The sequence below is a fragment of the Sorex fumeus genome, unplaced genomic scaffold (genome assembly GCF_029834395.1).
Source record: "Sorex fumeus unplaced genomic scaffold, SorFum_2.1 ptg000047l, whole genome shotgun sequence".
NCBI lineage: Eukaryota > Metazoa > Chordata > Mammalia > Eulipotyphla > Soricidae > Sorex > Sorex fumeus.
Genome location: NW_026606104.1, coordinates 53660251 through 53803889, shown reverse-complemented (window position 1 = coordinate 53803889; position 143639 = coordinate 53660251). Strand labels below are relative to the sequence as shown.

At 43.9% G+C, this 143639-nt stretch overlaps 4 protein-coding genes, 1 non-coding gene and 1 pseudogene across 5 annotated transcripts; 5 read left to right on the top strand and 1 right to left on the bottom strand.

The window, feature by feature from the left end:
• Positions 1-2597: 2597 nt before the first annotated feature.
• On the bottom strand, positions 2598-7473 carry LOC130031933 (protein SET-like; annotated as a pseudogene).
• Positions 7474-19410: 11937 nt separating this feature from the next.
• LOC130032288 (U6 spliceosomal RNA) lies at positions 19411-19517 on the top strand. Its single transcript, XR_008793824.1, has one exon. It is a non-coding gene; the product is annotated as a U6 spliceosomal RNA (small nuclear RNA).
• Positions 19518-49643: 30126 nt separating this feature from the next.
• On the top strand, positions 49644-78283 carry RHBDL2 (rhomboid like 2). Its single transcript, XM_056122902.1, has 7 exons — positions 49644-49883; positions 51712-51860; positions 58207-58319; positions 66347-66447; positions 69479-69539; positions 76894-76955; positions 77765-78283. The coding sequence occupies exons 1-7, from the start codon at positions 49644-49646 to the stop codon at positions 77942-77944; spliced, it is 906 nt and encodes a 301-aa protein (XP_055978877.1). The 3' UTR covers positions 77945-78283.
• Positions 78284-85258: 6975 nt separating this feature from the next.
• On the top strand, positions 85259-86768 carry GJA9 (gap junction protein alpha 9). Its single transcript, XM_056122900.1, is given in 6 exon segments — positions 85259-85715; positions 85718-85859; positions 85861-86122; positions 86124-86186; positions 86188-86449; positions 86452-86768. Coding segments are annotated over 6 exon segments (1503 nt in total).
• Positions 86769-88728: 1960 nt separating this feature from the next.
• Positions 88729-95270, top strand: MYCBP (MYC binding protein). The gene is made up of 5 exons (XM_056122903.1): positions 88729-88946; positions 89138-89210; positions 92487-92535; positions 92787-92916; positions 94073-95270. Exons 1-5 carry the CDS (start codon positions 88863-88865, stop codon positions 94115-94117), a joined length of 381 nt encoding a protein of 126 aa, XP_055978878.1. The 5' UTR covers positions 88729-88862; the 3' UTR covers positions 94118-95270.
• A 3188-nt stretch (positions 95271-98458) lies between these two features.
• On the top strand, positions 98459-120630 carry RRAGC (Ras related GTP binding C). Its single transcript, XM_056122901.1, has 7 exons — positions 98459-98810; positions 100359-100562; positions 101721-101920; positions 106884-106998; positions 108665-108807; positions 113145-113293; positions 120283-120630. Exons 1-7 carry the CDS (start codon positions 98574-98576, stop codon positions 120432-120434), a joined length of 1200 nt encoding a protein of 399 aa, XP_055978876.1. The 5' UTR covers positions 98459-98573; the 3' UTR covers positions 120435-120630.
• Positions 120631-143639: the final 23009 nt, after the last annotated feature.

The following is a 143639-nucleotide window of genomic DNA, read 5'->3' as shown; positions in this document are numbered from 1 at the left end:
ACTCTTTTGGTAGCATTTGAGTATCTGGCACAGTATTATTAACTAGAATCCCCTAGCTATACATTATATCTCCATACTTCTGAATTTTGCAGCTGAAGTTTGAACTCTTTGACCAAAAGCTCCCCATTTCCTCAACTTCCTATTACTCATCACTTTACTTTCTCTATGATGTAGGTTCCATGTATAAATACCATCATACAGTGTTTACCTTTCTCCTCTAATTTCTCACTTGTCCTAATGCCCTCAAATCCATCCAACTTGTTTCAAATGGCAGTTTTGGGGCATATGTTAATGAAGGAAGAACAGTGGAATCGAAGAGATGTGCCCAGAGCTGGAGGTTCTTCATCCTCTTAGCTATTTCTTCGACTCTCTTAAAGGCGTTCCACGCCGCTCTCTTCCTCCTGTGCAACACAGTTGTCAGGACATTTGTCATGTTGACTTCTCGATGGAACCTTGGGATGGAACCTTGTATTCAGACAGGTAGCACGTTTAGAGCCAATGGCAGGTTCTTCTGGTGTTCGGGTCTGACCTTGTCTGGGCTGGGTGCTGTTCGCTTCTTTACCGACAAAATGGCGTGTAGGATTTTGGAAGGGAGAACGTTGGGAACGACATGTCCATCCTGCGAAATTTGGTATGTGGGCAGGATCTCGAAGAGATCTGAGTAGAAGTCATGGATAATCTTCTCCATTGCCCTTCTGGAAGATGTGATAGATCTATCACGATGTTGGAGGGCAGTCATCTTGGTCTTGTAGTTGGTCTAGGACAGGCAGGTGTTGCAAATGCTTCTCCTGGCTTCTGCCGCATCTGCCAGCAGTGCTACTCTTCTCTCTTTGAGGTCTTCCTTGATCGTTTCCTGCACTGCTTTGCGAGTTTGGACATTTGCTTGCGGTTACCTGAGGCTTGTGCCAAGCCACATTGGCGAATGAGCTCAAGAGTTTTTGAAGACAGGCGTCTTATTGTGGCTCTCTCTTCCTCCGTGTTCCTCAAACAATCATGGAGGTTCTGAACCAATCGATCGTATTCCTCGTCAATGTTGTCAATGAGTGCATTTTTCCATGTTGCCTCAACAGTGCCAAAGAGCTCACAGTTAGTGGTCATTTTGGGAGTTCTCTTCTTAAACTTTGCAGCCCTTTCTCCCTGCTCCACGAAGTAGAATTTTGCACAAAGGAGACGGTCGTCCGATCCTGTTTGGAATTTTGGGACAACATATCTGAACATAATAGAGATTACATATGAAAATTTGACAGCACACATCATACTCAGTAATGAAAAACTAAAAGTTTTACAATGAATTTTTTGTCAAAATGAAAAAATGTATATCAAGATTAAGTTAACTGGAGTTGAGAGTTGGGTCAAAGGGTTGGAGTGCATACTTCGCATCAGGATCCTCACCAAGGTCTATCCCTGATACTGGTAAGCACCTTAACTCCTGTACTATTCTCTAGCCCAAGAAAATAAGCATATAAGTGAAGGGGAGATACACTCGAGAGGGCCGGAGAAATAGGTGAAAACTAGTTTCATGTTTAAACTATGGTATCTCTTCATCGTAAAGCATCTCTGAGACAAAGGCATTGCTAGAGATCTAAATTGAGGAACTAGGCTGTGGTCCAGTGATAGGGGACCTGCATAAGAATGAGGGTTGGAGCCCAGGCACCTCCCTGCATGCCAAATGTGCCCCTTGGGATCCTGTTTGGGGTTAGACACTGATATTTTTAAAAACTGAATCACAGTGAAATACTATTACAAAGTTGTTCATGATTGGGTTTCAGTCACAATGTTCCAACACTTGTCCCTTCACCAGTGTGCATTTTCTGCCAGCAATGTCCCCAATTTCCCTGTCACCCTCATTCCCACCAGCCTGCCTCTATTGTAGACATTTCTCTCTCTGTCTTTCTGTGTGTGTGTGTGTGTGTGTGTGTGTGTGTGTGTGTGACTCTCTCTCCCTTTAGGCACTGTGGTTTGCAATACTGTTACTGAAAGATTATCATGTGTATTACTTAATCTTCTTTTAGTACTCAGTTCTTGTCCAGAGTGATTATTTTCAACTATCATCGTCATTATCATAGTGGTCCCTTCTCTGTCCTAACTACATTCCCCATAACTTGTGGCAAACTTCCAGCCATGGACTAGTCCTCCTGACCCTTGTTTCTGCTGTCTTCTGGTATTATTCTCATACTATTTTAAAATTTATATCCTGCAAATGAATGTGATCATTCTATGTCATTCTCTTTCCCTCTGTCTTCCTTCCTTCCTTCCTTCCTTCCTTCCTTCCTTCCTTCCTTCTTTCTTTGTTTGTTTCTTTCTTTCTCTCTTTCTTAAGTAGAAAAAAATATACAACATTTTTGTTGAGATAGAAAGGTATAAAAATGATTTTGGAACAGAAAGGGGTAGAGATTTTTTTCCTAATGTATTATGCTCAAAGTTTTCCCCCCTGAATTAAGGGTTTGAGAACCATGGTGAAAAGAGATAAAAGAGACCTTAAAAACAGACAGAAAAAAATGGGGCTGCATGGGAGAGGAGGGAGAGTCATGGAACTCGCTCCCAGGAACTGGAGTAAATTATAAAAGAAAGATTGAAATACATCAATATTCCATTCATTAGTCACCTTCTTCCTCCTCTCCTGCCATTTCCTCCTCTTCATCATCCCATCCCTTTCTTATTTTTTTTATGTAGGAGTACTGCTATTTATTCAACCACTGATTAGCTGATTGAATTGTGCATGAACTCCACCTTACTTTTTTTTCATTTTTTAATAATTTTATTTATTGAATCACCATGAGAGCAGTTCCAAAGCTTTCAGGTCTAAGTCTAGGTCATACAATGAAACACCCATACCTTCACCAGTGCCCATTCTCCACTCCCAACAACCTCAGTATACCACCATCCCACACCCTCCCTCTACCTGTGGGGCAGATGATTTCCACATTACTCTCTCTCTCTCTTCTTTGATCACATTCAATATTTTGACACCAGACCCACCATTATTATTTGAGATTTTACCCCAACACTCAGATCTGCTGAAAAGGCAACCGTAGACAATTTGTTTTCTATTGCTGATTATAAATAACATATGATGCCGCGTGGCTGCACTAGTGGCCGTGCAATTTTTAAATTCTGAAATTTTAACACTTAAATTTGGAGAAATTTTTGCCAAAACCTGCTGGGTTCTGAGATTTGCTCCTAAGTCTCTGGGATCATGGCTGATAAGCAGCTTGATCAGGAGCCAGAAAGGCCGTTCATGGGCGATGACTTGGGGTCTCATTGGGGTGGGGAGGACAGGACCGGCTCCACGCCCATCCCGTGAGGCCCAACAAGTTTTGTCACTGCGGGCCCAAACCTGACTGTCCAATGGCCTCTGGAGGATGATGGCTACCGAGCCGCCAAGGGGAAGCAGGCGGAGGGACAACACCCTTTCCCCCCGGAGTGGCCCGGTAACAGTAACCTACTGCAGGGTCCTGGCGCATTTCTGCCAAAAGCCACTGGGTTTCGAGATTTGTTTCTGAGTCTCTGGGATCATGGCTGTTAAACAACTTGATCAGGAGCCAGAGAGGCCGTTCGTGGGAGATGGCTTGGGGTCTCGTTGGGGTGGGGAGGACAGGACTGACTCCAACCCCATCCCGTGAGGACCTGTGTGTCTCATCACTGCAGGCCCAAACCTGACTATCCAGTGGCCTCTGGAGGATGGCCGCCACCCGGCTGCCAGGGGGAACAGGCCAAGGCATGAAACCTATTCCCCCCTGGGTTAGCCCAGCACCGGTAACCTACTGCAGGGACCGGACACATTTCTGCCAAAAGCTGCTGGGTTTTGAGATTTGTTTCTGAGTCTCTGGGATCATGGCCGTTAAGCAGTTCAATCAGGAACCAGAGAGGCCATGCCTCCAATTATATAGCTGAGCCGGAGGTGGTTTGTGGGTGTGGTTCCCACATACCTAACTTTTGGCCATTTACTTTCTTGGCAAACTTTGCCCCAAGTTTTTGGGGTCTGGTCAAAGGCACAGCAGTGATTTTGGGGTATCTGAAAGTCTGACGGTGCCATCAGGATGCTGATGCACTCACCTCACAGGTACAGATTGACCTGCTGGCAGCATCTTACCCCCCCAATTTCTTTCTTTACCTCAATATCTTTCAGTTCTTCCTCTTCATCATCACCTTCTGTTCCTTCCCCTTCTTCATCATCCATGTCAGGAGTCATGCAGCACTGTAAAGGGTTTGGCCAATCTTTGAGGACCTCCCTGACTCATCTGCCACCAGCATCAGAATGGTAAGGGAATCCAGTAAAGATGCTCTCTGCTTCCTCCTGCTGTCTCTTCCTTCTGGTTTTAATCTGCATTGGACTTGAACGTTTTGTTACATCCTTTGCAGATTTCCATTTGATTTCCATGCACGTTGAAGATGGATCACTGCTCTTATTCAGACGAAATTCTATGGAGAGAGCTTTATTTTTAAAAAAAATATAGGTTTTCCACAAAATGAAAATCTGTTCTATAGTCTGATTTAATATCTTCAAGTTCTTTCACTTCCATTCTTGTCAAATAATTCAGTCCTCTGTGTCCTTCCTCAGATAGTAGAGACTTGTTTGGGGCTGACAAATGCTGTTACCCCAGAATTTGACATTTGGAGAGCAACTTCTATTTCTTCTGAAAAAATGGTTCGTGAAATTTGTTAGATTTTTGTTCTACTGTCAGAATCTCCTCACTGACTTGTTCATGAAACCTTTCATTTTGTGTTTCATCAATATGGTAAGTTGACACTTGTTGCTCTTTTCCTCCTCCATCTTGGGGTTTTAGGTAGCTTTGATTTCTTCCTCTGAGTCTTGAGCAAGGCCTGGTATTTGGGGGCCTCTCTGGGGGACAAGTCCAGGTTCAAACCCCAGGAGCATGGGAGTGTCTTCCTGAAGATAAGTATATTTGAAAAACTGGGTTTGGGTCATACTTGGTAGTACTTGGAAACTACTTCCAGCTCTCTGCTTGAAGAGAGGGGGTGCTCAAGGGGATGTGGTGCTGGGATCAAACCTGGGCCTCTCTCATGCAAAACATGCTGTCAGGTGATTGAGCTATCTCTCTAGACCAGAAAAATAAAATTTAAATATTCTACACATGTGCGCGCACACACACACATACACACACTCACATGCACACAGAGCAGAATAAAAAGTGAAGTGACGTATGTTTTATTTATTTATTTAGGCTTTTTTTGGTCACACCCAGTGTTGCTTAGGGGTTACTCCTGGCTCTGCACTCAGGAATTACTCCTGGTGGTGCTTGGGGGACCATATGGGATGCTGGGGACCAAACCTGGATCGGTCACATGCAAGGCAAATGCCCCTACCCTCTGTACTAACGCTCCAGCCCTGTGAAGTATGTTTTAATTCAATGGATTGTGTTAATCACTTCACAGTGTATACAGATGTTGAATCATCATATTGTAGCACCTTAAAAATCTTGTTATATAATCTAAAGAAATAAAAATTTTAGTTGTCACTCATGCCCTCATAAAATTGAAAGGAAAAAAACACACCTTCCCTGGTAAGGTCCCTATATAAATTGAAGATATCTAGAACATTTCAGTAAAATTTGAATATGTTCATATGATTTAAAGGAGGAAACACTTAAAAATAAATGCAGTTGGAGCCAGAGAGGTAGTATAGGAGTTGGGCACTGCTAACCTTGCACATGGTGGCTGGATTTGATCCCTGGAACCCCATATAGTCTCTTGAGCCCACCAGGAGTGATCTCTGAGTGCAAGTCAGGAAGAAGCCCTGAGCACTGCTGGTGTGGCCCCCAAACTAAATAAAAATAAAATAAAATAAAAGCAACTGTTTGGAGTATGTATTTTATATTTTGTTACTCTTGTGGTTTTTCAGTGTAAGGAAGGCCACACATGCAAAGTAAGTGCTCTCCCACTCTGCTGTATCCCTTGTCTCTTGTGTTTATCTTTTTAAAAATAAGAAAAAAGAAGAAAAGTGGGGGCTGGAGATATAAGGTATCATACAGCAGGTAGAGCACTTACCTTGTACGTGGCTGACCTGGGTTCAGTCTCTGGCATCCCAGATCATCCCCCGAGCACTGCGAAGAGTAATTCTTGAGTGCAGATCCAGGAGTAATCCTGAGCATTGCTGAGTATAACCCAAAAAACCCAAAATATAAAGATAGCAAAAAGAAGGAAAATATAAAAGACCATGATGCATAGTTTAGGTATGGGGTAGACCAAGGTAGCAAATTCAGATAGTAGAGAAGAACTATTTTACTACCAAAATCTCTAAAATATTTTTTTAAATAACTAAAAAACCTGTGAGAGGATACAATAATGAGTTAACATTTATAATATCAAATTCCTGGAAAATGACAGTAAGGGGAGTAAGAACCTAACAGGGAAAAAAATGGACAAAGGAGACGAAGCAGCAATTCACAGAAGAACAAATCTGAATGGACAGAAGTACAGTAGGAGTATTCATCCTCACTAACAACCAAGGAAATATAAATCTAAGTAACAATAAGAGATAATTTCATACAAAGCTTAAAATTACAATAATGTTCACTGCTCCTTGAAATGCTGAAAAAGAGGCATCACTGTATATTGCTGTGAGTTGTTACAGTTTTTATTTTTTTGGAAAGGTGCATCTAGTGAAAATACAAATAGGGTATTGAAGGTATATTTCAGTGTTTGCATTCATGCTTCATATATATAAGGCCCTCGGAGCCATCCTTGGTGGCTTCCAAATAGACAGTCCCCAATAAATGTGCTCATTTATCTACAAATCCCACTTTGGATAGGCATCCTACAAAGGAAAAGTAATGATATATTTGCTTATGACAGCACTGATAACAGTAGCTGAATACTGACCTTAAAAAATAATCACTCGGGGGCTGGAGAGATAGCACAGCAGGTAGGGTGTTTACCTTGCACGCGGCCAATCCGGGTTCGATTCCCAGCATCCCATATGATCCCCTGAGCAGGGCCACGAGTAACTCCTGAGTGCAGAGCCAGGAGTAACCCCTGTGCATCACCAGGTGTGACCCAAAAAGCAAAAAATAAATAAATAAATAAAATTAGAAAAAAATCACTCAAATAATGGTTGAGTAGGGGCTAGAGTGATAGTGCCGTGGGCAGGGCACTTGCCTTGTATGCTGCCAACTCAGGTTCAATTTCCAACACTCCATATTACCTGCTGAGCCCCGCCAGAAGTGATCCTTTTTGTGCAGAACCAGGAGTAAGCTTTGAGCACAGCCAGGTGTGCCTCCCTGCTCCAAATAATAAATAATAGTTGAGAGTAAAGTTTGGTACATTGAGTGCAGCTATTAAAAAAAATAGATCAAAAGTGTGTAAATTTGCATGGTAGGAATTTTAAATGGAAATTAAGGTAAGGGAAATACATGCAATCCATCTAAAATCGCACAGCTTGAAGAAACAGTGCCAGGACTGAAAATGTCTGGGTTCACAGTCCATGAAATTATGTGGCTTTTCACCTGCCATTGCGGCAGGCTGGGGGGTGAGGGATGGGGTATGATGGAGGGAAACTGGGGACACTGGTGCTGAGAAAATGTATACTGGTGGAAGGTTGGAACATTCTATGACTGAAGCCTAATCATGAACAGTTTTCTAAGGGTCTATGTATACTGGTGGAAGGTTGGAACATTCTATGACTGAAGCCTAATCATGAACAGTTTTCTAAGGGTCTATGTATACTGGTGGAAGGTTGGAACATTCTATGACTGAAGCCTAATCATGAACAGTTTTCTAAGGGTCTATGTATACTGGTGGAAGGTTGGAACATTCTATGACTGAAGCCTAATCATGAACAGTTTTCTAAGGGTCTATGTATACTGGTGGAAGGTTGGAACATTCTATGACTGAAGCCTAAACATGAACAGTTTTCTAAGGGTCTATGTATACTGGTGGAAGGTTGGAACATTCTATGACTGAAGCCTAATCATGAACAGTTTTCTAAGGGTCTATGTATACTGGTGGAAGGTTGGAACATTCTATGACTGAAGCCTAATCATGAACAGTTTTCTAAGGGTCTATCTCACAGTGATTCAATAAAACAAAAAAAGAGAGAGACAGAGAAAGTTAAAAAAAAGAAATTATGTGGCTTTTGAGGGCCAGTGACAAAAAACTGGCGGAGAATGACAGGTAAAAGAAAAAGTCAAAGTAAGAGTTAAATGCCTTGTAAGTCAAAGGAGCGTGAAGAATAATAGTCATCTGGTGTCATGCGTTTGCCCCTGAAACAGGCCAGGACCCTGCATGGAGGCAACATGGTCTGCACATGGAGGCTCATCCCAGGCCACCAGGGGTCACCAGCTTTCTCTGTCGGGTCACTGTTGTGTCTAGGCAATAGTGACCACTGTCCCTTAGTTTTGGTCTTCTCCTCCCCTTCCCTTCCCGATTGTAGTATTGAGGGGGACTCACTCCCCTGGCTCTTTCTCACGGGGGTTCACACACCTTCCAGTGTCAGTGGTCTTCCATTTGCGTTGCAGTGCTTGGCGCACACCTGAGCTATGCAGCTTGAGTCAGAGATACCGGATGCTGCGCACTGGAGACCGCACTCTCCATGAGGCGCCCGGAATCCCAGCAGCCTGTCAGTTGGTCACAGGAAGCGTGGGGAGTGAGGGTGGGGGTGCAGGGGATTCACAAGGTGGATGCCACCGATTGAGCTTTCCCCAGGCTCTTTGGGGTCCTTTTTTGTCAGGACTCCTGGAACTGCACTTGCATCTTCTCTTGCCTGCACGCAGGCTGCCAGTGTTCAATCCTCAGTCCCACATATGATCCTGATTACCTGAGCACTGTCAGGAGTGATCCCTGAACCCAGAGTCAGGGGTAAGCCCTGAGCACAGCAGGGTGTGGCCCCCAAACCAAAATAAATAAATGAAAACCCACAAATCTTTGATCAAGAAGATACGAAGCTCACATCCCAGCTCTGTTAATTGGTCACTGTGAGTGTTGGCCTGGGCCTCTCACAGTCCCTCAGTTTCCCCACACGTGGAATAAACAGCCACCACAGATTAGTGAGAGTTCACAGGGTTTATGGATCTCAAATGCTTAGCACCACTCTTATTATTAATAAAACCAGCACATTTCCCTTGGTACATTTCCCCTGGCACTTGTATTCAACTGTTTTTCCTGTCCTTCTCAATTCACAACCTTTCTTCCCATTATTTGCTCTCAGACTTCAGCACAGAAAAAACACTAGGCAAGGCGCCAACTGTTTTGCTTGTGTAGTCTCTAATCTAAAATGATCGTAAAAAATTGTGTATCTTCTTACATAGGGTTAAATTGAAATCAAAATTTCTCATTGCAGAATTAAATATTACAAAGGGCAGTATTTTCAGCATATTGAACCCCCACCAACATTATATAGTTATTTAAAAAAGGTAGTGTGGGATCAAAACTTTGGAAGAGTCCGGAATGAGAGTGCTGACTGCTAAGGGCACCATCTCAGCTAGTGCTTGAATGGCCCCTCCAACCATCCCTTGTGAAGTCTGAATGAGAGAAATACTGTAGAAAATTGAAAGAAAAGATACTAAAGGGCCAAAGAACTCAATGGATTGAACATTGCTTTTCATGCAAGAGATTCAAGTTTGATCCCTGGACCCAGAAGAGCCCCTAAACACAGAGCCAGGAATAGCCCCTGGGCACCACTGTGCATGAACCAAAAACTGGGGAGGGGGAAGAAGAAGAAGAGGAAGAAGAGGAAGAGGAGGAGGGAGGAGGAGGAGGAGAAGAAGGAGAAGGAAAAGAAGGAGAAAGAGGAGGAGGAGGAGAGGGAGAGGGAGAGGGAGCAGGACGAGGAGGAGGAGAAGGAGGAGGAGGAAGAGGAGGAGGGGAAGGGGAAGGGGAAGGGGAAGGGGAAGAGGAAGAAGAAGAAGAAGAAGAAGAAGAAGAAGAAGAAGAAGAAGAAGAAGAAGAAGAAGAAGAAGAAGAAGAAGAAGAAGAAGAAGAAGAAGAAGAAGAAAATTGGAAGGATAATAGGAGCACAGGATCTCAGCAGAAACAATTGCAGGAGGTAAGAGCAAGTACAGAGACGAACTGTACCAGGAGAATTGAATGGAGGTGTGGTATGGGGAGGGCAGCAATGGATAACCAACAACCAACAGAGTGGGGCCAGGAATGAAGACGTGTGTGTGTGTGTGTGTGTGTGTGTGTGTGTGTGTGTGTGTGTGTGTACACTAGAGTCATCACTATTTCCTAAATAGGAAAGAACAATGGTTCAGTCCCACATGCCTGGTTGTAACACCCCGAGATGACTTTTTACACTTCTTTTCTGAGAATTTTAACAACATTAAAGTAAACTAAAGTAAGCTGGAGAGGCCTTCCCCACTTCAAGCTTGAAAGAATTGATAATGCACACGTCAGTTCTGAGGAATGGGGTGGCAAGGAGTAGATTCCCAGAACTTGTGAAGAAGTGAATGTGGCAGCCACAGTAAGATGGTGAGTGGGAGAACCTGCTTTCAGGGGCTGAAGATTAGAAGCTGGGAGGAGAACCTGGCTTTTTGTAGGACTTTAGAAAAGCTTCTTCATTTTGTTGGTTCTCAGTTTCATTCATAACTGGGATGGATTCAATTCCCATGGCTGCTGAAACCAATTACCACAAACTTGGCTTGCATAATAGGAAATCATTATCTCAGAGTTGGAAAGGCCAGATATCTGAAATCAATTTCACTGGGCTGAAATCAAGATGTTAGCCAGGTTACTCTTTACCCGAAGACTCTACAGTAAAATTTCTTTTCTTTCTTTCTTTCTTTCTTTCTTTCTTTCTTTCTTTCTTTCTTTCTTTCTTTCTTGGTGTTGCTGGGGTATATCCAGCAAGGCTCAAGTGTTACTCTTGGCTCTGTGCTCAGGGATCACTCCTGGTAGACTCCAGGGATCATATGGGATGCTGGGGTTCAAAACCAGGTCAGCTGTGTGCAAGGCAAATGCCCTGCCCACTGTACTATCTTTCAGGCCCCATCTACAGTAGAATCTCTTTGGTGTTTCTTTTGATGGTGGCTTCAGTGTTTTATACCTTTGTGTGCATCACTCCAATCTCTGCTTTCATATCGTAAGGGCATGTCTTTGAATTTAGGGCCTACCTGGATTAGCTTCAGGATTAAACTATTCCTATAAGTTGTGTCACCATAAGGGAATATTCTGATTCTGACACAAGTGTACTGCAATAAAAGCCTAGCACTAACTACTAGAGTTAGTGAAACATCCATAAATTAAAGGCCATAGTTCCCCATGAAGCTGTTTTCAGCTGCCTACTGTATTTCAGTCATTCCCAGGTCACTTACATTTGTAACTGCTACAGATTTGGGGGTTCCCACCACTCCTTTTTGGTTTGATAATTTAGTATTATGATTCGGAAAGTGACATATTTACATATAGTTTTATTATAAAGAATACAAGGGGCCAGAGTTGGCACATGACCAACCAGGGTACAATCCTTGGCACCACATAGGGTCTCTGAAGCACTGCCAGGAGTGATCCCTGAACACAGAGCTGGGAGTCAGCCCCGAGAACCACCAGAGCCAAAACAAAATAAAACAGAGAGTCAGGACTACTCAACGAAGAGTCAGAGAAGGCAGTCCTCAGGGCTAATTCCCATCTCTGTACTCAGGGATCACTTGCGGCCAGCTTGGGGGAACATATGGGGTGCTGGGAATTGAACCTGGGTCAGTCATGTGCAAGGCAAACATCTTATTTGCTGTACTGCCTCTCTAATCCCCCAAATGAATGAATTTTAAAGTAAATTATCAGTCTCAGGGTGCTAACCTCATTTTTTGATGTTCTAAAGTTCCTTAGTAAGGGCAGCTTCCAAGCAGGGGAACTTTAGTAAGGGAGCTTCCAAGCATGCTCAGGGCAACAGGATGCCACTCCCAGCATTTACTGGCCAGTGTGGCTGAGTGGCCCAAGGATGAGGTACTTGGGCCCTGTAGTGCTGAGAAAACCCCTGGTGGTGAAGGGGGTCCTGCGGTGTCAGGATTCAAATTCAGGTCCTGAATTTCAAATGCCAGCTGTATATCCCTATAACCCTGATTACTAAGTGTTTTCACCAACTCCTACGGTTCTAATTTTTAAGTTTTGCTTTGACCTGAGATTCTTTTTTTTTCATTTTTTATAATTTTATTTATTGAATCACCCTGAGAGCAGTTACAAAGCTTTTGGGTCTAAGTCTCGGTCATACAATGAAACACCCGTACCTTCACCAGTGCCCATTCTCCACCCCCAACAATCTCAGTATACCCCCATCCCACACCCTCCCCCTACCTGTGGGGCAGATGATTTCCACATTACTCTCTCTCTACTTTGATCACATTCAATATTTTGACACCAGACCCACCATTATTATTTGAGATTTTACCCCAACACTCAAATCTGCTGAAAAGGCAACCATAGACAATTTGTTTTCTATTGCTGATTATGAATAACATATGATGTCGCGTGGCTGCACTAGTGGCTGCGCAATTTTGAAATTCTGAAATTTTAACACTTAAATCTGGAGAAATTTTTGCCAAAACCTGCTGGGTTCTGAGATTTGCTCCTGAGTCTCTGGGATCATGGTTGTTAAGCAGCTTGATCAGGAGCCAGAGAGGCTGTTAGTGGGCGATGACTTGGGGTCTCATTAGGGTGGGGAGGACACAACTGGCTCCACCCCCATCCTTTGAGGCCCAACATGTCTCGTCACTGTGGGCCCAAACCTGACTGTCCAATGGCCTCTGGAGGGTGACAGCCACCGAGCCGCCAAGGGGGAGCAGGCGGAGTGACAGCACCCTTTCCCCCCTGGGGTGGCCCGGCGACAGTAACCTACTGCGGGGGTCCAGACACATTTCTGCCCAAAGCCACTGGGTTTCGAGATTTGTTTCTGAGTCTCTGGGATCATGGCTGTTAAACAGCTTGATCAGGAGCCAAAGAGGCCATTCATGGGCGATGACTTGGGGTCTCGTTGGGGTGGGGAGGACAGGACCGGCTCCACCCTCATCCCGTGAGGCCCTGCGTGTCTCGTCACCGCGGGCTCAAACCTGACTGTCCAGTGGCCTCTGGAGGATGGTGGCCACCAGGCCACCAGGGGGAACAGGTCAAGGCACAACACCTATTCCCACCTTGGCCCAGCACCGGTAACCTACTGCAGGGACTGGACGCATTTCTTTTTTTTTTTTAATTTGTTTTTTGTTTTATTAGTGAAACACCATGAGGTACAATTGTAGACTTACAAGCTGTTGTGCTTGGGTTTCAGTTGTACAATGATTGAGTACCCATCCCACCACCAGTGCCCATTCTCCACCCCCACTAATTCCAGTATCCCTCCCACACCCCCATCTCCCTTCCCACCCTGCCTCTGTGGCAGGGCACTCCCTTTTGTTCTCTCTCTCCTTTTGGGTGTTGTGGTTTGCAGAAGAGGCACTGGGCGGCAATCAGGTTTGCTCTATAGTCTACTTTCAGCATGCTTCTCCCGCCCTGGGAGGATCCTCCCAACACCCTTTATTTGGTGCTCCCTTCTCTATCTGAGCTGCCTTTACCCCTAGAGTGTGCAGCTGGCCTCGAAGCCATGGAGTGAACAACCTGGTATTTATCACAGCTGTTCTTGGGTGCTAGTTTCTATTTCGTTACTTTATGTTACCCAGATGAATGCAATGGAATTGGAATCAGAACTGTTGGCTGCAACAATAAAAGCCCAAAGTTACAGTATTGGGTGGAAAAGGAATTTACTCAAAAGGCAGGATGTATAGAGAAAGGGGAAATAGGAGGGAGAGGTGTGGAAAATGAACAGAAAGCCTTCGTCTAGCCAAAGATAGCTAGACAGCCGTGATCGAGTCTCAGAAGAAAAGCGGGACCACTCCACCACCACTGGGCACTTGTTCCTGCTGCTCCTGGCACAGTTGTTACAGCTTTTAATCATCCCACACTGAGTCTTTATAGGATTCCAGTGTGCCAGGTGCCAGTGTTTTATTTATTGGCGAATCCTTTGTTAATTGGCCTATGACCAATTAAAGTTGGAGGTTCCCACTGTTCTTTGGTCTACAACCCCCTTTTCAGGAAGAAAAGAATACTCACATCTGCCTGGAACTCAACCTTCTGTAAGTGGATAAAAGTGTCCCCAACTGTACCCAAAGATACTACTGTCCCATTAGATAGGTCCAAAGCCCCCAAGGCCATGGTATTGCCAACTTTGGAAAAACTGGCCTAGAAAATAAGGAATAGGTGAAGCAAATGGCCCCCTTACGCTTCTAGTTTTTGTTTATTGTGGCCATACATGGCTATAGTCAGGTCTTACTCCTGGCTCTGTACTCAGAGAGCACTCCTGGCAGGATTGGGAGAACCATTTGGGGCTGCCAGGATCAAATCTGAGTTTGCCATATGCAAGGCAAAACACTTTACCCACTGTACTATCTCTCTAGGCCCCTCCTTTTAGTGTCTGTAATACAAATTGGTCTTCTTCCTCACAATAAGATTCAATATAGGGATATTTACTCAAAATGAAAAGTGTGTTCTGAGAGAACCCCAGAGCAACAAGTACTTTACAGAAGTGGTGATAAAAGAGTAGATGGCATTTATTGAGAATCATCCATATGCAATTTTTTCGTGTGTTAAAGAAGATAATGCTCAGAGCAGTCCTCTGAAGTCTGTTCCATTACTATCCTATCTCATAGCCTAAATAACAACCTCCAAAGACACCGACTTCCTAATCTCTGGTGCCCAGGAATATGATAAAAGGATGAATATTACCTGCTGTATAATAGAGAATTTCACTGGCCTTTATCTCTATTTTTATGTGAATTATATCTTAACAAGCTATTAGAGGGGCCAAAGTGATAGTATAGCAAGTAGCAAGTCTAACATGCAGCTGGCCCAGGTTTGATCCTCAACACTTTATAAGGTTCCCTGACCCTACCAGAAGTAACCCCTGAGTGCAGAGCCAGGCGTGAACCCTGAGCACTGCTGGGTTCCCAAAACAAAAACAAAAACAGAACAACAGCAACAAAAACCCCAACCAAACAACAACAAAAAACCCAAGTTATTTGACTCGTTAGTGCATGGTAGAATTGCAATGGGACATAAAGTGATTTGACTAAGAAGGTGAATCTGTGGCCATTAACTATTCTCAAAACATAATCACAATTTTTTAACCAAAGAGGAAAGAATTAAAATTTTTAATTAAAAAAAATCAGTAAATAATACATTCTCTCAAGTCTGCTTTGAAAATTCTCCAGGAAAATTCTGACGAACCTGTTTTAAGTTACTCTTTCTACCCTCAGGTGACAGGGAGACTACAAATCTGTGACTAGAAAAGAGGGAGGAGTTCGAGAGGGCCAGCAAGATGGAGAATATGTCAGAGGAAACAGCAGGATTTGTCTCAAGAGTTTTTAGAGTCAAAGAAGAATCTAGAAACTTGAATCTTAAGAGTCTACTCTTTGAAGCAGCACATTTTTCAGTTAAATCAGGCATATGTTTTGTTGGTTTTGTGAAGACTCAGTAGCGACCCATGACTTAAGGCATTAAGGCTGTAGATAGCTATCGCCTCAGAGCTCACAGGGCAGAGAGGAACATGGATGTGATACCCTGGTCAATGAAGAACTTGCAACAACATAGATGAAGGAATCCAAAGCCATAAAGATTATCCTGCTCCACATATATAAATATACTCGCACATATGAATAGATGATAGTATATATAAACAGACTCTATATATACATATATGTATAAGATAGAACCTAATACACATGTACACATATACCCACACGTATATGAACATGTATATATGCAAAGTATTTCAGATTTTTTTTTTTTTGCTTTTTGGGTCACACCCGGCAATGCACAGGGCTTACTCCTGGCTCATGCACTCAGGAATTACTCCTGGCAGTACTCGGGGGACCATATGGGATGCTGGGAATCGAACCCAGGTCGGCCGCGTGCAAGGCAAACACCCTACCGGCTGTGCTATCACTCCAGACCCAGTATTTCAGATTTTTTAGGTAAAATTTTTCTTGTTGTTTTTGGTTTTTGGGTCACACCTGTTGGTGCTCAGGGCTTACTCTTGGTGAGGATTGGAGGACCATATCAGGTGCCGGGGACTGAACTCAAGTCAGCAGTATGCCAGGAAAGCGCCAACCCACTGTCCTATCTCTCCAGTCTTCTCAGTCCCTACCCCCACCGACTGCTGAAACAATCAGCATTCCTCAGAGGTGTCCAGGGGGCCAAGTAAGCTCACAGTGATACTCAGCACAACTGCAAGGAACTGAAGATTCATGCTTGAGCTGGGCTGTGATGGAGGCCACCTGGGCCATAATTGGGTTGCAATTTTCATCCAGTAGTTTGTTTTTGTTTGTTTATTTGTTTTGCTTTGGGGCTATACCTAAAAGTGCTCAGGCTACCTGTGGCTGGGTGTTCAGGGGACCATGTGGTGCCAGGGATTACACCCATGACTCTGGCACACAAAGAATGTATGTGCTCCTGCCCCTCGTCTTCTCTCCTCGGTTCTTCATTTAGTGTTGTTATCTTGGCATTTTAAAATAAATTTTTATTAAGGTACTGTGATTCACAAAGTTGTTCATAATAGAGTTGCAGGCACGTATATTCCAACACCGGTCACACTACCAGGGTGAATTTCCCTCTGTATTGATCTTTAAAAAGAATAGAAAGAGCTATGCTTGGAATATCACATTTCACTCAAATGAGAGAAAGAATCCAGAGTTCCGACATCTGTCGACGACCAAGAATCAGGGACGCTGTCTCATTTGCCAAGGTGTCAAAAATCAGATGGGCTGGTCACGTAATGAGATTTAAAGACGACCGCTGGACTAGAGCTGTTACCGACTGGATTCCACGGGATGTCAAAAGACCGCGTGGCTGCCCACCTACCAGATGGTCAGACTTCTTCGTGAAGATCATGAACGATCAGTTTGAGGCTCTTCATGTTCCCAGAGCGAACAGATGCCATTGGGCTACACTAGCACGCAACAGGGACAAATGGAGACGTTACTGGCGCCCGCTCGAGCAAATCGATGACTAACGGGAAGTTAAGTTAAGTGATAAGTGATTGATATTTAATCCCACAAATTAGATCTGACTTTTATTCTGAAAATATTTATATATTTAAATGTGTCCACATTTATGGGAGATGTGTGCTGAAAGGGCTGGAGCGATAGCACAGCCAGTAGGGTGTTTGCCTTGCATGTGGCCAACCCAGGTTTGATTCCTCCATCCCTCTTGGAGAGCCTGGCAAGCTACAGAGAGTATCCTGCCCACATGGCAGAGCCTGGCAAGCTCCCCATGGCGTATTCGATATGCCAAAAACAGTAGCAACAAGTCTCACATGGAGATGTTACTGGTGCCTGCTCGAGCAAATGGATGAACAACAGGAGGACATTGCTATAGGACAGTGCAGACAGTGTGTGCTGAACGTAGACTAAGGACTAAACATGATGGCCTCTCAATATCTGTATTGCAAACCATTAGGCCCCAAAGTAGAGAGTAAGAAGGAAGGTGCCTGCCACAGAGGGAGGGGGTGGGATGGGGTGGAGTGGCAGGAGGGATCCTGGGAACATTGGTGGTGGAAAATGTGCACTGGTGGAGGGATGGGTGCTCGATTATTGTATGACTGAAAATCAATCATGAAAGTTTGTAACTGTATCTCACAGTGATTTAAAAAAAAACACTGTGGAAATAAATGTATCCACATTTATTCTTTCTTGAATTCCAGATCTTCATTTAAAAATACAGTTACACATTGCTTAATGCTATTTTGATCACCAGTGGACAGCATTCTGTCGATAGTAAATTCTCTGTTATTGACTGATAACTATTATATAAATTATATTATTAATTATCATATAAAAATAAAAACTATACCTCTCTCTTTTTATTTTTGGCTTTTTGGGTCACACCCGGCTTTGCACAGGGGTTACTCCTGGACCATGCACTCAGGAATTACTCCTGCCGGTGCTCAGGGGACCCTATGGGATGCTGGGAATCAAACCTGGTCGGCCGCGTGCAAGGCAAATGCCCTACCCGCTGTGCTATCGCTCCAGCCTCTATACCTCTTATTTTTAAAAATACTATTTAAACAGACTTAGATATAAATTCGAGATCATTTTCTCTCAGCACTTATTGTTTGTTTTGGGGATTGGCCTCTCAGGTACTACTCTGGGGTCTGGGGCCCTTCTCGGGGATTCTCGGCCAACTGGAAAGTGATTCAATGTGAGGGCCTGAGAATATGACTCTACTCAGGTCTTGTGGTGCTAGAGATTACCCAGGCCATGCAGCAGTGCTTGAGGAACCATGTGGTACTAGGGATAGGACCATGTTGGCCACACACAAGGCATGCCCCCATAACCCCTGCACAATCTCTTCGGTCCCCTCTCTCAGTACTTTTTTTTTTTTTTTTGCTTTTTTCGGGGGGAGTCACACCTGGCGATGCACAGGGATTATTCCTGGAGTTACTCTTGGCTCTGCACTCAGAAATTACTTCAGGTGCTCAGAGAACCATATGGGATTCTGGGAATCAAACCCGGATCAGCCGCATACAAGGCAAACACCCTACCAGCTTTGCTATTGCTCCAGCCCCTCTCTCAGTACTTTTAAGAAAGAATTTCACTGAGTTCTGGTTTCTGTAGTTGCTGTTATCTTCCTCCCTTTCAACGTTTTTAGCTAAAAGAGTGCCAGTGTCTTTTCTCTTTGCTTGCTTCTTTTTTCCCCTTTATTATTAATTACTGAAACATCTTTTTTCACAATTCTGTCTACAGTTATGGTGGTCATGTCATACATTATTTATTTAATGAATTCTGCATGATGAAATAATAATGTTCCTTATTTGTGTGGGCATTAGGGCTTACTCTTGGTTCCGTAGCCAGGGATTATTCTTGGTGGTGCTCAGAGGGCCATACGCAGAGCTAAGGATCAAACTGACTACACACAAGGTAAGCACCTTAACTACTATTCTATCTCTGGGCTTTTTTTTTTCTTTTTGGGTCACACCTGGCGACGCACAGGGATTACTCCTGGCTCTGCACTCAGGAGTTACTCCTGGCGGTGCTCAGGGGACCATATGGGATGCTGGGAATCGAACTCAGGTCGGCCGCGTGGAAGGCAAACGCCCTACCCACTGTGCTATCTCTCCAACCCTGTGCTTTTTTATTTTTTAAGCTGATATACATTTATTTATAACACAGAATTTTAGGGGTATATCTTTTTTTTTCTTTTTGGGTTACACCCGGCAATGCACAGCAGTTACTCCTGGTTCAAGCACTCAGGAATTATTCCTGGCAGTGATCAGGGGACCATATGGGATGCTGGGAATCGAACCTAGATTGGCTGCGTGCAAGGCAAACGCCCTACTCGCTGTGCTATCTCTCCAGCCCCAGTGTCTTTTTTTTTTTAATGAAGCACTTCCCCATAGAAGTTGAGGCAAACATTGATATGAAAATAATTTCTATGGTGCTTGCTTCGGCAGCACATATACTAAAATTGGAACGATACAGAAAAGATTAGCATGGCCCCTGTGCAAGGATGACACACAAATTCGTGAAGCATCCCATATTTTTCATGGTGTTTCACTAATAAAAATTAAAAAAAATAAAGTGATGAATAAAAAAAGAATAATTTCTATGGACAAAAAAAAAAAAACAGGGGCTGGAGCGATAGCACAGTGGGTAGGGCGTTTGCCTTGCACGCGGCCGACCCAAGTTCGAGTCCCAGGATCCCATATGGTCCCCTGAGCACCGCCAGGGGTAATTTCTGAGTGCAGAGCCAGGAGTAACCCCTGTGCATCGCCAGGTGTGACCCCCCCCCAAAAAAACCCAAAAAACACTACTGGAACTTCAGGGACGTGACTCGGTGCCAGCGCACCTGTCTTTCATGCAGGACACCATGAGTCCAATCCCTAGCACTCCCACATGCTGAGTGTGCTCCCTAGCAATGCCAAATGAGAGTTCCAGCACCCTGTGTCACCCTGGTGTTCCCTATACTTGAGCGCATTGCAGCCAGGTGTGTGACTTCCTCTGCAACTTCTCATCATGGCAACAACAACAACAAAGGAAATGCTGCTAATCTGATATCCTGAAAGTGAAAAGGGTTTTGGGGGAAGTAAAGGGCAACGGCCATGTTGAGACAAATGGCGAGGGGCTCCGGAAGCCCTAGAAGGGTTTTCTTCCTTCCCTCCCTCCTTCCTTCACTCCCTCCTTCCTTCCCTTCTTCCCTCCTTCTTCCTTTCTTCCTCCCCTTCCTCCTTCCTTCCTTCCTTCCTTCCTTCCTTCCTTCCTTCCTTCCCTCCCTTTTTCCTTCCCTTCTTCCCCCTCCCTCCTTCCTTCCTTCCTTCCTTCCTTCCTTCCTTCCTTCCTTCCTTCCTTCCTTCCTTCCTTCCTTCTCTCCCTCTTTCCTTCACTTCTTCCCTCCTTCCTTTCTCCTTCCTTCCTTCCTTCCTTCCTTCCTTCCTTCCTTCCTTCCTTCCTTCCTTCCTTCCTTCCTTTCTTTCTTTCCTTGTTGGTGTTCAGTGAATATTGATGACACTTTGCTCAGGACTCCCTCCTGATGGTGCTCAGAGGACCATATGCAGTGCCAGAATTGAACTGGGGTCAACTGCAGGCAAGTCGAGCCCTAGACCCCATACTGCTCTCTGGCCCAATTTTGGAGATTTTAATGAAACCTTTTTTAATTTCACTGGAGAAATTCAAGAACCTCTCTCTGAACTGTCTAAAAAACAGCAGGTGAATTGAAGGATTAGTCCAGGGTGCGCTGCCTGACACAGGAATGTCTCAAATCTGCCATGTCATAAGTAATAATAAGAGTATGCTGAAGGTGGTAATCCAAACAGTTGATCATTGTAAGTTTCCCATCAACCTTTTTTTGGATAAAAAAGGTTATTTTACTATATTATAGTATTTACTATACTTATTTACTATAAGATTGATCATTTACACTCTTTCTGGTGTACATTCAATTCATTCTCCTTGACTTTTAAATCTTCCCTTCGCTTCTGTCACCTTAAAGTTTTACTTAGACCTTTATTCTCATTTATCCTTCTTGGGCTGCGATAGCACATCGGGTAGGGCATTTGCCTTGCACACAGCCAACATGGCCGACCCGAGTTCGATTCTTCCTCCCCTCTCGGAGAGCCTGGCAAGCTACTGAGAGTATCTTACCCGCATGGCAAAGCCTGGCAAGCTACCCCTGATGTATTTGATATGCCAAACACAGTAACAACAAGTCTCACAATGGTGACGTTACTGGACCCGTTTGAGCAAATTGATGAACAACAAACAGGAGGACAGTGACAGTGACAGTATCCATTTGGTTTACTACTTAATGAGTTTAGGCTATTTATCAGTTCTAGAACATTTTTATTGTTTCTTTGGTGGGAGTTTGAACTCAAGAACTCAGATACACAAGACATATGCTCTACCACTGAGCTAAATCCCAGGTTCCCTGAATTTGGGTGGGAGAGTTGAGCCTCACTTGGTAATGCTCAGGACTTACTCTTGGCTCTGTGCTTAGGGATCACTGGTGGCAGTCTTCAGGGGCACATATACAGTGCTAAAGATTCAAACTGTCGTTGGCTGCATGCAAGAAAATTGCCTTAAACCCTGTACTATCTCCCTCGCCCCATGTACTACTATTTTTGAGTAAGCATTGCATCCAAAGTCTTCAATATTTGGTCAAGGCATTAAGAATGTTTCAGTCCCAAGTCCTTTTCAAAATAACTTATAAAATAAAAATTAAAAAAGGAACTTATCAAGTCAGAAAGAGAGGGACAGACATAGAAAGATTGCATTTCATCTGGGGAACATACAGTAACAAAATAGGAGACTAACACCCAAGAATAGCCGAGGTTAGTACCAGGAGGTTTACTCCATGGGTTGAAGGCAGCCACACATGCTAGGGGAAAAGGCAGCTCAGAGAGAGAAGGGAGCACCAAATAAAGGGTGTTGGGAGGATCCTCCCAGGATGGGAGAAGCATGCTGAAAGTAGACTATAGAGCAAACATGATTGCCAGATGCTTCTTTTGCAAAACACAACACTCAAAAGGAGAGAGAGAACAAAAGGGAATGCCCTGCCACAGAGGCAGGGTGGGATGGGGGGATGGGGGATGGGAGGGATACTGGGATCCGTGGTGGTGGGAAATGGGCACTGGTGGAGGGATGGGTATTTGATCATTGTATAATTGAAACCCAAGCACAAAAATTTGTAAGTCTACAACTGTACCTCATGGTGTTTCACTAATAAAATTTTTAAAAAAAGTAAAAATAGCTTTTTTTTTTTTAACCTCATTCAAGGTCTTATCTGGTACCAACAGAAGCTAACTCTCCCCTGTAATTTTAATTAAATGGGCAAATTTCTTCTTTGTTGCATATTAAGTAATTAAGCATATAAAAAAGAGATAAAAAAGAGAACTTATCAAATTATAATTGATTGCTGATACTATCTCTGGTCTTTATGGGTACAATTCTGTAGCTGCCTGTTTCTGCTTGCAGGACTTTGTTTTCTGGTATTATTATTATTATTATTATTATTATTATTATTGCTTTTTGGTGGTCACACTGGCGATGCACAGGGGTTACTCCTGGCTCTGTACTCAGGAATTAGCCCTGGCGGTGCTCAGGGGACCATATAGGATGCTGGGAATCGAACCCGGGTCGGCCACGTGCAAGGCAAACGCCCTACCCGCTGTGCTATCACTCCAGCCCCTGGTATTCTTATTTTTTTTTAATAGCAGGCACTTTCTGGGATCCCTGAGTACTCCCAAGGAGTGTCCAGGGATTCCAGAAGCTCAGGGAGCTCCAGGGTCATAACTTGAAGATGCTCAAGTGGTACTAGGATAGATACTGGTCAGGCACAATTTACCCCCTCTACTATCTCTTCACCCCATATGTCTTGTGTTCTTAAAGACTTTTAAAATCTGGGGGGGGACAGGAGAGGTTGTATGGGGGTAAGGCACTTGCCTAGAACTCAGCTAGCTCTGGTTTGATCCTCAATACTGCAAATAGTTCTCTGTACATCACCAGGAGTGATCCCTGAGCACATGGCCAGGAGCAAGTTCTGAACCCCACCAGGTGTGAGCCCATATGCCCTCAGCTCCTGCATTTCTTTCTTTCTTTCTTTCTTTTTTGCTTTTTGGGTCACACCCGGTGATGCTCAGGGGATACTCCTGGCTCATGCACTCAGGAATTGCTCCTGGCGGAACCATATAGGGTGCTGGAATCGAACCTGTGTCGGCCATGTTGGCTGTGTGCAAGGCAAACACCCTACCCACTGTGCTATCGCTCCAGCCTCACCCCTGCATTTCTTTAGGGGGGGGTCACATCCAAAGGTGTTCAGGGACCTCCTGGAGAGGTGCTGAGGCTACTATTGGTGGTGCTCAGGGAACCATGTGATGCTAAGAAAGAATCTGGGCCTCCTTCATCAAACCACGTGCTCTGCCCTTTGAGCAATTTCCCCAACCCCAGCACTTATAGACTTAAAAAAATTGGACTCATGTTGACTAGAACCACATGGGAAATCTTTTTATTTTTGGGGGGAGGCTGGGGCTACAACTGGCGATGCTCAATCAGAAATTACTCTTGGTGGTGCTTGGGGGACCATATGGAATACCAGGGATCAAACTCGAGTTGGACAACATGCAAGGCAAGTGTCCTACTCCTGTACTATTTCTACAGTCCTGGAAAATCTTTGATCCATGGAGGGTTTCCGCTTCCATTCTCCTAGTGCCTTTAGGTACTATCAATTCAGAAAGATTCAAAATTTCAGTTTGGAGTATTGGGGATGTGCTGAAAATGTAAATACGTTCCTGGGTAAATGCGCGTGAGTGAAGGTGTGGGAGGGAATTCTTTAGAGTTTCTTCTTTATTTTTACTTGAAGACGAATACAGACCCACATCACCACCATCTCCCCAGGCAGTTGATTTGTTTACAATGACATAACAGCTTGTAAGCGCACTGCCCACCGGGATGAGTGGTTTGGGAGTAGAGCACACCTAGGCATAGAGAAGGTCCAGCCTGGTACTCAGGTGAAGCTTTCTTCCTTTTTTTGTTTTTTGTTTTGTTTGTTTTGTAGCCCTCCCTCACCCCTCCTGCCAGTGCTCAGGGGCTATTCCTGGTTCTGTACTCAGTAGTGACCCCTGGTGGTGCTTATGTATCTCCTGCGTGGTACCAGAGACCAAAGTGGGATCCACTGCATGGGACCAAGTGCCTTACCTGCTGTACCATATCTCAGGCGTTGATTTTACTTCCTGCTTCATTTGTTAGGCATAGGTTCGCTGGCTCCAGGACCCATGGAAACTGCCTCTAGGGATGTATGTAGGATCATTTGTGCTCCCAGGCAAATGAAGCTCTTCAAATTGCTTTCTCCTCAAGATTCTTCACATGCCAATCAAGGCCAGGCATGTATTAAAAAAAGATTTTCTTGGAGCCAAAGAGAAAGTACATATGGTCCCTCTGAACCCCACCAGGAGTGATCCCTGAGTGCAGAACCAGGAGTAAGCCCTGAGCACCACTGGGTGTGACTCCAATCAAAAAACCAATCAACCAAAAATATTTTCATTACATTTCACCTAGTTTTTAAAGTTCTGCTACACTGGGTCTCCATGAATGGATAGCATATTATAAGCACAATGCATTTTAAAATCTCATAGTTATTTTAGAGATAAAATGCTAAAAGCCAGAAGGGAGTTAATTGTTTGGAGTATGTATATACTCCTGCCCCCGCGCCTGGCTGTCTTCGCCGGGGCCCCTTGGAGGGAGGCGGGTTGAACAAAGGCATGTGGGTCCCGGGGCTGAGATCTCCAAGCCTGCTTGGATCAGGACTGAGCATCCTCCACCCAGATCCTCCATCTTTCAGTAGGCAGGGGTCACACCCACCAACTGACCCCCTGGCGCCGTGTAATCCCATCAACGGCCAAGACCCAGAGGCTACAAAACCCAGTTCCCTGGACAACCTGGCTGGCTACCGAATGTAACCTGCCCACACGGCAGAGTTTGGCAAACTCCCCATGGTGTACCCAATATGCCAAATACCAGTAACAATGATGGGTCTCATTCTCCTAACCCTGAAAGAGCCTTGAATACGGCACTTTAAAATCTCAGGGCTAGGACGAAGGAGAGGTTATTGGTGCCTGCTCGAGGCAATCCACGAACAACAGGATGATGGTGATCGTGATGTATATTTGCAACTCCTGAGCCCATTTGGGAGGAGCCTCACACATGGGTGACCTGAGGAGCAATCAGTGCAGTCTCAGCGGCCTGATACCCTACGACCTCAGTGCCTTCTAGATGGTTGTTCTGTGCTGCTCTTGTGACTTACCTGCAGTTTTATCTCCCATTATGAGTCAGGATTTGGACTAAGAGACAGAGCCACAAGACAGATACTGGCACCAGCCAGTAACTGAGCAAATCTTCCCCTGGGTAAACCATCTCCTGCCCCTCAGTTGAAAAGCTCATCAACATTGTTGTATTATACTTTGTGACAGATTTGGGAGGTGACTGCCTGGATACAAAGATGAAACAGAAAAGGTTACTGCTCTTGAATTCAATAACCTCAGGACATACCCTTTAACTGGGAGAAAGACACAAATTCACATATTTTAACTTCACTGCAGCAAGTGTTTCTGGAGGCAGACCCAGAGGTTTTTTGTTTTGTTTTGATTTGTTTTGTTTTGCTTTTTGGGTCATACCGGCAATGCACAGGGGTTACTCCCAGCTCTGCACTCAGGAATTACTCCTGGCAGCATTCAAGGGACAATATGGGATGCTGGGATGCAATCCTGACCGGCAGCATGCAAGGCAAATGCCCTACCTGCTGTGCTATCGTTCTAGCCCAGAGGCAAACCCAGAGGGCTAATGATATCAGTGTCCTCTGCAGTTCTACACCTGGGCTCTGCAGGTCCCAGAATAACTTCCTTCCACTCAACTGCCCTCTGACATCTGACTGCAGTCTGTTTGCCAGGACTCAGGCAACAGGAAGAGGGAGAAGGAATCAGAGTATTTCTTCCCTTGCTCTGTTTCTGCTTGTTAGAGGCTGCCCCTATCTTCAGCTTGCTGTTCCTCCCCAGCCCCAACTCTCACCAACCTCAGTTAACACCATTCCTTTCCCGAGTCCCCACAGGACAAGGATGCTACCAGTTTCCCATTGGCACCAGTCCCTGAATAGTTGTCATCCCTCAATTGCTTCTTCACCCTTTCCATATACACCTAAAGAACCGCTTTGTTACTGTTCCCACCCTTTCCAGATACACATAAAGAATCTCATTGTTACTGTTTCTTCAATCCCACTTGGACATGCCTTCTTCCTCCAGGAGCCTGACACTACCCAGATATCTCCTTATGGCTACAACTCATTTAGCTAACTACCTCCTGGCTTCACATTGCCCTGACACAAGTACAGAACAGACTTCAGTTCCCCCAAGCTTGCCCGTGGCAGTATGACTCGCTGTCTTCCTTGGAAATCTAGGCATTATCCTAGGTCTTTCCTGCTTGCTCATTCAGGCCTGTCAGTGCAGTTCCTCAGCTCTTGAATCAAACCTTTCCTCTGTGTTGTTCTGAATCTGCTTTGGCTTAATCTTATGTAATCAAATAATCAGAACATTTTGCAGTTTCGTGCCAAACTCCTCATCAAACTTAAAAGGACGCTCTGTGATTAAGAAAACTGAAATTTACAGGCCAGGAAACTAGCTCAAAGGGTTGGGTGTAAGCTTTGTATGTGGGACCCCCAGGTTCAACCTCTACTACCACATACTTCTTTGAGCACTGCACCAGGAGTAGCCCCTGAGCACTGAGAAGTGCAGAACAAAAATAAGAAAGAGAGGAGAGAGAGCTGGCATGCATAACAAAGAATAAGACCAACCAGTTCTGGTATGGATGTGGGGAGAAAAGTACTCTCTTTTGTTGTTGGTGGGAACTCCGACTAGTCCAGCCTTTTTGGAAAACAATATGGACATTCCTTCAAAAACTAGAGATTGAGCTTCCATATAACCCCACAATACCACTTCTGGGAATATATCCCAAGGGCGCAAAAAAACATGGTAGAAATGACATCTGCACCTGTATGTTCATTGCAGCACTGTTCACAATAGCCAGAATCTAGAAACAACCCGAATGCCCGAGAACAGATGACTGGTTAAAGAAACTTTGGTACATCTATACAATGGAATACTATGCAGCTGTTAGGAAAGATGAAGTCAAGAAATTTGCTTATAAAAAAAAAAAAAAGAAAAAAAAAAACAAATAATTTCACAACGCTGTTTCAGCATGTCTGATTGGGGGGGGGGTCGGTCGTAAACTCTAAACAATAATTGTGCATCTTCTATTGAAATAATCTATCTAGTCAAAGTAGATAGAGTATTAACTAGAACTCATCTGCCTCATAAGAATTGGGAGGGGTGGGAGGTGGGGGTCTATTGGGGTTCGGGGTTAAAAATGAGTATTGGTAAAGGGAAATGTGTTCGGTATCTACATGACTGAGACCTAAACCCGAAAGCTCTGTAACTTTTCCCACAGTGATTCAATAAATAAATAAATTATAAAAAAAAAAAAAAAAAAAGAAATTTGCTTATAGGTGGATGGTCATGGAAAGTATCAATGCTAAGTGAAATGAGTCAGAAAGAGAGGGACAGACATAGAATGACTGCACTCATTTGTGGAATATAAAATAACATCAGACTGATACCCAAGGACAGTAGATACAAGGGCCAAGAATATTGCTCCATACTTGGAAGTCTGTGTCATGAGCTGGAGGAGAAGGCAGCTGGAGTAGAGAAGGGATCACTAAGTCAATAATGATTGGAGGAATCATTCGGGATGGGAGATGTGTTCTGATAGTAGGTAAAGGACAAAATATGATAGCCTTTTAGTTTCTATATTGCAAACCATAATGTCCCAAAGTAGAGAGAGAATATGGGGGAAATTGTCTGCCATAGAGGCAGGGGGAGGATTGAGAATGGGGTGGGGGATACTGGGGACATTGGTGGTGGAAACTGTGCACTGGTGGAGTGATGGGTGTTCGATCATGGTATGACTGAAATTCAAACATGAAAGCTTTGTAACTGTTTTCCATGGTGATTCAATAAATAAATCAATAAATTCTGAGGTCAAGAGTTAAAAAAAGAGAGATAGACAGAGAAAAGACAGAGAGAGACAGGGACAGAGACAGCGACAGAGAAAGGCTAAAACAATTGGCCTAACTTGCAGTTTGGAGAATATGACAACCCCTCTCTGGGAGCAGCCACTTTGCTACATCCTTTTGGTGAGTTTCATGTTTTTTGTTTTGGGCCACACCTGCTGGTGCTAAGGGCTTATCTGATTCTACACTCAGGGATCACTTCTGACAGTGCTTGGGGGACCATATGGGGTGCTGGCGATGAAAGCCAGGTCAGCAGTGTGCAAGGCAAACACTTCACCTGCTGTACTGTGGCTACACCCCCAACATTTTTTGGTTTTGATTGGACCAGGATAGAGCCTCACAAATACCTTTTACTGATAAGGACCCCAGGGCTGGAGCGATAGCACAGCGGTAGGGCGTTTGCCTTGCACGCAGCCAACATGGCCGACCCGAGTTTGATTCCTCTGCCCCTCTCGGAGAGCCGGCAAGCTACTGAGAGTATCTCGCCCGCATGGCAGAGCCTGGCAAGCTACCCGTGATGTATTCGATATGCCAAACACAGTAACAACAAAGTCTCCGATGGAGACGTTACTGGGCCCGCTCGAGAAAATCGATGAACAATGGGAGGACAGTGACAGTGACAGTGATAAGGACCCCAGAACCTGGATTGCATAGAACTAGTCAGCGGACACTGGGCAATGAAGCCTTCTCGGCTTAATCACTTAATCACTTAAGTGATTAAGTGATCACTTAATCACTTAACTTCCCGTTAGTCGTCGATTTGCTCGAGCGGGCGCCAGTAACGTCTCCATTTGTCCCTGTCGCGTGCTAGTGTAGCCCAATGGCATCTGTTCGCTCTGGGAACATGAAGGGCCTCAAACCGATCGTTCATGATCTTGACGAAGAAGTCTGACCATCTGGTAGGTGGGCGGCCACGCGGTCTCTTGACATCCCGTGGAATCCAATCAGTAACAGCTCTAGTCCAACGGTCATCTTTAAATCTCATTATGTGACCAGCCCATCTGATTTTCGACACCTTGGCAAATGAGACAGCGTCCCTGATCCTTGATCGTCCACGGATGTCAGAACTCCGGATTCGTTCTCTCATTTGAGTGAAACGTGATATTCCAAGCATAGCTCTTTCTATTCTTCTTTGGGAGACCTGAATGGTGTTCTCATCCTGTTTGCGTAGGGCCCAGGTCTCTGAGGCATATGTTAATGCAGGAAGAACAGTGGAATCAAAGAGATGTGCCCGGAGCCGGGGGTTCTTCGTCCTCTTAGCTATTTCTTCGACGTTCTTGAAGGCGTTCCAAGCCGCTCTCTTCCTCCTGCGCAGCTCGGGTGCCAGGTCATTTGTCATGTTGACCTCTCGACCTAGGTACACATAGCTGTTGCATTCGGAGATGGTCGTTCCATTGAGAGCGAATGGGGCATCAGGAACGAGACTGTTTCTCATAAACATTATCTTCGTAAGATTCAGCTGTAGTCCTACCTTTCCACACTCATGGTCAAAGTTGGCCAGCATTTGTGCGGCTTGGCTGATGTTTGGTGTTATTAAAACAATGTCATCAGCAAAGCGGAGGTGGTGTAGTTGCCGACCATCTATCTTCACTCCCATTCCTTCCCATTCTAGTCGTCGCATGATGTTCTCGAGGGTGGCACTGAAGAGTTTCGGTGAAATGGTATCACCCTGCCGCACCCCTCTCTTCTCTGGTCCCTTCTTGGCTAAGTCTTTTTTTTTTAAATTTTATTTAGTGAAACACCATGAGGTATAGTTGTAGACTTACAAATCTCCATGCTTAGGTTTCAGTTATACAATGATCGAATACCCATCCCTCCACCAGTGCCCATTCTCTACCACCAATGATCCCAGTAACCCTCCCAACCACCCCCCCCCCCCGACCTCCCGCCACCCCATCCCCCTCTGTGGCAGGGCATTCCCTTCTGCCCTCTCTTTCCTTTAGGGTGTTCTGGCTTGCAATAGAGGTATGGAGTGGCCATTGTGTTCGGCTTATAGTTTACTTTCAGCATGTATCTCCCATCTTGAGAAGATCCTCCAAACACCCTTTTCTTGGTGTTCCCTTCTCTATCTGAGCTGCCTTCCCCCGCCCCCACCCCCCAGCATGTGCTGCCGACTTCTAAGCTGTGGAGCAAACCTCCTGGTACTGACCTCAACTATTCTTGGGTGTTCGTCTCCCATTCTGTTACTTTATATTCCACAGATGAGTGCAATCTTTCTATGTTTGTCCCTCTCTTTCTGACTCATTTCACTTAGCATGATACTTTCCATGTAGAACCACTTGTATGCAAATTTCATGACTTCATCTTTTCTAACAGCTGCATAGTATTCTATTGTGTAGATGTATTAAAGTTTCTTTAGCCAGGCATCTGTTCTCAGGCACTTGGGTTTTTTTTCCTAGATTTTGGCTATTATAAACAGTGCAGCAATGAACATACAAGTGCAGATGTCATTTTGACTATACTTTTTTGCCTCTCCGGGATATATTCCCAGGAGTGGTATTGCTGAATCAAATGGGAGCTCAATTTCTAATTTTTTGAGAATCATCCATACTGTTCTCCAAAAGGGTTGAACCAGTCAGCATTCCCACAAGCAGTGAAGGAGAGTTCCTTTCTCCCCATATCCATGCCAACACCAGTTGCTTTTGTTCTTGTGGATGTGGGCCATTCTCTGTGGTGTGAACTGATATCTCATTGTTGTTTTGATCTACATCTCCCTGATGATTAGTGATGTAGAGCATTTTCTCATGTGCCTTTTAGCCATTCAGATTTCTTCTTTGAGAAAGTTTCTGTTCATCTCATCACCCCATTTTTTGATGGGGTTGGATGTTTTCTTCTTGTGGAGTTCAACCAGTACCTTGAATATCCTTGATATCAACCTCTTATCGGATGAGTATTGGGTGAATATCCTTTCCCATTCTGTAGGCTGTCTTTGTATTTTGGTCACTGTTTCTTTTGAGGTGCAGAAGGGGGTATGTCTTTTTTGTCCTCATCGGTATCCTAAAAACACACCTCTGATGACATTTCTCCACCATTTTCTTTACACATGATGTAAATCCATTATATGTTTCTTATCTGCTCATGCCTACAATTCCCCTCATAAATAAGCATGAGTTTACCGAGAATCAACTAAATATATCTAGACTATGTCACTCTATCCCCAGCCCAGATTTCTTCTTCCCTTCTTTGTTTTGTTTGCTGGGTTTTGACCCACACTTGTGCTGGGAAGCTACTTTTTTTCTTCTTTTTGGGTCATACCCGGCAGTGATGAACAGTGGCTACTCCTGGCTTTGCATTCAGAAATTACTCCTGGCAGTGCTCAAGGGGACCATAAGGAATTCTGGGAATCGAACCCAGGTCGGCCACGTGCAAGGCAAATGTCCTACCCACTGTACTATTGCTTCAGCCCAGGGGAAGCTACTTTTGGCTCTGTGCTTGGGGGTCACTCCTGGCAGTGATGGGGGGGCATAAGGTGCCCAAGATCAGGCAGCCTCTTGCTCAACCTCTCCAGCCTCTCTGAAGCTTGCTCTCCTGTCTGTGTTGGTTAAACATCCTTTCGCACCTCTCTCTTTCTCTGTCTGTCTGTCTCTCTCTCTCTCTTTATGCTTGCTAATAAATATTTTAATTCATTTAATTTTTATAACAAACAAATTTCGTGGGTGTTGGACCAAACCCAGGAGTGCTCAGGGATCACTCCTGGTGGGGTCTGGGGTACTATACACCGTGTAGGGGTTTAAAAGAGGGTTAGGCACGTGCAAGAAAAGCACTTCCACAGTGGTTCCATCTCTCTAGCCCCGGAAAAACAGTTTTTATCCTTCCCCTGCAACCACACAAGTAATTTTTAAATGTTTAATATTTTTCTTGAATTAGCATAGTTTGTGACAAATAATCAAGTTTACTTCCTTCTTCCTCTACTTTTTTTTTTTATGTAGGAGTACTGCTATTTATTCAGCCACTGATTAGCTGATTGAATTGGGCATGAACTCCACCTTACTTTTTTTTCATTTTTTATAATTTTATTTATTGAATCACAGTGAGAGCAGTTCCAAAGCTTTCAGGTCTAAGTCTCAGTCATACAATGAAATACCCGTACCTTCACCAGTGCTCATTCTCCACCCCCAACAACCCCAGTATATCCCCATCCCACACCCTCCCCCTACCTGTGGGGCAGATGATTTCCACATTACTCTCTCTACTTTGATTACAACATTCAATATTTTGACACCAGACCCACCATTATTATTTGAGATTTTACTCCAACGCTCAGATGTGCTGAAAAGGCAACAGTCGACAATTTGTTTTCTATTGCTGGTTATGAATAACATATGATGTCGCGTGGCTGCAGTAGTGACCGCGCAAGTTTGAAATTCTGAAATTTTAACACTTAAATCTGGAGAGATTTCTGCTAAAACCTGCTGGGTTCCAAGACTTGCTCCTGAGTCTCTGGGATCATGGCCATTAAGCAGCTTGATCAGGAGCCAGAAAGGCCGTTCATGGGCGATGACTTGGGGTCTTGCTGGGACAGGGAGGACAGGACTGGCTCCACCCCCATACTGTGAGGCCCAACAAGTTTCGTTACTGCAGGCCCAAGCCTGACTGTCCAATGGCCTCTGGAAGATGGCGGCCACCGAGCCGCCAAGGGGGAGCAGGCGGAGGGACAGCACCCTTCCCCCCTGGGGTGGCCTGGCGACAGTAACCTACTGTGGGGTCTGGACACATTTCTGCCCAAAGCCACTGGGTTTCAAGATTTGTTTCTGAGTCTCTGGGATCATGGCCGTTAAGCAGCTTGATCAGGAGCCAGAGAGGCCGTTCGTGGGTGATGACTTGGGGTCTCGTTGGGGTGGGGAGGACAGGACCGACTCCAACCCCATCCCGTGAGGCCCTGCGTGTCTCGTCACTGCAGGCCCAAACCTGACTGTCCAGTGGCCTCTGGAAGATGGCGGCCACTGGGCTGCCAGGGGGAACAGGCCAAGACACGAAACCTATTCCCACCTTGGCCCAGCACCGGTAACCTACTGCAGGGACCGGACACATTTCTGCCAAAAGCCACTGGGTTTTGAGATTTGTTTCTGAGTCTCTGGGATCATGGCCATTAAGCAGTTCAATCAGGAACCAGAGAGGCCATGCCTCCAATTATATAGCTGAGCCAGAGGTGGTTTGTGGGTGTGGTTCCCACATACCTAACTTTGGGCTGTTTACTTTCTTGGTAAACTTTGCCCCAAGTTTTTGGGGTCTGGCCAAAGGCACAGCAGCAATTTTGGGGTATCTGGAAGTCTGAAGGTGCCATCAGGCTGCTGATGCACTTGACTCACAGGTACAGATTGACCTGCTAGTGGCACCATACCCCCTTCTTCCTCTACTTTTTAAAGTACAAATCTAAACCATAGACAGGTATAGTGCAGAAGTTTTCTCTTTTGCTGGCACACCCCTGTTTGAGCCTCTCACACTGGCTGACCAGGCAGGTGTAGGTGCAGAAACAGTCTTAGCAGAAAGTGGGGGTGGGTGAGAAGGTGGGCAGGGGGCGCACTAGGCTGAGGGCTGGCATCACAGTCTCCATTCACATTTGCCTTTTCTCTTCCTTGAATTTTGCTTTTCTCTGCAGATTAAACCCATATTCTCTGAAGCCTGGGCTTGCAGTGGCTTGCAAGTTCTGCTTGTTTTCAGCCTGGGTCCCTGCAAACATTCTTCCCTGCAGGCCCTTGTCATGGAGTTAAGATAGAATCAAGTCATGTCTCTGTTGATCTAAACTTTCTGTGGTTGGGTTGAGGAGATAGCACAGCTTGCACAGTTTGATTCCCAGCATTCCGTGTGTTCTCCAGAGCACCGCCAGGATTAACTCCCACGCGCAGTCAAGAGCAACCCCTGAGCATGGGGGGGGGGGGCGGGGGGGAGTGGTAAGCGGAGCATCAGGGGGGGGGGAGTGGTAACCCCCTAAAACCTCCCCCCTCAAAACAAAACACACACACACACACACACACACACACACACACACACACACACACACCAACTTTCTGTTGCTCCCAGCACCTACACCGCGAAGTCCAGGTCCTTCCCCCTGGCACCCAAGATCCTTCCTGCTTTCTCTCTCACCCACCTCCTCACAATTCTCAACTCCGGGAGCCCACTAGGAAGCGGGCCATGCCCTGCTCTGCAGTGCGCAGTTTCCCGTTCACTTTTCCTTTCAGGCCGTCCCTTTAGGGATTCTCTCCAGAACTCTCTCACCTGGGGCCAACCGGCTAGGGCCGTGGGTGAGCAGCTCCAGCAGGCAGATTCTTGGGGGGTGGGGTGTGGAGGGGCTCATCCTCAGATCCCCAGGGCCCGCGCTGGGCCCGTTATCCTAAGTGGCAGACACTGATAGACACCTTCCCAGACAAGTCCCTTCACCCGGTGCCCAGTGACAGCCTGGCTTCACCCCAGAGGGCTTCAATCCCCTGAAGAAGCGCGCGTGCCCCGCGCTCAGAGCGGAGAGCAGGAGACCAGACGGGCAGGCGGGCGGGAAGGTGGGGCTCGGCGGCGGCCCGGAGTTCAGGACCAGGCCAGGAGCAGGAGCAGAAGCCGGGCGGCCCCTGGCTCCGACCCAGGCGGGCGGAGCGCGCCGACTCATTCATCCCGGGCCAGCCCCGAGCGCCCGCTGAGCTGGCTGGCCCGGCCCCGGCCGCTCCGCTGGGTAGGGCGGGGAGTTCCCGACCGCGTCCCCGAGCGCGCGGGCTGGACGCCGCGGGACGGTTCGAGTTCCGGAGGCCCCCGGGAGCGCAGCGTCGGCGCGAGCCGCAGGGCTCGGAGGCAGCCGCTGGGCCCCGGCGTCGGGGAGCGCGCGAGTAACCGCTATAGCGTCGGAGAAGCCCGGGCCTGGGCGCAAGAGTAAGCGAGGCGGGAGCGGGGCACTGGGGGCGTGAGGACGGGGAGCGCGCGGGGAGGCACTAGGAGGGGTGGCGGGACCCGCGGGGGCGAGGCCCCGGGAGGGTGCGGGGGATGGAGGCGGAGTGGCTGGTGCTCCCCGGTCACCTCCCTTCCGGAGTGCCCTGCGGAGGGGACGGTTGGGATGTGGAGACTTTCATCTTAAAAGCTGGCAACAAGTTGGGCCTGGAGTCCAGGGGCTGCTCTGCCTTTCCTCCAGAGACGTGGCGGCGAGGCCTTTTCCTTTTCCTGCTCTGCCCTGGTCGGCCACTCACCCTCTCCCCTGTCTCCTTCTGCGCCAACCGCTCTACAGTGTCCCCCCAGCCTTAGGACTCCGGGGTGCCCGCCCCGCTGTCATGGGCACAGCTGCTCTCCCCCTCTCCCCCTCCCATCCCCACCTCCCACTCCTCCCCAGCCAGCCCCTCTGCACAGGTCTCTTGTTTCCTCCTTCCTGCTCTGGGAACTGAACGGCCTCCTTCATTGATTCTTCCTGGGTTATTATTCATCGCTGTTTGACGCCTCGTGGGTTCTCTAGGGAAAGGCAGGCATCATTTGTTCTTGCTGGGGATAAGAAGACCGAGTTTCTCTCTCTCTCTCTCTCTCTCCATTCAATGATGGTCTGTTAGCTGGTGGGCGGCCTGGCATTGTGGGAAGTTATTTTGAGGTTATAAAGACTGTTGGATTTCTAGTTCACCTCTTTCACGTCCTGTTTCCTCTTCTGTAAATGGAACTGTGTAGACGGCAGGAGCTGAGACCAGGTTGGCACCAAATGGGGTGCCAGGAAACATCCCAAGTTTCCATAAACATCTGACTCCTCCCCTTCTATGCTTCCCTCCTGCTATACCTGTCTGTGGGTCCCAGCACCCACTCCTCTCCTGTACTAAAGATAAAAGAAAGAGCTTCGGGCCGTTGGAGAGGGTAGGGAGCTAGTGAGGAAAGGCTGCTGGGTTGAAGGCTGGAACCCCAGGATTGTAGGGAGCAGGCCAGAGCAGGCCATGCTGCTGGGCTTCTGAAGAAGAGAAGTCACTTTAAGCCAGAAGGGTGCCAATCAATGCCTAAAAATCAACATACCTGGCCTCAGGGTACAGACCTTCTTTCATATTGGCCATATGTCTGTTATATTAATCTTTTTGTTCTGTTTTGTTTTGGAGTCACACCCTACGGAGCTCTGGGCTCACTCCTGACTCAGAGCTCAGGGATGGATTTCTCCTCATAGAACTCAGGGGACTATATGGGATGCTGGGGATCCAACCTGGGTTGGCCTCATGCAAGACAAATACTCCACTTGCTGTACTATCACTTTTGGTTCCTGTTATTTTATTCCTATCCCCATTTTATAGACTGTGTGAGGAAATGAAACTGGCTAAGGGATCTTCCTTACTATGATTAATAAGGAATGGTTCCAGAATTCAAATCTAGGCCAGACTCTAGACTTTAGACTTCATGCTCATTGTTCAACTCCTTGCCTTCTTCCAAGTTTCTCCATGTCAGAAAGAACAAAAGGGCATAGTCATTTTCCCAACTGCCTGGACATGAGTTCTCCCTTCCTGTCCCGCTTATGCTCTGGGCTATGGGCCCATTGCTTGTTCTCTCCCCTCCCACCCTTGCCACATCTCTCCCTCTCTCCTTCTCCCAGTAGTGCTCAGGGCATACTCCTAGCTCTGTGCTCAGGATTACTCCCAACAGCACTTGTGGGGACCATCTGGGGTGCTGGAAATTGAACTCAGTTGACTGTATGCAAAAGAAGTGCCCTACTGGTTGTGCTACTGCTCGTCCTACTGCTCTGGCCCCAAGGGCTGCTTTGGTAGGGAGGAACGTATGTCTTCCCTGATTCATTAGTCATTTGATTCTGTCATACATCAACCACATCCAATCAAGGATTCTGTGGGTCCCCATTGGGATCACGTATGTTGGGTTACAATTGTAGACAAACACCTTTTACGTCCTGATACATAAATGTTCAGTGAAACCTTTGTGAGTAAATGAGTCCAACAAACAATTATAGATGCATTCGGCAGGCCCTAGGGATTCAGAAAAAATAAAACAGAAATCCTATCTTGCAGCTTTATGGAGGAGACAGTGATAGTACAAAGAAGACAGTGGTGCTGACGTTGCTGAGGGATCTAAGGGATGTGTTTTATCCTAACATGTCTGTTTTTTCCCATGATATTCTCAGTGTCTACCTCCCCCAGCCCCGCCCCCCCTTCTGGGATTGAACCCAGGGTCCCACACATGTAAGACAAACTGTCTACCACAGAGCTACATGATTTATAATACTGTAAAAGGTAGGGTTTCATACATAACATCATTCTCTCCCCCAGAATGTCCCCTTCCTTCCACCATTGTCCCAGACCCCCCTCCAGTCACAATCCCCCACATTCCCTCCCCATAGTAGGTTTCCTACTATGACAAGTTCTCCGTCTGGGGCATTTATTCCCTCACTTTGTTTCTTTATATGAGAGAGATCATTTAGTGTCTGTCCTTATCCCTTTGACTAACTCCACTCAACATGATACTCTCCAGATCCATCTATATACCAGCAAATTGCATGTTTACACCTTTTCTTATAGCAGAATAGTATCATAGTTTCTTTATCCAGTCATCTGTTCTTGGGCACTTGGCCTGTTTTCAAAATTTGGCAGTTGTCAATAGTACTGCAGTGAACATAGGAGTGCGAATGTCTTTTCTGAATAGACTTTTGGGGCCGTTGGGGTATATGCCCCAGATTTGGAATTGTCAGATCAATTCCTAGTTCTGTGAGGAATGTCCAGATTGCTTTTCCAAAAAGCTGGACCAGTCAACAGTCCCACCAGCAGTGAATGAGGATTCCTTTTCCTCCACATTCTCACCAGCACTTGTTTTTCATTCTTTGTGATGGCAGTCTCACTGGTGTGAAATGATATTTCATTGTTGTTTTAATTTGCATTTCCCTGATGATAATTGATGTAGAGAATTTTTTTGTATATCTTTTGGTCATCTGTATTTCTTCTTTGAGGAAGTGTCTGTTCATCTGTCCTCACCCCATCCCCATATACACACATTAATTTTTTTTATTCCTGTAAACTGCCAATGCTTTATATATATTAGACATTAACCCTTTGTCCAATGAGTGATGGGAAAATATCCAATTGGTGGAGTGTCTGTTGACACTGGTCGTTGTATCTTTTGCAGTGCAAAAGCTTCTTAGTCTTAGATAGCCCCGTTTTTTTTATCTTCTGTTTGTTTGACCAGTGGCATTGAAATATTGAAGATCTCTCTAGCTTCAATATCATGGAGTAGTCTACTGATGCTTTCCTCAATATAATTTATGGATTCAGCTCTTATGTCGAGGTTTTAAATCAATTTTGACTAGACTTTTGTGCATCATGTGAGAAAGGGTTGGTCTGCCTTGATATTTTTGCATGTGATTGACCAGTTATCCCAGCACTGTTTGTTGAAGAGACTTTTCTTTCTCTACTTCATACTTTTTGCTACATTTAAGCATATTATTTTACAGAGAAAGCTCCTAAGGCAACTTTACAAGTTTCACAAGGTCATAGAGCTGCTCAGTGGTGAAACCAAGGTTTACACTCCACACTATTCTCTAGAATTTATACTCGTGGAAAAGATGGGAGAGAGAGAGTAATATAAGGGAAATTTGCCTTGCATCCTGCAGACCAAATTAAATTTCCAGGCACTGTATATGGCTCCCCAAGCATTTCCAGAAGCCATTCCTAAATACTGAGTCAGGAATAGCCCCTGAGCATCCCGAAATTCAAAACAAACAAAAAAAGAATTTGTGCTTAAGCATTAGGCTACTCTGCCTTAACCTTAGCTTTTTTACCTTTATTATGTAAAATTAGAGTTACAACCTGAGTTGTTGCAAATGAACTCATTTATCAAAATAATAAAATTGAATTAACTTATTATTTTTTTTTGGCTACTCAGGGGCTACTCCCAGTTATGTGCTCTTGGGTTGCTCCCAGTGGGGCTTGAAGAACTGCATAATGTGGACTAGAACCTGGGTCTCCTGCATGCAAAGTATGCACTTGAGGCAGCTGAGCTCGTTCTGGTCCTAGAAATGATTTGAAATGCAGGTGGATGTGCTTAGAGACAGAATTATTCAGATTTGGCTGATGAATTTGACAGTGAGGATTCCAGTCGACTGTGATTCAGAGAACTGGGTTCTGTGGTGGATGTTTTCCATAAATGGAACCAGCTAACACTATAGTTCCAAGTTTGGGGTAAAAATATAGCTAAAACAGGTCTCTAACGAAGCCTGTGCTGGAAAATTCCATCTTGGAACTGATTTTAACGTGTGACAGTCTTAGTGATTAACTTATTTTTTTTGTTTTGTTTTGTTTTGGTTTGGGGCCACATCCAGTGAGGCTCAGGAGTTACTTCTGGCTCTGCAGTTAGGAATCACTAGCGGTGTCTAGGGATCATATGGGGTGCTGCGGGATCAAACCCAGGTCAGCCACGTGCAAGGCAAGATCCCTACCCACTGTACTTGCTCAGTCTTCTCTAAAATGTTGAAAATAAAAAATAAAAAATGTGTTATGGAACCAGAGAAATAGTACTGGGATTAAGGCATTGACCTTGTAAAGTGGTCCGTCCTTCCTTCCTTCCTTCCTTCCTTCCTTCCTTCCTTCCTTCCTTCTTTCTTTCTTTCTTTCTTTCTTTCTTTCTTTCTCTCTCAACAACGCTCAGGGCCTACTTCTGGCTCTGCATTCAGGATACACTCTTGGAGGTGCTTAGGGGACCACATGGGATACTGGGAATTGAACCTATGGGCCTGCCATGTGCAAGGAAAATGCAAACACCTACCCACTATACTATTGCTCTGGCCCCTGAGAAGCAGAATTTTCTGACTAATATGATTTTGATGCTTTATTACTTCAATTTATTCCTGCCTTTTGGCTTCACTCATTCAATGGTTTATTCAGCAAGCTCTTGTACCTATAGATGGGCTATAGAATAAGTTTAACTTACCTTTCTGGAGCTTACATTCTAGTAGGAAATGCAGAAACAAATGAAGGGATACACTGGGGTAGTGATGAGTCTGGAAGCAGAGCCCAGGACCGTGCTTGTACAGGTAGGATGTGTGAAGCTGGCTGACTTCAGAGCAGGTGGGCATGTTGTTCTGAATGAGTTTCCTTTGGAGCTCATGTTGGGGTGTTTGTTGAGGCTTGGAGGGCAGAGGAGAAAGAGGTGGAAGGCCTTGGAACAGTCAAGCCCCTGGGGCAGTGTACAGAAGAATCTCCTGGGTGGGGCCTGGGGTTGGCTCCTGCCTTGGCATGAGGTCACAAGCTTGATCCCTAACACTGCCCACATGCTGCGTGCAGGGCTGGTAGCACTGTTGTTTGGAATCCCTGGGGCTGCAATCAGGCTGTGCCAGTACCAGAACTGCAGTGTGCAACCCTCAGCAAGCACTGCAGCTATTTGCTGAGGGTCTCAACCAAGTGTGTGACTCTGATCATTGCAGCAACAGAAGCAGCAGCAGCAAAAGAATCCCCTAGGGAGCAGTACAGTAGGTATGCAGATTCCCGGCACAGACCTGAAAACAAATCTCTCTACAGGGAGTGCTGAGTCTTGACTGCACATGCAAAATACCGTTTCTGGGGCATCGGAGATGGTACAGAGGGCTAAGGGGCGTGCCTTACAAATATGGCTGAACCTGGTTTGAGCCCCAGACTACATATTGTTCCCCTAAACTCTTGTTAGCAGTGACCCTTGAGCACAGAGCCCTGAGTAGCCCCTGAGCATCACCAGGTGGAGTCCAACCCCCACGCCTGCACAAAATAAAATGCAAAAAAAGCCCCTCATAAACAATATAGCACTGTCCTCCCATTGTTCATGGATTTGCTCCAGCCAGCACCAGTAATATCTCCATTGTGAGACTTGTTACTGTTTTTGGCATATCTGGGTCAAGCTCCATTCAAGGCAAAAGCCCTACCCACTGTACTAGCTCCAGTTCATAAACATCAGTAACCCTGCCAATTACAGCTGCTCACTATCAATTTAAGAAACACTGTAGCTGATTAGTGAAAGAAAAAGTATCTAATGGAGTTACTTACAAAGATACTTTCATTAGATAGCTACAAATAGCTTATGAAGGCAGTGATTGTTTTCCCTTCACAGCCTGAAGCCCGCCCTGAGACTTGCAAACAAACAGTACCTGCTCTTAAATGAAGGCGTGTCAAGGGTTTTTCTCTAGCCTGGCGTTCTGGTGTTCTAGGTCTGTTCACTCAATGAAGTAGTGTCTGTCTCTGGGAGTCTTCCAGATTGTATTTCTTAGCACACTTTAAGTGGCATTGAAAGCCCAACCACACTCAACAACCGTGATGTGTTGGGGATGGCTGAGATGCAGGATGAAGGTCTTGTGTCCCTACCTCCTCGTGTATCTTTACTGTTGCTCCTCCTCTTCCAGCAGTGCACAAGAGTTTCTGCAATAGCTCTGTGGGGAGGCAGAGTGGTGTAGTGGGGAGGACTCAGGATCTAGCCTCAGAAAAATGGGACTGGGCTGTGGCTTTACTGTGCCTGGGTGTCAATCCCAGGTGCTGTTCTTCCCCTTCATCATGCACATCTATAAAATGGAAGTGAGAATGACATCTCGATTGCCAGGGCAGCTGGAGGATCTGTCACAATATGTCAATAAAAGTGGCCCCATAGGAAGGTGGAGCAATAGCACAGCGAGTAGGGCGTTTGCCTTACACGCGGCTGACACGGGTTCCATTCCCAGCATCCCATGTGGTCCCCCGAGCACCTCCAGGAGTAATTCCTGAGTGCATGAGCCAGAAGTAGAAAATGGCCCCATAGATTGCAAGGGGAGGACTCGTGATGGCCTTTGAAGGGGGGAGCCATAAAGCAGTTCTGCTGAGAGGCTCTACTTGTGAGGCGGCCCTTTCCCCCCATCCCTCTTCCCAACCACTGTGGAAAGCAGCTTTGAGTGGTTAGGTCACTTCTGACAGTGCATAGAGATTACTCCTGACTTTGTGCTCAATGATCACTCCTGGCAGGGTTCAGGGGACCACATGATGTTCAGAGGATTGAGCCCAGTTTGGCTGTGGGCAAGGCAAGCACCCCACTCGCTGTCCTATGGCTCCTGTCGGTGGAAAGCAGCTTTTGTTTTGTTTCCTGTTTGAGGGCCATACCTGGCAGTGCTCAGGGTTTAACCCCTGGCTCTGTGATCAGGGATCAGTCTTGGTGGTGCTCAGGGGACCATATGCCGTGCCAGGGATGAGAGCATGGTGGCTGTGTGCATGGCAAGTGCCTTAACCCGCTGCACTATCTCTCTTGGAAGGCTGCTTATAACATGGTGTGAGCATTCAGCCACTCAGAAAGCAGACTCGCCTGCCCTAGTTCCCCTCCCAACAAAGAGTAAGCCTGCTCTGCTTCAGAAAGAAGGAAAACCTTGGTGGAAAGGAAAACCTTTCATTTTTCTTTTTTTCTGGGGGTGGGGGGTGGGGGGCGGGGGAGGGTTGCTTTAAAATCTGTTGCCTATTCAAGTGTATCCTCGGAGATGGAGCAAAAAAGTAAACAACCATGGCCACAAACCCATAATATTGAAAGCTGGTTTTCAATTTCTGTAGCTAAAAAGGAGTCTTGCTGGCTAAAACCCCAGAGAGACGGCTGCAGACTCTGGAATGACTCTGACGATGGTTTGCAGGGGGATGAAGGACACTGTTAATCGCTGCGGTGCAGAAGCCCAATCTGTGGCTTCTCTAATTAGCCCAGTTGCCAAGAAACACCACCGAAAGCCTGCCCACCAGCCGAGCTGGGCAGCAGTCGGGCACACCCCGCCCAGCCTGTCACCCAGCCTCCTGGACGCTCAGACCACATCTAGGCTGGACTCTGCCTTAGAGGCCTGACCGCCTTGTCCCCATGAATAGGTAAGACTAGCTATTAAAAGAAAAAAGGGAGAAGCAAACCACTCAGATGTTTAAAATCTGCTTGTTTGAATGCAGCTAGAAACATCGCACATGACCAGAAGTTTCTTTGGAGGAGGCTGTCCTCTGGAGGGGGCATAGAATAAGTGAAAGTGTCCGATCCAGTCCTTCAGGTTCTCAGAGGCAAATCTCTTTTCCCTGCCTGCATGCCTATGTCCTTGCTGACTTGCTGTGGGGGATAGGGAAGGCGTGGGTGGGGCGGGGGGGGAAGACAATGCTTTCAGCCTCATTCTTAGAGTCAATGACTTGCCACTTCTAATGCTCCTGTCTGGGGACTCCCAGGGTCTAGTTGGGGTCCACTTGGGAAGGAGAGAAGAGGGAGAAGAGATAACAGTGGCAGAAGAACAAGATGCAAATAGGTCTCTGTGCAAGTACCACACAGCAGGACACCAGGTCTCTGCAGCCCAAGGTCAGAGACTAGATTCCTCTCCCAGCCTGCCTCTCTTCGTTAATGGTCTTGAGCAAGTTATTCTGGAAGTCCAAGTTTTTCTTTCCTTCCCTCCTTTTTATTTTATTTTATTTTAATTTTTTTTGCCAGAGGTGGGGAAGGAGCACGGAGATTCTCCCAAGTAGTACTCAGGGGGCCTGGGGGCCACTCCCGGAGATAATTGGCTAAGTAGTGCTTCAGTCTAGCAATGCTAGGGGCCACCAGGCCACCCAGAGGTGCTCAAGGAGCCAGTTATGCTGCTAGGCCAGAAACTGAGCCTAGAGCCTCACAGCCAGGTAGGCATTGCAACCCTTTAACCCTTTAGCTGATCTCCCAGGCCCACCCCTGACCTTTCTCTCTCTCTCTCTCTCTCTCTCTCTCTCTCTCTCTCCCTTCCTACCTACCTTCTTTCATTCCTTCCTTCTTTTTTAGGTGTGGGGGGGGAAGGTTAGACCATTGATGTTCAGGAACTATTCCATCAGGGAACCATGTGGGAGCAGGGACAGAACGTGGTTGACCACATGCAAGGCAAGTGCCTTATCCTCTGTACTCTCCTCTAGCCCCCTGAGTTTTCATATTTATTAAATGTGGGTCTCATTATCCTCCTAAAAGAGGCTGTTAGGAAAATAATGAGGATGCTCACAGAAGGTTTAGTATATATCTGGTAAGTGCTCCCTGGTATGGGAACACTCACTGTTTCATTAGATTCCTACAATAGCTCTGTAAAATACTAAGCAGAGAACTGGACTCAATCTGCAGCTAAGAAAACTGTGGTCCAGTTTGAGTGAAATTGGTGCAGGTCCTGGGCATAGAACTGGATCATCTCGGGGTTAAGCACAAGGAACACTTCTTAAAGCTGGTTCCAGGCACTTTCACGACATTAATGGCAAGGAGGCTCTATGGTGCTCTGCTCTCATAGCTCAGGAATAGCAGAATAATAATGGTCTCCCTCTTTCTGTGTGTGTGTTTGTGTGTGTGTTTGTGTGTGTGTGTGCGTGCGTGCGCACGTGCGCTTGCGTGCAATGCGTGCACATGTAGGGAAGGATGTTAGGAAATGCTTTCCAACATAATACTGTCATGTGAGAGTCTTAGTTCATGTGTCAATGGAATTCCTCTCTCCTTCTCTTCTTCTTAACATATGATTTTATTTTATTTATTTATTTATTTTTGCTTTTTGGGTCACACCCGACAATGCACAGGGGTTATTCCTGGCTCTGCACTCAGGAATTACTCCTGGCGGTGCTCAGGGGACCATATAGGATGCTGGGAATCGAACTCAGGTCGGCTGCGTGCAAGGCAAACGCCCTAGCCGCTGTGCTATTGCTCCAGCCCCTGTTTCTTTAATGTTTTGTTTGGCGTTCACTCTTTGGTGGTGCTCAGGGCTTACTCCTAGCTTGGGACTTGAGGATTGCTCCCAGCAGTGTTCAGGGGCTGAGCATTGCTGAGGATCAAACTCTGGATTCCTGCGGGCAAGGCGGAGCTCATGCTTATCCCTGTTGATTGAGCTGTCCCCTATTGAACCACTCTCCAGGCCCAACTCTATTATTTTCAATATACTTTTAGTTTTGAAATGATTTTCAATTTTCAAAAAAATTGAAGAGACTTTTTGTTCACTCTTCACCCTGGTCTAAGTTTTTTCTAACACTTTTGTGGCTGGGAACTTTCTGGGCCTAAGGATTACAGCAGTGAAAACTGTCTCTGACTTCTACTGGAAGGTTACAGAGTGGGGACAGAGCGGCCCAGGAGATCCTTAGGCAGTGGTCCTCCAGGTGCCACGTCCTGCCCCTCAGCAGTGTCTGTTCAGAGATCTGCCCAATGGATCAAGTTAATTTCTTGGGGCGGGCATTGGGGGTGGGGTGGGGGGAGGCCAGGAGCCTGCATGACAAGTACATGTTAAAAATGAGCACTGGAGGGGATTCTGGTGTTGAGCCACTCTGGGAAAATGCTGCCCCACTGCAGACTGCTCACTGAGCAGGTGAGAAAGTGGTTGCTTCACAGTCAGAAGGGGTTTGTTCCAGGTCTCGTAATCTGAATGTGGCAGTCAAGACCCAAAAACAGCCCTCCTGGTTCTGTGCTCTCTTTGAGCTGTGTTTCCCAAATGTGGAACAAGAGACAAATTTCACTCATATGAAACCCCGGAGAGAGCTTAAAAGAGTTTCTTGGCTATTCAGGTGTCTTAGTCAGGTTCTTGGCTGCAAAAGACAGAGCAGATTCTGATATATTAAATCTGTAAATGACTTTCATGAAAAGGGCTTTGGGGAGTGAAAAAATAAAGCTGTTTCTCTACTACAACAGACACTTCCAGCATCTGCTGTGTGGGTTTTCTCTACCACTAACCGTGCCATGCAGGGGCTCAGTCCCACAAGAGCTCTCCACTTCAGACGTCAGCTGTGAAGCTGAATGTTCAGTACTTCTGACTGGTTGACTATAAACTGGAGTGTCAACTGCAGTGTCCTAGGACTAGGGAGATAGCTTAGAAGTCAGAAGCGCATGCCTTGCATGCGTGAGGACCTGAGTTCAGTCCCCAACACTGAATAGGATCCTTAAGCATCACCAGGTGTGTAGCCCTGGAGATAGAGTGGCACCGGTGCCTCCCCCTGCCCCCCGCCCCTGGCCTCACTCAGCACTGCTGGGTCTAAACAGCTCTGCGTTGCCAGAGCCAAGTGTAGAATCTTGCCAACTGGCCAAGTATAATCAGCAACGGTCCCTGGACTCCCTGGGCACTGCTGCTGAGTCTCCTTAAATTGCTGCCGGTAGGGTGACCCCATGACCCTTTTGCAAGTCTAGTAATTTTTGAAAATGACTTACAGCACTAAGGAGAGTGCTTTACTCCCACCAGTTTATTATAAAGGACACAGCTTAATATAGCCAAATGGAAAAGATACAGATGATAAGGTATAAGAGAAGAAATCTCTCTCTCTCTCTCTCCCTCTCTCTCTCTCTCTCTGCTTTTGGGTCACACCCGGCATAACCAGGGGTTACTCCTTGCTCTGCACCCAGGAATTACTCCTGGAGGTGCTTGGGGAACCATATAGGATGCAGGGGATTGAACCCAGGTCAGCCATGTGCAAGGCCTCCCCGCTGTACTATCACTCCGACCCTGAAACCTCTCTTTTTCAACATAAATCTAGGGGCATTCTCGCTGTCTACTCCAGCTGGCAGAATGGGAATATTCGCAACAGGATGATTCAGTTTTGATTCCTGAGGACTCACACTCATGTGTGTTAGCTCGAAAGTGGATTTGTTCCTGAGCTTGTGGTTTCTTGAGAATTGTATAAAAGGTTTGCATACAGAACTCAGATGTTTAAGAAGTTTTTTATTGGACAGTGTAAGTCGATGGGTCTGGGTGCCTTCCAGTATCCTGGCCTCTCCATTTACCATCTATGATGTCCTTTCTTCAACCTCCACAGTATCATGTATTATCTGTGTTTGATTTGACTTGATTTGGGGAGGGCTGTGGTAGGTGTTTTGGGCTTCCAGTCCAGGACCAGTTCGGAGCTCCAGAGGTGAAATGGTTGCAAACCACAGCTTTACTGCAGCTGACACCCAGATCCCAGGGGGTCTGTAGGCCACATCCATGCAAGGGCAAAATTAATGATGGGATCTTAGATCAGTCTTGCTTGGCGAAGCCCTAGAGAGGGACATCTTGAGCCCAGGGGTAGATTTCAGCTTCTTGTCAGAAAAAAAAAAAACAACTAATTGTCTGAAACACATAAGCAAACAAACTTGAAACTTGTATAAGTTTCAGGCTGAAATGGGCCTACACCAACCATCTTTGCAATAGAGTTTCGTGGACTTGTTCATATTCATATTCATCTGAGGGCTGGATTTCTAGGAGTAGGGTGTTTCTGTGGGAGGGCAGATGTGTTTTATATTCTATAGACAGGTAATTATCCAATTGCCTTTCTCAAAAATTGCATCAAGTTGTGCCTCAGAGTCACATGGATTTCCTCATAGCCTGCTCAGGATGGATTAATCTGTTCCTTTGGTACCCACTTGATTAGTAATGTTTACCAGGTGGTGGTTGTCCTCAGAAATTGAGGTGCGGGGGCAGAAGAGACACGGAAGTGGGAGAGGCAGAGAGGGGCAGACCGGAAGCAGCACCTCTGAGCACCAAGCAGGACATTAGAGAGGAGAGGAACTGGAGAGACCCCTGTCCTCTGGAAGCAGGGTCCATGGGCAAGTGCCAGGGGCAGTCAGAGTGGAGAGAGCAGAGAAGGTAAAACAAACACCCCAACCACATGCCGGCAGCACTGCTGGGGCAGGAACACGCCTTCAGTAGCTGGAACACGGCAGGTCCTGTGATGGTGTCCATCTAGGAAGAAGCAGACACACGAGTCTCAGGACACTGAGCAGTCAGAGGTCTTGGCAGCACAAGAAATGTCTCACTGAGACCTCGGAAACTGGGGGCCAGATGTTATGCAGTTTCTGAAAATTTTGAAATCCGGAGAAAGGAGAAAAACTTGCCGGAAATGTAATCCATTTCTTGCTAGATCCTTTCAGAGCTCTAAATTTGTATTGTCAACAACATGGAATTTTACTTCCTCATAAAATGACCTTATGTCTTATTTAAATTTATAATAAAGCTTATGAATATTGGTCATCCTTAATTGAACTAATTTTGTTGTTGTTTTGAGGCCACGCCTGGTGATGCTCAGGGGCTACTCCCAGCTCAGTGCTTGGAAGCCACTCTTGGCTCTGTGCCTCGGGGACCACATGATGTCAGGGATTAAACTCTGGACATCCTCTTGCAAAGCATAAGCTTAGCCCATTGAGCTATTTGATTTGAATTAAAATTTTAATGCTTTAATATGCCTGATCCTAAATGTGGTGTCCTGTCAACTTATGAAGTGACAAAACCTATGAAATTATGATTATTCAGGGGGAAAGAAGTGAAATAGATATAACTAAGAACTTAATGTCTGACACTGGGAAATTGGCTGAGTGGGAGGGAGTGGGAGGGAGGAAGCTGTAGGGGAGGGAAAGTCTTTATTTTTGTTTGTTTTTTATTCATACTCAGAGGTGCTCAGCAGCTAGGTGCTTGGGGGGTCACTGCTTTGTGCTCCAGGGACTGGACCCAGGATTCCCATGTGCAAAGCATGCAGGTCAAGCCTACTGGGTGATCTCCCAGTCCAGAAGCCTTTCTGGGGGAAAATTTCTGGAGAAAGAAACAAAAGGAAAATTTTCTTCTTCCCTAAAGTCAATGAGCAGGGCACTCCAGCCCTTTGAACATGTGGGCCCCCCTTTGGAGTGCTTATGGGGACTTCGTGCAGAGGCCCAGTAACTAACTCACTGGTCATTAGCTGTTCACAAGCCCCCATTCATCCTACCTCCTAGAGTCCCACTAGTAACATAATGAGAAACACGTTTATCATTCTCTACAGTTAGGAAACAGTAAAACTTTTGAAAACTGTGATCCAGGAACTTTGGATGAGAACAAAAAAGGTAATATATATATATATGTATATATATATATATATATATATATATTAGTTACAGTGATCAATGAGATTGTACCTGGAGAATCTACTAGGAATGGGAATGGCCCCCTTATAGAATGGGGCTGCAATGGTAATTTTGCAAAGACAGAAAATTTAAAAAGAGAATATGTAGACTTGAATCTTTTGTGGGTGATGGTGAGAAGCGCAATTCTTAAAATCCATAAGTGGATCTTTAAGACCTTCCCTCCTGCTTTGTTGGAGAGGCCCAGAGCATCAGTAGAGCTGCAAGTCTCCAGCACAGTGCCTGGTACACCATAGATGCTCGACAAACACTTTAAAATTTTAAGCCTGAGAGTCGAAGCAAAATGGCACTAAGACGGGAAAGGAGACTGCAGCTAGCCAAACTGAGTTCATTTCCACAGTCTGAACTGAACAAATGGTTTGTGTGTTGAGATGTACAACTCCTGGCTAAGCCAGCAATTACACTAATGGTAGACTTGAAAGTTAGTGGCAGGTAGGGAGGTGGGGTGTGGAGGAGGGGCGAGGGAAGGGGTATACCAGGGAGTGTGGTAATTCCAGGCTCCCATCTGTCTCCCCCGTGGTGGCTGAAATCTTAAGTGAGCCAAGAAAACCTTCTCTTTCATTTGGGAAGAGACCCTAGTACTATGTCGCAATTAGACTCTAATGAAGAGGACTGGATATGAAGATTAGTAGTGTACCAAGTCATCCGCTACCCTCTATTCACATTAAAGACCTTGGAAAATGGCATTTGTGCCAGAGAGCCCAGGAAATAGCCATGGCCGCCGACTACAGAGTCACCTGGCTTGCCCTTGACCTTCATGTCCCTTTCAGATAGAGAGAAGAGACAGGAGGATGGCAGCTACTTCGGATTTGGAGTTGGAGGAGATGGATTTGAATGTAGAAGAACGTGCTAAAACAGAGCGGGAGGAAGAAGAGAAACCAGGAGCAGAAGGCAAACCTCCCATCAAGAAGAAAAAAGTCTATAGGATTGTCTCAAAATGGATGCTTCCTGAACGCAAACGAATGGCATACCTTGATAGAGCCACCTGCATGCCACCCCCTTTGTTCATCATCCTCATCAGTATATTGGAGGTAAATATGTAGGGTAGTGGGCGAGTAACCCTGCCGATGTACATACACCCCCTGCCCCAAGTTTGCCTTCTCCAGAGTTCCCTTACTGCTCAGCCTGGCAGTGCTGCGGTCTCAGAGATTGGTCTCTTTCTTTCTTTCTTTCTTTCTTTCTTTCTTTCTTTCTTTCTTTCTTTCTTTCTTTCTCTTTCTCTCTCTCCTTCCTTCCTCCCTCCCTCCCTCCCTCTTTCTTTTTCTTTCTTTCTTTCTTTCTTTCTTTCTTTCTTTCTTTCTTTCTTTCTTTCTTCTTTCTTTCTTCTTTCTTTCTTTCTTTCTTTCTTTCTTTCTCTCTTTCTCTCTCTCCTTCCTTCCTTCCTTCCTTCCTTCCTTCCTCTCTGTCTCTCTTTCTTTCTTTCTTTCTTCTTTCTTTCTTTTTTCTTTCTCTCTTTCTCTCTTTCTCTCTCCTTCCTTCCTTCCTTCCTTCCTTCCTTCCTTCCTCTCTCTTTCTTTCTTCTTCCTTCCTTCCTTCCTTCCTTCCTTCCTTCTTTATTTCTTTCTTTCTCTTTCTTTTCTTTATGACAACACAGGTTAAGTTAGCAGTGTGGGGGAGAACACCCCAGCAGTGAAATGCCCTTTCTTATCTCATCACCTCATGTCAGGGAGTAGGGATCCCTTCCTCCAGCCCTGCCGTGAGATATCTCTGGAGATGTTAGCCTTCATCACTTGGGGAAGGTCAAACTTTTCAAATTTGGGAAGGTTCTGTTGTCCTCTTTCCCTGCTCTATGCTTTGAAAGCCAGCAGTGACACTATTTCATGTTAAGCTGTAAGTGAAAGACCAATTGGGGGAAGATGAGGCCAGTGGATTTCAAGAGGGAAAAGAGTTTAGAAAGAGTGGTTTTCCTTTTCTCTTTTGGGGCCACACTCGGCATTGCACAGGGGTTACTCCTGACTCATGCACTCAGGAGTTACTCCTGGCGGTGCTCAGAGGACCATATGGAATGCTGGGAATTGAACTTTGTTCGGCCGCGTGCAAGGCAAATGCTCTACCTACTGTGCTATCGCTCTAGACCCTTAGAAAGAGTTTTTAAGAAAAAAAAAGGAAAAGTTTTATAGTTTGAATAACATGGTTACAATATAGTTAACAGTTATTTATTTATTTTTTGCTTTTTGGGTCACACCTGGCAATGCACAGGGGTTCCTCCTGGCTCTGCACTCAGGAGTCACTCCTGGCGGTGCTCAGGGGACCATATGGGATGCTGGGAATCCAACCCGGGTCGGCCGCGTGCAAGGCAAACGCCCTACCCGCTGTGCTATCTCTCCAGCCCCAACAGTTATGGTTTTGATGTACAAAATCACTGCACCTTCCCTACCATCGAAGTGCTACGACCCTGTCACCTTAGTCAACCTCTTCATATCCCCCGTCCCCACTCCTTGTAATGTCAGTTTTGCAGTCCAAGATTAAGGGTTTATCATCATTTGACACTGTCTATTCCCCTGTTTGTTTGGTTTTTTTTGTTTGTAGTTTTTAAACCATAGATAAGTGAGATCATCTGGTATTTGTTCTCCTCACTTTGACTTTCTTCATCTAGCGTGATGCTCCCTAGCTCCATCCACGTTGCAGTGAACTGTCAACTTCCACCTTCAGAGTCTTTACACTTTGGTCTAGGGCTTTCCTTCTCTCAGGAGGAAGCAGGCAATAATGACAGATGCATTTTTGTGATAGGAATGTTCATTTCTGTCCTGGAATGTGCCATGGAGTGGCCACTGGAGAGCTAATCATCTGGCACTGCTAGGGCCACTCCGGTCAGTATTCAGGGCGTGACTCACCTTCATATCTGTCCCCACTTGTCAGCTGGCAGTGTTTGTTTACTATGCTGTGTGGAAGCCCCAGAATCAATGGATCACCTTGGACATGGGCATCTTGGAGAGTCCCTTCACCTACCACCCTTTGAAGAGGCAGGAAGCCTGGAGATTTATCTCATACATGCTGGTACACGCTGGGTAAGATACAGCAGTGAAGTCACTGTTGGTAGAGGTGATGACAAGGAATGGAAACTCCTGGGACCATGAATGTAGCTCAGTGGTAGAGCACTTAATTTTTTTAATTGAATCACAATGAGATACACAGTTACAAAGTTATTCATAATTGGATTTCAGTCTTAAAATGTTCCGACACCCATCCCTTCACCACTTCATCATGTACATTCCCCACCACCAGTATCCCCAGTTTCCCTCCCGCCTCCTGACCCCCTGCCTGCACTTTTCTTCTCTCTCTCTCTCTCTCTCTCTCTCTCTCTCTCTCTCTCTCTCTCTCTCAGTGATGGAGCACTTGCCTTGATATAGGAGGGCCTGGGTTTGACCCCTGGTAATGGGGAAAAAAAGGAATTGTAGCTCCTCATTTACCTGGTGCTCTATTGTTGCTGAAGAACTTTCATGTTATCTGATTTTCAAAGCAACCTAGGAGACAGGTGCTACCCAGCTGCTTTATGTCTGAGACTTAGTATATCATCACTGTACCTCGTCATACAGCTCCGTTGCAAAAAATAGGATTTCAGCTCATTAATGTTAACTCTAAGCCTGGTGCACCTACTATTGCATTATTGTTGCCATCATACTGGTCTTTAAATAGGATTACTAGTGAGAAGAGACCCAATCGCTACCAAACCTAAAGAATGTTTTTCTAGCTGGGTTTTAGTGTGTGTGATACTGGCGATCGAGCCCAGGAACCCTGAACACTCCAGGTTCTACAATTGGACCATATCCTGGCCCTCCCCTAGTTGTTTAAAGCTCTTAAAGATAGGAATCTTTAGTCTTCTTTCCCTCCCTCCCTCCCTCCCTCCCTCCCTCCCTCCCTTCCTTCCTTCCTTCCTTCCTTCCTTCCTTTCATTTTTCCTCCCTCTCTCCCTCCCTCCCTCCCTCCCTCCCTTCCTTCCTTCCTTCCTTCCTTCCTTCCTTCCTTCCATTTTTCCTCCCTCTCTCCCTCCCTTCCTTCCTTCCTCCCTCCCTCCCTCCCTCCCTCCCTTCCTTCCTTCCTTCCTTCCATTTTTCCTCCCTCTCTCCCTCCCTTCCTTCCTTCCTCCCTTCCTTCCTTCTTTCCTTCCTTCCTTCCTTCCTTCCTTCCTTCCTTCCTTCCTTCTTTCCTTCCCTCCTCCCTTTCGTTTTCCTCCCGTCCTCCCTTCCTCCCTTCCTCATGCCTGCCTGCCTGCCACATGCCTGGTCTACATCTTTTAAGCAGTAGGAGATGTAGTGGGTGATTGCTTTTGTTGTTGGTTTCTTATATGCAAACGGTCTATCTGTTATAGCCTTGCTTAGAATCCTGTTTCACCACACCTGCTACTGTGAGCAGCTCCCTGACGATACCACCTCTCTGCTGTGCTCCAGGGGGTTTCAGTGGGGCCAACTTTATCTCTGTGACCTGCCCAGTCTGGACCTTAAAGGATGACAATTTTGACCCATGGCCATTTATGGAAGGACACAGGACTAAGCGATTTCACAAGCAAAGGACAAAATGGCCAATAGTCAAATTTCTATTGCAATTTCATAATTTGATTTCAATTTAACAGATATGTCCTCAGAAAATATGGCTTCTGTACTCAAGTACTTACAAGTTATAAAGGAGGGACTGGGGAAAGGACTGGAGAGAATGCTTTGTATGTGGGAACCCCTGGTTCATGGTCCCTTAAGTTCCACCAGGAGGGACCTCCGAGCATCCAGACTGGGAGTAGCTCCTGAGACTTACTGGATGTTTCCCTAAAACAAAATTATTAAATAAATGAATAAAATTATAAGGAAAAACAATTAGTTAAGTAAAATGAAAGGTAGTGTTGCAGTCTAAAATAGTGTCATGGTACCTAACCTCTTCATGTCTCAGTTTCCACAACTGAGGCTTAATTGTACTTATAAGGTTGCTCGATGAATTAAAATGATGATTATAATCTGCTTTTTATTTTTAACTAACAAATTTTATATTTTGGGCCATACCCAGCAGTGCTTAGGGGCTTCTCCTGTCTCTCTGCTCTGTGGATTGAACCAAGGCTGGTTGCATGAAAGATAAGTGCCTTAATCCCTGTACTATCTTTCTGGTCCCCTTTAAATGTTTTAAGTTGAAATTACATTGCCTTCTAGCATTATATAGGTTCAGGTGTGCAGCAATCACAAATCTGCATTGTATAGCATTGTAACCTTAGGTTAAACACTGAACTGACAGTCCAATTCTAACCTTTCCCCTTTTGTCCTCGTTTGCAAGACTGTGTAGGACTTATCACTTATGGAGCTGTAAAAGTAAAGAACACTTTTGGATGCAAATAATGAAAAAAAATTAGCAGGAGTTTAAACAGCAGGGAATTAATCTCCCTCCCCCAGGAAGCCCAAAGAGACTTCATCAGTTCAGTGAAGTCAGGACTCTTGGTCCTGTGCTGACATCCTGCTTCTCCCCCACCTGTCTCTCCTGGTTCCAAGTTTGCACTCAATACATCTAGAGCAGCAGTGAACTGAGGTTGTACAGCCACTGGGGGCTTCCATCCCTTTTGCCAAGACCGAAGCTTACTCTTGCATAACATTGTTGCTCTTACATCATCATTGACTGGAAGCATGAGCCCTGCACCCCTATTAAGAGAGCGTGGGAAAGCCAACATCAGCCTTCCCAGCCTCTCTGGAGGAGCCACAGCAGGGCCTAGGGAAATGGACACAGGATTAGCTTCAGTGATTTAAATGGAAAGAGGGAGAGAGTGGAATGGCAGTCTCTTCCCAGATAACCTGGGTTTAAGCCAGACCTTGAAAGACGGATGAAATTTGGTTGAAAAAGTTAGAATATCCACTTGGGTCATATCTTTGTGCCACATCTGTGCTCGTGAGCAGCAGAAGAGTGCTCAGGTGATGGCTGTCGGTCATCTTGTCCACAAGCTATTCGCAGAGGACTCAATGAAATGGTTTTCTTTGACTTCGTTCAAATTTACAAGATGTACATTTCTCCGATGTCTTTGTGTCTGAAGACTCCATGAGGCTAACAGTCCATGAGACTAGTTTTGCTGCACTGTACTCTATTAAAAAAAAATAGTGTGTGTTTTGGGTCGCACCCAGCGGTGGTCAGGGCTCATTTCTGGCTCTTTGCTCAGGGATCATTTTCTTGGAGGCTCAGGAGACCATTCGGGGTGCTGGGGATTGAACCCAGGTCAGCTGAGTGCAAGGCAAGTGCATACCTGCTCTAATATTGCTCCAGCCCCTTCTCCTAAGCCCTTATTTTAAAAACTTTTGAAAAATTGAATCATTGTGATATAGACCCTTACAAAGCTGTTCATGATTAGGTTCAGTCACACAGTGTTCCAACACTCTTCCCTCCACCAGTGTACATTTCCCAGCATCAGTGTCTCAGTTTCCCTCCCGTCAACCCCCCCCCCCCCAAAGCCTACCTTTATGGCAGGTGCTTTCTCTCTCTCTCTCTCTCTCTCTCTCTCTCTCTCTCTCTCTCTCTCTCTCTCTCTCTCTCTCTTCTCTCCTGGCCCCCTTTGGTCTTTAGTCTCCCCTTTTGGGCATTGTGGTTTGCAATACAGATACTGAAAGCTTATCAGATATATCCCTTTACCTACTTTTAACACTTCGTTCTTGTCCAATGTGATAATTTCCAGCTATCATTGTCATCCTGATCCCTTCTCTCTTACCTTAGCTTACCTCCGCCCTCCACATACTTGTGGTTGATTCCAGCCATTGTCCAGTCCTCCTAGCCCTGTTTTCCCTGGTTATGGATGTTCGTCTTCTACTATATATATATCTGTATTTTATATACCACAAAAGAATGCAGTCATTCTGTAAATGTCCCTCTCCTTGTGACTCATTCACTCGGCATGATACTCTCCATGTCCATCCATTTATAGGCAAATTTTATGACTTCATTTTTCTTAACAGCTGTGTAGTACTCCATTGTATAGACGTGCTGTAGTTTCTCTATCCATTACTCTGTTCTTGGGCACTCAGGTTGTTTCCAGACTGCTAAGTCTTTAAAGATGACTTGGAATATGATAGTTATGTCCAGATAAACACGTGGCTATAAAATGTAAAGGTAACTAATCCACAGAGCAGGGAAGATGATAACTTAAACATGTATAAGCCAATTGTAATATATGGGACATACCTACTTTAGCTATCTTATTGGGTAAGCTTTACTGAGGGGGTGCAATTGTCCATAGCTGGTGAGTTTGAGGGCTACTCCTGCCAGGCTCAGTGCTTGAAGGAATCATTTCTCCAGCTCTTTGAGCTATCTCTCCACCTCACCCCCAGGTAAACATTTTTTAAAGTTTTTTAGTGTTATACTGGGCATGAAATTTCTATTGATATTTCTGTTTTATTTAATTTTTTCCCTGAGATTTCAAGAATCCTATTTCAAATCTTCTTAAAATTAAACTCAGTACAAATCAATTAGGATTTTTTTCAATACTTTGTAGCCAAAACAAACATAGGTGCTGGGCCAGGGAGACAGAATTCAGTGCTAATGTGTGTGTCTCACTTTTATGAAACCCTGAATTCAATCTCTGGAACCATACAGACAGGGGAAAGGGAGAAAAAAAGGAAAGGGAAAAAAAGAAGGGCTGTGTGTGTGTGTGTGTGTGTGTGTGTGTATGTTTAAGACACTTTATATGGTCCCCTGAACCGTATCAGGGTCACCCCTGAGCACAGAGCCAGCTCTAAGCACTACTGGATGTGGTCTCAATTCTCACTCTAAGGAAGAAGAAAGAAAAAAACAAAACAAAACAAGAGAAAAGAATCAGATGCTGAGGCTGGTGTGAGATGGCATCATTATCTAAAACCCTCACGTGCGAAATTCATCTCCAACCTCATTGCTCTGTGTGATGTGGGTTTTTTTTTTATAAAGTAAATACACAGCTCAACATATCATTTTATTCAAGCTCCATGTGAGATTTTATTTTTGAAAAAGTTACTTCTAAAAATAGGGCAGAGAGACAGAGAGAGAGAGAGAGAGAGAGAGAGAGAGAGAGAGAGAGAGCCTGCCACTTCCCAATACTCCTGGAAGCACTGGCAGTCACCCCCACAAACCAACTCCAGCGCCACCATGTAAGCTCCACTACCAGTCTTGCTTCAGAGACCCATATATAAATCTTGAAAAAGACCAAAAGCTGCAGTTAATCTCGGATCCGCACAAGGCTGAACAGACGGGGATAAATCGGAGGCGTGTGGGTCAGCCTGGTGCCTGCCCAGAGCCTCTAGCAGCTGCTTGCTCCCACGATCCAAAATCGTCACCATGTCCCTGGCCTGACTCTACCATGTCAGGACGGATCTCAATCAGACATAATCTGCTGAAAATTCTGATATTCGGATTTTGTGACTTAAATCTCTAGGCTTTCTGGGGGTCGGAATGGGCTTCCTTTCCCCCACATTCCTGTACTTCCGGAAAACTTAGCAGTCACATCCACTCCCCAAGCTGCCACTCAATAAAAAAGCTACTCCAGCCTTACATCCCGATAAAAATATTGAACGCCCTGAACAAACACCATGACCTCTTAGCACCTGTATTGCAAACCATAATGCACAAAAGGAAAAGGAGAGAGAGAGAGAGAGCAAGAAGGAAAGTGCCTCCCATAGAGGGAGGCTGGGGGTGGGATCTGGGGTGTTGGGGGTTGGTGGGAGGGAAACAGGGAACATTGGTGCTGGATCATTGTACGACAGAAACACAATTATTATGAGCAGCTTTGTAATGGTCTATCTCAAAGATATTCTGTAGCATGGTAGCGCTGTCCTCCCGTTGTTCATCGATTTTGCTGGAGTGGGCACCAGTAATGTCTCCATTGTCAGACTTGTTGTTACTGTTTTTGGCATATTAAATATGTCACGGAGAGCTTGCCAGGCTTTGCCGTGTGGGCAAGATACTCTCGGTAGCTTGCCGGGCTCTCCAGGAGGGGCGGAGGAATTGAGCCTGGGTCTGCTGTGTGCAAGGCAAATACCTTACCCGCTGTGCTATTGCTCCAGCCCACGGATATTCAATTTAAAATATTAAAAAAAAAGTAATGTGGAATTCATGCTCAATTCAATCAGTTTAATCTATGGTTGAATAAATAGCAGTACTCCTACATTTAAAAAAAAAAGAAAGAAAAGAAAAGTGCCTCTCACAGAGGCAAGGTTGGGGGTGAGGGTGGGGGATGGGAGTGGTGGCGGGAGGGAATCTGGGGACCTTGGTAGTGAGAAATGAACTCTGGTGAAGAGATAGGTATTGGGAAAAAAATGAGGAAATTTTATTTGAGTTAAGGAAGGCCATAACTAGACAATAGTACATTAATCTCCTATGGACGTAACTGCCTGACTTTGTCATGAAATCTGACAACTGTGTTTATCTCTACAGAATTCAGCACATCTTAGGGAATCTTATCATGCAGCTTCTTTTGGGCATCCCCCTGGAAATGGTCCACAAAGGCCTCCGGGTGGGGTTGGTGTACCTGGCGGGAGTGATTGCAGGTTAGTGTTTGAAGGGTCACACAAAATTAACACCTTTGAACTCTAAGATTCAAAGCAAAGGTAATGAAAGGTTGATAATGGACTTCTTACTAGCACAAAGACTGATTGCATCCCTAATTTTGCTTGAGAATGGGATCCACATTAGAGGTAAGCATGAGATAAGGTGTTAAATTATTGTGCGAGTCCCCAGGTTATCTCAGTCAGAGCTCTGTGCAGCTGGAAGCTTCAAATAGTTTCTATCCAGGTATGTACCACACTGAGTAAACGCCCAGTGCTAGATCGTAAAGGCCACTGTGTGCCAAACTAATGGTTTTGGAAAGTAATATGACCAGATTCACCTTTTAGAGCATCACCGGGTATGATCCCACTCTCACCCTCCCCCCCCCAAAAAAAAATGATAACCTGAGCACTTTTCCTTAAGCCTACTATTCCTAGCTGTTCTTCAGTGAAGTGTGTTTCATCTTCTCTCCCTATTTTTTGAAGGGCTTACTGTTTTTTTTGTTGTTGTTGTTGAGATTTGTGAGAGTTTTATATATCTTGAATATTAGCTATTTATCTGATGTATGCTGAGCAATTGTTTTCTCCTATTCAGTGGGGGTATCCTTTTATTTTATTTTATTTATTTATTTATTTATTTATTTATTTATTTATTTTGCTTTTTGGGTCACACCCGGCGATGTTTAGGGGCTACTCCTGGTTCATGCATTCAGAAATTGCTCCTGGCGGTGCTTGGGGGACCATATGGGATGCTGGGAATCGAACCTGTGTCGGCCATGTTGGCTGCGTGCAAGGCAAACGCCTTACTCCCTTACTTGCTGTGCTATCGCTCCAGCCCCTATCCTTTTATTTTAACTGTAGTTTCTTTTGCCATGCAAAATCTTTTGTGTTTGATGTAGTCTTTTACTTTGTTTTTTAACTAGTCTTATCTGTTTTTGTTTCTGTTTGGGGGGGCACCCAATGGTGATCAGGGGCTACTCCCACTGTGTTGCTGCTAGAGGGTTCTACGTGGGATTAGTGCTGTGCTGGGAATCCAACCTGAATCTTCTGCTTTGCACACCAGTGCTTTGAGTTATCCTCCAACCCCTAACTGCATTTTAAAACTGTACATTTTAAGTCTTCTTCCTAGTACTTTATTGAATATGTAGTTTATAGATATTTTCTCTCAGTGTGTAGCTTGTTTTTCATTATCTTAACAATTATCTTTTAAAAAAACTTGAAAGGCCATGATTTACAAAGTGATTTATAATACAGTCGTTATGGGTTTTTGATGTTCCAACACCAATCCCATCATCTGGGTGACCTTTTCTCCATCATTGTCCTCATTTTTCCAGCCACCCCCTAAGCCTGTCCTTTAGCAGACACACAATAATTTAGCCATGGTCTTGTATAGAACAAAGTTTTTTGTATTTTTGGACCAACCTGGCAATGCTTAGGGCTTAGTGCAGTCACTGTGCTGAGGGGTCACTCCTGGTGGGACTCAGAAAACCATATTTGGCGGTGGAGATTGAACCCAGATTGGTCATGTGGAGGGCAAATGCCCTACTTGCTGTATTCTCCCAGCCCCCCAGAATTTTTCATTTCTACTATCATAATAGTATTAAAAATCATGGTACCTCAATAAGGGGGGAGGGAGAAAAATACATTTATATTTTTTTAAACCAGAAAACCAAAACCAAACCCTAGAAGTTTTAACTTTTGATTAAGTTTAATATTAATAATATCTCTTCTTTTGAATGTTGCATTATATGTCTTATCTAGGTTACTGAGTTCCATATCTTCAAGATTGTCTCTAGTTATTTTGTAATTTGTAGTTTTGCACTTAACAAATATGCAATTTCTAGAGCCGGGGGTATAGCTCAGTAATGTAGTTCATTTTCCTTATGTATGAAGCCCTGGGTTCAATGCCCAGAACACACATGCGCACACACACACACACACACACACACACACACACACACACACTGAATGTGTCATCCACTTTGATTTATTTATTTTAACTTTTCATACAGTATGAGCTTTAAGATAAGGGTTTTTTTTTTGCTAGCTTGGATAGCCAATTACTCCATCTGTAATAATAATAATAATAATCTGTAATAAAGACTATTTTTTCTTCATTGACTTGCTTTTGCACTTTTGTCAAAATGTTGACTGATTTGTATGTGATTATTTTGGGATTTCTTTTTGTTCCAATGACTGAAACGTTTACTTCTCTCCTAATGTCATTTGTCAATACCACTATATAAAGTCTCTAAATCAGCAGCTTATCCCATTTTTGGCTCATGGTTGAGATTTATTTTTGTATTTTTCTCATAAGTTAATGGTGTCTTATCTTTCTTCCCCTCTGATAATAAGAAGCTTTGATGGGATGCTACCTGACAGATGTAGGAAAAGAAACATAATTATGTTCCTTTGAGACAGAATAGCATGTTTTCCCCCAAGGTCTAGAATGTGGATCTGCTTTCCCAAAATTCTCATTCTTGAATTTTGAGAATCATTCATTGGAGATGATATTACCCTGATGGGAGTTTTCTGCTGGAATGTGTAACTACTCAGAGTTTGTTTTTTGTATATTTTGATTGGGCATAGTTTGGGTGAACATAAAATGGTGCTGGGGATTGATTGGGACTGAATGCATAAATGCAAGAAACTTAACCCCTGTACTATTTCTCTGTCTGTAATCACTCTTCTATTTTTTTATATTAAATTATTTTTTGTTTTGGGAGTCACACCTGGGGTTCCCAGGGCTTAATTCTGACTCTGCTCAAGGATAACTTCTGGCCCCGCATAGGGAACCATGCACAGTGCATTGAACCAGGGTCAGCCACATTTAAGACTAAGATCTATCCACTGAACTGTCTCTCCAGCCTTCCTATAAGCACTCTTAAAATCATACTTAAAAGCTAGGATGCACTTTCCTATTATTTTAAATTTATCAGGGAAGAGTTTTAGGGGGTTTTGAACTTACTGTAACATTTCCGTCTTAGTTAATTGCAAGATCAAATGACTAACATTAGGGTTATTGGAAATTAAAATCTAATTACTGTAAAATATTTACATAATTGAAGTAAGCACAGCCCATGAAACAATTCTTCCACTGTAAATATAAAATATGATTTGTTTAATTTATATCTTGGACGGGGCTGGAGCGATAGCACAGCGGGTTTGCCTTGCACGCAGACAACATGGCCGACCTGAGTTTGATTCCTCTGCCCCTCTCAGAGAGCCCGGCAAGCTACCAAGAGTATCTCGCCCGCAGGGCAAAGCCTGGCAAGATACCGTGATGTATTCGATATGCCATACACAGTAACAATTGTCGCAATGGAGACGTTACTGGGCCCGCTCGAGCAAATCGATGAACAACGGGAAGACAGTGACAGTGATATCTTGGATATTTAAAATTGATATTAAAATGATTAGAGAAAATATCTGTAGAAAAATAACTGAACTAAAAAGTATATCTTTGCATTTCTTTATCATGATATTTGACCAGAACTTAAGAAATAATTAAACTTAATAAAAATGATCACTGAAAAATTAAAGATACATTTAAAGGGATATTTCAGGTTCATGCGAGGAAGAAGCACAGGTTTCCCCTGTATCGGAACCCAGCAAAGTGGTACATTTGTTATGATTGCTTGGTCTGTACTGACACATCATGTTGCCCAAGTTCATGGAAATTAGGGTTCACTACTCTTGTCCATTCAGTGCTTTCAGGCAGATAAATAAAGATAGGTGCAGAGTTGAAGAGATAGCTCAACTCTCTGGAGTGCCTGCTTTGTATGTGAGAGGTTCTGGGGTTGATCCTGGGTACTGCATGGTCCCTGAGCACCATGGGTGTAGCCCCAAAACTAACAACTCCCCCAAACCTAACCCCCGCCCCCCAAAATAGACATATATACTACCCATCACTATAGTAACAGAGAGAGTGTTTACTTTGTCTGAAAAGCCCTCTGTCCTTTGGATGGGCACTGCATGACCCCAGCCCTGACTCCAGCGGCGCTAGGTGCTCAAAGCACCACTAAGCATGACCCTAGTGACAATGGTAATGACCAAATCAAATCCTTGGCTAGTGAGCTAGCTCAGCGGACTGTCTGCAGGAGGTTTGTGTTGGTTCCCTGGCACTGCATGGCTCCTGAGCACCGCTAGGAATAACCCCTCCCCTCAGCAACAAGCTGGAAGTAGACCCGGAGCACTGAGTGCATCTCCCCAAACAAAACCAAAAATAAAAACATCAAACAAAACCAAAATCTTCTGTTCTCAGTCTCTTTCTCGCTCCTCCCCCCACTGCTGGCAGCTCCTGATCTTTCTCGTGTCTCCATTGTTGAGCTTTTCCATACAGGTGCTACACAGGGGTAGCCCCATACTATGCAGCCTTTCCAGACTGGCTTCTTTTGCTTACATAGTTCCATTGCTTGATAATATTTTTAATTTGTTTTGTTTACTTATAGTTTTGGTTTCTCAGCCACACCTCGTGAGCTCAGGAGCTGCCTCTCATTCACTCTTTGGGGGTTGCTCCAGGGATCATGAGCTGCTGGGTTTCAAACATGGATGTCTTTGAGCTCTTTGACCCTGCTTTGTAAGATTTTTTTCCCCCCTCCCAAGTGATACTCAAGATGCCTTCCCAGAGATTCTCAGCCAACTGGGCCAGCGTTTCAATGCATGGACCCTTGATGCAGCTTGAACCCTTTGGTGCTGGGGACTATTTGGGCCACACTCGGCGCTTCTTAAGGGACTCCACTGCTGCACCTAGCAATGCTCAGGGGACTGTAGTGCTGGGGATAGGACTGGGGTTGACTGCATACAGACACTTACCCGACCTCTCTGCTATCTCTCCAGCTCCCCCCCTCAATTTGGTATGATTTTATGTCATTGAGAAGTAGAATTATTTTTAAATATTTTGCAGTCAGTATGTCTCATATTTTTATTTTTAATTTTTAATATGTATCATTTAAAATTCTATTTTTTTGGTATTTATTAAAACCTCTTGTTCTAGTAGTATAGATACATGTAGCTTACAAGTAATAGATATAGCCATAGTGCACTGGGTGTTCATACTAGTTTTCTCTAACTATCATGACTAAGACAATCTGCGTGTCTTAAAGTGACAGAACTGCATTACTTTAGCTGTTCTTGAAGCTTCATATCTGCCCTCCATGCTCAAGCAGGTCAGGCTCCCTTTGCAGCCAATGGGGAACCTCATCCTGCCTCTCCTGAGCTTCTGGTAGTGGTGGTCATCCTCCTGGGCGTTCCTTGGCTCCCAGCAGTCGTCTCTAGCTCTGTGATCATTGCCACATGGTGTTCTCCTTTTGTGTATCCTCTCTTCTAAGGAGAAATTAAGAGCAAGAAGCATTCATGCATTATGGAGATGGAATCAACAAGCTTTAGTGACACATTCCCCAGCCTACCTCCTTCCTCCTTTTGTGGATCCTGTTTTTCTGCCTTCTGTGTCTGTTCCTGTACACACCTGTTTTTCCGGCCCTGGAAATCCTTTTGTCATGGTCAGGTGCTGCCTGACTCTGGCATCTATACCTCTGCTTCCCCCGTAGCTTGACTCTAACCTGTGCAGGTCAGCTCTATGGCCCAGATTCAGATCAGAAAGAAGAGAGGTGGTAAAGAACCCAGTCGTGTTTTCTGCAATAGCCTCTTGGTAGGCATCACTGTCATTTTTATCTATTCTTTACACTGGCTGCCTGGATCACTGTCCTCAAACAGAAATGTGATCATATTATATCCTTCCTAAAACATCTACAGTGGCTAAAAGAGAGTTGGCTGGGGCTGGAGAGATAGTAAAGTGATCCAGATTCCATCCCTGCCTTCCCATAAGGTCTTCAGGAGTGATCTCTGAGCACAGGGCTAGGAGTGAGCCCTGAGCACTGCTGGGTTGTAGCCCCAAGCCCAAAACCAAACCAAACCAAACAATGAAACCTGACCAAGATTTCTCTCCAGAATACCCCCCCCCCCCCCAGCCTACCCCATTTCTTCTCCTTTTTTTTTTATTTTAAAGGAACCGTAGTTCAAAAAAGAAGCTGCACAGGGAGGTTAGGATGAGAGGATTTAAAATGTTGTTCTTAATATAACCACTCTTTTGAGGTAAAATTTACTTATAACAAACAGATATATTCATTGTATCCAACTTGATGAAGTAGTATTCATCACCCCATTGTATCCAACTTGATGAAATAGTGTTCATCCCCCAGTTGGCGTTTCCCGGGTCAGACCCAGGCCATATGTTCCCAGGTCGCTGTGCATGCCAGGTAGAGCTATCACTGTGGTCCCTCTATTTTAACCTCTTCGGTGGTGGTGGTAGTGGTGGCTCCCTTAAGTGCTTGAGAACCTGGGAACTACTTCCAGAGTGTGAGCCTAATCATTTAGTGCCCAAGCCCAGTGACATGGTGCTTCCTGGGCCAAGCAGTGCTGGGGGCCCCCAAGCTACCCTGATGGTGCTCAAGGACCTCCAGGAACATATCTGGCAGTGCTGAGGGAACATGTGGTATGGGGGATGGAACTTGGCAGTCTCCTGTATGCAAGGAATAATCTGTAACCCTTTGTAATATCTCCCTTGCCCTGTTTTTGTATTTTATTATTATTATTTTTACTTTTGGGGTCACACCCAGTGATGCTCAGGGGTTATTCCTGGCTCTGCGCTCAGGAATTACTCCTGGTGGTACTTGGGGGACCATATGGGATGCCAGGGAATGAATCTGGGCTGGCTGTGTGTAAGGCAAATGTCCCATCCTCTGTACTATCACTCTGGCCCCTATTTTTGTATTTTAAAAATAAATTTCCTCTAACCAGGAGCTCAAAGGCCTATAGTGCACGCCCTGCATGTAGGATCATTGCCACGTGGTTCTTGGAGCACCACCAGAACACTATTGGGTATTACGCACCCCCAGACAATAAATTTCTCTGTCCTTGAACATCACACTGGGAATGGCCTCCAAACACAACCGGTGCGTACCCCTTCAAAAAATACATTCCTCATGTGATTAAGGAGCAACCACCCTAGCCCTAGTCTATTTGAGCATATTTGTGAAGCACTGCTCTTATTCTGTGGAACTTCTTATCTTTGGTCTTCCATCATCCACACCCCTTTTTTCCTATGTCTTAGCTGTTTTCCAGCCCCACTTTGTTTTCCCTTTCCAAGTCTTAAGGATTCTCTACCCTTTACGAAGAAGATTACCTTCTTCTTTTAGGAAGTAGGAACTCCTGTGGAGTGTAGGGTATTATTTCCCAAGTGCCCCATTAACTCATTCATTACTTAGTTTTTTTTTTAATCGTATAGTTGCTAAGCTTTGCATTATAATGGTAGTTATTTGCTCATTTGTTCATAAGACTGTTAACAGACACTTCATCTTTTTGTACAAAATAGTTGTATTGTAAGGAATGAAGATAGGGGCTTGAAAGGATGGCAAAGCAAGAAGTAGTACAGAAAGCCTATCTTAGAATTCGTAGGAATTGGTTTTAGGGCTCATTTTTTGGGGGAGGGCATATTGCTTGATGAAGCTGGCTGAATAGTTAACAGGGGAGCCTGGGGCCATATCCGGAATGAGAAAGTTAGCTACTAGACATAACAATGTTCACATCTCTGATATTTTTATAGTATGGCTAAACTGGGATATTTAAAAACAATGGCTAATATGTATGTGGTACGTTCAGGTGTCTCTCATATATTTACTAAGCTCACTAGCACTACCATTCACTGAGGACAATTACTTTCAGATCTTGGTTATGGGGAGGGAAAATAAGGCACAGATAGGTTAGCACATCTGTTTAAATCACACTGCTAGTGATTCTGACTGTAGAGTTTGTGTTCTTCACTGTTCCACTGGTTTATGGTGAATATTAAATGTTTTAGAAAAATGGGGGTAGTTATTAGCCTGCATAGCTCTACTTCTATAGATGGAAGGGACAAAGGGAACTTGTTCCGAAAATGACTATGATCCAAACTTCACCAAGTTTACTTCATGAAGATTTACCATTAGTGATCCCAATATTTATGTTTGATCCTTCGTGTTTTATCTCTTTAGGATCTCTTGCCAGCTCCATCTTTGACCCGCTCAAGTTTCTGGTGGGTGCGTCAGGAGGAGTCTATGCTCTGATGGGAGGCTATTTTATGAACGTTTTAGTGGTAAGAACCTTGGGAATGGAGTTTAGGCATCTTTAAGAAAATAATTGGTGTTTGGTTCAATAAATGTTCATTTTTCCCATATATGCTAAGTACTCCTATTCTTTTGGAGAAATATAGGGCTACCATACTTTTGCTTCCATATTTTATATTTGCTTCTCCCTACTCCTCTCAAAAGTACTAAATATTAGGTAAACTTTAATTTTTAGTATGGGAATATTGGTTTAAAGCATTATGTCGGGTTCAAGTGTACATTATCGTTCTATATCTTTATATGCTACATTATGATGTTGCCAAAATAAATAAAAAATTAAATTTAATAACAGAAATTCAAAGTGATAAATATTTATTAGTAGTTTGGTATATTTCCTTTCAGGATTTTTCCCCATGTGTATTTAAAATCCTATCAATATTAACATTACAGAAACAGAATCAACTTTACATGTTATGTTCCCAGCCCTACTCTGTGTGTCTTTATATAAACTATTCTGGCCAGCCATTCGTGTCAGTACTTAGACAGAAACCTCACCTCAGTTTGTTCAAGTTGCTTCATCAGCACCCTTAATACAACCCCATCATGATATATTTAATTCTTTATTGAAACAAACTAGGGGTGGTTTCCAGCTTTTCATACAAATAATGTAATAAGGAATGATCTTTCACACATTTGCGTTTTGGGGGGTAGGTGGGAGAGGAGGTAGGATAAATACCTCAAAGGGGATTTACTAGATGAACCACTGGGTGATGGTTTAAATTGTCATAGATCATGCCAAATTGTCCTCCACAGTTGGCATACGATTTCATACTCCCAAGGTACAGTATGTGAGAATGCCAACTACTTTTTGAAAAAGACTAGGTGTTGGAGAGATAGTAGGGGAAAGGGTAAAGCATTTGCCTTGCGTGTGGCTGATCTGGTACAGTTTTTCAGACATAATATGCTCCCCTGAACACTGCAAGGAGTGACCCCTGAGCACAGAACTGGTAATTGCCCCTGAGAACACTACCAGGTGTGACCCCAGCCCCTTCCCCCTAAATAAAACAGGCTAAAATTCAGACTAATTTAAATTCATTATATTTTTCGTGTGGGGAGAGGGGCCACACTTGGCAGTGCTCAGGGCTCTGCACTGAGGGATCGCTCATGGATGAGCTCATGGGACCATATGCCCAGGGGTTACTCCTGGTTCTGTGCCTGGATCAAACCGAGGGCTACCCAGCGTCCCACTTACTATATTACTGCTTGGGTCCCTAGTTTTAACTTCTTTAACCATGAAGGTGTGCTTTAAAAGTACTGTGAAAAATTATAAAGCTGTCACAAATATAGAAGCAACTCAGACAAATATTTTTCAAACTTTGGATTGTAATTGGTTAGTGGTTATTAACTCATTTTAAGTCAGTGACCAAAAATTAAACAAAAAGAATGGAAAATTCAGTATGCATCATTGTATGAGTTAAATTGTTTCATTTACATACACTGATTACCATGTTAATTGCTTTCTATACTATAGGTTGAGACTGTAACAATTTGAGAATAAATGATTTACAGTAATCAGAGCTAGGACTGGGGATGTGGTTCAGTGGTAGAGCATATGTCTTGAATGTGTGAGATTTTAGTTTTGATTCTGGCACCAGAAAAATAAATCTGCTAAACAAACAAACAATATTGGGACTGAGAGATAGTTTGGGGGTAAGGTACTTGCCTTGCATGTGACCCACCTCAATCTCTAGCACCCCATATGGTCCCGAATCCACCAGGAGTAATTCCTGAGCACAGAACCAGGAGTAACCCCTGAGAATCACCAGGTATAGCCCAAAACAAAAAACAGCAAAATAAAAAAACAAACCCAAACAAACAAAACCCCACAACCTCCCCAACTCCCCCAACAAACCCAAAACAAGAAAAAAATCTCTAAAAACCAAACAAACAAAATCAATAAAGTACTAGAGAGATAATACTTAGACTAAGGCACTTGCCTTGCACATGGCTGACCTGGTTTGATCTCTGACATCACATATAATCCCCCATCATGGTTAAAGCTTCCCTGAGCATAAAGCCAGGTGTAAGCTCTGAGTACAGCTGGGTATCGCCCTCTCCAAAGAAACCAATAAAGTAAACATGGCTACTTCCATATCATTACTCCCTTGGAAAGAGAGTAAACGATTTGAAAGGGAAGAAAGAAGCAACTCAATAAATTGTAGAATAAGTGTCTTTCTGACCCATTGTTTTCTATCAAAACTGGCCCCTCACTACAGGTGGGCAAAAATTCTTGAACGCTCAATTCAATATGGTTGTTTTTTATAACTAATATTTTTAGTTTTTAAAATAATTATCTCCCCAAAAAGGTGGCACTCAAAATTATGTCTTTGCTAATTCTTATACAGAAATGGAATAGTCTTGTCAAATTAATATTGATCAAAAATAACTCCAGAAATAGCACTGTACTGTACTGTCCTCCCATTGTTCATTGATTTGCTCAAGCGGGCCCAGTAATGTCTCCATTGTGAGACTTGTTGTTACTGTGTTTGGCATATCGAATACATCACAGGTAGCTTGCCAGGCTTTGCCGTGCAGGTGGAATACTCTCGGTAGCTTGCTGGGCTCTCTGATGGGGTGAAGGAATTGAACTCAGGTTGTTCCCATATGCTGTGTGCAAGGCAAACACCCTACCCGCTGTGCTATCGCTCCAGGCCAACTCCCAAAATATTTCATTGTAATTCCTTAGAAATATTTCATTAAGCTTAGTTTGAAAGCATCTATCTTCCCAATACCATGCTAAGTACTGATTTAATATTACTTATTTTTAGAATATTTTCTGCTAATAAAATTGGGTTGTTTTGATCATGAAATTAAGAATTATGGTTCCATTGGGTCTCCAGAGTACACCAGCATTATACTTTCCCAAAACATTTGAAGTACTTGTTACATCAATGATTTGTCTCACAAATATTTGCTACTGAAACTCTACTTAAGCAAAGAAGCAGGTAAAGTTGACCAGTTGTGTTTGCTAATAGTTTATATTGTTTTTTTCTTTTCAAGAATTTTCGAGAAATGATTCCTGCCTTTGGAATTTTCAGACTACTGATCATCACCTTTATAAGTAGGTTTGTTTGGGGGACACTTCACACAATCAATTCACTTTTCAGAAAACTTCTCTCTCTTCCTAAGACTAACATATAGGATGATTGCTGTCCTAGAATCAAAAGGAATTATGGACTCCTTAGCTCTAAGGAGAAAGGTGTTAATGGTGGAGTTTTTATAGACCTGGGTGATTTGAACGGTGCCTCAGTAACTTGTATTTTTTGTTTGTTTCTTTTTCCTTTTGGTTCCTGGGTCATGCCTGGTGGTGCTAATGGCTTACTCCTGGATCTGTGCTCTGGAAGGACCATATATGGTGTCCAGCATTGAAACAGGGCCCACTGAGTGCAAAGCAAATGCTCTCTCTCTTTGTGTTATTCCTGCACTCTCTCCAGCCCTGCTCTTTGTTTTTATCTGGAGCAAAGGAATCTGAAGAAAGTGGAGTGTTCGGTACTCCTTCCACTTCAACTATAGTAGAAACATTCACAAACAGGATTGTTTTCTTTCACTCATGCATTTCATTCTATAAATGGGTTGGTCTGAAAGGAAAAAGTTTGAGAGCCATTGATTAAAAATCTATTTTTCTCTCAATGTCTCACATTTTAGGATATAAGCATGGGGCAGTAGCTGGGATTGAAGGTGAGAGCAGAGTGAAGGAAACTGAGAGTCCAGGAAAGAAGGAAGAGGACTAATGTGGTTTTGGACATCTTTAAGCACGGAATTACAGGCTCCTGTTGTTGAGAAGAATGTTGACTCTAGGAGGAGCTGGTTTAGCTGGGTCTAAAAGTGCAGATTTTAGAAGGTGACAGGAGACAGACAGTCAGAGTCAGGGCTAGTGCCATGTTTTCCTACTTGCTCCTGCCAGAGTTGAACCTACATGGAGGGAGAGAAGAGATGGCAGATCTGGGTTTACACTCTCGGTCAGAGTTGGAGGCCACACCAGAGCTGACATTTGATACATTTTTGGTTTTATTTGGGGAGGGGATATTTGGATGGTATCTGTGTTACTCAGGGCCTATATGATGCTGGTGATAGAATCTGGTTCTCCCACATACAAAGTATGCCTAGCCCCTTCAGCAAGCTCCCCCAAACCCTAAAGTATAAGATTTTTATTGTCTCCATGGTAAGAAATACTGATTCTGCCATTCAGTAACAGTTTTTATTATACACGATGTGTCTCTATGGGAATGGGGACAAATGAATTAGGGACTAAATTTCACTTACAAACATTTCAACTGTTAAGTTTTTTTTTCAGTTTTTGGTGCAGTGGTAGAACTCGTGGTGCTTCTGTGATTGAAAACACTAAAGCAAACAGTATTGCACTCTGAGAGGAAAGAAGCCATTTGTTTATAGTTTATACCATTGTTATTCATCTTTCTTCCCAAAGAAGTTCTCTAAAGTGAGGGAACATTGTGAGCTGCAAGAGGAGAGAATGGGTGAGAGAATTAGCTAACAGAATTGCTGTGGGGCCGGAGACAGTACAGCGGGCTTGTCTTGCACAAGGGCACCCGGGTTCAAACTTTGCACTGCACGTAGTCTCCTGAGCACTGCCAGGAGTGATCCTTGAGCACCACCATGGGGTATGATAGCGGAATACATCCCCCCCCAAAATACACCCAAAATAGATAAATAAGGTAAAGGTAAAGGTAAAGGCCCTCCCGTTGATCGTCGATTTGCTCGAGCGGGCCCAGTAATGTCTCCATTGGAGACTTTGTTGTTACTGTGTCTGGCATACCGAATACTCTCGGTAGCTTGCCGGGCTCTCCGAGAGGGGCAGAGGAATCGAACTCGGGTCGGCCATGTTGGCCGCTTGTAAGGCGAACGCCCTACCCGCTGTGCTATCGCTCCAGCCGAGATAAATAAATAAAAATTTAAATAAAAGAGACAGAGAATTTCTGTGATCCAGAACTGTCACTTGGGTTGTCACTACCAGAACTCAGGCACCAAGTTCTCTGGTTGAAAAATATTGTCTTACAAGTTACCTGGTCTTTAGTCAGATTGTTTCTTGTAATTAATTACTGACTTGTTAAAAAAAAACCCTCAAACCCTTGAGGAGAAAATTGGTCCAATACCACTTATCATTCCTAACATTACAATAAAAGTCACTTCTGCAGATACAGGGAATGTCCAAAAGATAGTTTATGTAGGGCTGAAGAAAGAGTTCAAAGTGAGCCAATCCTCTGCATGCAGGTGTCCCAGGTTTGATCCCCAGCACACATGAGCCCTTGAGCATGTGTTGGGAGTAGCACCCAGGTGTGGCTCATGAAAAAAGAAACAGACAAAAGATAGTTTGTATGACATTATGTTATCATTGAGTTAAATACTGAGTCTCTGAAAGATTATATTCCACAACACCTTGCAGAGTAGAGTACAGGCCTAACCTTCCCCATTCTCGGCACATGTCCTTTCTGAAAGTTCTCTGCCTAGTTTGTTTACTATTCAAAGTGAAAAAAGTTACAATACATTCTAGATTCATAAAATATAATGTTTTAGTTTTAAACACATCTCCATGGGAAAATGTACACATGTATATATATATTTGTGGGCTGGAGGGATAGCACAGCGATAGGGCGTTTGCCTTGCACACAGCTGCCCGGCTTGATTCCTCCGGCTCAGTATGCCAAACACAGTAACAACAAGTCTCACATGGAGATGTTACTGGGCCCGCTGGAGCATATTGATGAACAACGGGAGGACCGGTGCTTACCGTGCTATATATATTTGTAATAGTAAGTACTATTTGGGAGGCAGAGGAGGCCCAAACTCTGAGATATTCAGGGGGCATGTGGTATGGGGGGATGGGTCAAGCCCAGGCCTCCAACATGGAAATCATGTACTCTGACCCACTGAGTTGTCTTCCTGGTCCTAAATTTTATTGGGGGGGTTGGGGAGGAGAGGTGTACTGTGCTATACCTGGCTAGTCCTATACCGGGGACAGTTTCTGACTTTGTGCTCAGGAGTGACCCCTGGCAGTACTAGGAGGTGGGGACCATATGTGGTATGGGGCATTTGAACCCTGGGGTCAAGGCTCCTGTTGCCACATGCAAGGCAAATGTTTTTCTGGACTATCATATTGGCCCCTAAGAATTATTAATTGTGAAGGACAACTGGCTTTAAGGACCTCATCTCATTTAAGCATTATTTGTTAAATATGTTTTCTAACAAAGCAGCCGAGTTTCTCTTTTGGGAAAGATTATGGGAATCTCACTCTTTCAACCTTTTAAATATCAACGCAAATATAATCATTCTTAAAATGTATACATTTTTTAGTGAGGACACTAAAAATTATTTGGTGTATTGCAATAAGGACTTTTTTCAGTTAGTAAGAGAGGTCTTTGTTCAGAGATGTAGAAGCAAGAAGCAAACTCGCCTGGAATCAGGACAAGCTGTGCAGATCTCTGGGGTAGGGAACAAGATCAAGGAGAAATGGAATGAAGAACTGACATGTTGAAGCTACAAAGCCTTTTCAAGAGCAGGTCTCCATTGTGGAAGACTAAACCATAGGGCTGTCTGTAGCCAGTCCTCTTCCTAAACTTGTCCAGTCCTTTTCACACATTCTTAATACTGGTAGAGCTGGAAATTCAAATGCAAAATTCCACAGAGCCACAGAAGTCATGTACAGCAAAATTGTCATGTACAACTTGACCTTAATTCCTGCCCTGTGACTTCAGTGTCAATACTGTATTGAAGCTAATCAGAACACACAGACCCACAGCAATTCTCCCCCAAGGGGAGGCCTCTCTGGGTCTTTTCAACTCCTAGGACATTGCAGTCACTAAGAGGCATCCAGAGAACTGGGGGATGGTGTGGAATGTGACAGCTGCACTAGAGGTTTCCAAGTGCTGACACATGTAGGGCAGAGTTCTTTGAGGCAAAGAAACCCCAGAACTGATGCGATTTATTTGGAGAAAGCTAGGTTCTGGCTTTCATTGTTCCACTGGAGGATGTGCATCATCCCCTTTCCTGGCCCATCTTCAGGACTCTCAGTAACAAGGCCATCCATGTGGTGGGCAATGTGGAATTTCCTCAAGCCTGACTACTTACAGCTCAAAATATGTCCCTGGCTTTGAACTCTGTGAACCTTAACCTCTGTGTCTTGGCTTATTATGCCTGAAATGCTGCTACCCTCATTTCTTATGAGTACAGTTGTACTAGGATTAGCAATCTTCACTAGAATTGCTGGTCTTGTACAGTCTTGTAGATCTCTCTGCTCTGGTCCTTGCTTCCATAATGTCAATTTTATATAAAGCATCCAGAAGGATCTTTTAAAACATAGGTTAACTCATGTTAGATATGGTTCCCAAGATATTCTGAGGAGTCCACAGTAAAAATCATATAGTCGGGTGGGGAGGGGAACCAACTGGTAGGTTAGATGCCACAGGAAGTGAAGTTGGTGGGCCCCCGTGGGTGACTTATGTGAGGTGGAGAGGAGAGAAATGGCCACTTTCTCCAGAACCACCTCTGCCACCTTGGGACTGGAGAGGAAGGCTAAGACCGATAAAATATCCAGTCTCAGGCCTTACCCCAGGCCTCCCGGTCGTTGTCTTTCTTACAGAAAAGAATTTCAGGATGAGATGAGCACTGAAGTAAAAACAGATTTGGAGATTTTTTGAGGAATGGGAGGAAGGGAGAGAAAGAGAAGAGATAGAATAATGCTCTCAGAGATAACACAGGCTTCTCCAAAGGTGGAGCATACCCCAGTACACATCTCAAGAGGGGAGATGTAGGCAACACATGTGCTCAGGCACTACATGTGCTTGGCCATGTGGACACAAGCAGCACATGGGTTCAGGCAGTATGTGTGCACGCTTCCTTTGTTCAGATTGCTTTTATAGTTTTTTTTTTTTAAGTTGTTCCATGTGGGGCTTTCTAGCTAGATATGAGGCTTTTGCTGGGGTGGTTTCCAAGGGGGTAGAGTTGGAAGTGGTTGATGATCTTCTTTGAAATTCTTTTCTTTGGGGTACAGCCTTCTCTGGGTCTGTTGGAGCCAAATGAAGTCTTATCAGGTCTTAGTTCCTGTGTCTGCAACGTGGGCTTTTTACAGTCTTGGTTTATTGGTTAGGAATTCCATTGCCCTGGGGACCCGTTTCTATCAACCTGCCAACATCAGGAAGTAAACAAGGTCGGAGGGGACCAGGGTTGGAAAGAAGTTAGAAAAACTGAGTTAGATGATGTAACTCCCAAAGACTTCCCCACCCCCACCCCCTACCTCCAGTCTCCTCCCAGCGGCTCAGAAGGGTTCCACACAAACTGTCTTCTGCTACCTGATTTCCTATCTATCACTTTATCCCTAACTTGAGTCACAGTCACCTCAGGGGCTTCTTAAACTCCTGAGTTCCACCTCAAGAGTTTTTGGTTTACTAAGTGTGGACTGGGCCTGAGAATTTTGATTTCTATTAAATTTATAGGTGTTAATGCTGCTGCTTCTGCTGCTGCTTTTTTTTCTTGTGGGAGAAGAGAGACAGAGTGGCAGGGATTATGCTTTTGTCATCACTGATCCAGCCATCATTTTCTTAGTGATCCCTTCTCTATTCCATCTGCCTTCTCCCCTCCGCTCATGAGGCAGTCTTCCAGCTATGGGGCAATCCTCCTGGTCCTTGTATCTACTGTCCTTAGGTGTCAGCCTCATATTATGTTATTTTATACTCCACAAATGAGTGCAGTCCTTCTATGTCTGCCCCTCTCTTTCAGACTCATTTCATTTAGCATGATACTCTCCATGTCTATCCACTTATAAGCAAATTTCATGACTGCATTTCTTCTAACAGCTGCATAGTAATCCATCATGTAGATGTATCAAAGTTTCTTTAACCAGTCATCTGTTCTAGGGCACTTGGGTTGTTTTTAGATTTTGGCTATTGTGAACAGTGCTGCAATGAGCACTGAATCAGATGAATCAGTCAGGATGGGAGAGGTGTGCCACAAGTAGATAATGGACCAAACATGATGACCTCTCAGTGTCTGTATTGCAAACCATAATGCCCAAAAGTAGAGAGAGAGTATGGGGAATATTGTCTGCCATGGAGGCAGGGGAAGGGTGGGGAAGGGGGGTATACTGGGGAGGTTGGTGGTGGGGAATGTGTACTGGTGGAGGGACGGGTCTTAGATCATTGTGTGATTGTAACCCAAACATGAAAGCTTGTAACTTTCTCATGGTGATTCAATATAGTATAATTAAAGAAAAAAAAATAACTGACCCAGCTGGAACAACAGCTTTGTTTTTTCTCAAAACACACCAGGAATCTTCCTGCGTGAGGAACTTGTAACTTGCTCTTCTTTCTACCTGCACTAGTGATTCCATGTTAATCTCTATCAAATATCTTGTTCTCAGTGAGATACTCCCTGACTCTAGTAAACTTACATCCTACTCCCAGCATCCCCCATTTTCCTTAGCATCATTTGATATACTGTATGTTTTATTGGTTAATCTGCCCAAACTCTGCCCCCATAAAGCAGAGTTGTGTGATCTGTTCACTCCTAGGAAATTCACAACCAGTTTTATTAAAATACATATCGGAAACATGTAAGTTATATATACACTGAATAAAAATTTTAAATTTCTCATTATAAGAGCGATAGGGTGTTTGCCTTGCGCGCAGCCAGCCCGGCCGAGCCGGATTCAATTCCTCCACCCCTCTTGGAGAGCCTGGCAAGCTACCGAGACATATTCAATATGCCAAAACACAGTAACAATAAGTCTCAAAAATGTAGACATTACTGGGCCCGCTCGAGCAAATTAATGAACAGTGGGAGGACAGTATAACAGTGTAAAAGAGAACTAAACAAGTAAATCTTTTTAATGATTAAAATGCAAAGTTTTCAAATATTTTTAATACCTAATTTGGCAAAAATAAGGGAATTGTTGCTCTTAAATGTTGTCAGTAAGAAAATGGATAGAAGTGCAGAGAGATAGTGCAGGGACTAAGGCATGTGCCCTGCATGGCTCAGCTCAGCCCTGTTTGAGCACAGAGCCAGGAGTAACCCCAAGCACCCTCAGGAATTTTCCAAACACTCCCCCGGTGGAGGAGAGTACAGACCTTCAAGTAATTATTCATCTTTAAAATCTGCCCTTCTTAGACAAATTACTTGATTTTTTTTTTGTTTTGGGGACCATATCGGGCTGTGCACATTTTGGGATCATACGTGTCTGGCATGGAATAAACTATAAACAGTTTTTGGATGAATAAAGCTTCAAAATGGGATGATACCTGGTTGCTCAGGTCTTTGTGAGGGTGAACAATACAAGGTTAATCATGTAAAGCTCTTAGGAAAGTATCAATCAGTGTGAGCTGCTACCGTGATTAGAGGGGAACTGAAACCATTTGGCACCCTGTGGTGAAGATACCGGGACTTCATCAAGCTGTTTTTCCTTGCAGTCATGTCAGATATGGGATTCGCCCTCTATAGAAGATTCTTTGTTTCTGGAAAGGAGTCACGGGTAAGTTCAGTTTATCATTTTTATGAAAAAGTCTTTACCTGTGATATCAATAGCTAAAAAAGGTTGTTAAGTGGGACAATGGTTTTTAAATTCTAGGCAGTGATTTCCATTTGGAAATTTTTTCCTGAGAAACTCAGGATTTGGGATTGACCCTTTTACTTACAGCGCTGACCATTGGCTCAGATTCTCTGCAGCTGCCATAGTGGAAGCTATTCCAGAGTAAGAGAGAAAGGGATTTCTCTGCTTACAGACAAAAAAATGCATACTGGAAAGAGCAATGAATTTTGGGGGTCAGAAAAATTTACAATGTAAATTAAACGAACATTTCCGATTTTATTGGCATTAGTCTTTGAATTTGGCTATTTCTATTTGAGCATTTATGTATGATGTTTTAGTTCTGATAGTACTTATGTGGGATTATATTATGTTTCTACAGAGATCCATTTTGGGAACTCCCAACTCTTACTCCTCTTGATTGAACTATATAGAACCATTCTAAAGATGATGGTGATTAAGAATGAGAAACAATGGCTCGTGTTGTTTGTCCTCAGTTGTACTGAGAACTGAGTAGAAGTGTACTCAGAACCTGTGAAATAAGATTCTTTTAAGCTTTGCATATGTTTTAGAACATTTCCTTCTTTTTGTGGATATGGAGTTTTCTGACTCTTGCCTTACTTCCCTGTACTTCAGACTTTTAGGACTTTTGGTTGGCTTGATGGTATTATTTTTTTTAGTAATAGATGAAACTGAAGTATGTGGTTAATATTTTTATCACTTATTTCCATTCCCCCCCTCTTTTTTTTATACAGGTATCTTTTGCAGCTCACATTGCAGGAGGATTTGCTGGAATGTCCATAGGTTACACTGTATTTAGCTGCTTTGATAAAGCACTGCTGAGAGATCCAAGATTTTGGATAGCAATTGCAGCTTATTTAGCTTTTACTGTATTTGCTGTGTTTTTCAATATTTTTCTATCTCCAGCAAACTGACCTGTCCCTAACATAAACCAATGGACTAAAGAGAGCCATCTGCGAGAGAACAATAAATATCTGGAAAAATCTACAAAGAGACAGAAGACCCAGCAAATGCTAGCAATTTTATAAACAGGCAAAATGGTACTGGAAGCCATCAGTGCTTAAGAGGCTGAAGAAGTAGTTTCTGGATGCAAAGCAAGGGAAGAAGAACTAAGAAATGAGAAGTGAAAACCAGATGTTGGGCCTTTCCCAGGTCTATTGTATGCATTTATGTACAGGTCTGGAAGTATTGTTCTTCCTGGAGAATCTGAGAGAAATTTCTTGATAGAGCCCATGAATTGTACTGTACTAGTAATAAAAACTTTTCAGATGTTGTGTCAGACTGTTGATAGTCACTTTTGACAACTGTTCCCCAAAATAGAACATTGTTTGAGATGCTTTATATACTTTATTTCTGATCTTTTTAACAATTCAGAAAGGTAGCTATTACTTTATGCTTTAGAGAGCAGGAATTAGAAACTCTTGTTAAAAAATTAGATAACTTGGGGCCAGAGAGGTAGTATAGGGGTTAAGGCACATACTTTTTTATTTTATTTTTTTTATTAGTGAAACACCATGAGGTACAGTTATAGACTTAAACATTTTTGTGCTTGGGTTTCAGTTATACAATGATCAAGTACCCATCCCTCCACCAGTGCCCATCCTCCACCACCACGGGTCCCAGCATCCCTCCCACCCCCCATCCTCCCCATCCCACCCTGCCTCTGTGGCAGGGCATTCCCCCTTGTTCTCTCTTCTTTTGGGTACTGTGTTTTGCAAGAGAGGCATTGAGTGGCAATCATGTTTGGTCTATAGACTACTTTTAGCATGCTTCTCCCACCCTGGGAGGGTCCTCACAACACCCTTTATTTGGTGCTCTCTTCTCTATCTGAGCTTCCTTTTCACCTAGCACGTGTGGCTGGCCTTCAAGTCATAAAGCAAAATTCCTGGTACTAATCTCAACCATTCCTGGGTGTTAGTCTCCCTTTTTCTTGCTTTATGTTCCCCAGGTGAATGCAGTCTTTCTGTGTTTATCCCGCTCTTTCTGACTCATTTCGCTTAACATGATACTTTCCATGTAGTACCACTTGTATGTAAATTTCATAACTTCATCTTTTCTAACAGCTACATAGTACTCCATTGTGTAAATGTACCAAAGTTTCTTTAACCAGTCATCTGTTCTCGGGCACTCAGGTTTTTTCCAGATTCTGGTTATTGTAAAGAGTGCTGCAATGAACAAACAATTGCAGATGCCACTTTGACTATACCTTTTTGCCTCTCTGGGATATATTCCCAGGAGTGCCATAGCTGGGTCAAATGGGAGATCAAATTCTAATTTTTTGAGAATCGTCCATACTGTTTTCCAAAAGGGTTGGACCAGCCGGCATTCCCACCAGCAGTGAAGGAGGGTCCCTTTCTCGCCACATCCACGCCAGCACTGGTTGCTTTTGTTCTTGTGTATGTGGGCCAGTCTCTGTGGTGTGACATGATATCTCATTGTTGTTTTGATCTGCATCTCTCTGATGATTAGTGATGTAGAGCACTTTCTCATGTGCCTTTTTGCCATTCGGATTTCTTCTTTGCGAAAGTTTCTGTTCATTTCCTCGCCCCATTTTTTGATGGGGTTGGGTGATTTCTTCTTGTGGAGTTCAACCAGTACCTTGTATATCCTTGATATCAACCCCTTGTCAGATGTGTATTTGGTGAATATCCTTTCCCATTCTGTAGGCTGTCTTTGTATTTTGGTCACTGTTTCTTTGGAGGTGCAGAAGCTTCTTAGTTTAAGATAGTCCCATTTGTCTATCTTTGTTTTCACTTGCTCGGCCAGTGGCGTGACATCTTTGAAGATACCATTAGCTTCTGTGTCATGGAGGGTTTTGCCAACTTTGTCTTCAGTGTACCTTATGGATTCTGGTCTGATGTTGAGGTTTTTGATCCATTTTGATCTTACTTTTGTACATGGTGTTAGGCAGAGATCTGAGCCCACTTTTTTGCATGTAGCCGTCCAGTTTTGCCAGCACAATTTATTAAAGAGGCTTTCCCTGCTCCATTTCACTTTTCTTGTCCCCTTATCGAAGATTAGATGATTATATGTTTGGGAGGAGATGTCAGTATATTCAACTCTGTTCCATTGGTCTGCAGCTCTGCCTTTGTTCCAGTACCATGCTGTTTTAATTATTACTGCTTTGTAGTAGAGCTTGAAGTTAGGTAGGTTGATTCCTCCAATTTTCTTTTTCCCAAGAATTGCTTTAGCTATTCGTGGGGGCTTATTGTTCCATATAAATTTCAGGAGTGTTTGCTCCATTTCTTTGAAGAATGTCATGGGTATCCTTATAGGGATTGCATTGAATTTGTACAGTGCTTTGGGAAGTATTGCCATTTTGACAATGTTGATTCTCCCCATCCATGAACAGGGGATATTTTTCCATTTCCTCGTGTTCTCTTTTATTTCCTGAAGTAGCGTTTTGTAGTTTTCTTTGTACAGGTCCTTTACTTCCTTAGTTAAGCTGATTCCCAGGTACTTGATTTTCTGGGGCACAATTGTGAATGGGATTGTTTTCTTCATGTCACTTTCTTCTCTTTCACTATTTGCGTATAGGAAAACCATGGATTTATGGGTATTGATTTCATAGCCTGCCACTTTACTATACAAGCCTATTGTTTCTAGGAGTTTCTTGGTAGAGGTTTTAGGGTTCTCTAAGTATAGTATATCATCTGTGAATAGTGAGAGCTTAATTTCTTCTTTCCCTATCTGGATGCCCTTAATATCTTTTTCTTGCCTAATTGCTATTGCAAGTACTTCCAGTACTATATTGAACAGTAGTGGAGAAAGTGGGCATCCTTGTCTCGTCCCTGACCTTAGGGGGAAGGCTCTAAGTTTTTTCCCATTGAGGATGATGTTTACTGTAGGTTTGTGGTAGATGGCTTTAACTATATTGAGGAAAGCCCCCTCTATTCCCATTTTGGCAAGGGTTTTCATCATGAATGGGTGCTGGATCTTGTCAAATGCTTTCTCTGCATCTATTGATATGATCATATGATTTTTATCTTTTGTTGATATGATGGATTATGTTGATTGATTTCTGAATTTTGAACCATCCTTGCATCCCTGGGATGAATCCCACTTGGTCATGATGTATTATCTTTTTGATGAGTTGTTGAATTCTATTGGCTAGTATTTTGTTGAGAATCTTCACATCCGTGTTCATCAGGGATATTGAAGGCACATACTTTATATGTGGCCAACTTGTGATTGATCCTGGGCTCCATGTATGGTCCCAAAATGAGCACAGCCAGGTATGGTTTCCCCCCATCCCCCCCAAAAATCAAGTAATTTGTCTAAGAAGGGCAGATTTTAAAGATGGATAATTACTTGAAAGTCTGTACTCTCCTCCACTGGGGGAATGTTTAGAAAATGCCTGAGAGTGCTTGGGGTTACTCCTGGCTCTGTGCTCAAACAGGGCTGAGCTGAGCCATGCAGGGCAAGTGCCTTAGTCTTTGTACTATTTCTCTATCTTTCTGCCTTTCTATCCATTTTCTTACTGACAGTATTTAAGAGCAACAATTCCCTTATTTTTGCCAAATTAGGTATTATAAATATTTGAAAACTTTGCATTTTGATTATTAAAATATTTACTTGTTTAGTTCTCTTATAATGAGACACTTAATTTTATTCAGTGTATATATAATTTACATTTTTAGATATGTACTTTAATAAAGCTGGGTTTTTTTGGGGTGGGGACAACTGGTGATGCTCAGAGGTTATTCCTACTTTGTTATTAGGAATTACTCCTGGTGGTGCATGGGGAACCATAAGGGATGCTGGGGGAAAAAGTGGGTCGAAAGTGGGTTGGCCACGTGCAAGGCAAGTACACTATTCGCAATGCTATCACTCTGACCCCAATAAAACTACTTTATATATAAAATTTGAACAGATGTACAATTTTTAAATAATTAATGCTAGAGATTAATTAACCTGATTAATTAAAGTTGGCAAAGAGGTCCAAGGGAGAAATATTTTTTCTGCCAGCTCACCAGGTTACTGTCACTGAATAGTGAACTTAATGACCTCAAGGGCAGTGTAATTATTAATAACAAAAAACTAGACAATCAGGGTTCAGTTAATTTTAGATGGAACATGACCTCTTGATTATTAAGACTGATGACTAGAGTCATCATTTAGCAAGAAAACCTATTTGCTGCTAGAAATGTTATCCACATCATCAAAAACAATAACCTGGGAAAAATACCATTGAAAACACACAAATATCTGGTGTTTTAAATTTGACATCTCTGAATTACAGATGAAACATTCAACTCAACTGAATAAATATAATTTTCTAAATGGTCCTGTACTATCAGAAATATTGAAGTATTCCACCAGTGTTGTTCAATAAAATGGCCACCAGGCATAAATAGCTCTTAAATTTTAATTGATTAAATAAAATTAGGAACTTTATTTCCCTGTTACACAAGCTACATCACCAGCTCTCAATAGCTCTTACATGGCTACTGGCTTCCTTATTGTCATGCATATGTATTCTCTATATCAACAGCACTATAGAAAGTTCTATTGGACAGCACTGCTAGAAGCAGGAATGAGCTGAAGGGAACGTGGACTTCAGCTGATGGCTGACTCACACTACTGACCTGAACTAAATCTGCTCTGCACCTGCAAAGGGACCCAGAGAACAAGCTAAACAAGTTGACAATGATAGTGTAACTTCTGCACTATTTGCATCTGATCTACTTAATGACGAAAGGTTTGTGTCAGTCTCTTTGCTTTACCTAATTATGAGAGTTGTTTGAACTGATTTTACCTTTTTGCTTTTGAATTTTCTGGTACTGTATCTAGAGAATACTAATATTCATGTCATTTACATGGGAGTTTAGAACCTAAGATTAGTAGGTAAATAACAGTGCTCCTTTCAGAAAATATTAATGTCTTTTAAGAAAAATTATTTTTACCTCTATATTTCTATTATGACTATATTACATATAGATAATCATAGTTAATAGTTTTATAAAGTCTTCTAGGCCTTTTCTTCTTTTTTTTTTTTTACACATCTATATACCAATATATTGACAAGGATAGGGCCAGAATACTCCGTTTATAACCTGGATAGCATTGAAGCAATATATAACATGCCTTTATATAAGCACATAATTTCATGATAATTATTATTTTGATTTCTGGGCTGCACCCAGCTGTGATTGGGAATCATTCCTAGTGGTACTTGGGGGACAATGTGGTGCCAGGAATCCAACCTGGGGCTCCTACAAATAGGGCCTGCATTATAACCTTCTGCACTATTTCCCTGGTTCAAAATAAAGTAAGACAGAAATTTTATCTAAGGAATACAACTACGTTTTAGAAATTTGGTACTTTTTCAAATATTTCCAACTATCAAGTTTTTAAAAAAGAAACAAAGGGCCAGAGAGATAGTATAGCGGGCAGGGTGCTTTCTTTGCACACAGTGGACTGGGGTTAGGTTCCCCATGTGGTCCCCTGAGTAACACCAAGAATGATCCCAAAGCACAGAGCTAAGAGGAATCCCTGAGCACTACGGGGTGTGGTCCCAAAGCCAAAGTAAATCTATAAATTTAAAAAGGAACTAAAGGGTTGGGGTAATGACTCAAAGGCTGGAGGACACGCTTTATCTGTAGAAGGCCTGGTTTCTGCCTCTGAACCCGTATGGTTTCCCAAGCATTTCCAAGAGTGGCCCTTGAGCACAGCTTGGTGGCTAACCTCCTTTCCCCCAAAGGTGAATCTTACTGAATTAAAAAATGAAATAACCATTTTCCTTTGTGTTTAAATAAGGCTTAAAAATAATTGAATTTGAGTCACGTTTATATAATCTTAATAAATTTGTAAGAGCAAGTCAGTAGTTTATGGAAATTTCCCAAAAATTGTTTTAAAAAGTAACAAATTTGGGTTGGAGTGATAGTACAGTGGGTAAGGCATTTGTCTTGCATACAACTGACCTGGGTTTGATTCCAGGCATCCTGTATGACACCCAGCACCACTAGGAGTGATTCCTGAGTGCAGAGCCAGGAGTAAGTCCTGAGCATAGCTGGGTGTGGGCTACCCCTGCCTCCCCTTAAAAAAAAAAAAACCCTCAGATTACTTCCCTATGTTTTGGGTCACACCCAGTGGGACTCAGGCTCTCTCTGAGCTCAGGGGTCACTCATGATGGAGCTTGGGGACTATATGTGATGCTGGAGATTCAAACTAGGGTTTGCAGCATGCAAAACAAATGCCTCAACTATTGTACTTGTATTCTCTCTGGCTCCTAGTTAAAAAATTATTATTATTATTATTCAGGTAACATTACAATAGTGTTAACGTTTATGCTTTTATTGTATAAAATTATTTTCCCTCCATCATCGCCAAAGTGCCCAGGATCCTTAACCATTGTCCTTATGTCCTTTCTAGTCATTCTTCTGACCTCTGGGCCTCTGTAACTTTAGTTCTGTTGACAGTTCATGGGTTTGTTTTCATATGCTGTTGTCTATTCCCTTTGTTTCTTTATGTATCCCACATGAGTAGGATCATCTGGCACTTGTCCTCTCCACCTGATTTATCTTGCTTAACAAGACAAACACTGATTCCATCCAAGTTGTAGCAAAAGGCAATGATTTCATTTGTATTTATAACACAAGTGCTTTACCCATTCATCTGTTGTTGATCACTTGTGTTGTTTAGAGATCTTTGCTATTTTAAATAGTGCAGCAAGGAACAGAGTTGTGCATCTGTTCAAATTAATGTTTTTGTGTTCTTGGGATAGATGCCAGTAGAAGAAATCACTGGGTCATGTGGAAGCTCCATTCTTAATTTTTTGAGAAATTTTCATACTGCTTTCTGTAGAAACTGAACTAGACAACATTTTCACTACTCATTTTTTTTTTTTGCTGGAGAATGCTATTCATTTAAATGATTTAAATATTAATTTAAATATTTTTCCAGATACTATGATTTTTATTTTACTGAGATCTAAACATGATTTTAAATTCCTAACTATATGTAGTTCCACGCAGTGGTGCGTGGGGGGCCATGGGCTCAAGGGACCATGTGGTGGTGCAAACCATTGAGCCATCTAGGACCCTTATATTATAAGTAACAGATTATCACAGCTCTCAGAGGGAAAAGTTAAAAGAATAAGCTGAACTAAAAGTGATGATTTGTTCATATTTTAACCATAGGATTGCTTGAAGAAATAGCTTTCAGAATGGAGAAATTCATCTGCCCCTCTCTTGGAATTCAAAGCTAAGATGGTGAACTAAAAAAATATGGGGGATTGGAATTTCCTTGGAGGCATACTGGAAGAAGTCCACATCCACTCCACCGTGATTGGAAAGATCTGGCTTACCATTTTGTTCATATTTCGAATGCTTGTTCTGGGTGTAGCAGCAGATGACGTCTGGAACGATGAGCAGTCTGGCTTCCTCTGTAACACAGAACCACCTAGCTGCCGAGACGTGTGCTATGACCAGGCTTTTCCTATCTCACTCATTAGATACTGGGTTTTGCAGGTGATTTTTGTGTCTTCACCATCCCTGGTTTTCATGGGCCATGCTTTATATCGCCTGAGCGTTCTGGAGAAAGAGAGGCAGAGGAAGAAAGTTCGACTAAGAGGAGAACTGGAGGGAGGAAAGTTTGGAACACCTGGAGAACAGAGGAAATTGGGGCAAGAAATTTGCCTGTTGAGGCAAGAGAAACTAAATAAAGCTCCCCTGAGAGGAACCTTGCTTGTACTTATGTGATACACATTTTCACTCGCTCTGTAGTTAAAGTTGGGTTTATGGTTGGACAATATCTTTTATATGGATTTCACCTACGGCCTTTATTTAGATGTCATCGCTATCCATGTCCAAATATAATTGATTGTTTCAAGACCAAATGAAAAGACAGTATTTCTGTTACTTATGCAATCCATAGCTGCTGCTTCACTTTTCTTAAATGTTCTAGAAATTTTCTACTTAGGTTTAAAGAAGATTAAAAGAGGGCTCTGGGGACAACATAAATTGAAAGATGGACATAATGAATTCTACATGAACAAGTCAAAACAAATTTCCACCAAGTATTCTACACATGTAAGATCACTGAAGCAATTCTCTTATGTATCTAATTATAATCAGTTAATGGAAATACAAATCACACACAGCAATACCCATTAGTTTAAATTTGCCTGTATTTCATCCAGATTCTGACAAACCTACGTAGTGCAACTGGTAAGAAATGCATTATGAAAGAACAAGAAATGGTAGCGTTTAATGAGAGGTGCACATTTAGTACTAATCTTTCTCAGCATACCGATTCCAGTAATAAAGATGACAGTCATAAAATGTTTGGAATAGAAGGTAACCAGTTTAGGAGAAAAAAGGCAATTGATGCCAATGACAAGAAAAGGAGCCACTACACTAGAGGTTACTGGTCTATGTCAGCAGTTCCTAGAGATCTGGATAAACCCCTGATGCAGTCACCATCTCTCTGCCCCCTCAGTGCACCTGGAAACTGAAGTGGCTTCCTACATCTACAGACTATGAAAATCAGGTGTCTCCTCCTACAGATAATGCCAAGGGCCAGTTCAGAGGGCTCATGTTCAGAGCACTTCCTCCTTCACAAGGGCATTTTCAACCACTGGAAATGCCAGAAACTCCAAATTCTTTGAGAGAATTGTCTTTTGAATCTCAGTTGGTCAGAACCTGCGGGGATTCTACTGCTAATCTTCCAAACCATTTAGCATTGCTGACAAAGAACCATATTGGTAGGCGGGCTCCCACAGGCCTTCATATCTGAACATCTGTAGCGTTTTTGACATTGGGGAGACTAGCGATAGCACAGCGGGTAGGGCGTTCGCCTTACACGCGGCCAACATGGCCGACCCGAGTTTGATTCCTCCGCCCCTCTCGGAGAGCCCGGCAAGCTACCGAGAGGATCTCGCCCGCACCGCAGAGCCTGGCAAGCTCCCCGTGACGTATTCGATATGCCAGACACAGTAACAAGTCTCACAATGTTACTGGGCCCGCTCGAGCAAATCGACGATCAACGGGAGGGCCTTTACCTTTACCTTAAATCATCATGAGGGGCTGGAGCGATAGCACAGTGGTAGGGCGTTCGCCTTACAAGCGGCCAACATGGCCGACCCGAGTTCGATTCCTCCGCCCCTCTCGAAGAGCCCGGCAAGCTACCGAGAGTATTCGATATGCCAGACACAGTAACAACAAAGTCTCCAATGGAGACGTTACTGGGCCCGCTGGAGCAAATCGACGATCAACGGGAGGGACTTTACCTTTTACCTTTACCTTTATTATCACAGAAGCAGGCTAGCTGAGCATAGTCAAACAAGACAGTTTTAAGAACTTGTTATTTTTAGGAGGTGGGGGAAAGGGCTACATCCAGCTATGTTCAGGGGCTACTTTCAGCTTGGCGTGGCAGGGTCGCGTGCAAGTGTCAGAGCTATCCAGATCAAATTTCAACCCTCCCTCAGGCAAAGCACTTTTGTGGCCCTTTGAATTATTTCCAACGCCTAGGACCAACTGTTAAGAAGAGTGCAAAATTATTTGAAAAGGAGAAAAAAAAAGTTTTGATTTTGAACTGTAACAGGGTATTTAAAAAAATAACAAAAACAATGTATTTTTATTGAATCACCTGATACAGAGTTACAAAGCTCTCAGATCAGGTTTCAGTCAAACAATGTTCCAACACCCATCCCTCCACCAGTGTAAATTTCCCACTCCCAGTATCTCTCTCCCCAGTCTCTCTCTCTCCCTCTCCCTCTCCACACAAACTCCCATCCCTCCTCCCTTTGGGTATTATGGTTTGCAATACAGATACTGAGAGGCCATCATGTTTGGTCCTTTAGACAGGGTAGTTTTAATTTAAAAGATACAAACATACCAAATAATGCCAGATCAGTATTACTTCTTTTAGTGTTCCTTCAGAATTCATGAAAACCGATTTTGGAAAAATCACATTCAGAATCGTGGCTAATAGCTTGGAATAAGGTCCTTTGAAAGGACCAAATAATTTAACACTCATGATCCATATAATTTCTCTTTTTAGTTGTTAAGCTCTTATTTCTGGACACAATTTTGTCTGTCCCTGGGATTTAATTTAGGTTTCCTTACAGTACGCAACTGTTTTCTTATGACTATGTTATAGCTAGTAAATAAAATCTTAAAATGACTAATGACTTTTATTGTCCCACGATTTAGTGCCCAGACTGGGGTCTTGAGGCTCTGCAACTCACTGGCACCCACGCTGGCCACTTTACTTATATTTCCGCCTTTGCTAGGACGGTGTTTCTGAAACGTATTTCAGAGTGTTTCAGAAACGTGTTTCATACAGTGCACGGCATACTATAAGATGCAAATGTGCTGTCAACAGTACGGATCTTAATAAGGACGGAGCTCGCCCTCCGGAGGCCCAAATCACAAAACAAGGAGGCTCCAAGAGTAAAAGCTGGAGCCAGAGATCACACGTTTTAGACATTCTCCTTAAGCCCTCGAGTCCAGACGGCCGCTCACTTAAGTTATCACGACTCACGTCCCCCGGCAGGACCGGTGGCCCCCTCTCCCAAGAGGCGCCCCAGCCCTGCGGGCCTCTGCAGGCCGAGTCCCCCGGCGCCACGCCCACCGCCGGCTCCACGTGAAGCCAATGTTGGGCCCTAAGCTTCTCCGAGATCCCGAAAGCTCGCCCCTGATCGCGGCGGGGACCGGAAGAGGAAGGAGGTACGCCGTCGCGGGCGCTCGGGGGCGGGCCTACGCAGCCTCCCTCGGGTCGGCCTTCCATGGGGCATTCTGAGCGTCCTGGGAACCATGGAAACAGGCCACACCCCTGCGATTTCGGCCCGAGGCTAGGCAATGCGCAGGCGCAGGCGCCCTTCCGCGCATGAGCAGTGTTGCCCTAAGTCCTCCAGCCACGGTCTCGGGCGCCAGCTCCGCGGCTGCCGCTGTCACTATGGCCCATTACAAAGTGAGGGGGGCGCGGCGTGTCTCGGGGGCTTGCGGGGGGTAGCCAGGCGCTGGGCGGCTCTGAGCGGGGGTGGGCACGCGCGCGCAGGTTTTGGGGGGGCTCAGGCAACGCGGCGAAGGCGGGTGGCCGGATTCCAGCGCCTTCCTGCTCCCGCACCCGGCTTCGACCACTGACCCGCCGTATCTCCCCAGGCCGCAGACTCGAAGCGCGAGCAGTTCCGGAGGTATTTGGAGAAGTCGGGGGTGCTGGACACGCTGACCAAGGGTGAGCATGGGCTAGGAGACTGTCCCTCGTGTCCTCGTCGTGCCACTCGGCGCTGTTTCCCTGGCGGGGTCATGGCAGGGGGACGAAAGGGAAACAGGTGGGACCTGTCGCAAGGTTCCTGAAAGGTGGGTGGGCTATGGGTTCGGGGGGACGTCTGCCCGCTGGTATCCGCCTGTGTCAGGGGCCACGCTCTTGATGCTAGACTCCTGGCGGGAGTGAAACTTGTAGCTGCTGCAAAGTCTAACTTCCGTTGCTGCGCCTCTAGCAGCCGGCAGTGGGCAGGTTTGCTAAAGACCCCGGGATCTCAGGTCCACCCACTTTAGTTTTTATGACGTTTTTCAAAGCCCTACTAATAGTTTCCCTAAAGCTAAGGGGATGTTGGAAAAATGACCAAATTTATATAACTAAGTCAGATAAGCGATTCATAATCAATTTGCATGGGGCTTTTAACCCCCTTTGATAGTCTATGTGCATTTCACTTTGTAGAAAATAAAGTGGAATTTCAGCTTTTAAGAGTTTAAAGGAACTCAAAGTGGTCATATTATTTTCATTGCTCTTCCACGGGGTTTAATAAGTAGATAGATAAGGTACTTCAAGGCGAAGACTTCCAACAGATTGTGATATATTTCATTAGCTCAGCAGCAATAATTTGAATGGTTTAATCACGCCACACACTGTCTGGGACTTTCAAAAAGTGTAGAACAGAAGAATTTTGAGGGATGATGATCTGGGTCCATAGAAGCTTGTTAAGTGTCTGGGAAATAATTGGGCAGCTGCTCTTTGGCCAAAGCACAGGTTAAGTGGAAATTGTGAAAGGATAGCTCTGGGTCCTCGAAAAACAGCTTTCAGTTTTCAAGCATGAGCTGTTGATTTTAAAATGCTACCTACGTTGGGGAGGGAATGACAGTACAGCAGGCAAGGCATTGTCTTGTACACTGCTGACCAGGGTTTGGTCCCGGTCACCCCATATGGTCCCACCAGGAATGATCCCTGAGTGGAGCAAGGGGTGAGCACAGCTGGTGTGGCCCCAAAACATGTTCACAAGATCATTTATTTAAAAAGAACTCAACAGGGGCTGGAGAGATAGCACAGTGGGTAGGGCGTTTGCCTTGCATGCGGCTGACCCTGGTTCGATTCCCAGCATCCCATATGGTCCCCTGAGCACTGCCAGGAGTAACTCCTGAGTGCAGAGCCAGGAGTAACCCCTGTGCATCGCCAGGTGTGACCCAAAAAGCAAAAATAAAATAAAATAAAATAAAAAGAACTCAACAACTTTGATTCAGTTTTCTATCTAGAATAGAAATAAGGGGAATAAAAATCTCTGCTCTACAAGTTTGTACCTTAATTGGGGGAGACATAATAGTGTATGAGCTAGAGGTAACTTATGAATGAAACATAGCCAGGTAAGTGGTGAAGCAGTAAAGAGCTGTGGGTATGCCTTGTATCTAGGGTGTGGAGGAAGGCCACTCAAACGCTACATTTGAGTGGAAATTGGAAGAAGTACTCAGTACTGTCAAGAATTTCAGGAACTGTAGGATAGAGACTGGAGGACGTGGGTGAAGAAAGATGGAATGAGAAAGGGCAGAGAAGTGACAGTTGTAGGAGGTAACCGAAAATATGTAGCCCTGTGCGTATAGGTAGAGGAATCTGCTGGATGCCCTCGCTCACATCCTCAATCCTCCTCGATTTCCAGTCTCCTAAATAACATCAGGAGATAACCTTTGAGGCATTCTATTTAAAATATCATTATCATGGGGCTATAGAAATAATATGGTGGGTAAGGCGCTTACTTTGCATGCTGTTGAGTTGGGTTTCCCTGACCGCCCATATGTTCTGTGAGCCCCACCAGGAGTGATCCCTGAGGACAGAGCCAGGACTAACCCCTGAGCATTGTCTGGTGTGACCCTCTTAGCTCCCCCCCCCAAATAACCAAAAAAAGCCATTATCAGCCTCAAACATACGTACTTTACAAATGATTATAATTTTATTGTTTATTTTACCTTGGTGGGTGGGGTATCTGAGAACCATTGGCTGTGATACTCATTCAGGCAGGATGGTTCAATGCTAGGGCCCAGTTGTGCTGAGGAAAGTTTATAACTTCTACCCAGTTTTTTTTTTCTTTGTTCTTTCGGGCCACACCTGGTAATGCTCTGGGTTTACTCCTAGCTCTCCACTCAGGAATCACTCCTGGCAGTGCTTAGGGTATCATATGGAATGCTGGAGATGGAACCCTGGTCAGCCTTGTGCAGGGCAAGAGCCTTACCTGCTGTACTCTGTCTCTAGACTCATCCAGTTAATTTCTGATACAAAAATGTCTCTTATTTCAGCGTATTTCCAAGAGGATTTGAAATTATTTCTAATATATTCTGTCATAGAGTGTTTTGTTTTGTTTGCTTTGGTTTGTTTTGGTTGTGTTGTGCTTTCTGGTTTCCTCCTGGCTCTGCACAAGGATCACTTCCTTTTTTCCCCCTCAAACTAGTTACTGAATCACAGTAAGATATACAGTTACAAAGTTGCTCATGGCTGGGTTTCAGTTATACAATGTTCCAATATCTATCCCTTCACCAGTGTTCATTTCTCACCACCAATGCCCCCAGTTTCCTTCCTATCACCTCTGTAATAATTATTTTAATCAGAGAAATGCAGGGACTCGATTTATGGTGAAGGCCTAGTGAGGACCTTCAAGGATCACTTCTTGATGGACTTAGGGGGCCCTTGCGGTTGCCAGGAATTGAATTGCGGTTGGCTGCATGCACTCTGGCAGACTTTTTAGTTATTTTGAATACTGTATCAACTTTGAAAAGTTCTTGCTAAGGCAGAAAGGTGACCACGGGAGCACTGAGTACCCAGGTCTTATCTGATTTAAAAGGAAATATGTTTTACCTATAGAAAAGCACAGGAAATTTGATATTTACAGTATGATGTTTCTACTTATCAACCTTATAAGTACCAGTCACAGAAATTTAGGTGCTTCAAGAAAAGGGGGGCTGAGAGAAGAATAATACGGGTAAGAGCCAGCCACTCAGTTATACTCTGAGGCTACAACTACCCCCACCACCCCCATCATTTCACTTTCCAGGGGGACAGTATTCTGCACTTTGAGAAATACTGTGCAGTAAAGTTCCTTGAAAACAGAGCTCCTACTCTCACCATTATATGGACAGGGCTTAGCAATGTGCTTGATGTAAATCAGGCACTTAATATTTGAATTAGGCAATATAATTTCAGTCATTCAAATTAAAATTTTAATTGTTCTTTCTGTCTTTTGATTTTCAGTGTTGGTAGCCTTATACGAAGAACCAGAGAAACCTAATAGTGCTTTGGAGTATCCTTCTCATTTTTTCTTAAGTCAGAAAAAGGACTTATTTTTATCTTTTGTTCTTTCACAGCGATAATAGCCTTTAAGAAAAGTTTGATTGTTGAAAAAGTTACTTTCTTTTGACTTTTTGAATGATGGTCTCTGAGTAAATACTGGGGGGAGGGTGGTGTGGTTCTGATTGGTGAGATGGTTGCTATTCTAGCTATTTCATTTGTTTCATTCAGCTCTATGGAGTAAATTCTTAACTTTAAAATTAGTTTTTTAAAGCATCACTTAGGAGCTGCTACCCCAGAAAATCCAGAAATAGAGCTGCTTCGTCTAGAATTGGCAGAAATGAAAGAGAAATATGAAGCTATTGTAGAAGAAAACAAAAAACTGAAAACAAAGGTAAAGTTCTTAAGAGAATTCATTAAACATCTTTAATATTTCTATAAGTAAAACCTAACTAAGATGGACGGTAGAGGAGGGAGAAGGTGAATATTAATCCTAATTTTGTGAGACAGAACTGATGCCTATTTAGAAAATCCAAAGTCAAATTCTAAATAGGACAAGCAAACTGGTCAAGAACACAAAGATGCTGCTTGTAAATTAATGGTTCCAAGTTTAACGTCTGGGGCAGCTGGTATAAGGTTAGGATAGGGCCATGGCTTTCTGAGTGGTATTGGTGCCTTTGTAGAGTTGAGCAGTGCCAAGTATGTTTATAGTTTTATGTGGTAGCCCTGAGTTAAATGTAAATTAGTTTGCACTTCATTTTGTCCAGTGCTGAAGTTTTTCTTCAAACCTTTGTGAGAATTTTTATGAACTTCAAATTAGTCAAGTCTAAGTCTTGGTGGTATTACCACATTTTGAATTTTATGGCGTGTTCTACATTACTGAAAGCATTTCTCATGTGTTTTATCTTCTCAGGAGCATTGTGAGATAAGTGAAACTGTTTTATAAGTGAAGAAACTAAAAATCATGAGGTCTAATTAGCTTCTCAAATCCAGAGCTGATTGGAAAGGCTTAATCTTAGCATTGTTTTCTTGCAGGGATGCATAACTTAGCATAAAAGAAAGTGAATTATGTGCATGAGGTCCTGGCTTCGATTCCTCTGTACCACAAAAAGCAGTATCCTAGGGATTTCCACAGTGTGCAAGTCCAGTTAATCTCTTTGGGACTTTAACGTCAAAGACATTAGCTGCTAGATAAACAGGTTGCATAATTTTCCCCCTACTTTTTAGGAGAAAATTCAGTAAAGCCATGGCTTTTTTTTTTTTTTGGAAGATAAGTTCTCATAGATGAAGTTTTTGAGCAGTACACTCTCGAATTGGCATTAAATTCTAGTTTCCCATTAAGTTTAAAAGTTTATGTGAAAAGAGCTTTTATGGGTTTGACTATATTAGACCTTAAATCATGAATGGTTTAAGAAGGATAGGATTTAATAAAATACCGATTCAGTAATTAAAATGAATCTTAATCATTATGTAGTTTTGTAACTTTTAAATTTTTTTTTAACCCAGTTTAGAATAAAATTCACCTTAACTCCTCTGTCTTTGCCCCGTAGCTTGCTCAGTATGAACCACCTCAGGAGGAGAAGCGTGCTGAATAGAATTCTTCTCAATTGAAAAGACAATGAAAAATGGTTTTGTATGACTTGAATAGTTTGTATAGTGTATAATCTTTTCTGAACAGATGCTATAGAACTCTTTTAATATGTTAAAAAAAATCACCTATCACACTTTAACTGTTCAAACACATATTTAGAATCACCAATAAAAACTCAATATAACTTTCTTTGGGTCTTAAAAGCAGAAGAATCCAAAGTGAATCCTGAAAAAAATAATCTAAACAGCTACTTAATAGATCACCCTAAAGACATTCTGTTTATCAGTACGATGAAGAATGATGGTTCTGGTAATATTTTAGCCAGATTAGTTTAGGATACAAGCACAGGTATAATCATTTTCGGAAGGAAAGTGACCCTGTGTTTCTACTCTGTAGGCAGCTGGACAGATGTATGTGAGATAAGATGCTTCTGCAGGGGTTCCTACAAACCTTCTGCTCGTTTATATAACAGAACAAATCTCTCCTCTTTTCCACCACTTGCCTTAGACAACTGTGTGTGTGTGCCAGTGTGAACTCTGACACCACTCTTTCCTTCTATGCAATCATGCCCTACTTGATAATGTCGCCTTGCTTTACGCTGTGTCAGTGGGTCCGAATTGCACATTGGCCTTTGTTACTTTTCAATTTGCTATAATTGTAGTTATCCTGATTGTCATTTATATAACTTTAAACAGGATCGTACTCTTCCCCTGCCTTACTTAGTCGCTTAGTTGAGCACAGAACAGAGGCAATATAAGACTCTGGATTCATGCACAAGCTGGAAGGAGAAGGGCATCGAGCCAGATATCATGGGAAACTATAGTTTGTGGATATAATAAAATAGTGCTTTTCCCCCTCAAAGTATTTTTCTAGCCTTGGATTCATTTGATCTTCATTAACCCTGTGAAGTAGGTAGGGCAAGTATAAGGGGAGGTTGTGTGCTGAATTTTTACGCCAAAGACTGATATTAATACTTTTTTTTCCTTATTAACTGTAGAATCTTGGGCACACCAGTCAGCTGCACTGAGACTCATTTTCCCATCTGTTAAATGAGAAGGTACTATCCGTGCTGCCTACCTCACAGGGTTGTTGTGAGGTCACATGAGAATGTATATGAAAGATTTGTAAATGGTAAAGCACTATATTCTTGTTCGTTAGTCTTTTCTTCTTTCTTTTTGAGGCTCTATAGTCAGATGTTTAGTTTTATTGATCACTTATTTTCTGTATTAATTGACATTATTAAGTAGTGTTATGTATTCTCTTCCTGTTGTGGGCAATTTTTGATCAAAACACACATGGAAAATGCTCCAGTGAAAGCCAATTTAATAAGCAAAAACCTAAGCACCAGCAGGAAATTGGGACCAAGTCAATTTATAAGGACGTTTTAATCAGTCATGTTGGCAGGAGTGTGGCAATGGTCTATGCCTCTTAGCCACAAGTGTGGCTTTGGAAGAGGGCCAGATAATGTTGAAAGAACATTCACTTGAATTAGTCTGTGTTTTACCAATGTAAGTGCCTCCCTACATGGACAGCAGTGGGCTGGGTGTCATAAAAATGAATAACAGGAAGTTAGCTGTAAGACACATACAGAAGCAATTACATACAATGTGGTATATAGGATGTGCTAAAAACTATAATATAAAACATGATCCCCATGGGGATTTTAAAAGAGAGGGAGACCTGTCTTTAAGCAGTTAATATGACAGTCCCTTTGTGGATATAGATAAGTAGAAATTTTTCAGGGGGCTAATCCTCAGTTGTCCTCCCTATCTCTCATGGAACTAGTATTAATGTCAGGTGACTCTCTTGTACCATCCATTTGGACATAATGATAATGCGGGTTGTGTAATTATACTCTCAGAACTGGTCAGTGCTAAGAATCAGAACTGGTCAGTGTAAGAATCCAGGTCAGTCTGGCCTCTAAAGGTCCTTTTCAACATTTCTGTCAAGGATTTGGATATAGGAAGATGCTCAATGGAGTAGAAAAAGGATTCCATCCATTCCTTTCTTGCTCTGCTTTATACTTCAGCCATCTTAAACATGGGGAAGTGATTTTTAAAACCTTGCATAAAAAGTTGTTGTGAAGATTAAATTAAATATCATGGGTATGAAACCACCTTGGACATTGTAAAGAACTACATGTGGGCCAGATGGTAGTAACACCGAATCTGTAACTAACCAAGGTTGAAAGAGCTGGTTAACTATATTGAATTAAGCTAAAATGATTTAACTTTTGAGTATTTAAACTATTGGGCCTAAGCCAAAAAATTGAAATAATAAGTCTTATAATACTTAGGTTAGATAACGAGCTCCTGGGGTCTGAGAGATAATTCAATGGGCTGGAGCACATGCTTTGCGTGTGAGAAGCCCGGTTTAATCCTGAGCACTGCACTAGCAAGCACCATTAGATCCCTGGTGTTTCTAAACATCAAAGAAAACATAAAAAAAAAAAAACCAAAAAACACTTGTAATGTTTAGGAAGTAGATTGTGTACAAAGTACTAGTTCCATTGATTAATCAGTGTGAACCACTTATACTTTGGGTATTTAAGAAATTATTATATCCTGGGAATAATTTATAGAAGTACTGGCCCAGGAGCTAAACATTTATCCTCAAGGCTATACTGTGAATACTGCATTGGAGATGCCAGACATCTGAAGGATGCTGAGAGCGCAAATGCTCTCAACATCCTAAAGAGACTAATAGGGAGAGGGCATTTAGTGGTGCGTGTGCACTTGCCCTTGGAGTGATCATCAAAGTTTTGCCACCGTGAAAAGAAATTAACTGCTCTTTGAGGAAGTTCTTCAATTTCCCATAGGCACCAACTACTCAAGTATAAACTGCTTATCATCTTGAGGTGAGAGATTGAACTAGTGACTTTTGATTTTTTTTTTTTTTTTTGGGCCACATCCAGCGATGCTCAGGGTTAATCCTGGCTCTGTGCTTAGGAATCACTTCTGGCAGGAATTAACTACTGGTGGTGATCTGGGGACCATGCAGTCGGCAGGGCACTAGTGATCAAAACCAAGTGGGCTCTGCAAGGGAAGCGTCCTATACCCACTGTACTACCTCTCTGGCCCCTGAACTAAATGATTTTAAAGAACATATACTACCTTTGACTTGCAGACTCAGATATACCTAAGACCCAGACCTGCATGCAAAGAATTTCCTTTCAGAATCCTGAGGTAGTATTCTTTAAGACCACCCAGCTTCAAGAGGAAGATCTCTAGTCAAATTTCCAATCTTAGACTCCAGCTTCCTCAAACAATGATAAACATCTGGTTTAATTTCATCGTTTCTCTGGTCACTGACAAGACCATAAAAGGTGCAATGTTCCTAAGGAACGAGGGATGAATGGAATTACTGGAGGAGTGGACGTCCACTGTATGGAAGAAGGGGAAATGGAATCCTCTTGAATTTGAAGTGGCAGCAGTATTCACTGTCAGTGACTTGCAGAAGAAACAATATTCTGGCTTGATAGTATTTGCTTTCCTATCAGGGCCTGGCTACCTGCTCGAACAACCTCAAACTCACCCATGACAACTTTGGTTGAGGCTTTGCCTTCAATCCAGCTGGTCTTCCATACTTGGCTATTCCAACTATAACCACCCATCTAGACTTGCCCAGACGCCAGCTCATTAAAAACTTCCAAATCCTCCCAACCAGGGCGTTTTTATTTGGGGGGGGGGGGGGGAAACATCCGGTGGTACTAGAGGGCACCCAGCGGTACTCCAGGGACAAGGCGGTGGCGGGGATCAAACCGGAGCTCTGCTCCTGCCCTTGGAGGATTTCTCCGGCTCGTATCTGTAACTTGGACCTTTCCAATTAATATCTCGTGCCGAGGGTACTTACGCAGAAATCCGATCACTATTAATCTTCCAGCAACTTGATGGCATGGCAGGCAGAGTCCGAGACGGTTCCAGTTTTGTGCTCCCAGGATATCGCGGGCATCGACAATTTATTGGTTGGGCGAGTACAAATACAGGAGGACAATCATTGCCTCCCCACCCCCCAAATGTCCAGAGAGCATCTTTCACCGCCGTGGCCCCTGGAACTCCCACGAAGGCGGGGGAACTCAGCGAGGAACAAAGCGAGAGGCTGAAGCACCACCTCGCCGCGCGCCGGGGAGGAGGGCAGAGGGCTCGGCCCGGCCGGGCCAGTCTCCTCGTGACTCCTCCTCCCCCCGCTTCCACCGCTCGGAGTCAGGTGATTCCGGGCACGTGACGGGCACCACCTACCCTGCTGCTCCGGAGTGGCAGCCGGCGCGGCCAATGAGAGCCCGGGTCTCGGCGCGGAGCCAATGGGAGCCGGGCTCGGCGAGGCGGACCTCGCGGTGGTGGCGGCTGCCGGGGGCGGCGGCGGCGGCGGCGGCGGCGGCGCGGGGAGGCGGCGGCCTGGCTCGGCCTGGCCTGGCCTGTCAGGGCGCGGGCGGCGGCGGCGGCGGCGGCGGCTCCGGCACCATGTCCCTGCAGTACGGGGCGGAGGAGCCGCCTCTCGCCGGCAGTTACGGCGCGGCCGATTCGTTCCCCAAGGACTTCGGCTACGGCGTGGAAGAGGAGGAAGAGGAGGCGGCGGCGGCGGGCGCGGGGGTCGGGGCGGGGGCCGGCGGCGGCTGTGGGCCGGGCGGCGCTGACAGCTCCAAGCCCAGGATTCTGCTCATGGGGCTCCGGCGCAGCGGCAAGTCGTCCATCCAGAAGGTGAGCGGGGTCGCGGCGCCGGGAAGGCCCCGACCTCGGGGCCCACGCCCCGGTCAGCTGAGGCCGAGGCGCTCCCGCCTGGCCCCGCAGGTGCCCCTGGGCAGCGCCCGGGACCTCCGCCTCCCGGGGCCGGCTCCCACCGGGGGGACCCCTCCGCCCCCAGCTCGCAGAACTCGATCGATTCCCCGCAGGGTCCCGTATCGGGGGGCGCGGGGCCGTGGGGGAGGGGATCGTCTCCCTTTGGGGGTCCTGGGCGTGCGGGGCTTCCCAGCTGAGACGCTTCCCCGGGGAGCAGCGTCTGGAAGCGCGGCGACGAAGCCCCGGCCACGTTCCTGCCGGGGAACTTGCCGTGACGTTTTTGGGGACCCGGGGGTGCTTGGTCACCTGGCCTGGTGCTCGGCAGCCAAGTGAGCGCGTTGACTGGGGGACTTGGACCTCTGCAGGCGTGTGCGGGACACCTGGACAGCCTGGGCGGACTGAGTGCCTTCAGTGAGCGGGCAGACGGGCCATCGGCCGTTCCCCTCGCACACCGAGCGAGTTGGGACGGCAATGCCCAGGGGTTCTGCCCTTTCTGCCCCGCTGCAAAGGTCTCTCCGGAGTCTCTTCGATTTGGGTAGATCTGGGACTTGGTGAAAAGCAGCTGATTGTTTCTCGCCCTTATTTTGCTTTTTCAGCTTTGTCTTGGGAGGATTTTAGCAAATTGATTTGATTTCTTTTCGTTCTTCCTGAGTAACCCTGGGGAATAGCTATCCGTTTTTCTCTTCCAGAAAGTGACAGAGGCAACTTCGTTTTATGTTCGCACCCTTTTTTGTTTTATGTTTGCTTTGGGCGGATTGTGATTCTAATACCATTTCTTGTCAGGACTGGTTTTTGCTCCCAAACTGTCGCTCCTGTCCCCCATCCTCTCTCCCTTTTACCACCTTTGTTTGATAGAATTACTTTTTTTTTTTTTTATCTATTGCACACGACTGCAAATTCAGTGCAGGCCTGGCAGGGCCCAGTTAGTTGCATTTCTGATTATTCCTCAGAACCTGAAGTAGGTATTCCTGTTTCTCAGTGAACAAAGCTTCTTAAACTTCAGCTATTAGCTTTCATAATCTTAAGGCAGATTTTGGCAGAATTAATGCAATAAATAAAATACAGATAAAGGTCATTGGAGATAAAAGACAGTGTACTGCTAGTTCTGCACGTGATGCCAGAAAATAGCGAAAAGTTTCAGCTTCAGAAAACCTTAGAGGAAAGTAATCTTGTTTTTTCTCTAAGGACATACGATAGTTCATCTCTTTCTAAAATTTTTGCTATGGAAGCAGATTCCTTGAATTATATAGGGTGTAAATGTTATTTTTATTTGTTTAGGTTTTTGAGTGACTCCTGGCTGTGTTCAGGGATCACCCAGACAGTGCTTGGGGGACCACACCTAGTGTTGGGGATCAAACCAGGAGTGGGTGCCTGCATACTTTACCTGTCGAACCGTCTCTTTGGATAGGAAGTTTGAACTTTAAATACTGAAGTTGAAGAGTCATAAAATTGTTTTCTTTCTTTTAATAGGTGGTGTTTCATAAAATGTCACCCAACGAGACCCTATTTTTGGAAAGCACCAACAAGATTTATAAAGATGACATTTCCAATAGTTCCTTTGTGAATTTCCAAATCTGGGATTTCCCTGGGCAGATGGACTTTTTTGACCCAACTTTTGACTATGAGATGATCTTCAGAGGAACTGGAGCATTGATATATGTCATTGATGCGCAGGTAGTTAGAAATAATGATGTTTACTTCGGTGATGGTGAAAGATGTAGAAAAGGGAAAGTCATGCTTCTTACCGCTTACTTCTTTGTTGGTTCGTTCCAGGCAGAAAATGCATCTGGGTGCAAATGCCGAGTGCAAGAAGATTAGGAGATGCTTTTTTCCTTCCTTGAGTTCTAGTTAATGAGCAGCTTTCCAGTTTTTTTGGTTAAGAATGGGTATTGCTGAACTTGGTAAAATTTTCCAGTAGTAATGTCACTCATTGAAAAGGTCTCATCAGTTTCCATAATATAAGGAGGAATATGAGAAATTAATCAGTAAATACTATGGTGAATTCTTTCTTTAATTGTTCAGATTGAGTTTAGCCCAATATTTAATGAGGACCTAACATGTATTAGACACTCAGGTAAATGGGACCTGCCCCTATCTTTAAGAAGCTTACTTTTTATAAACTTGAAAATTATTGAGGAGTGATTTCTGAGTGAAAGCTTTGTAATGAAATTTTCACACACACCATTTAATTTATTCTTCATAATATTGTGAGGTCGGTGCTGCAGTTCTAATTTTACATATGAATAAACACATCGTAGAGTTTAAGCAGCCTGCTTAAATTCACACTATAATGGTCTTACTGGGATTACTTAAAAAGAATTCTGTTAAGTCCAGCGAAGTAGTTCTGTGGAAAAGCACTTGCCCTGCATTTATGAGGCTCTGGGTTTGATCCCTGACATAGGGAAAAAACCCAAAGATACTCTGCTGAGAAATGTTTATTTCTGTATTTCTTTATATTATTAGTATTAACAATTATAAGCTTTCACTTGGTAATGAATTTATGAGATCTCTTTGGTGTGGTATACATTAATGTACTTGAAAATTTGAATATTTGTGAAGTTAAATTAATAACATTTTGTTTTTGTCTTTGGACCACACCTGGCAGTACCTGGTGGCTATTCCAGACTATTCTCAGCGGTTGCTCCTGGTGATACTGGGGGTCTTGTGGTGCTGAAGATCAAACCCAGACCTCTTGATTTGCAAAGCATGTGATCAGTCCATTGAGCTATTCCTGTGGCCCAAGAGAATTTTTTTTCTGTTGGGTTTGGGGGTGTTTATTGCTTGACTTGAGTGAGATTTCTTTTCAAAGAGTGGTTTTGATTTCACTTACAGGATGACTACATGGAAGCTTTAACAAGACTTCACATTACTGTTTCGAAAGCCTACAAAGTTAACCCAGACATGAATTTTGAGGTTTTTATTCACAAAGTTGATGGTCTATCTGATGATCACAAAATAGAAACACAGAGAGACATCCATCAAAGGGCCAATGATGACCTTGCAGACGCCGGGCTAGAAAAACTCCACCTTAGGTAACAACGTGTGTGTTTGCTATATGAACCCTGAAAACAAGAGTTGTGTTCTCATCTCTGATGTAGTACATGATAGCTTCTGTGACTGGTGGACCCTTACCCAATCCAGAAGGTTTGGGATTTCCTTTGTGCCCAAATGTAAACAGTTTGGGGCTCCTGCTTCTGTAGAGAAGTTATTTTCTCCTTTCCCCGTCCTCCTGGAGGGGAGGTCATGTGAAGTTTTTCTGCTGGTTCTTTTGCAAATTCATCCACTGATGAATTTGTTGTGAGAGGCCCTTCCCTCTCTTGATGTTTTTTCCCCCCCCCTTTGCCTCAGCTAAAGAAATCTCTGCCATATTTGAGACAGAGTTGTAGAACTCTGTATTTCGTCTTGCATCTTTTATATCTTGAGTCTTGACAGCATCTTTCACAATGAGAAAAGTACAAGGGTACAGGGTCAGGTCTAGAGTCTAATATATTTTGTGCATATTTTTTTAAAACTTCATGTTTTTATGAATCTTAAAACTTGAATTTTTTTTTTTTGTTTTTGTTTTTTGGGCCACACCCGCTGATGCTCAGGGGCTACTCCTGGCTCGTTGCTCAGGTGACCATATGGTGCTGGGAATTGAACCCGGGGCTTCTCAGCCCGTTGAGCTCTCTCTTCAGCCCCTAAAGTTTGAACCTTAATCTTAAGTCTTCTAGGTGAGTTTATACTATAAACTACTTAGGGTCACTGTTAAGTTTTTGTTGTTGTTTTTGGGCCATACTGACAGTGCTTGGTATCACTTGTGGTGTTCACGGTACCTTGAAGTTCTGGGGATTAAGCTGGGAGCTCCAGTGTGCAAAGCGTATGCTCTTATCCCTTTGCGCCATCACCCTGGACCCATGCTGTTATATTTAAAGTGCTGCTGATTTATAATTAAATGTGATTAAGAAATATTATTAAAGGGTACCTTTAAGACAAGATCAATGATTTCTGTTCTTGCATTCTAAAAGTGTCTGAAGAGTATTTCCTACATCTAAAGTTTTGTATGTGTGTTTGGTATAGGTAGAAATAAGTAATAGGAAGTTCCCAAGAAAGTGTTCCTTGATAAAAGCATCATAAAGGGGAAGCAGAGAGAGACACAAGCATTAGCTATTTCCTTATCCCTGTTCTGATTCAGTGACTTCCTTAAAGGTTCAAGCCAATCCCACCTCTACCCGTAATGTTCTCTAAGGCCTCAGGTTCCAGGATCTTTCAGTTATTCTAAGAAACCACATTTTTAAAAATTTATTATTAGGTGAGAGTATCTCGCCCAGACTGCAGAGCCTGGCAAATTCCCCGTGGTGTATTCAGTATGCCAAAAACAGTAACAGGAAGTCTCACAATGGAGACGTTACTGGTGCCTGCTCAAGAAAATTGATGAACAGTGGGAGGACAGTGCTACAGTGCTATTATTATTATTTAATTGAATCAGTGAGAGACATAGTTATAAAGTTGAAAGATTTTCATGGTTGCGTTTCTGGTCATATAATGTTCCAACACCTGTCCCTTCCACCAGTATACATTTCCCACCACCAGTGTCCCCAGTTTCCCTCCTGCCCTCCATCCCCCATCTCCATTTTCTCCCCTCCCCCTCCTCTATGGCAGGCACTTATCTTTTTCCCCTCCCTCCCTCCCTCCCTCCCTCCCCCCTTTTTCTCTCTCTCGGCTTTATGGTTTGCAATACAGATACTGAAAGGTTATCATGTATATCCCTTTACCTACTTTCAACACTCAGTTCTTGTCCAGAGCGATCATTTCTATTGTAGTCATACTGGTCCTTTCTCTATCCTAACTACCCTTTGATTCCCACACACTTGTGGCAAGCTTCCAACCGTTGACCAGTCCTTATGGTCCCTGTTTTTTCTGGCCTTGTTGTTAGTCTCTTAGTATTATTTTTTATATCCCACAAGTGAGTTCAGTGATTCTGTGTCTGCCCCTCTCAGTACACTCAGCATGATACTCTCCATGACTTCATTCTTTCTAACAGCTGCGTAGTATTCCATGGTATAGATGTACCATAGTTTGTTACTCCAGTTGTCTATTCTTGGGCAGTTGGGTTGTTTCCAGATTCTGGCTATTGTGAATAGTGTTGCAATGAACATAGAAGTGCAGGTGGTGTTTCTCCTGTGTGTTTTTGGGCCCCCCGAGTATATTCCCAGAATATACCCCGGAGGTATATTCCCAGAATATGCACTGGAAGTGACCATGTTTAAAATAAAAATCTCATTGACATCCAGTTTGCTTGGATTTAAAATTTTAAACATATAAATTACACATGTTTTTTAAAAATTAATATTTGTAAGAACACGTAAATGCCTCAGAATTCTCTGTTTTACCTTATGGGAATCCACTCTCAATAGATTTTGTTATTTTTGTTTTTTTTTGAATCACACTCAGTGGTGCTCAAAGCTTACTCTTGGCTCTGTGCTCAGAGATCACTCCTGTTGTTGCTCGGGACCTTTTGTGCTGGTGGCTGAACCCTGGTTGACCATGTGCAAAGCAAGCACTATAACTGCTCTACGATTGCTCCAGCCCTTATTAAAGGGTTTTTAAATGGATTTTAAACCCTATTGACCTACATTCCTTGCTGCCCTTGGGAATCCTGATTTTTACATTGTGTCTGTTCCTTTTTAGGGCATCTTATTCCAGGGGTAACCCATCATCTCTTTCCTTTGTTCTACGGTTCTTTGTTGGGGCCCCAAGCCTTATTGTCCTCATAGAATATGATTCAGGCTTTTCTGACCAGTTGTGTTTGACTGGTTGTGTTTGGTAGTCTCCATTTGATTTCAAGGTTTTACAAACTCAGCTTACTAAGATGCCCTCCGCCTTGCACATTCTCTCTGTCCCCATTCACCATCAAAAATCATAATCCTGCAGGATCTTATGTGGCTCTCCTTTTTGCCTCGAGGAAACACTGAAAATACTCCTTTGTTCCTAGTTCCTGATGGGAGTTGTCTTGGCCTCACCCGTTTTCGTGTTCCAACAGAGTTCCATCTTGGGAGGGGTTAGGATCTTAGGTTAGCTCTTTGAAAATGTCTTTAAATTTCCTGTTAACTGTGGCATACACAGTTCTGTGTCTCTGATTTCGTAATATGTACCTGTAAATGTGCCTTGAATGGTGAAGAATATGTTTTCTGAGGAAAAAGCAGACAGAATTGTTTCGTGTTCAAATTGTGAAAGGCTGGCTAGATAGATTGTAGTTGCCAGGGTGCATGCTATGTGTGCAGGAAGCTTGGGTTTGATTCTTGGCACCACTTACTGTCTCTTGAGCACTACTAGGAGTGACTTCTGAGTACTGAGCTGGGGATAGCCTCTGAACAGTGCCAGGTGTGGGTCTCCTTTCCCCCAATTTTTCAATACCTCTTTCTGAGTTTTGTTAATTCTGGGTGCTGCTTCTCCACGATACAACTTTTTAGGCACTGAGACTCCTGTTCAGTTTCTATAGGAGCCGACTCATCCTCCTTCATACATTATTTATACATATTCTAAGCTCTGGTTGTTTTAGTTTATTTCTTCAGTAGATGTTATGAGCACTGTTCAGGGGCGTGGGATTCTAGCTACAAACAAGAGCTGGCAGAATCTACCCTCTCCTCATGTAGCCTACATTCTGATGACTGAAGAGTAGCTCAGAAGTACTTAAATGTGATATTGTAATTTTAACTATCAGTGCTATTAAGAAAAAAATAGGAGTCGGGTAGATAATGGGTAGATAAGAGGTGATATTCTAGGTAGAGAGGTTAAGAAACAGCTTTCTGAAGATTTTGGCAAGAGACTGGAATTGTGTTATTTCATAAATGGCACTTCTCGAGCTTTCTGTTGGCTTATTTGTTTTTGTTTTTTGGCTATATCCAGTGATGCTCAGGGGTTACTTCTTGCTCTGTGCTTAGGAATTACTCCTGGTGGGGATCAGGGGACCATATGGGAAGCTTGAGGTTGAACCTAGGTTGGCTGTGCAATGCAAATGCCCTACCCATCGGACTATCTGGTCCCCACTTAAAAAAAAAAAAGTACTTTATGTTTTGTTCTGAGGCCACACCCAGTGATGCTTAGGGGAAACTCCTGACTCTGTTCTTAAAAATTATTCCTGACAGGGTTCAGGGGACCATATGGAATGCTGTGGATTTAACTCTGGTCAAGCTGTGTGCAACGCAAATATCCTACCTGCTATACTATCTCTCCAACCCCTGTAGGGGTTTTTTTAATCTTATTTTTTGTGAGTTAAGAGCTTAGAAACTGGGGGCTAGAGAGATACTACAGTTGGTAAGGTACTTGCCTTGCATGCAGACAACCTAGGTTTGATCCCTGATTCGGTGACCCTCCTGGAGCGATGGCACAGCAGGTAGGGCATTTGCCTTGCACGTGGCCGACCTGGGTTCGATTCCTCCATCCCTTTCGGAGAGCCCCGCAAGCTACCGAGAGTATCCACCCTCACGGCAGAATCTGGCAAGCTCCCCGTGGCGTATTCGATATGCCAAAAAAGAGTAACAAGTCTCACAATGGAGACATTACTGATGACCGCTCGAGCAAATCAATGAACAACGGGAGGACAGTGCTACAGTGCTACCCTACATGGTACTTGAGCCTACCAGGAGTAATTCCTGAGTGCTGAGCAAGGAGTAAGCCCTCAGCATGGCTTGGTGTGGCCCCAAAACAAAAACAAAAGGCAAAGAAAAACTTTAAGAAACCAAAACTCTTTGAATCAGGTTATGGAAAATTAGGTGAACATTTAAATTTTTGCATCTAAAAATGTGTTTTGGGTTACTATCTGAGTTATCTTCTGAGTAAACATGGTAAAGGAATGGATAGTGAGTCAGGTAGGAAAATTGCATCTGTCAAGAAACTTTATTAGGATAATTGTCACTCAGCTTAAGAGATTTTTTCAGTTAAATCTACTGTGTTATTTATTTCCCAATTTAAGAAATCTTCCAGTTAAATCTACCATGTTTTTTTCCCCCCCAGCTTTTATTTGACTAGTATCTATGACCATTCAATATTTGAAGCCTTTAGTAAGGTGGTACAGAAACTCATCCCTCAACTACCAACCTTGGAAAATTTATTAAATATCTTTATATCGGTAAGTGAATTAACTTAATCCACTATAATTTCTGATTCCGTTTTCATTGAATGTATTTGTATTATCACAAAATATGGATTGAATTAGTCTGAATTAAACTTAAAGATTAATGATAACACTTAACAGGTAATGAAAAGCAGAATAATAAAGAATAAGTAAAATAATAAAGGCATTAAATGACTTTTTATTTTTGAGTTATTTCTATATTGGTCACCATTTTTAAAATGTAAAATGAGGGGCTGGAGCAATAGCACAGTGGGTAGGGCGTTTGCCTTTCACGCAGCTGACCCGGGTTTGATTCCCAGCATCCCATATGGTCCCCTGAGCACCTCCAGGGGTAATTCCTGACCGCAGAGCCAGGAGGAACCCCTGTGCATTGCCAGGTGTGACCCAAAAAGCAAAAAAAAAAAAAAGTAAAATGAAAAAAATTTCTCATATTTCTTGATTAAAAATATCTCTATGAGTAGCTGGGGAGCTAGCTCAAAGGACTGGAGCACATGCTTTGCAAGTAGGAGCCCTGGATTTGATCCCCAGCACCACACGGTCCCCTGAGCACTGCTGGCAGCAGGTCATGAGAGCTGTTCCGATGCTCCAAGCACTGCCATTTATGGGTGCTCCCCTGCCCACTCCCCCCCTCCACCCCCCCCCCACACAATCTTTATTATGTCTTTCCTAAAGGAAGAACTTGGAAAGATAAAGATTTTGGGAATTATTGGAAGTCACACTGAAAAGTTAATCATTTGCAAACTATCCTCAGTATTGTATTTCACAATCATTTTAAGAATTAAGCTTACTATGAAGGTTTTTTTTTTTTTGGTCACTCTCAGTGATGCACCGGGGTTACCCCTGGCTCATGCACTCAGGAATTACTCCTGGCAGTGCTTGGGGGACCGTATGGGATGCTGGGAGTCAAACTCGGGTCACCTGCGTGCAAGGCAAATGCCCTACCCATTTTGCTGTCGCTCCAGCCCCTAACTATGAAGGTTTGTTCTTCTAATAAATTTAGTGTTCAGTTGTATTTTCCAAAATGTTGCTTTGAAAGACTCAAGTGATCCCCAATTCTTTTGGGCTTTTGGGTCATTGTAGATACTGATATCAAACTAAGTCTTTCATGTTTTGCCAACTGCTAAAATCTTTTCTGGCAGCAAGGCTATTCTGATGAAAAATGAATTATTAAATAAGGATTATTGAGGCCCAGGGAGATAGCTCAGAAGGCTGGAGCACATGATCTGCATGCAGGAATCCTGGGTTCAGTCAGTAGTCCTTCATGGACCCCCCAGTCACCACCAGGAGCAACCCTGAGCACTGGTGGTTGTAGACCAGACACTCCTCTCCCCTACCCCAGAACCAGAAGGATTATTGAAAGTGGAGCATGGCTTGATTTGGGGGGCATTAAAAATTTTTTTTGCTGATGTATTACAAAATAATTTTGAAGTAAAGAGAAGAAGAAAAAACATTTTACTGATACTGTTATGTCAGTTAATCAGAGCAGAGAAATGCACTTTTATTCTTTGGGTAATAGAACTGTCAGCCAAATAGTTTGTTTTTCTGGTATTGAGTTATTTAAGAAAAATTGTCCTTGGATATTTATTAATTCAAGAATTTTGATAAATTGCAAACTGATTCTTTTAAAAGCTGAAAATTTCCTCAATTTTGTTTTTCTAAGAATTCAGGTATTGAAAAAGCATTTCTCTTTGATGTTGTCAGCAAAATCTACATTGCAACAGATAGTTCTCCTGTGGATATGCAGTCTTATGAACTTTGCTGTGACATGATTGATGTTGTAATTGATGTGTCTTGTATATATGGGTAAGTTACAGTTATATTCCTTCAAAATTTCACCTGAGAGGAAACTACTATTTCATTTTGTCAGGGGAATTAGCTGGGGATTTCTAGCAAGTACTGTATAAAGTGGAATTGTTCTGTCTGTGGTCCTTCAACTTGGAGCATGTAGGTGGGCTACAGAGTCTGGCCCCTATGGAGACGAGAGAAAAAAGCAGTTGAAATGTGGCTAGTGCCAGACTTCCCAAAGTGCTTGTTCTTAGTTTGACCTTAGACTTTGTGGGATGAAAGTTTCGTTAATATTTCAGAGAACTGAGAAACAAGGAAATCAGGACTCAGAATTACCAAAAATCTCTAAAATGTGACCTCTTAATGTAATTTCATCAAATTCTACACAGAAAATTTATGAAAAACTCAGCAAAGACTAATTCAGGATGAGAGAAAACTTTTGAAGATTTATTGATATTTAAAAAGCCAGTGAGGCTGGGAAGTTAGTACAGTGGTTAAGGTACTTGCCCTGCATGTGGCCACTTTCTGTTCAGTCCCTGTCATCGTATATGGTCTTCCTGAGCACCTCCAGTAGTGTTGGTGGATGTTGGCGTTCCACCCTGAACCCCCCAAAAAACCCCAAAACTATGAATTTGTCATATCCTGGTATACCTAATAAGTTAATTTCAATACTCCTGAGACATTCTTTGATGCTCTAATATTATTTCCAGGGTTTATTATCTTTTCTTCTCTGTTCTAAACTCTTTCATATCTCTAGCAGTACCATTTTCTTGATATCTGCCTAATTTGTCCATGTCATTCTCCAGCTGCCTTTTGAGCGGGAGAATGCATTTGCCTTACCCATTTGTTTTTTTGTGGGGCGGTGGGTGGTTTGGTGCCATACCTTCAGTGGCCAGGGTCTGTTCCTTGCTCTAGCTCAGGGGTCTTTCCTGGCATTGCTAGGTATTGAATCTGGGTCAGTTGTGTGCAAGGCAAGCATCCCCTGTGCTCTCTCTCTGGCTCCTGTCCTACCCATTTTTTTTGTGGGGGGGGGGGAGAGGGGAGATGGGGTTAGGGGACACACCTGGGACTATAAACAGGGCTTACTTCTGACTCTGTGCTTAGGGGTTACTACTGGAGGTGCTCAGGAGACCATCTGGGGTGCCGGGGATTGGCTGTGTGTCAGTGCCATAACCCCTGTGCTGTCTCTCCTGTCTTGTCCTACCCATTCCTTACTTGTCGTGTTCCACTTCAGTCTGAGTTTGTTTTTTAGTAATACTCTCCATTGTTTTTTTTCGTAATGCAAATGGGATGACGATTATATTACTCAGTGAAGTATTCCCTTTCTGTTTTTAAAAATGGAAAACAGGGGCTGGAGAGAGTCCAGTGAATACGGCAATGCCTTACACGTGGCTGACTTGGGTTCGGTTCCCTGGCATCACCTATGGGTCTCCCAAGCCCGGCCAGGAATGATCCTGGTGCGCAGAGCCAGGAGGAAGCCCTGAGCACAACTAGGTGTAGCCCCCCCAAAATAAAATAAAACAGAGAACATTTTTTTCTTTACAAAAATTTAAAAACCAAAAAAATTTATAAAACAAATTTTTATTATTAATCACTTAATTACTTAACTTCCCGTTAGTCGTCGATTTGCTCGAGCGGGCGCCAGTAACGTCTCCATTTGTCCCTGTCGTGTGCTAGTGTAGCCCAATGGCATCTGTTCGCTCTGGGAACATGAAGGGCCTCAAACCGATCGTTCATGATCTTGACGAAGAAGTCTGACCATCTGGTAGGTGGGTGGCCACGCGGTCTCTTGACATCCCGTGGAATCCAATCAGTAACAGCTCTAGTTCAACAGTCGTCTTTAAATCTCATTACGTGACCAGCCCATCTGATTTTCGACACCTTGGCAAATGAGACAGCGTCCCTGATCCTTGATCGTCAGAACTCCGGATTCGTTCTCTCATTTGAGTGAAACGTGATATTCCAAGCATAGCTCTTTCTATTCTTCTTTGGGAGACCTGAATAGCGTTCTCATCTTGTTTGCGTAGGGCCCAGGTCTCTGAGGCATATGTTAATGCAGGAAGAACAGTGGAATCAAAGAGATGTGCCCGGAGCTGGAGGTTCTTCGTCCTCTTAGCTATTTCTTCGACGTTCTTGAAGGCGTTCCAAGCCGCTCTCTTCCTCCTGCGCAGCTCGGGTGCCAGGTCATTTGTCATGTTGACCTCTCGACCTAGGTACACATAGCTGTTGCATTCGGAGATGGTCGTTCCATTGAGAGCGAATGGGGCGTCAGGAACAAGGCTGTTTCTCATAAACATTGTCTTCGTAAGATTCAGCTGTAGTCCTACCTTTCCACACTCATGGTCAAAGTCGGCCAGCATTTGTGCCGCTTGGCTGATGTTTGGTGTTATTAAAACAATGTCATCAGCAAAGCGGAGGTGGTGTAGTTGCCGACCATCTATCTTCACTCCCATTCCTTCCCATTCCAGTCGTCGCATGATGTTCTCGAGGGTGGCACTGAAGAGTTTTGGTGAAATGGTATCACCCTGCCGCACCCCTCTCTTGACATCAACGATCACTTCTTTGTAGAATGGTGAGATCCTGGTAGTGAATCCGCAATACAGCTCACGGAGGATCCTGATGTATTGGGCTTGAATGCCCTGATTGGCTAGGGCTTCAATGACCGCTTCCGTCTCAACAGAATCAAAGGCCTTCTTTAAATCAATGAACGTTAAGCAGAGCAGCATCTTGAACTCCCGAGAAACCTCAATGAGCTTGGTTATCGTGTGGATATGGTCGATGGTGCTGAAACCTTTGCGGAACCCGGCTTGCTCGCATGGTTGTCCTTCATCTAGTGTTCTGCCAATCCTATTTAGGATGACTCGAGTGAACAACTTGTAGATGACAGACAATAGGCAGATTGGGCGATAGTTGCCAATGTCATGGATGTCTCCCTTCTTGAACAGTAGTACGGTCCTGCTGGTTTTCCATTGGGATGGAACCTTGCATTCAGACAGGTAGCGAGTGAAGAGCCGAGCCAGTGTATTGTTGAGTACTGACGGCAGGTTCTTCAGGTGTTCAGGTCTGACCTTGTCTGGGCCAGGTGCTGTTTGTTTCTTTACCGAAGAAATGGCGTGTCGGATTTCGGAAGGGAGAACGTTGGGAACGACATATCCATCCTGTGGAATTTGGTATGTCGGCAAGTGGACATGGCTATTGAAGAGATTTGAGTAGAAGTCATGGATAATCTTCTCCATTGCCATTCTGGAGGATGTGATGGATCCATCAGGACGTCGGAGGGCAGTTATCTTGGTCTTATAGTTGGCGAAGGACAGGCGGGCGTTCCAGAAGTGGTGCTGGAGTGGTAGTATAGTACATAGGGCATTTGTCTTTCACGCAGCTGACTAAGGTTTGATCCCTGGCATCCCTTATGGTCCCCGAGCACTGCCAGGACTAATTCTTGAGTGCAGAGCCGGGAGTAAGCCCTGAGCACTGCCAGGTTTCATCCAAAACAAACAAAAATAAACAAAAAAATTTACTTTTTTTTTTTAGAATAAGTTATTTAGAATAAGTTACATCCTAAAATACATTATACCTTAAAGAGTGTATTACTAAAAAAAAAAAAATCCATCATCTCATCATCATTTTTTTTGCTTTTTGGGTCACACCCGGCAATGCTCAGGTATCACACCTGGCTCTGCACTCAGAAATTACTTCTGGCAGTGCTCAGGAGATCATATGGGATGCTGGGAATCAAACCCAGGACGGCTGCGTGCAAGGCAAACACTCTACCCACTGTGCTATCATTCCAGCCCCTATCTCGTCATTCTTAACATAGTCTATGTATATTATTTGGCCTTATTATAGTCTGTTTACTTATTTCTCAGTTTGCTCTTTTTAAAGGGGAACTACATATGATTCTGACAATTCTAATTTGCTAAATGAAATAGCTTACAGACCTAGTAAGTCTCAGAATGCAGTCATAAGGATTCTGTAGTATCGTTGATAGACCAGACATATTTTAATTTTTATACTTTTTGCTAAGAGTTTTAATATTTGAGGACCTTTATTTGCATATTGTCGGTGAAGCATAGTATGGGAAGAGATTTGGAGCTTGCTCTAATTTCATGTATTCTAGGTAATAAAGAGTGCTTAGCGTACTGCATTGATACCTGGGAGCTCTTTACCTAAGTGACAACTTCACTTCCCAAATTATTTAACTTAGTATTCTTTTTCAGAAGACATTCAGGAAAATGAGTGGAATATACATGTATAAATATATGGAAATGTAATTTACACATGTCATTGTGCAAATGAAATGTGACAGCCTACCCAATTGGGAAACCTAGTATGAGCATTACTTTCTCTCAAAACAGGTTAAAGGAAGATGGAAGTGGAAGTGCCTATGACAAAGAATCTATGGCAATTATCAAGCTGAATAACACAACTGTCCTTTATTTGAAGGAAGTGACTAAATTTTTGGCACTGGTTTGCATACTTAGGGAAGAAAGTTTTGAACGAAAAGGTAATTTTTCTCAATTTTCTTTTGTATTATTGAAATAACATTGCCTTATAGATAAATAGCAGGTATGCATTATTAAATATCGGATGTGATATGTATCAAGTTCAGAACCAAAGGTTCAGTTCTGTCCATCATATAATTATCCTCTTTTACCTGATTCCCCTTCCTCCTTTTTATTCTGGAAACCATTAATTGCTTTTTAACCAATTAATTTAACCATTTATAGTTTACCATTATAGTTTAAAAGCTTACTTTTGATTTATTCACTTTGTTTACCCAATTCTTTCTATACGCCTTATATGATTGAGATCACATAGTATTTTCTTTTTTGACTTTGCAAAGTATAATACTGTCTAGGTCTGTTAGTAATGGCATTATTAACAGACTGGGTTTTTAAGTTTGGTTGGTTGGTCAGGAACTTGAGAGTCCACTCCTGGCGATACTCAGCCCTACTGTGAAGACCTGTCAGTTCAGTGCTTGGGCCCTGCTATGCAGTGTTGTTTGAACCCAGATTGTGCTCAGGGCCCACTTGACCAAACCTGGCCATGCTGTGGGGGTTGTGCAGTGGCTGGGGATTATACCTGGGGTCTAGTGCATGCAAGACAAGTACTCCAGCTCATTCAGGTATCTCCCTGTCCCAAAAAATCTGTCTTCATGTTATGTCCTTTATCATAATTATTTGTGGATCAGGTGCTCAGGAGGCCCGGCATCTCTCCCAGTCTTTCATATTCCACAAGGGTCCATGGACATGGTGCCGCTTAGCCATGCACGTAGAGGACTGCCTGGTGCTGGGGCTCAAACTGGGTTGGCTTTTTTTGACTTAACCCTTGTATTCCCGCTCTGCCTCCTGCCTGCCTGCCTGCCTTCTCCTCCTTTCCATCGTCCCTCCCTCCCCCCACCCCCACAGGTGCTGCTCAGGAGTTACTCCAGTTTCAATCCTGGCATTGCTCAGGGGACCATATGGGATGATGGGGATCGAACCCGGGTCAGCCACATGCAAGGCAAATGCCCTCCCTGCTGTACTAATGCTCTGACCCCCATCATCATTTTTTTTTTTTTTAATTTTTTTTGCTTTTTTTGGTCACAACCCCTGGTGATGCACAGGGGTTAGTCTTGGCTCTGCCCTGCACTCAGGAATTAGGTGGTGCTCGGGGGACCGTATGGGATGCTAGGAATTGAACCTGGGTCAGGCACATGCAAGGCAAATGCTGTGCTCCAACCCCTGTAATAATTTCTTAACCCTTTTTTTATTTTCGTTTTGTGGCCACTCCTGGTTTTACTCAGGACTGTCTCCTGGCTCTGCATTCAGGAATCAGTCTTGGCATGGTTCGGGGAACCATAGGGGATGCCAGAATAGAACTTGGGTCCGCTGAATGCAAGGCAAGCACCTTACCTACTGTAGTATTGTTCCAGTTCTTGTCATAATGTCTTAGGCCCTTGAAAAGGAGAAAATAATATTGTAATATTAGACAGTTTTCAGCTCAACTACTTTTGTCCTTCTCTTCATATATATAACTCAGGTTTTTTCCTTATCTTTTTCCTTTTGAATTTAAATTTGGCCCCCTTCTCTTCCCTTTGTTGCTACTGTTGTGATTGTCTGGATCACACAGGCTTGCTTGCGGTGCTTGTGTACTTGGTGCTTGCTGGGGGTGGCACTCCTAACTGCAACTTTGCATGTCTTGTGACGCTCACACACACCTGGCTGTGTGCTGGAGATTATACCTGCTTGCAGTGCTGCAGGACCTAGAGGGAAGAGCAGCCAGGTCTGACCTCTGGGCATTTGTACAGCGCCAGGGACCAAACTCAGTGGCCTTTTTTTCCCATTCTGTCCTCTTAAGGCTTCTGAAGCATTTGATCCTCAGTTCCTTCTTTGTGGAAGCTTTCTTCTCTCTTTGCTTCCTGGTAGTGATGGGGACCATGCAGTGCTAGGGATGGAACCCGTGCCTCCTCTGTGCAAAGCATGTGCAGTCACCCTTTGAGCTATCTCTAGTTATATGCATTTTTAAGGCAATATATAGACTGTTGTGTATCTCTTTGTGATTTAAAAGTATAGTCTTCTGCAACTTGTTTCTCTCAATTCAAGGATTTTTTTTTAGACTTATTCATATTGATAACATGTGACTGTAGTTTATGTTCCCTGTCATGTAGTTCATGGATTAAAAATACTACAATTAATATTTTTGTTGCTGGACATTCAGGGGTGTGTGTGTGTGTGTGTGTGTGTGTGTGTGTGTGTGTGTGTTGTGTTATTAGTAGTCAGGGAATGTCTTTACATTTGGTTCTGGGATTGAACCTGGACCTGCTACATGCAAATCATGTGCTCTATCCCTTAGAGCTATCTACCTAGCCTACATTCAGGTTGTTTTTTAAGATTATAGTTTTGTAGCAGTATTCATGTCATGAACAAGTTTGCTTTTACAGTGAATGAAAAATTTCTCTAGAGATGCATTTAGGAGTACAATTTACAGAAGGAATACAAACTCAACCTTATTAGACGGCTCTCCTAAGTGCCTTTCCCTTTTTCACCCTTCGTAGTACAATGGCAGTTCCTATCCCTTCATGTCCTTGATAATGCTTGATATGGTTTGAACACTGTTTAACTATTGTGTTCCTGTGGCTTTGAAATGGCATTTCATTTAGCTTCTGATTTTTACTTTAATCAGTAGTTGAACAAACATCTTTTTCACGACAGCATGTTTTTATGTCTGTTCATATTTCTTCTTCAGTAATTTACCTGTTCGTTTACTTTTTACCTTTTACTGGTTATGGGTGGGACGTGGTGGTCTCAAGCAGTTCCCAGGAGGGCCGGGACCAGTCCTGGTTGATACTTAGCCCACTGGGCCAGATAGTTCTTTGGTTGGACCTGGCACTGGAGTGCTGCTTGTCATGGCTGCTGGACCCCCTAGAGTAACCGTTGAAGCCAGGGGCACCAGTGGTGCTGAGGTATATAAATCTGGGACCTGGTCCATGTCAGGCATTCATTGTGACTTCTGAGCTATCTGCCTGGCCTTACTTTATCTTGTTTGTACTAAGTTTTGAGAGTTTGTTATTTTTCTCTATTCCTCTCTTTGATTTTTTTTTTTAACTTCTGGCAATTGAATTTTTTTTTTTTTAGATACAGACCTGGTCAAGCACAGTGGATTCATGTAGCCACTTTACTGCTAAAGCAATCATCAACATATGGTCATTTTAAGTCCTATATGTCATACCTGCAACAAAATTAGTATTAACTTTTACTCTGTGTGTGTGCGTGTGTGTGTGCATAGCCAAGCATGAACGTGTAAAGAAAGTAATATGAAGGACTCCTTTTACCACTCAGATTGAACATTTATCAAAATTAGCAAAATAGCAAATCTTATTTGTGTTTCTCCTTACTAGATTTTTTAAAGTAAGTTCCTGACATCAGGTCATTCTAGCAGACAGATTTTAATAGGTATTTTTTAAGAGTTAGTGCTCTTTTTAAAATCATAATAGTATTGTCACCAGTAAGCATAAATTCTTCGACTACAGTGTCGTATCAGATATCTGAAAAAAGAGTCATTTGTCTATCTTATTTACTTAGATTTGTTTATTAAAGTAAGTAAGTAAATAAAGGCCCTCCCGTTGATCATCGATTTGCTCGAGCGGGCCCAGTAACGTCTCCATTGGAGACTTTGTTGTTACTGTGTCTGGCATATCGAATACTCTCGGTAGCTTGCCGGACTCTCCGAGAGGGGTGGAGGAATCGAACTCGGGTCGGCCATGTTGGCTGCGTGCAAGGCAGATGCCCTACCCGCTGTGCTATCGCTCCAGCCCAGATTTGTTTATTAAAATTTTAAAATTTTTATTGTAGTTATATAACATGGTCAGTTGTGTTAATGTTTATGGTTTTGATGTACAAACTTACTGGACCTCACTACCACCAAAATTCCCACAGCCTTCACTATTCCTATGTTACCTCTTATCCACCTTTTCTTCCCTCCTCCAAACCAGGAGCAAGGGTTTGTCATTATTCAATACTATCTAGTCCCTTGTTTTATCTCTGTATGTCACATATGAGTGAGATCATCTGGTATTTTTCCTTATCCCTATCATTTTGCCTAACATGATGCTCTTCAGCTTCATCCAAGTTGCATCAAACTGCAGGAGTTCATCTTCTCTTACAGCTCCGTAGTATTCCATTGTGTATATATGCCACAGTTTCTTTATCCATTCACTGTCATTGGACATTAATGCTTATTTCCATATCCTGGTTATTGTACTGACTACTGCAATGAATGTGCGTGTATCTTTCTTAATTAATGTTTTTATGTTTTGGGGGTAGATGCAAACAAATGGAATTGTTGGGTCACTATTTTTTTTTTTTTATATTTTGAGGAGCTGGAGCGATAGCACAGCAGTAGGGCGTTTGCCTTGCAAGTGGCCAGCCCGGCCGAGCTAGATTCAATTCCTCTGCCCCTCACGGAGAGCTCAGCAAGCTACCGAGAGTATCTCGCCCACACGGCAAAGCCTGGCAAGCTACCCATGACGTATTTGATATGCCAAACACAGTAACAACTAGTCTCACAATGGAGAAGTTACTGGGCCTGCACAAGCAAATTGATGAACAATGGGAGGACAGTGCTACAGTGCATTTTGTGAAACTCCAAATTGCTTTCCTTCGGAGCTGAACCAAACAACTTTCCCACTAGTAGGGAAGGAGCACATCCTTTCTTAGCACATCCCGACCAACACGGATATTTCTAGTCTTTTTGTTATGTGTCATTCTCACTGGTGTGAGATGATTCTTCATCATTATTTTTATTTACATTTCCCTAATAACATATGGTCATTTTAAGTCCAATATGTCCTACCTGCAACAAAATTAGTTTGCATACACTTTTTCATATGTGTATTAGCAATCCTGTGCTCTCTTGGAGAAGTATCTGTTCACCTCTCCCCATTTTTTGGTGGGGTCACACTGGTTTGTTGTTGAGCTTTGTGAATATGCTGTATCTTGGGTGTTAGCCCTTTGTCTGATCTATGGTACGCAGATACTTTTTCTTTCTATTTAGTATACTGCCTTTTTATTTTAACTCCAGTTTCTCTTGTTATGCAAAAACATTTAAATTTGATGTAGTTTCATTCATTTTTGTTTTTGTTGTCCTTGCCAAATCCTTAAAGATACCAAGACTTACTTTTTTGTTGTTGGGAGGTAGTGTTGAGGATTGAGCCCAGGGCTTCACATTTGGAAGGTAAGGGCTGTATCTCTGAGCAGCATCCTCAGCCCTTTATTCAGATTTGATATCCACTGCTTCCTCCCAAGAATTCTCTGACCTCTCTCCAGTCAGACCAGTTTCTTTCACATCTCCCACCTGTGCTGTGTTCTCATTACTTGCTGTTTCCATGTGGGTTTGTTTCTCTTGCTTGTCTGATTCTTCTTCTTCTTTTTTTAATTAATTCATTCATCATCCTGTCAATTGCCTCGAGCAGGCCCCAGTAACGTCTCTTTCATCCTAGCCCTGAGATTATATTCAAGGCTCTTTAGGAGAATGAGACCCATCATTGTTACTGGTATTTGGCATCTTTTTTAAATGTATTATTTTATTTATTTATTTATTTATTTATTTATTTATTTTTGCTTTTTGGGTCACACCCAGCGATGCTCAGGGGTTTCTCCTGGCTCTGCATTCAGTAATTACTCCTGGCGGTGTTCGGGGGACCATATGGGATGCTGGGAATCGGAACCGGGCCTGTCGTATGCAAGGCAAACGCCTTACCCGTTGTGCTGTCTCTCCAGCCCCACTTGTCTAATTCTTGTCTCATGAAACTTTACCTTATCCTTGAAGCTTTCATTGGCTGTTTTTACATTGTACTTGGCTTTCCCGTGTTTGAATGTTTTCTACATTGTCAGATCAGTGGACTCCAGATTGTTCTGGTTTTTTTCTTCTGTGTTATTTTTGTGTGTCAGCATTGCTGAGGGTATAGATGCCTCTTTCTTCTGTCATTGTTAGCACTGACTTCTCTTTACAAGGTCACCACATGTCTTCAAGGGCTTCTGGAGTTCCACCCGTATTCTGCACATGAAAGGGGAACAGGGCGAAGGAAGACTGCATTCTCTTCCTTTTAAGGAGATTTCTTTTCTCTCTTTTGTGTCAGAGATGGAACACCCCCCTCCCCCCAACCCATACATGGGAAGTGTGTGTTCTGCTGCTGAGCTACATTCCTGGCCTTTTGGGAGGTTTCATAGAAGGTCGCACATACTTTCCCTTATTTCAGTGATCAAGTGGTTCAGTGACTATTCCTAACTGTGAGGACGAGTAATACTTTAGTTGAACACCTGTGTTCTCATCCAGAATCAATGTACTGTTTCTGGGGAAGAAGGGGAAATAAGGACATTTAGTAGGAAATTAGCCGTTTCTGTATTCAACTGAATTCTTCCCTGGAAGCAGTAAAGCATGTGAAGGAGCTGTCCTGCCTGAAGATATAGAAACGTTCTCTAAGGCTGTGCTGCTGGTCCTCTCTGGCACTGCCCCAATCCCAGGGCTCTATGGAGCAGTTTGCCGGACTGTTACTCTTCCTGTTTTCTTTAACACGTCACTGGCTGCCTCAGGGACTTGTAAAAGAAGAATCTTGATGATTTAAAAGTATTTTACTTTGTCTTTATATTTTATTGTAAATTTTCTAGGTAAACTTCCTTTTAGTAGAGTTATGCTGTGGTGTTTGGGGCTACCAGAGTCACAGCTGGCGGTGCTAAGGGGAATATCTGGTATTGGGGATTGAGTTTAAGGCCTTGCACACACTAGGCATGTGCCCTGACACTTGAGCGGTAAATTCAACTCCTGAATAGTTGTTTATTTAAGAAAAGTTTCTTGATGGTGCCAAGGAGTGAATTTAGGACTTCACACATGGTTATAACATCCTGGCCCTGAATATTTTTTAATGCTGGTCAGCTTTTTTGGGGTCACTGAATATTTCCAGATCATTTCACAATTGACATTTAGTGTGCCTGATCTTCTCTTTCTCTTCTGCAGGTTTAATAGACTACAACTTCCACTGTTTCAGGAAAGCTATTCATGAGGTTTTTGAGGTGGGCGTGACTTCTCACAGGAGCTGTGGTCATCAGACCAGTGCCCCCAGCCTGAAAGCATTGACACACAACGGCACGCCGAGAAACGCCATGTAGCATGAATTCAGTGGCTGGGGCTCTGTGCCAGCTAACTCTTCACTCCAGGGTCAGATAGCATGTGCTACAGGACATGGGAGTTGCCGCTTGTGGGAGTCCGGTGCCTGTCCCACTAGGAACAAGGGATCGAATTTCTTACTTGGACGAAAACCCCTGTGGTGTGCAACTGAAGCTATCTCTTCTTCAAAAAACAAAAGCAAAACCCCCAGCAAAAACAAATTCTAGAGACCTCAGAACTTGGGTATTTTTCTCCTTTGAGGGGTCCTACGTGAGGTCATTGGGATATTCTGGACCTGGAGATTACAACCACCTGCCCATCCTTACCAGGGAATGTTGCTGTCAGTTACCAGTCAAAAATAATAGAACTGAATTTTTATATGCTTCCCTTAGGTTTTTATTTGAGTAGTCTCTAAACATCCTGCCTTGCTTCAGTTCTAACACTGCCTCTCAGATTTCTATTTTGGACTTTGCACACCTGAGACCTGAGGCTTTTGCTTGCCAACTTGGAAGATACGTCATCTGACTGCAGAAATACGTTCTTGTATTTGTTGCTGACGAAATGAGAAAATTTTATGCTGCATTAAGTTGAGAGCAGGGCTTAACAGTGGCTGCTGCGTTAGTTCCCACAGAGTATCGATGAAAAAACTTTAAAACGAGAAAAATTTTGCACTTGGCTTTTGGGATACCAAAAATCTGGGTTCTTTCTCCTGCGTTAGATAATAATCATGATCAGTGTAACAATGGGATTTGAGAAAATATGTTTTCCCCAAACTCCTCCATCTTTGGGAGAAATACGTCGTAACATTTAGCTCACATTTTTTTTTTTTTAAACTTGATAGTGGCTGCTCCATTCTTTCCTGCTAAGCTCTCTAGATTTTTTCAGAAGTGTTGTTCGGTTGACCAGGGATGACTCTAGGCACAGGGGCACTGCTCGCTCCTTGGGTGCTGGGGGAGAGCACACACAGTGCCACAGCGTGTGGGTCAAACATTCTCTTCTCCATATTCTGACACCGAGTGTCGACTGTCCTACTTCTCTGCCTATTATATTAAATCATAATTATTTCTTTTATGTTGATAGTTGATACTCTTTCCATTGATTTAAACTTACACATCATTTTTATTCCACATGCCCAGTAGTCATATTCCAAAGCCACTGGACCACTTGAGTACATATGAGCCACTGTTTAATGAAATATGTATATTCAGGTCTGTAACCTAACAGTGTGACTTGGAGTGCTTCCTGCAGATGATTCTGACTGTTGAGTATTTACATGGATCTTGGTGATATCCAAAAGAAAAATGCTTTTATATTTATAGATTTCATTGAACTATATAAAGTGGGTATCAATAAATGTATTTACTCCAAAATCATTATTTGTCTAAGATATGTGTGGGTGGAATGGGATGAAGGAACACTGGGTTGTGCCATGTATCACTTTCTGGTCTGTTTCCTTTTGATGTCTCAGTGGTTAAAATACCTATCTTTGAAGATTCCATGTTCTTTCCTGATAGGGGAAGTTCGTGCCTAGTTTCCATACCTGTCCTTTGGTCTCTTTCTTTCTGCATATGGTGGAAGGTATCAGCCTAAGTAAAGAAAATGTTTTGGGTTGTGTCTTATACCCAGCTAATCTCATGCATAGTGGGGACTGGATGCATGTGGCGTAAGTAATACCGTATAGCCAAGCTAGGAGAGAGTGAGGCGAGGAGTTAGGCAGAACACCATGCAAAAACTCGAGCAATTCCAGCTTGCCCATTTCTTTTGGTTTCTGACATGCTCACTATCACCCTTGAGTGTCAGTATGACATGGTTGAACCTAAGTCTTTCGGATTGAAATTGTTCATAGAAGGGAGGGAGGGAAATGTTGAAGGGCTCGATTTCATAATTGGACTACTTTACAAGTTCAGTTTTAACACTGAAATAGAAATCACAAAAACATTGGTGGGGGCGAGGACAGTCCTGAAACTGTTGCCTAATTCTGTATCTTTTTCAAATTACGAAAATAGAAGTACAGAGGAGTAAAATACCTTTTCCGGACTGGGAGAGAAGATGAGCCTGTATCTTCAGGTTATTGTTCAGCTTGGAGCTGGTGCCATTAGTCACGGGAGAAGAGCAATTGTGAGCTGAGAGGTGGGTCTCTGTGGCCCAGGTGGCAGCCTCCTTGGTAAAGTGGAGATAACATTTGGGCAGGAACAAACTTCGGCATATAAGTATCCCAAATTACTTTTATTACGGAAAGATAAAAATTCAGGGAGCAATTAAGGAGGAAAGGTGAAAAATGGTGAAATAGAATGAATGGGGAAAACACACAACTTAGAAAAAAGACAGTGGAAGAGTCAAACTTCCCTTGAAATATTTGTATCCTGGTGGACATTTATCTACTGGATAAATGAAGGACAATTACATACTTCAAAGAAAGGAAGGATGCATGGTTTAAAAAATTATTTTTTGAGTATTTGTAGCAGGACATTTAGCTGCATGGCGTACCTCTCGCAGATTCACACGTGTGCACAGTATGTGTGCACATACATAATACCTTTATAGAAAGTGGGTGGTATTGTGAATTGCCTAATTTCCCTTCTACATTGTGACTTCTGTGCTTATGCCAAGAAACAGTTTAAATGATAGTTACAGCTTTGTAGTTTGGGTAAGCAATGCCAATTTTGTAGAATTTGGTTAGACCAGTATTGTTTTGCAAGTATAAGTTCTTCCAATTCTTCAAAATAATGAAGATAGTGACCACCATAATCTATTTCCATTTAAACTAGTCAATTGTTATTTTTTAGTTTGGGGGCCATAGTACTCCAGCGGTACTTAGGGAACATACCAGACAGTGCTTAGGGGACATGGGTGGTGCCCAGCTGCAAACCAGGGTCATGGTCACAGTTGCATGCTAGCAAGCGCCTTGACCTTTGTCCTTTCCCTCTGACCCAGTAACTAGTTCTAAGCACTTCTCCGTCTTCCCCCTAGAGACACCAAGGGAATGTAGGCAGCAGCTGGCATAACTGGAATGTGTTTCTCTTAATAGCATCTTTCCTGTTCTGCTCTTACAGAATTTGGAGTCTGTGGCCAGAAAGAGCATCCAGGAGGAACGACTTGAAGGGAAAGCAGATACAGTTGACCCTTGAACAATGCAGGAGTTATGGGTTTCTGTTTCCACTGACTCCGGGCAGTCAAAAATTCATGATTAACTTTGACTTCCCTAAAATTTAACTGCTAATAACCTGCTGTTGACTGAAACGCTTAGGATAACTCAGCTGATTAACATATTTAAAATGTACCATGTATTTATACATATTCTTACAGTAAGGTAATAGATTAAATGTTAAGTCGTAAGGGAAATACCAATTAAAGTTGTCTTTATAGGAAAATTTATGAATAAGTGGATCTGCGAAGTCCAAACTCAATTATCTAAGTAAAGTAAGTAAGTAAAGGCCCTCCCGTTGATCGTCGATTTGCTCGAGCGGGCCCAGTAACGTCTCCATTGGAGACTTTGTTGTTACTGTGTCTGGCATATCGAATACTCTCGGTAGCTTGCCGGGCTCTCCGAGAGGGGCGGAGGAATCGAACTCGGGTCGGCCATGTTGGCCGCTTGTAAGGCGAACGCCCTACGGCTGTGCTATCACTCCAGCCCATTATCTAAGTGTCAACTATACTAGTGATTTCAGATGTTATATACGTGTATGTGTGTGTATTCATGCAGTCTCATAAATGCCTTGTGAGCTTAGTATTCTTATTTAGAGGGATACAGGCATAGAGAAGGTCAGTTGGGGATTGATGGACTTAGAATTAAAATCTATATAGTTTGATTTGAAAACCTGTATCCTTAAATTACTATTTCACCTAGCAGGAAACATGCCTTTGCTCAAGGGGTGTTTTATAGAAATATAGTAGAAAATACGTAGTAGGAATACAGTGACTAAGCAAGAGAGAGAGTATAGGATGTAAGGTACTTGCCTTATATGCATTTGACCCTGGTTCGAATCTCCAGCACTGTTTATGATCCCCTGAACACTGCCAGGTGTCACTTTCAAGCAAGATCCAACAATAGCCCGGGTATTGCTGGGTGTAGCCCCAAATACTCCGCCTGCTTCCCCCTAAAGAAGAAATACAGTTCTACTAGTTAAAATTTTGAAACATTCTGCAATTCCTTCCTAGAGATATTACTATGTATAGTCAAATACTGAGGTCTCTGAAAAGTCTTATAATTAAAAAAACTCTGTTTTCTAGGGGCCTGAGTGATAGTACAGCAGGTAGGTGCTTGTCTTGCACACAGCTGACCCATCCTTGGATCCCATATGGTCCACCAAGCGCAGCCAGGAATAACCCCTGAGCATCACTGAGTGTGACTCCCAAAGGAAAGAAATCCCTAAAACCTAAACACCGTACCCCCCACCCAAATCACCCAAACCTGTTTTTCTTGATTGCTATCTATCCCCATTCCTGTGTTAATTTTTTCTTTTTTGCTGGTGAGGGTGTTTGAGGGAAGGTAGGATTTTATTTGGTTGCTCTGGATGTGCTCTGAGCGTATTCCTAGCTCTGAACTCAGGGATCATTCCTGTCAGGGTTTGGGCGCCGTATTGGGTACTGGGGATTGAACATGGGTTGGCCACATCTAAGGCAAGTTACCTGCCCACTGTACTATCACTCTGACCCCTGCCCTGTTCCTAAGTTTGACCCTGTAAGAAATGACTGTTCAGAACCAGGAAGATGGTATGGGTTTAAGGTGTTTGCCTTGCATGCATCTGATCTGGGTTCAATCTCTAGCACCACAATTGGTCTTTTGAGCGCAGAGCTAAGGATTAAGCTCTGAACACAGCTGGTATGGCCCCGAAGAAAAACCCCACTCTGGCTTATATCAAAAAGACTGGAAGCAACCAATGTTGGTGGGGACGTGGTGAAAAACGACGTGGTGGAAACCTTCATTCATTGTTGGAATGTAGTCTGCTTCGATCTGTATGAAAAATAGTATAGAGACTTCTCAAAAAGTAATAGTAGAGAGGCTGGAGCAATAGCACAGCGGGTAGGGCGTTTGCCTTGCACGCGGCCAACCCGGGTTCGATTCCCAGCATCCCATATGGTCCCCTGAGCACCACCAGGGGTAATTCCTGAGCACAGAGCCAGGAGGAACCCCTGTGCATTGCTGGGTGGGACCCAAAAAAGGCAAAAAAAAAAGTAATAGTAGAACTCTAGTGATTCCATTTCCTGGAATCTACCTCCCAGAACACAGAAACACTAATTTGAAAAGATAGGCACCCCTATATCTATTGTAGCACTTAGTACAGTAGCCAGGATATGGAAACAACACAATGTCCAAGGACATATGTGAAGAAAGAAGTTTTGTGATGTGTACACAGTGGAATACTATGCAGCTGTAGAAAGATTTTTTTTTCTTTCTAGGAGTAATTATATTGTTTCTTTGCACAAAGAATTTGAAACTTTCGTTAATCCACAGCATGTCCCTGGTGTGACTCAAGCCCAGGCAAAAAGAGATTCCCAGACCTTCTTGTCAGATATTCTTTTTTTTTTTTTCCATGAATCACTGGGGCTGAAGCAATAGCACAGCGGGTAGGGTGTTTGCCTTGCACGTGGCCAACCGGACCGACCCGAGTTCGATTCCTCCACCCCTCTCGAAGAGCCTGGCAAGCTACTGAGAGTATCTCGCCTGCACGGCAAAGCCTGGCAAGCTCCCTGTGTTGTATTCGATATGCCAGACACAGTAACAAGTCTCACAATGTTACTGGGCCTGCCCCCACCCCCACCTCTGTGGCAGGCAGATTCTCTTTCACTCTCTCTCCTTTAGGGTGTTGTGGTCTGCAATGCATGTGTTAAGTGGCCATCATGTTTGGTCTATAGTCTACTTTTGGTACACACCTCCCATCCTGAGTGGGTCCTCCAAGCACCCTTTACTTGGTGGTCCCTTCTCTATCTTAGCTGCCTTTTTCCCCCAGCATGTGAGGCCAGCTTCCAAGTCATGGAGCAATCCTCCTGGTTCTTATCTCTACTATTCTTGGGTGTTAGTCTCCCATTTTGTTACTTTATATTCCACAAATGAGTGCAGTCTTCCTATATCCGTCCCTCTCTTTCATTTCACTAAGCATGATACTCTCCATGTTAATTCACTTTTATGCAAATTTCATGACTCATCTTTTCTAACAGCTGCATAGTATTCCATTGTAGATGTACCAAAGTTTCTTTAGCCAGTCATCTGTTCTCGTGCACTTGGGTTTTTTCCAGATTCTGGCTATTGTCAATAGTGCTGCAATGCATATATGAGTGCAGATGTCATTTCTACTATACTTTTTTGCATTTCTAGGGCATATTCCCAGAAGTGGTATTGCTGGGTCAAATGGGAGCTTGATTTCTACTTTTTTGATAAACGTCCATACTGTTTTCCAAAAGGGCTGAACCAGTCGGCATTCCCACCAGCAGTGAAGGAGAGTCCCTTTTTCCCCCACATCAATGCCAGCACCGGTTGCTTTTGTTCTTTTGGATGTGGGTCAGTCTCTGTGGTGTGAGATGATATCTCATTGTTGTTTTGATCGGCATCCCCCTGATGATTAGTGATGTAGAGCATTTTCTCATGTGCCTTTTAGCCATTCAATTTCTTCTTTGAGAACGTTTCTGTTCATCGCCCCATTTTCTGACGGAGTTGCTTGTTTTCTGGAAGAAGAAATCTTGCAGTTCACTGCAACATGGATGAAACTGGAGGGCATCATGTTAAGTATAAGAACTCAGAATTTAGTATGATATTCAGGGCTTACTCTGCTCTGTGTTCGGGGATCACTCCTGGTTAGGGTCGGGGTAAACACCTTCAGGAGTAGCCCCCAAGCAATGAGGGGTATGACCCAATAACAACAGAATGGACCTGTTGAAGCATCATATATTAAATATACTGAAAGCCATTTTACTAGAATTTTTTTATTCAGAGGAATTAAAAGTACAACATGATATCATTTTCCAAATGATTGTAAATTAGAACAAGGCCTGTGTGTGTTCACATGTAGCTTCTAACTCTAGTCTCCAGCTTGGAAACGCACCCTGTTCATCCTGTAAACGCAGATTAAATCCAACCCTCCACAAACCCTCGAAGCACGCCCTTTTCCGGTCCTTCCTCGAGCCACACTCACTTTGCCATACATGGATCCGTTCTCTGCCGATTTCTTGGTGACTTGTCCAGCACCCTGTCATCGTCGGCCCCCGCCCCCCCCCCCACCCGGTCCCCTTTTATTTCCCCAATCAGTAGGTGTTCAGTTAGTGTTCGGGGGCCTTGGAACCATCTCTGGCATTTCCTTTTGTAGTTAATGATAAGGGAGGTATATTTTGTTATTCTAGCATTTTCATATCCTGTATGTTGAGGAAAACCTTAATTTGTTTAAATGGTCTCATTGGAGATTCAACTTGAGTGCTTTGGCCAGTAGCTCCGCTCGCGTTTTTAACTCAGTTTGGCTGTGGCGTCCATGTGATGTTGTCTATGAGCGCTAGGTGGCGGTGTTGTATTAGTTAAACACGGTCACCACCTTCTCTGCTGTGGCAGGTAGGCTCTGTTCTGAAAAGTTTAGACTGCCTGTTATCACTCAGGTACCCCAGTGTCAAACTTGAAGATCCAAGGAATTGCTGAGTTTATTTCCCCTGAAATTCAGGACTAACGTAGACATTCTATTGGAAATGGAGCTATTGTGGTTTTCACCTTTTGTATTGTTAGCAGCTTTTAAACAAGGGGGGCTTGGAGATGAAGTTCATAACATCATTTGCTTCTTGGTGATAGATTACAAGGGGCTTTAAGAATACCCTTTATCCACATTTCTCTATATCAGACATAATGACTTTCTCCCTAAGCCATCTGCTGTAACTCCTGAAGACTCCCAGGGAAGGAAGTGCCACGTATTTGAATGAAAATATCTGCTTTCATCACTTTCCTTTGACTTGAGTAAGATTTGTTGTAATTACATCACACTTGAGAGCTAAAATACTGCGAAGGGGAAGGCTGCAGCATATTATCTTTCTCTGGGCATTTGTTTTTCTTTCTTCTGGAGCCGTATCATTTCTCCACAATCCCCAGCTGTGACTTTGTTCTGCAAAGGCAAATTTTAATGTAAAAAGAACTAGACACATCACATGCATTTTTCAGAGCTGTTTAAAAGATAGCTGGGGAAATTGCAAAAGGACAGTTGTAACAAGGAGCTGAATGGAAGGAAATTCGTCGTGTCCTCCTGCCCCCGTTCCTTGCTCTCCAGGTTCTGGAATTGCTGCAGCTACCATGGAGCTTCTTGCACTTGAAAAAGCATCATTTGAGCTAAAGTGATTAAATGTCAGAAGGTGCATGACATGATTGATTTAATACAAGATAGCCTGCTGAACACACAGAAACTTGAGTTATAAGAATGTAATATTAATTATCTACAAATGTTTTTGTCCTTCCCAGTTTCCTCCATCCCCCATTTCGGTGAGGAATGGGCCACACCTGAGGGTGCTCCGGGGTTATTCCTGGCTCTGCACTCAGAGCTCACTCCTGGAACTGCTCAGGGGACCACATGCAGTGCCAGTGATGGAATCAGGTTGGCTGTGTGCAAGGCAAGTGCTTTAATCTCTCCAGTTGGGATTGATTTTGGTGGAGAGGAGTATACCTTGTGGGACTTAGGGATAATTCCTGGCTTTGTGCTCAGGAGTGACTCATAATGGTGTTTCAGGGACCATGTTTGATGCTGGGGTTCTTTTTTAAAAATTGAGGGAAACTGGTTTACAAGAGTGTAAATGATACATTTTAGGAATACTGTGTTGCCACACCACACCTACTGCCAAAATATCAATATCTCTCCATCACCATGACCATTCCAGTTTATTACTTCTCACCCTCACTTCCAAGTCTTGGTAATCTCAGTTCTGTGGTCAGAGTCCAGGTGTTTATTTTCATTGTACATTTTCTGTTTCTTTGCTTTGTTTACCACATATGACTGAGATATCTGGTATTTGCATCTCCTTCTGACTTACTTCATTTACTTAGCATGACCCTTTCCGGTTCCATCCATGTTGTAGCAGAATTCAAGATTTAATCTTTTCTTATAGTTGAGTAATAATTCCATTGCATAGACAGACCACAACTCCTTTATCCAGTTATCTGTTGTTGAGCACTTTGGGTTGTTGTTAATCTTGGCCATTGTAGAGCTGCAATGAACAGACATATGCATTTATCTTTTCCAATTTGAGCTTTTGTGTTCTTGGGATAAATATCTAGGAGGGGAATTACTAGATCACGTGGTAGTCCTATTTTTAATCTTTGGAGAAATCTCCACACTGTTTTCTACAGAGACTGAACCTGTGTACACAGATTCCCCCTAGCAGTGACTGAGGGTTCCTTTTTCTATGTTTTGTTTGTTTGTTTGTTTGTTTATATGTTTGATTTTTGGAGAGCACACCCAGTGTTCCTCAGGGGTTACTCCTGGCTCTGCATTCAGGAATCACTCTTGGCAGGCTTGAAGACCATAAGGGATCTAGGGATTGAACACAGGTCAGCTGCCTGCTAGGCAAGTGCCCTAACTGCTATACTATCTCTCCAGCTCCAGTCCTCCTCCATTGCTTTTTTAAAAGAGATGCTGATACATTCATTTTGATAAATTGCAACTATGCCTTCATGGGCATGTCCTCTTGTATCTCTTGTCAAACTGACATGCAACGTTTAGGTTTCATGGAATGAGCAAGTTAAGAAATTTTAATTTATTTGAGCAGCTTATTATTTGAATTCATTTTATTTGTAAAAGCAGCATAAATACTTGCTTTTGTCCCAGAAATAACATTGGCTTTACAGTTTTGGAGGGTGAACTGGGAAATAAGCTTATAACCTTACTATTTCCTTAGCACCTACCTGTCTTGGCTTTGGAGACGGAGCTCTTGGCCATTTCTGTGCTTGGAGGATGCTTCTTTGTTGCACAGGAGCTCTTCCTGGTGAGCTGCCTCAGGCAGGAGGTTCTCTGGGCACTGGTTCCTTGTCACATGACTCCTGTGGCAGATTATTGATACACGTGGGCTAATTGAGAAAGGTAAGCTATTGGACAAAGAGGGACTTGTTTAGGTGTCAGTGGTCACAGGTTCTGAGCCACAGTCTTCTCTGGCCTGCTAGAGTGTGGAGGCTGAAGGCAGGAGAGATGGCAGATCTGAAGCTTGAGCATGTGCACAAAGAGGAAAGATCAAGGTCAGTGAACAGAAGACAGAGCTGGAAAGAAGGCAGCACTGTCCTTGGAGTGAGCAGAAACCAGGAGAGGGGAGTGAAGGGGACAGATCAAGAACAAGGACAAGGACAGGTGACATGACACACGTACCTGAAGACCTAGAGCAAGGATGCTGTCCTCGGCCTCTTTATGCTTCTGTAGTTCCTTTTACTCTCTTCTTTTTTTTTTTTTTACATTTTTTTTTTTATTATTAGTGAACAACAACTAAGTTTTGCTCGATTTGCTCGAGCGGGCCCAGTAACGTCTCCATTGGAGACTTTGTCGTTACTGTGTTTGGCATATCGAATACGTCACGGGGAGCTTGCCAGGCTCTGTCGTGCGGGCGAGATACTCTCGGTAGCTTGCCGGGCTCTCTGAGAGGGGCGGAGGAATCGAACTCGGGTCGGCCATGTTGGCTGCGTGCAAGGCAAACGCCCTACCGCTGTGCAATCGCTCCCGGTAGGGCATTTGCCTTGCACGCAGCCAACTTGGCCGACCCGAGTTCGATTCCTCCGCCCCTCTCGGAGAGCCCGGCAAGCTACCGAGAGTATCTCGCCCGCATGGCAGAGCCTGGCAAGCTCCCCGTGACGTATTCGATATGCCAAACACAGTAACGACAAAGTCTCCAATGGAGACGTTACTGGGCCCGCTCGAGCAAATTGATGATCAATGGGAGGGCCTTTACCTTTTTATTATTAGTGAAACACCATGAGGTACAGTTGTAGATTTACAATTTTTTGTGCTTGGGTTTCGATTATACAATGATCAAATACCCATCCCTCCACCAGTGCCCATTTTCCACCACCATGGATAATATCCCTCCCACCCCCATCCCCCCCATCCCACCCTGCCTCTGTGGCAGGGCATTCCCTTGTGTTCTCTCTCTCCTTTTGGGTGTTGTGGTCTGCAAAAGAGGCATTGAGTGGCAAACATGTTTAGTCCATAGTCTACTTTCAACATGCATCTCCCCTCCTGGGAGGATCCTCCAAATACCCTTTATTTGGTGCTCCCTTCTCTATCTGAGCTGCCCTTTCCCCTAGAATGCCCAGCTGGCCTCTAAGCTATGGAGTAATCTTCCTGGTGCTGATCTCAGCTATTCCTGGGTATTAATCTCATATTTTGTTGCTTTATATCCTCCAGATGAGTGCAGTCTTTCTATGTCTATCCCTCTCTTTCTGACTCATTTCGCTTAGCATGATACTTTCCATGTTGTACCACTTGTGTGTAAATTTCATGACTTCATCTTTTCTAACAACTACATAGTACTCCATTGTGTAGATGTACCAAAGTTTCTTTAACCAGTCATCTGTTCTTGGGCATTCAGGTTTCTTCCAGTTTCTGGCTATTGTAAAGTTACTCTCTTCTTTGACTGTGTTATTAAATGTTTTTGTTTGTTTGATTGTGTTTTGGAGTGACGTCCAGCAGTGCTCAGGGCTTTCTCCAGCCTCTGCTTAGGGAACACTCCTGCTGGGGCTCCAGGGATCGTATGTGGTGCCAGGGATCAAGCCCACTGAATTATCACTCCAACCCATGTTAGGAAATGTTTCAAATATTTATTCTTGAATTCTTTCAGATCCAAGATACAAGGTATAAAAAGTAATCAGTGTAAGTTATTATTTTATGCCGTGTCAGACCCTGCTATTTTATCTTGTTTCTCACACGATCTTCTGTGCTTGGCTCTTAGATTCTTTTCTTCACTTTTAATGTCTGGACAAGTCTGCAATACAATAGCATTATTATATTATTATGTGCATTATAATGATAATGTATAGTGATTATTCATTATAACTATTTTTGTGATAAGGAATAATAGAAGTAATGTTGGTATGGTGATTTTCGAGCGGTTCCAACTTGTTAGCCCTCTAAGTAAGACCCTCTCTGTGACTTCTCAAACAATCCACCTAATGCCATGAGGTTAGATTTGTTATTGGTAGCCTATTTTTTCCTAAGTATTTTATTATTTAAAACATTTTTAAAAATTGAATCACCGGGCATATGGTGCCACCAGCAGGTCAGTCTGTACCTGTAAGGCGAGTGCATCAGCAGCCTGATGGCACCGTCAGACTTTCAGATACCCCAAAATTGCTGCTGTGCCTTTCGTCAGACCCCAAAAACTTGGGGCAAAGTTTACCAAGAAAGTAAACAGCCAAAAGTTAGGTATGTGGGAGACACACCCACAAACCACCTCTGGCTCAGCTACATAATTGGAGGCTTGGCCTCTCTGGTTCCTGATCGAACTGCTTAACAGCCATGATCCCAGAGACTCAGAAACGAATCTCGGAACCCAAAGGCTTTTTGCAGAAATGCATCCTTTTCCTGCAGTAGATTACTGCCGCTGGGCCACTCCAGGTGGGAATAGGTTTCGTACCCTGGTCTGTTCCCCCTGGCGGCCCGGTGACTGCCATCCTCCAGAGGTCACTGGACAGTCAGGTTTGGGCCTGCAGTGACGAGACATGCAGGGCCTCACCTGATGGGGGTGGAACCGGAAAACCCCAAGTCGTTGCCTACAAACAGCCTCTCTGGCTCCTGATCAAGCTGATTAACAGCCATAATTCCAGAGACTCAGAAACAAATCTCGAAACCCAGCAGCTTTTGGCAGAAATGCATCTGGATTGCATACAAGGTGGCCGCCGCCTCAGAGCTTATTGGAAAGCCAGGTATGAGCCAGCGGTGACTGGGCAACTGCAGTCTCATGGGAAGGGGAACGGTACTGGCTCATCCTTCACGCCCTACCGAGGTCACGAGTTGCCCCCCACGAGTGGCTCTCCGGCACAGCTATAACACCAGACGCACAGAAACCAATCTCGTAATTATCTGGCTCTTTGCAGAAATCCAAAATTGTGTGGCCGCTATCGCAGTCGAGTGACATTATATAATTCTCATAACTAGCTATAGAAAACAAAGTATTTCACAACACCTTTTCAGCAATTTCAGATGTACCATTTCCAACTAATTTTGATTGTTGAGGGGAAATTCTAAACAATAATGGTGCATCTTTTGTCGAAATAATGAATGTAACCAATGTAGAGAAAAGTTAAGTAGAAATCATCTGCCTTACAGGCATTGGGAGGGGTGAGAGGGGGAATATATTGGGGTTCTTGGTGGTGAAAAATGAGTACTGGTGAAGGGAAAGGTATTTGGTCATTGTATGACTGAGACTTAAACCTGAAACTTTGTAACTTTTCCCACAGTGATTCAATAAATGAATATAAGAAGAAAAAACAAATAAATAAAATTATGAAAAAAAAAAGTAAGGTGGAGTTCATGCCCAATTCAATCAGCTAATCAGTGGCTGAATAAATAGCAGTACTCCTACATTGGAGCTGGAGCGATAGCACAGCGGTAGGGCGTTTGCCTTACAAGCGGCCAACATGGCCGACCCGAGTTCGATTCCTCCGCCTCTCTCGGAGAGCCCGGCAAGCTACCGAGAGTATCTCGCCCGCATGGCAGAGCCTGGCAAGCTACCCGTGATGTATTCGATATGCCAAAACATAGTAACAACAAGTCTCATAATAGAGATGTTACTGGGCCCGCTCGAGCAAATCGATGAACAACGGGAGGACCGTAACCGTGACCAGACGGTGACTCCTACATTAAAAAAAAATTGAATCACCATGAGATAGATCAAAGGCCTTCTTTAAATCAATGAACGTTAAACAGAGCGGCATCTTGAACTCCCGAGAAACCTCAATGAGCTTGGTTATCGTGTGGATATGGTCGATGGTGCTGAATCCTTTGCGGAACCCTGCTTGCTCGCATGGTTGTCCTTCATCTAGTGTTCTGCCAATCCTATTCAGGATGACTCGAGTGAACAACTTGTAGATGACAGACAATAGGTAGATTGGGCGATAGTTGCCAATGTCATGGATGTCTCCCTTCTTGAACAGTAGTACGGTCCTGCTGGTTTTCCATTGGGACGGAACCTTGCATTCAGACAGGTAGCGAGTGAAGAGCCGAGCCAATGTATTGATGAGTACTGACGGCAGGTTCTTCAGGTGTTCAGGTCTGACCTTGTCTGGGCCGGGTGCTGTTTGGGTGCTGTTTGTTTCTTTACCGAAGAAATGGCGTGTCGGATTTCGGAAGGGAGAACGTTGGGAACGACATATCCATCCTGTGGAATTTGGTATGTCGGCAAGTGGACATGGCTATCGAACAGATTTGAGTAGAAGTCATGGATAATCTTCTCCATTGCCGTTCTGGAGGATGTGATGGATCCATCAGGACGTCGGAGGGCAGTCATCTTGGTCTTATAGTTGGCGAAGGACAGGCGGGCGTTATGAATACTTTTCCCGGCTTCTGCCGCATCTACCAGTACTTCTGCTCTTCTCTCTTTGAGGTCTTCCTTGATCGCATCTCTGCACTGCTTTGTAAGCTCGGACGTTATCTTGCGGTTGCCTGAGGCATGCGCCAAACCACGCTGGCGAATTAGCTCAAGAGTTTTCGAAGATAGGTGATTTTTTGTGGCTATCTCTCTCTTGGCGTTCCTCGCACATTCATGGAGGTGCTGAACCAGTCGATCGTATTCCTCGTCAATGTTGTCAACAGTGGCATCTTCCCATGTTGCCACAATAGTACCAAAGAGTTCCCAGTTGGTGGTCATTCTGGGAGTTCTCTTTTTGAACTTTGCAGCCCTTTCTCTCCGCTCTGTGAAGTAGAATTTTGCACGAAGGAGACGGTGGTCCGATCCCGTTCGAAATTTTGGGACAACAGCGACATCAGTCAGGCAAAACCGTCGATTGAATATGATGTGGTCTATTTCATTGTGGAATTGTCCACCGGGAGACTCCCATGTCCATTGTTTAGATTCTGCCTTCTGGAACTGTGAGTTACCATGAATGGTCTTGGTCGACATGAAGAACTCACACAGTCTCTCACCCTGTTCGTTCCATTCTAGGCCATGGGTCCCAATGTGAAGTTCTTCAGCTGATCTTCTCGGTCCTATCTTGGCATTAAAATCACCCACAATGATCTTGTAGAAGGTGTGGTCTTCTTTATAGAACTTCTCTAGCTCCATGTGGAACTTCTCGATTTCTCTTTCATCATAATGAGATGTTGGTGCGTAGACAACGAAGATAGAAACTGCAGGCAGTGAGCCACATCTATTCAAATGTAAATGTCCGATTCGGGTTGTTAGGCATTCGAATGAATCAATGCTCTTGGCCAAGTTTGTGTTGACAAGGACACCGACGCCTCCAACACCTCTTTTATCGCATGTTCCGAGGAACAGTTCTTCTCCAGTGTCGAAAACGGCATGGTGAGATTCGTGCCTTCTTGTCTCGGTCAGACCAATGATGTCGTACTTGATCATTCGCGCTTGTACCATCAGGTCCTCGATGGATGCATCTGATGCTAGCGTACATGCATTGAAAGTACAGATGATCATTTTTGTCTTCCTTCGTTGTGGCAGCCTAGGTCGGCCTTGAGATTTTGTCGGCCTCTCTTTTCTGTTGAGACAGAAGCGGTCATTGAAGCCCTAGCCAATCAGGGCATTCAAGCCCAATACATCAGGATCCTCCGTGAGCTGTATTGCGGATTCACTTCCAGGATCTCACCATTCTACAAAGAAGTGATCGTTGATGTCAAGAGAGGGGTGCGGCAGGGTGATACCATTTCACCGAAACTCTTCAGTGCCACCCTCGAGAACATCATGCGACGACTGGAATGGGAAGGAATGGGAGTGAAGATAGATGGTCGGCAACTACACCACCTCCGCTTTGCTGATGACATTGTTTTAATAACACCAAACATCAGCCAAGCGGCACAAATGCTGGCCGACTTTGACAGTGAGTGTGGAAAGGTAGGACTACAGCTGAATCTTACGAAGACAATGTTTATGAGAAACAGCCTTGTTCCTGATGCCCCATTCACTCTCAATGGAACGACCATCTCCGAATGCAACAGCTATGTGTACCTAGGTTGAGAAGTCAACATGACAAATGACCTGGCACCCGAGCTGCGCAGGAGGAAGAGAGCGGCTTGGAACGCCTTCAAGAACGTCGAAGAAATAGCTAAGAGGACGAAGAACCTCCGGCTCTGGGCACATCTCTTTGATTCCACTGTTCTTCCTGCATTAACATATGCCTCAGAGGCCTGGGCCCCACGCAAACAGGATGAGAACGCTATTCAGGTCTCCCAAAGAAGAATAGAAAGAGCTATGCTTGGAATATCACGTTTCACTCAAATGAGAGAAAGAATCCGGAGTTCTGACATCCATCGACGATCAAGGATCAGGGACGCTGTCTCATTTGCCAAGGTGTCGAAAATCAGATGGGCTGGTCACGTAATGAGATTTAAAGACGACCGTTGGACTAGAGCTGTTACTGACTGGATTCCACGGGATGTCAAGAGACCGCATGGCCGCCCACCTACCAGATGGTCAGACTTCTTCGTCAAGATCATGAACGATCGGTTTGAGGCCCTTCATGTTCCCGGAGCGAACAGATGCCATTGGGCTACACTAGCACGCGACAGGGACAAATGGAGACGTTACTGGCGTCCGCTCGAGCAAATCAACGACTAACGGGAAGTTAAGTGATTAAGTAAGTGATAAGTGAGATAGATCATTACAAAGCGTTCATGATTGGTTTCCAGTCATAGTGTACCAACACTCATCCCTTCTCCAGTGTACATTTCCTACCACCAATGTCCCCAGTTTCTCTCCCACCATCCTCCATGGCCCTCCTTCCCCGCCTGCCTAGCTTGCTCTAAGACTCAGTTCTTGTCCAGCATGGTCATTTCCAACTATTATTGTCATGCTGGTCCCTTCTGTATCTTACTTTTCACCCCACATACACTTGTGGTAGATTCCAACCACTGACCAGTCTTCCTGGCTTCTGTTTTCCCTGGCCTTGGGTATTAATCTCATATTATTTTTATATACTACAAATGAATGCATTCATTCTGTATCTGATTCTCTCCTTCTGACTCATTTCACTCAGTATGATACTCTCCATGTTCACCCATTTATAGGCAAATTTTGTGACTTCATTTTTACTAACAACTGCATAGTATTTCATTTTGTAGATGTACCATAGTTTTTTTTTTATCTAGTCATCTGTTCTTGGGCTCTCAGGTTGTTTTCCAAGTTCTGGCTATTGTGAATAGTGTGGAAATGAGCAGATGTGTAGATGGTGTTTCTGTTGAGTGTTTTTTGGTCCCCCAGGGTATATTCTCAGTAGAGGTATTGCTGAGACAAATAAGAGCTCAATTTTCGGCTATTTTACAGATGAGAAAACGAAAGCCCAGAGAGGCTAAGGAATTTGCAAGAACATGTTGCCAGCATTAATGGGGTTTCACTTGAAGTTCTCCCTGTCTGATGCTGGTGTATAAGTTTGCTTTCTTGGTGGCAAAGACTTCTTTGCAGGTGGAGTCTAAAATGGAGGGTGATTCTGAACCGCTTGCCCCAGAGTTCTCCATAATAGAGGTTGACCCCACTGTGACATGGTGGAGGCAGGATACCTGTTCACCAAGCAAGCTTTCTCCCCTTGGACATAGGAATACCATTTCCAGCCTACCTTGCAATTAGGGTTAGTTAGGTAATTGCATTTTAGCCTCTCAAATCCTCTCATGCCTGATCTCCCATACTCTTTCTCCTTCCACCAGATCGCTACCCCTAATGCCGTCTTGACATGGGACAAACTTGGAACTCTGGACCATACTGGGGCAGGTTGATCTGATGATCAGGAGTATGAGCCTTGGACAGGTCTGTAAGCTTCTCTGGTGCGAAGTCGTTGGGACTGGGACTTTGGCTGTTACAGCGTTCCCTACACCATGTGGCTCATGGTTCCTGACAAGGACTTAGGCAGATTGTAAAGGAGGAAATCTGGAAAAAAGTGAACGAGACAGATACAGCTTTTGTGGTCAGTTGCAAATTGTCAAAAAAATTAATGTTTTCCATGATTATTTTCATTCTAAGGGGACAAGCAGCGAGGTGCCAGGAGGTTCAGTCTGCTGAGTGCTGGTGTCCAGCTGCTGCACGTGACGGGAGATGGGCCTGGGGTGGTGACAAGAGCAGGAGAGACACAGTAGGCTTCTGATGTTATTTTATGGAAGAATGAAAGGATTTTTGGTTTTGGGGTTGTAGCTGGAGGTACTCAGGGCTGACTCCTGACACTAAGCTCAGGGATTATTCCTAGCGGGGCTGGGTGGGCCTTGCTGTGCTATCTCTCCAACCCTGAAAGCTTTTCTACTTCAGAATGAAATATGAGAAAAGGCAAGAGAAACCAGGGGATATGTTTGTTAACATGTAATAGTTAAAATTTTCCCTCTTTTTATTTTTTTTCACTTTGGCTTTGGACCTAGGGCTGGAGCGATAGCACAGCAGCAGGGCGTTTACCTTGCACTCAGCCAACATGGCCGACCCAAGTTCGATTCTTCTGCCCCTCTCGGAGAGCCTGGCAAGCTACCGAGAGTATCTCGCCCGCACAGTAGAGCCTGGCAAGCTCCCCGTGACGTATTCGATATGCCAACCACAGTAACAACAAAGTCTCCAATGGAGACGTTACTGGGCCCGCTCGAGCAAATCGATGATCAACGGGAGGGCCTTTACTTTACTTACTTTACTTGGCTTTGGACCACACCCCACAGTGCTCAGGGGTTCAGTCCTGGCTTTGGTCCAGAGTCTCCCAGAGGCGCTCCGAGGAGGATGAAGTTGGGAAGCAAACTGGGCCTCCCACGTGAAAAGCATGTGCTGGAGCCTGTTGAGCTAATTTTCCCTAATATCATTTTACAAATTAGTAAGAAACACATTCCAAAATGAAATGAAGAAAATACCTCAGGGTGTGTGACAGGCTCAGACAAGTTATGAGAGACCCGAATCCTGACAAACCATTATGTCTCCCAGGAATAGAAGAACTTCCCCCTCCACCTCCCAAAAAATGTGTGTTGGTTCAAATGTCAGCACTCAATGTTGATGAAAGATAAGAACAGAATCCTTTTTCCCCCTTTTTTTTGGTGGGGGTGGGGATAACACTGGAGCCACCCCTGCTGGTTACTCCTGGCTCTATACTTGGAGGCCACTCCTGGTGGTGCCAGAGATCGGGGATAGGGTTGGTGGCAGACAAGGCCATTGCCTTCACCCCTGTACTGTCTTTTCAGGCCGAGTGTAAGATCTTTCCTATACATTAGCAATAAAGTTTAGGATATTTGAAACTAGATGGATTGACTCTTGGACCTCTTTGAAATAATAGATTTGAAAAGTCTTACTTTCTCCCCCACCTTATTAAAAATGTTTTCTAGTTTTCCTATAATGAATGTGTATCTTTTAAAATATCAACACACATGTAATTTTTTTTTTGGGGGGGGGAGGTTAATTTTGGTGTTTGGGCCACACCTGGCTGTGCTCAGGCTCAACTCTTGGCTCTGAGCTCAGGGATCACTCCTTGGAGGCTCAGAGGACCATTGGGGGTGCCGGGGATTGGACACAGATCAACGATGTGCAAGCCAACCTTATCACTCTGGCCTCCACATGTGAATTTTTTAAATCCTATTAAAAAATTTGCTAAAGGTAAAGGCCCTCCCGTTGATCGTCGATTTGCTCGAGCGGGCCCAGTAACATCTCCATTGGAGACTGTTGTTACTGTGTCTGGCATATCCAATACTCTCGGTAGCTTGCCGGGCTCTCCGAGAGGGGCGGAGGAATCGAACTCGGGTCGGCCATGTTGGCCGCTTGTAAGGCGAACGCCCTACCCACTGTGCTATAAAGGAGGGGCTGGAGTGATAGCACAGCGGGTAGGGCGTTTGCCTTGCACGCAGCCCAACCCCGGTTCGATTTCCAGCATCCCATATGGTCCCCTGAGCAGGGCCAGGAGTAATTCCTGAGTGCATGAACCAGGAGTAATCCCTGTGCATCGCCGGGTGTGACCCAAAAAAAGCAAAAAAAAAAAAAAAAAAAAAAGGGAAAATAAAGGAAACAGGAAGATATTATCCCTAATTCTCTCTCTCTCTCTCTCTCTCTCTCACCAAGGATCTAACCCAGGGCTTTACACATGTAAGGCATGTGCTCTCTCACTGAGCCACATCCCAGCCCTGTATGTTGGTTTTCCACATGCAGTAGAGCATGTTCCTAGACTCAGAACAGGGCTCAGATTTACCATCTGCAGTTTCTAGAGTGTCTTACTGCCCTCTGTGCATCGCTACTTGTCCCCCTGGAGCTCCCCTTTGACACCTGGTGACACAGCTCCTGCTAGAATCGCTTAGGAAGATTTTTTTTTAAGGACATACCAGATCTGTCCCAAACTAATTAAATTAGGGTGTCACGATGTGCCCTAATGCCACTTAAAGCTCTTGAGGACCTGTGCTCGAGGCTAAGGCCAGCTACTTGGCATTACATTGTATGTCTCAGTCCAGCTAGTATGACATAATTGAGGCTGTAGAATTAGTTCCCCCAGCTTACCAAATGCAGTGAATTCCCCATTCTGGTTGCTCCCTTAAAAAAAATTATGCTAGACCAACATGTCCACAGAGACCCACATAGATCTCAGATCTCTTAGCTAGAAACCAGTCAACTTTCCTTCCTTCCTTCCTTCCTTCCTTCCTTCCTTCCTTCCTTCCTTCCTTCCTTCCTTCCTTCCTCTCTCTTTTCCCTTCCTCCCTCCCTCCCTCCCTCCCTCCCTTCCTTCCTTCCTTCCTTCCTTCCCTTCCTTCCTTCCTTTCTTTCCTTTCCTTCCTTTCCTCTAGAAACTCCTTAATTATGAGAGTTCAGGGTACCTGCAGTGAGTGTCAGATTTATTGTAAAAATTTTAAAGCAAGGTGCATTTGACTCACTTGGTTAAACAATGAAATATGTTGCATCACACTATTTCAAAGCAAGCTGGCCCCATGAGGTGTTTCTTGTATTTATCTGCCTCTGGCACTTGGTAGATACTCAAAAAATAACAGATGAGTGAATGAATGACAATATTAAAGCCTGGGAGATGATTAGGGTCTCTGATTTTACATTTCTCTCTTCTAAGGGTCTTTTGGTCCTATCAACTACTATTCCACCTCTCACCACTCAGTTTCATTTGGGGTCTCACTTGAAAATCGCTGTTTTGGTGGTGTTTTACCCCAAACAATTTGCCACTACTTAATAATCTTCTAAGCAAACCAACTCAGGTCTAGGACAGTGTTCAAGAACATTTGTTCTAGAACCTGGACGCCTGCAGCCTGTCATTTTCTCAAATTGCAGCGTTTACTCTCTCACAAAATTGTCCCTCCTCTCCCTCAAACCAAAGGTTCTCCCGCCCAGGTGGGAGGGTCCCCAAACTTCTCTGGTTGCATCTTCTGTCAGTGCCGTGAGAGCACGTCATTTAAGACATCCTTTAAAAAATTTTTTCAATTTCATCATTTCACAGAAGAATAGATCAATATTTCTACAGTTAAGAGTTTAGTTAAAAACCCTGCTGTGCCATGAAATAATGCATCTGCTATTGGCGCAGAGCGACTGGGATGTTAATTCCCTGGTTTTGTGTCAGTTAAGGGCAAATTAGCCTTCCAGCACCAGTCATGACTCATTATGTCATTATGTAGAAGGCACTTACTGTACCTCCACTACTATGCAATTTAGATCCAATAAAAATTGTGACAGCGTTTTTATCCACTTCATTAAGCTACTAATTTCTTGTAAAAAAATGTACATTAATCTTTTTATAGCTTCATGCAGAGTGGCATATTTTTAGACTCTAACATTGATTAGGTCCTGGTTAAGAATAATTTTCACAGTACTTTTAAGAAATGTAAATAAAGTTACAATAATTTAATTTTTCAACATAGTTATGACAGTATTGATCTTAAAATGAACATGTTGGCTGAATTAAATGGGTAGCCCAAATGAAATACAGACTGAATCTTTAAACATGCAACAAATTACAAAGCCTGGCTTAACAATACCCTGCAAATAGAATGAAGAGAGGGAGCATGAACCGCCATGGAAAATATTAATTGCTCATATTTTAAAAGATGAAAATGGGAATTTTCTTGACATCTGACTTTTCTTACCCAAATGTTTAAAAAATACAGTATCCTCCTTTGATTTTTCATTCCTTGTGAAGTATTAATGACTCCTCTGCCAGAATGCATTAGGGAACAGTAGAAAGGGAAAAAGTTCCCTCTCCAGGGCTGCGGTATTAGTAGGCTGGAGTTAGAAACGTTTTCAGAGGGGAGTGTGGGCAGCTGAGAGAGGGTGTCGGCCTCAGGGTGCTTGGCGACAGGTGGGGCTCTACTTATCCCCAGCACCCGCCCTTCCTTAAACAAGACTGACCACACCATGAGTCATGTCCTTGTCAGCCTTAAGGTGCTGCTCTCTCATTGCTGGTTGGCATTTGATGTCACGGCACCGACTTTCCTTTAGATCCACGCTTTCCCAGCAAAGCCTGTCTCTTGGCTCGGAACTCTGCTCTCAGTTCTGACTTTCTCCAATCGTAGTATCTTTTGCTGTCAGAGACCAGGGAACCCCACTTCTGCTCCATGTTCCAAATCTTCCCCATTCTGTTCCATTGGCAAGGGTCAGCACCCCACCCCACTCCCACTCCCTGGGCAGTCGGGGGCCCCAAGGGGTGTGGGATGTTGCCCACAGAGTATGACCATTGTCGAGCTAGGACTTTGATTCTCCCAGGAGTTAACTGTGTCTGTTTCCTGGAAGTGGATTCTGTGCTGAGTGATTCTAGGGGCCGCTCCAAACACTCAGTGCTGGGAGGAGCCCTCCTGGGTGATGCAGGAATTCCTCCTGGGGAGGTTCCTGGTGGACTTCTCTGTGGTTCCTTTCCAATGCTGAGAAATTTCTGCTATTTCTCAAATATTTTGAGTTCTGCCATTGTCATGAAGGGTTTTAAGTAGGGTGTGGAAGAGCTTCCTCCCTGTTAGACTCTCCACTTCAGGGGTCCCTGTGAGTCTGAGCTACTGAGCACTGCTCCCAGCCAGGCAGGTCTCAGAATGAAGAAGTGCATCTTCTCTCAGGGTCATTGTCATTCGGTTCTGGTGGTTAAAGCCATGGATCTGGGACTCCCTGATTGTTCCCAAATAAGC

Bases quoted from the DNA above. Each gene is read 5' to 3' on its own strand.
- RHBDL2 (XM_056122902.1), top strand. From the start codon at position 49,644: ATGGCAGCTACTTCGGATTTGGAGTTGGAGGAGATGGATTTGAATGTA. The intron at 69,540-76,893 runs GTAGGTTTGTTT...TTTTCCTTGCAG, and splicing joins ACTGATCATCACCTTTATAA to TCATGTCAGATATGGGATTC. The intron at 76,956-77,764 runs GTAAGTTCAGTT...TTTTTTATACAG, and splicing joins TTTCTGGAAAGGAGTCACGG to GTATCTTTTGCAGCTCACAT.
- MYCBP (XM_056122903.1), top strand. From the start codon at position 88,863: ATGAGCAGTGTTGCCCTAAGTCCTCCAGCCACGGTCTCGGGCGCCAGC. The intron at 88,947-89,137 runs GTGAGGGGGGCG...GTATCTCCCCAG, and splicing joins TCACTATGGCCCATTACAAA to GCCGCAGACTCGAAGCGCGA. The intron at 89,211-92,486 runs GTGAGCATGGGC...TTTGATTTTCAG, and splicing joins GCTGGACACGCTGACCAAGG to TGTTGGTAGCCTTATACGAA.
- RRAGC (XM_056122901.1), top strand. From the start codon at position 98,574: ATGTCCCTGCAGTACGGGGCGGAGGAGCCGCCTCTCGCCGGCAGTTAC. The intron at 106,999-108,664 runs GTAAGTGAATTA...TGTTTTTCTAAG, and splicing joins TATTAAATATCTTTATATCG to AATTCAGGTATTGAAAAAGC. The intron at 108,808-113,144 runs GTAAGTTACAGT...CTCTCAAAACAG, and splicing joins GATGTGTCTTGTATATATGG to GTTAAAGGAAGATGGAAGTG.